At 37.1% G+C, this 143,716-nt stretch overlaps 9 protein-coding genes across 17 annotated transcripts; 4 read left to right on the forward strand and 5 right to left on the reverse strand.

The window, feature by feature from the left end:
- Positions 1-1,197: 1,197 nt before the first annotated feature.
- LOC128253155 (neuroguidin) lies at positions 1,198-56,941 on the reverse strand. The gene is made up of 4 exons (XM_052981366.1): positions 56,372-56,941; positions 4,204-4,880; positions 3,951-4,138; positions 1,198-3,882 (listed from the first exon to the last, which is right to left on the reverse strand). The coding sequence occupies exons 1-4, from the start codon at positions 56,378-56,380 to the stop codon at positions 3,749-3,751; spliced, it is 1,008 nt and encodes a 335-aa protein (XP_052837326.1). The 5' UTR covers positions 56,381-56,941; the 3' UTR covers positions 1,198-3,748.
- LOC128253147 (phospholipase B1, membrane-associated) lies at positions 18,556-20,533 on the reverse strand. The gene has a single exon (XM_052981343.1). It carries the CDS (start codon positions 20,374-20,376, stop codon positions 19,033-19,035), a length of 1,344 nt encoding a protein of 447 aa, XP_052837303.1. The 5' UTR covers positions 20,377-20,533; the 3' UTR covers positions 18,556-19,032.
- On the forward strand, positions 32,701-42,088 carry LOC128253130 (ABC transporter G family member 20). The gene is made up of 10 exons (XM_052981295.1): positions 32,701-32,997; positions 38,354-38,475; positions 38,542-38,964; positions 39,024-39,117; positions 39,703-40,049; positions 40,115-40,524; positions 40,576-40,762; positions 40,947-41,212; positions 41,271-41,357; positions 41,426-42,088. The coding sequence occupies exons 2-10, from the start codon at positions 38,372-38,374 to the stop codon at positions 41,635-41,637; spliced, it is 2,130 nt and encodes a 709-aa protein (XP_052837255.1). The 5' UTR covers positions 32,701-32,997; positions 38,354-38,371; the 3' UTR covers positions 41,638-42,088.
- On the forward strand, positions 50,103-52,280 carry LOC128253142 (uncharacterized). 2 transcript variants are annotated; one of them, XM_052981335.1, is made up of 2 exons: positions 50,103-50,260; positions 50,348-52,280. In XM_052981335.1, the coding sequence occupies exon 2, from the start codon at positions 50,435-50,437 to the stop codon at positions 51,920-51,922; it is 1,488 nt and encodes a 495-aa protein (XP_052837295.1). In that variant the 5' UTR covers positions 50,103-50,260; positions 50,348-50,434; the 3' UTR covers positions 51,923-52,280. The 2 variants fall into 2 exon arrangements, with proteins under 2 accessions (XP_052837295.1, XP_052837296.1); XM_052981336.1 differs by having other exon boundaries at positions 50,103-51,728; positions 51,790-51,934.
- A 3,230-nt stretch (positions 56,942-60,171) lies between the features above and the next one.
- On the reverse strand, positions 60,172-62,972 carry LOC128253128 (septin-interacting protein 1). Its single transcript, XM_052981292.1, has 3 exons — positions 62,790-62,972; positions 60,428-62,724; positions 60,172-60,356 (listed from the first exon to the last, which is right to left on the reverse strand). The coding sequence occupies exons 1-3, from the start codon at positions 62,896-62,898 to the stop codon at positions 60,225-60,227; spliced, it is 2,538 nt and encodes an 845-aa protein (XP_052837252.1). The 5' UTR covers positions 62,899-62,972; the 3' UTR covers positions 60,172-60,224.
- Positions 62,973-65,848: 2,876 nt separating this feature from the next.
- LOC128253145 (beta-1,4-glucuronyltransferase 1) lies at positions 65,849-70,537 on the forward strand. The gene is made up of 3 exons (XM_052981340.1): positions 65,849-66,358; positions 67,514-68,285; positions 70,110-70,537. The coding sequence occupies exons 1-3, from the start codon at positions 65,931-65,933 to the stop codon at positions 70,308-70,310; spliced, it is 1,401 nt and encodes a 466-aa protein (XP_052837300.1). The 5' UTR covers positions 65,849-65,930; the 3' UTR covers positions 70,311-70,537.
- Positions 70,538-70,740: 203 nt separating this feature from the next.
- Positions 70,741-73,967, reverse strand: LOC128253183 (uncharacterized). 2 transcript variants are annotated; one of them, XM_052981408.1, is made up of 5 exons: positions 73,828-73,967; positions 73,630-73,762; positions 71,856-71,941; positions 71,366-71,519; positions 70,741-71,313 (listed from the first exon to the last, which is right to left on the reverse strand). In XM_052981408.1, exons 1-5 carry the CDS (start codon positions 73,900-73,902, stop codon positions 70,931-70,933), a joined length of 831 nt encoding a protein of 276 aa, XP_052837368.1. In that variant the 5' UTR covers positions 73,903-73,967; the 3' UTR covers positions 70,741-70,930. The 2 variants fall into 2 exon arrangements, with proteins under 2 accessions (XP_052837368.1, XP_052837367.1); XM_052981407.1 differs by lacking the exon at positions 70,741-71,313 and having other exon boundaries at positions 71,439-71,519; positions 71,856-71,904.
- A 79-nt stretch (positions 73,968-74,046) lies between these two features.
- LOC128253161 (uncharacterized) lies at positions 74,047-78,842 on the forward strand. Its single transcript, XM_052981374.1, has 5 exons — positions 74,047-74,293; positions 74,350-74,488; positions 74,542-74,627; positions 74,688-74,841; positions 78,347-78,842. Exons 1-5 carry the CDS (start codon positions 74,219-74,221, stop codon positions 78,808-78,810), a joined length of 918 nt encoding a protein of 305 aa, XP_052837334.1. The 5' UTR covers positions 74,047-74,218; the 3' UTR covers positions 78,811-78,842.
- Positions 78,843-87,830: 8,988 nt separating this feature from the next.
- Positions 87,831-105,478, reverse strand: LOC128253149 (cyclin-dependent kinase-like 1). 7 transcript variants are annotated; one of them, XM_052981349.1, is made up of 6 exons: positions 96,337-96,649; positions 96,225-96,262; positions 92,931-93,146; positions 92,656-92,842; positions 90,251-91,123; positions 87,832-88,126 (listed from the first exon to the last, which is right to left on the reverse strand). In XM_052981349.1, exons 3-6 carry the CDS (start codon positions 93,038-93,040, stop codon positions 87,989-87,991), a joined length of 1,308 nt encoding a protein of 435 aa, XP_052837309.1. In that variant the 5' UTR covers positions 93,041-93,146; positions 96,225-96,262; positions 96,337-96,649; the 3' UTR covers positions 87,832-87,988. The 7 variants fall into 7 exon arrangements, with proteins under 7 accessions (XP_052837308.1, XP_052837309.1, XP_052837310.1 ...); XM_052981350.1 differs by lacking the exons at positions 96,225-96,262; positions 96,337-96,649 and adding an exon at positions 105,265-105,478; XM_052981354.1 differs by lacking the exon at positions 92,931-93,146 and having other exon boundaries at positions 87,833-88,126; positions 96,337-96,643.
- Positions 105,479-143,716: the final 38,238 nt, after the last annotated feature.

Raw genomic sequence — 143,716 nt, forward strand, 5'->3', positions numbered from 1 at the left:
CGACTGTATAACCGTCGAGATCTCGTAAACTATAAAAGCTAGAGATTTGGGATTTGGCATGCAAATTCTAGTAGTTTCTAGGCAGCGCAATTGCAAAGTATGTACTGTCTCTCTGATACATGTTAGAGATTAGGTGTTGGCCTCTGTGTGATATCTACCTATAGACAGCAATATTTTCAAAATCGAGCTAATATTTTAGATTCTTTGCGGTTTTGAAGACCGGCCGCTGCTCTGCCGGTAATTGCCGCAGTAGAGAGACAGAACGAAAGAACAGCGCGCACCTAGCTTTCAGTGTTGGCTATGCAGTTCGATAGATGGCGCCACTAAGTTTGAAGTTTGTTGGCTGATAAAACGACTATCTAATAGTCGGAAAACTCGACAATAGAGTTATCTCTGTTTTTTTTTTGTAATTTTGGTAGTTAGTAAAAATAAAGGATTTAATGGGTATTAAAACTTCGGTTAGCCGAAGTTAACTTCCGTTCTCATAATTAAATAAAAATGTATTTTTTAAGTCGTAAAAAACATTTAAACATCTAGAGTTATTGAACAACAACAAAATAAAGATAAATTTCATATTGTTTTCATATACATTTACAGATGTTTCCTTTGACCAGATATATTACGTAGTCGTCCGGTTATTATAAAATGAAATCCAAACATCTGAATATTTAAAAATTACATAAATTTCGGAGTAAATAATTACACGTTAAAAATTTATTTTTACGATTCATCCTATAGTAGAGTCGGTATAGTTGACCGGTTTTTGTTGTTGATGTCGAAAATATTTTCTTACCTCGCTGCAAACTTTTTTATCTTCTAGAAGCATATGAAAAATGAAAAAAAGGATCTATTTTATAATTCTTAAGCTAAGCAGAAGTGGAGATAAAAATAAAACAGACAGGAAAACTAGTGAAAAACGCTTTTTCACTTAAAAAAAATGGTGCCATACAAACAATTTTGAGTGCCACTTTCTGAATCAGGGAGTCCAACTGCTCCGAAAAATTAAGGTTTCATTTTGGGAGGACTTTGTCGATATAAATTTGTGAGCGAGTGTAATAAGACCTATTAAATATGATAAATGATTACATACTCTGACAGATATCTAACCAGAACCTAATCAGAAATCAGCATGGCAATTATCTATCCTTATCATATTGAACGAATCGCCAGTTAATAAAATAAAAGTGCATTCATTAGTTCATTTTTAGTTTGTAATTTATTATCTGTTCCGGATTTTCAGTTTTTTTAATTTTGGGTGTTAGTTATTAATAATAGGTAGCTTATTGGTAATTGGTAGATTAATTAAACTTATATTTATATTGCATAAGTATGATGGCAAACCACATCCGCACATTTAAACATTTTGTCCTCAACATATTATTATGCTCGTCTTTTTTAATCAATTTAAAATTTTACAATGTTTTCATTTGTTTAAAAAACACCTTTTTAAAAGCCAATTCCATTCTGAAGTAAAGGTTTTGTTTTTGAAAATAATTTAAGCTCGAATTTTTTATTGTTGATTTAAAACATTTGTTCTGTACTATCACTACGTAACCAATTTGTTTCGTTCAGAATGTTTTGGTGTTGCTTAAAACTAAATTCTCCATTCACCCTTTTGGATCCGATCGCTTCCGTTTTCCTCTGATTCGATTCTTCTTTGGCTATAAAAATTAAATTACTCATAGGTTTTGTTTTTTCAACGTTTGCACTATTTTGTTGTAGATGTTTTTGCTGTTGTTTGAGTATCAGTTTGTTCATTACATTTGATTACAACAAATAATTGGTAGTTTAGTTTAGTATTGTATTTGGTTTTACAAATTTTTCGATTCATATCATATCTTTTTGCTTTGTGGTGCTGGGCTAAGGCGACTTTTGTTTGGTTGTTTTCACTTTGTTTTGGTTGTCTTTACATTTTGCAATATATTCAACTTTTGTATCCGTTCTCATGCTTTCCACTTTTACATACACAAAAATAAACAACTTGCTCTGAATGTAAAAATAAAAAAAGATATTTAGACGCTAAAGAAAAATAAAAATACAAAAAATTAAAAAATTACTTTTTTAGTCTTTTTAAAATTTGTGCTAGAAATTCGGCTATTAAAATATTTAAGTTCGTACCCACACTCGAGAAAAGTACACATATTTTCATTTCATTGTTTTTGGTTTTCATTTAAACATATTCAGTCTTTCAGCTTTTAACATAAATAAATTAATTAAATTAATTTATTTAATTACACTTAAAAACATCTTGTTGCTTGCTGCCTGTAAATAATTTTGAGTTCTATTGCATTTATGTGGTAATTTTTCGGTTGTCTGCCTATCGTTGCTTGTTGTTTAAATTTATAGCCAAAAAGTTGTTTCAAGAAAATTTTGAAGAAATTTTTTCATCCTTTGAAAAAGTTGGTGTAGGAGCCAAAATGTTGCTTGTTTACTTGTTGCCTTATTTTACTTAATTCTAATTTTTCTTTTTTGTGTTAATCATTTACAATTATTTGTATTAGTTTTAAGATTTGTTATATAGTTTTCCCATCAATCCTATCATTCTTTTTAGAGCGCTTTAAAATAGGTTTTACTCGTGACTGGTTTAGTTGTTTTCCCATACGTTTAAAATCATTTTAAGTGGACGTAGCATCTTTTCGTTTTGGATTATTCAAAATGTGTTGCTTAATTTTACTTAATCAATATATAAGAAATATATAAAATTTGGTGTCTAAATTCAGTTGTTTTTAGGAGTTTTTTCTGTTGAAACTAAATTAACTATTCTTTTGCGTAATGGTTTAAAAGTTTATCAAATATCCTTTGTTAATTTTTTTTTTCTTTGCTTTTTGGGTGGGGCTTACGTTATTATAGTTGTATGTAGTCTTTCTTTCGATCTTTCCTTTTATAAACGTCAACTCAAAAGTTTTCGTCAACATATTTTTCGTGTTTCACTCGTTTCTTACTGTATAAACCGGTCTCTTGTTAAGGCATCTGCTTTTTGTCACGGAAGTTGTGGTTTTTTTTTGTTTCTAGTTTTGGTTTTGCGTTTTACAGTATGTTATAAGCTGCAATGGAATTTCAAATAATTTTTTTTAAACAAGGGTTTCCAAATTATTATGTCTCCAATAGTTTACATTTGCCCAAAGTTTAAAAATTTTTGCTGTGACTCCTAAAAACAACAAAATATGGTTGTATTCTTTATAATTAATTTAGCAATACCTTAAGTATCCATTTTAAATTAAAAATGTACGATTACTTTGTAATACAGCAATACCAAAAGATTCCTATTGTAATAGGTTTTTAATTTTGTTGTATTTGAAATTGTCTTCTACAGTTTTGAATTTTTGTAGGTCTCTGAAAAACTCAAATATAATTCAGCATGCAGGTTGCAATGCGCATTTGAATTTTTATTTGTTTTATATTAAATCTTAAATATTTGAACGCATATAAGCGCCTTGCTGGATAAGCATTTTAAATTTAATAGCTGAAATAAAAAATCTTTAAATAATTAAAAACACATTGGTATTATTATATTTAAAAACGTAAAAATGTTTAATGAAAATTCAATTTAATAATAATTGCAAAAACTTAACATTACACAAAGAAATCTAGGCGTTTTAAAATCAAAATTTCATGAAAAACCTTTAGTCTACTAAGATACAAAAATAATGCAAAACTCAACTCATTAAATCGATAAAAAATAGGAAATTTAAAACTTCTTGATTCTTTTACAGTTGTTAATAAACTAAAATTGTTGTTGCTCTTCCAGTTAATGGAACTTTCGCTTTTTACCGCCTCGTTTCTTTCCCTTTCCCTTTTTGGCCAACTTGCGCTTTTTGCTTCCATCGCCACGCAGCGCCGATTCTCGGCTAATCTCCCCAAGGATTTCATCGCCAAGTGTGCCTGCGGATTTCACAAATAAATCGGTTAGAAGTTTGGGAATTGGGGTCATCATCGATGGTCGAACGTACCCAACGTAGTCAGTTTGCGTTGACGATGCTTTTCGGCCTTAGTCACAGGCAGACGCATTAAGTAGGTCTCCTCGTACTCCTGTTTCTCCTTCTGCGCATGGGACAGCAGCTGCTGGGCCCGCGATCCAGACGATATCTCGGTAGGAGCGTCCAAGTATTCCTCTTTGAGGTCCTGCAGCATGGAAGACCTGGAGAAAGGAGGTATATCTTCTGCTTAAAAGTCGAAACAAAGAGAGATGAATGTGTCTCTTACGTAATCGCCCGCTTCTTGGCCCGGTCCATGGCCTTTTTCTCCTTGTCAGCTTCGCGTTCGTCGCCGTCGTAGTAAACCGGCTTGATGCGTGGCGGCACATACACTCCGGATTTTCCGGCTGTGGCCGCCTTGCGGGGCATTTTCGCTGCTCCGGCCTCATCCTCATCCTCATCCTCCTCATCCTCATCGTCATCGTCATCCTCCTGCTCCGCGTCGCTGTCATCCTGCGCATCCTCTCCGTTGGGTCCTGCACTGCTCATCATGTCTTCCGGATTGGGCTTGTAAAGAATGGGATCTGTACTACTCGACACGCCGGTGGTGGCTGTCTTGACCAGCTTGTCGATCTGGTAGCGTAGCTTGTGGTCTATGGGCCGAATCTTCTCCAGCACAGTGCGAATCTCGATCAGGCGCTCGATAGAGGGATCACCCTCGATGGTTTCACCGGAGCATTTGCGTAGAACCACGTAGGTCAGGTTGATCAAGTAGTCGAGCAGCATGTGGTACTTCACCTCAAGGAAGCTCAGACCGTATTCCGTGGTCAGCTCGCCGCGCTTGACCCGCTGCAGCATGCCCTCCACCAAATCTGTCACCTGCTTCACGTTGCTGTTCATCTCCCCAAGCAGCTGAATAGCCTGCGGGATGTCCTGGCCCTGCACTTCGCAATCGTGGTCGAGAGCCTTCAAGGAAGAAATAAAATGAATTTCAATGGAGAATTGTTTTGACATTGTCTGCTTTAAAAAGCTTAGTATAAGGATATTGCTATATATTTTATGTGACGGGAAAGTTCCACGGTATCCCAATTATTGAGAGCCTAAAAAGGAGGTAAACTGATTTTGTGAATATTATTAGAAAATTTCAACAGCTTACAACATTCAACTACTAATCATATATAATATATCATATATTGCCAGTTAAGTGTGGTGTAACTCATTTGCATATTTGGGTTGGTTGCCATTTAATTATTTGCATTTTACAACATTTTTGAACGCGCACTCTGCCGCCCACTTCCCACCTCAGGGGCACTTCCTTTTTGACCGTCGAGGCTTGTGTTGCATTTATTTTCAATTAATATTAATACACCAGTCGGCTGGCAATTACGTGGACAAATGGCGTGGGCTTGTTTGGTGATGCGGGATTTGTGTAGTTTATAGATTAATTGCAAAATAGCAAAGCAAATAGCAATTTTTCGTAAATTTGTTTTTGTGATTTGTGGTTTGCGTGTTTTGCCTGCAGTTTACAAAGCAATTTACCAAATAATGTTTATGACATAACAATACAGAACATATCATATTATTTTAAGCGAATTCTTTTTTGCCAGTTACTAGTAGAGTTAAAGGGTGTATTTGTTAACAAGTATGTAAGAAAACGTTTCCGACCCTTTAAAGTATATATAAAGTCCGTCGGATTCTGGAAACATAATTTTAAATCTTAATACTTCGGCCAGCCAAAGTTCATATACACTTGCAGCTTTTGTAAATTTGAAACATTTATGAAAATATTTAAACTTTGATTTAGTTGCGTATACGTTTAAAAGCAGTGAAGCTATGATGACTTTAAGCTCAATTATTCGATCTTACCTAAGACAGCAATATGAAAGCGTTTTCCGATTTAAATAAAATTTAAAGCGTAATTCTAAACTATCAAATTATTAATATGTCAAAAAAGTTTCAAGCAGATAGCTTTAAAACTGAGAGACTAGTTTGCTTAGAAACGCGGACAGATGGTAAGACGGACATGGCTAGATCGACACTCCTAATGATGCTGATCAAGAATATATATACTTTATAGGGTCGGAGAAGTGGAAAACTTCTGACTTAAAATTAAAACACCCTCTGTCATAGCGCTATGACACTTTGAAAGTAGGCGCTATGTCATGCATCTAATGCAGAGCAGCGGCAGAGCATGGCCCGAACACCATAAAGCCGCTGGCGGCACACACACATTGAGCAGAATTTTAGTTTTTGTAATAAATGTAAGCTCTGACAAAACAAAAAACCAAACTTAAAACAAAACTAGCATAAACAAAGGCTATTCGGGCTTTCTGATTCAGCCAAAACTGCCAGACAAACAACGTGATGAATAAAACGCGAGAATAATAAAGTAAGGAAAACAGCAACAGCCAATCTCAGAAACGACAACTCCAAAAAATCTCAAATACACAAAAAAAAAATTTAATTTAAAAACCGTTGTTAACTATAAACTAATGACAGAAAACATAGAATATACTTTATGATTTCTTTTTATATTGAAGAAAATAAAGATTTTATTTGTGGTAATTTTCTTTTAACCTCTTACAAAAAACAAACAGAATAAAAAAATAATAAAATAATTAGAAAATAAAACTTTGCAGCGTTTTTTAATTATACATATACAATTGCACTATATATTTATATTGTTAAAATACGTTTATTTATGCACAATATAAACATTTTTTGGGAAATATTAATCTTGTAAGCTTGTCTAAACTAAAAAAAAAAGAGATAAGTGTAAATATTTTTAAAGTTAATTAATACCATAAATATTCTGTTAGACATAAAGAATAAAACCATTCTGATTGTAAAAATAGGTATGTAATATTTGCGTAATAATAAGAAAAACATATTGGGTTTAAAAAAAAAATAAAAAAAAAATATTGTCAAATTTATACTTTAGCTTTCGGGAAACTAAATAAATAACATAGTATAAGTTAATGTGAAACAGCTCTAAGTTTTCATAGCATACTATGTATATTCGTTATGCTAGTACTAAGAAGTCATAGCGAGATTGTTTTAAAATTGAACTTGTGAGTGTTAAAATAATAGCTTGGAAAATTCCCTTTTTATTACTTTGAAGAGTTAAGAGTTAATACAATTTCAGAACAATAGTTAGGTTTCTTTGGCTATTTTTTTTAAGGTGTGAGATGAGATGGACATAACGAGGCTTCCAGCAATAACAAGTACAGCGACAACGTGTACTGGAACCTCCCTAAAACAAACAAAACAAATAGTAAACTATGGTTGGTCATGCCATACTGTCCTCCATTCCTTTTTGTTCCCCGAACACCAAGTGACTAAATGATTTAAAATTCGACGAGCTTTAGAGTCATTTTCAAATGCAACGGCCACCAAAACGTTGCAATTGTATAAATCGTTGCGTTGTAGCACTGCGGCCAATGTTCAGCATTATCCGATATTTCGCAATGGATGTTTTGTGCGTTTGTAGATGGCAACTGAAAAGGGGTTCGAGTGCAAAAGCACAACCCATTATTAGCCCATAAGTAGGCAATGCAAATGCAATTGAATCCACACACGTACATATCTAGGGGTTTTCAGAGGGCTTTCAGTTTACACACGCTCATGTTCACATGCATTTCCGCCGCACTCTGTTCGCTGCGAAGCCCACAAAATGCGAAAAAACAAACCATTTTACTGGCAGTTTTTCCGCGGCATGAATAAAATATAACCTGCAATTTCTGTTGGTTTTTCAGCAGAATTTAATGACAAAATTTGGTGGCGTCTGCCCCCTTCCAGTACCCTTATAAGTCCCTTCCATTGCGATACTTCAGTCTCGTCGGGAATTATTTTGGGTGGGATTTTCGTTTTCAATTTATTTTTATTTATTTATGCATTAATGTCATAAATAAATTTCACTCCGTGTTTGTATGTGGTTTAGCTGTTTCTGTGATAATTGCGCAAATACTTTACATATTTATAGGCTGAAATTGCAATTGGGTATACTATTTTTGACAGAGGATACATGCAATTGTAATGGTGACTACCAAAGTGAATTTCGGGGGTTAGGGGAAAAGAAAACATTATTTTCCGATTATTCCTGTTTTTGAATTAATACACCAAACCATACAACCAGTTTTTATAACCATTACTCGTACAAAGGTACAGTACAGCTAGAAGGAATGGCTTGAGGCCATATAAACTATATATATTCTTACTCCATCAGTACCACTAGAAACGAGTAACTAGCCATGTCTGTATATCTGATGTCTATTCCTATGTTTGACAAGATCTTAGGAAATATAAAACCTAGACAGTTGTGTTGATGAGTTGTCTTTATTCAAAGCGCAGCTTAATTTCTGTTACAAATTTCGAAAATCTGAAATTTCTTCTTCATTTCGAATATATCTTAACACCTTACTGTATTTGAATCAATGTTTGAAAAAATATAAAGTGATAAGGGAAAATTTGAAGTTAGGGAGGATGGAAGGGCCCTGCGACGGATTGCATGTACATTTGAGTGAAAAAAAAATAAATTCTATAAATCTTTCCTTAAAGTTTAGCTGATCAGAACAAAAAGTGCTTTACAATTTGGCTCCATTTTAATTTAATTTCCTTCAAAAGGAAAAGCTGTATTATTGCTTGTCTGTGGATATCTACTGAATTTCATTAAAGGTATATCGAGTACATGCAATACAACAGCATGCAATACAACAGAAATTACAAGATCCATAAACTCCGAGTCTTTTTCACTGTAAAAACGCCCCCAAAAAGGTATGTACAGGTGTTAACTCAACCAAAATTATAGACTGGAAGCTATAAATGTCATATTATTATTTTTTGGAAAACAAGTAGGCAAACACAATGTATAATAACATTTATTAAGACATAAGACATGCGTTACATCATCTATTAGCTTATTGCAAAAGTATAGAATAAAGCCTGGAACACTTGTTATAAGAATGGAACTACAAATTAATCCCTCACAAATATTTAAAGGAAATTCTCCCTTTTTGTTCTTAGTTTCCAGCTTCCAGATATCAAAACAAATTAAAGCTATGTATGATCTGAAAGAGAGTTCCCCTCGAGCTTTTGGGTTTCGCTTTATATTTGATAACTTTTCGTCTACATTAAAAAATGCATACTTTTTCATTTTTAGCTGAATATTTTATTTGTATTCGCCAATACCAGCAATCTTCTTATTTCGTTTCCATCCCACACTGTTCGTTGTTATTTAAAAAATTCGAATATTCGCGGCACATACACAAATAGAATGGACCGAAACAGGGAGAAGAGGACAAAAAAAGGAACGACATTGCTATGAAATATTGCCAATCAGAAACGAAACCGAAAATAAATCGATTGTTTCAACAAACGCACATAGCGCACGACCACATGACCAACGGAGCAACAACAACTGCGAATCGGACTGGCCATGGCCAAAAAGCGAAACAACAACCATATGCAGAAGGTGCGGACCGAAAGAGTCGGCAACAACACACTCCCTGTCCCATTCTCCGAAATCCTGCGTCTCGCGAAAAGTGGGTGTTGGTGCGGCGGTTGGGCAATTGGGCGATTGGGTGTTGGGATGTTTGGGTGGTGGTGCTGCCTGTACAGTGGGTCGGCTGAGTGATTGCCGCGACTGCGGGGGTGCAAATTGAAACAGAGTTGAGCCCCGATCCCTGCCACTCCTGCCCGAGGACTGTCCAGTTGTACCTCCGCATCCCCGAACCTCCCACACTGACCCAAGGACCGATATGCCATCCGTGTGTCGTTTGCTCGCTGGTCGTTTGGGCCTGGTTCGTGTTGCTTTGCCGCTTCTGGCCAAAAGCCTCGCGGGCCCAACAAGCGCGTCGAGTGATTGGGTGGCTAGGTGCAGGGCTTGGGGAAGGGGATGGGAAAGGGGAAGGGGAAGGGGAAGGGTGCTGGTTGATTCCCGCCGCTGCACGTTGCATTTGCATGTGTGGGACATAATTGGACAGCCTGGAACGTGGGCAGAGCAGCAAGGACGCATTGAATGACAGGCACAGTGGTTAAGACAGCGAAAAGTTGTTCTTATATACATTTTCATTCATGGTCTCAAAATTGTTTCTTATTGTTACCAAGTTATATAGCATTTATTTTCTAATGACAAAAGCCATTTGTGCAATATATAATAATTTAAATACGTTACCTTCAATCTGTTATATAATTTTCCCTGATCAAAAAATCTTTTCAGATTTCAAGACTTTCGGCTATAAGTAATCGTCTCTTTCGTGCACACTCTAGGTGCGTTTTTTACTACGTCAACTGCAGTCCACAGTGATACATGTATGTATATATAAAAGATTAATTAATATTTAATTAATATCATTATTATACCAGTCTGCTAATTATGTATTTTGAAAAAAGCTAGTTTCCAAATTTTTCGGTTGGCTTTATCGAGTAAAAAGCACTGACCAAAAAGTAATGAGACCAACCTTGGGGGACCGCTTGATATGTTTTTTTTTTCCATTCCTTTTTTTCTCTGCGGTTCTTTTCAAAATTGACTTTGTTTTTATTCAAATTTTGTATTTGCAAGTAATGGATAACACAAAAACATTTTTCTCAAACTAAACAAAAATGTTTGATTTCATCTGCAAAAGAAAAGGTGTAGGTCCACTGTTTAGAGGTCCGATTCTATCCATAATCTCTCTGCCTTCTGCCCACTGTTACACTGTCCTTTTTCCACTCTAACTGGACCTTTGCATATTGATGAAGCTGACGACTTACTCCATTCGCAATTCTTTGTTGGCCAGTTTTTGTGAGGGAATAGTCAAAGGTTCAGTTGGGAAATCCAAAAAGGACTTCTTTTGACTTTAAATGGAAGCCCTTGGAATTGGAACAAAAAGTGATTGAAAACCATAGTCAAAACGATAGTTGTATAAGAAAAAACAAGACCTAATTATGTTGGCTCATTTATGGCCGATTTCTCGTCAGATCACAGAAAAATATATATCATAACAGCATTTTTTTATTTAAATGGGTAAATTGTAAAGTTAGATTCGAAAGTTAATTAAGTTTGTAAATAATAGTGCTAGAAAGAGATTTGAAAGATTTTTGATAGAACTCAAAAATGAAGATGGGCAACAAATAAGGCAATCATGATTATCACGGGTGTAATAATTGTTCATATTAAGGAGTCCAGTTTCGGAATAACTGAATCAAACAAAAATGAGACGAACATTTTATTAAAAAACACTTGAATCACCAAGAATAAATAATTTTTAATTTATTGAACTAATTAATTTTCAATACGTCCGCTTCACTTATCAAAAGAAATCACTACTAACTTCAATTCACTGATATATAAACTTATGGTGAATGTTTGACTCACTGTTTTTTAAATATTTCGTGGATCTTTGTTTTCCGAACACACTCTTCATCAATTGAAGCCAATTATTGTGTTTTTTCTTTCGTTTAACTTTTTGTGAACATACATATCTTATTTGCCTTAAAGTTTTGTCTGATATTTAAAAACGAATGCATTATTTTGTATATTTTTTACATTTTTTTGAGCTACCCAGCATGCTTTCCTGACTAATTTAATCGTGTTGGGGATAATAAACCGTTTTTTTTCGATGTGACTTTCAAGAAGTACATTTTTAAAGAATGATTTGAGTGGGAGAAATTCAGTTATAATTAAATAGCTTAAGCAAAAGGATATTTAAAGATGAAAAACCTAAAGGGGCCACAATAAGTTAGCATAGAACTTTTGATGTCGTAAAGTTACGATACACTCGCAACTAAGCAAACAATAGAATTGAATAGATTATTGGTTGATATTTAATATGAAAATTAAAATTAAAAGAAAACTTTTATTTACGATTAACACTTTGTTCTGCCTGGTTGTAAATTGCATTGTTCAATTGCCATTTCTGCACAAACGGAAATTTTTGTGTATGTCATTTAGTTTTGGTACGAACTTTGGCCTCCAGAATCCCTCACTTACTCTTGTGCCATGCCAATAATGCGGCAAGAGGGCCAGGAAAACGGAAAGGAGGTCCACATAAATTTACGTGCCAATAATATAAACAAGCGCGGGGTTCTTGGTGGTTCGCCAGTGGAAATAAGAACGGGAAAGGGAAAAGTGGAAAGTGGAAAGTGGTACGAGAAGGGGGCCCACAGAAAGAGGCAACGACAGCGGCTTTTTGCCATTTGTACGAGCCCAAACAGGCACAACTCCCCTTTTTTTCGGCCCCCTCCATGCATGCATAAATCGCGCGAATTTTGAACGTTGATTGCAGAACAGGCAGAAATATCCGTGTGTAGCTCCTGCTCGTGGGCAGATGGAGTTGGTGGATGGAGCACTAACGGTTGGGCACAGACGTTGTCACAACAAATGCTCCGCGAATTTTATATAAATTTTAAATACAATTTGCTATTGAGCCTTGCCAAAACCGAATAAAAACAACAGCAAGGCCCACCAACAAACCTTCGAATGGTGCAGAAGGATTTCCAGGGGAACGGGGTAGACTGTCTATGCTCGTAGATGGCGCGAGTATATAGAGGCAGTCGGTGGAGTGGTGGACAAACTGTCGCTTAATTGGAAATTGTGTATTGTTTTGAAAGAGCTGCGAAAAAGCAGAGATAGCAAACATTGTTCTGCCTATTTTTTTTTGTTGGATGGATAAATATTTCTGGAGCTGGTCGTAAGAGATACGGGAAAGGGCAGGAATATCATTGTCGATACTTAATTTTATTATTTAGGGTGTAAATGGAAAAAATTGTTTACACCAGACGCTTAAATACAGCAAGAAATTAATAATTTAAGAATACCATACCATGAAATCCATTGTTCAGTCTTCTTTGCTAAAAATTCCACTTAGGCACCAACCTAAGCCTCGTTTATGAACTAAACAGATGAATATAAACAACCCCAAATACTTCGAATGGGACGGTCTAATTTATTAAAAACTCACACGGATGAGCAAAAAAACATTTAACAAACCAAAAAAAATGTACCGAGAACGGGACAGAAAGGATACGGATACTTATCCATAAACTTGCATTCGAGTGATGAATGCTTTTTAAATGGGTATATAGCTTGTCAACCGCAAAAAGTATAAAGCTACCTACAGATGCGCGCCGCAGATAAATTTTATAAATTAAACAGACAAAGTCCTGGTCGGCAAACACGCTCAGAGAGCATATTACCGTAAAATTGTTGCCGGCTTCTCGGACAATTATATACATGCAAGACGACCCAACACAAAAATCTCATTACAATTTCAACGCGATCAGACAAAGCAGCACCAGAAGGAAGGCGGAGAACAGCGGAAACCCAGATGATGAAATGGATTTTTATCCCAAAACAGGACACAAAACAGTGAATGAGGGAAACATATGAAGGGATGATGGGAGAAAAGAATTATGGAAATAAAAAACAAGGGCTACCCCGTAACAAAAACGTCAACAACAAACACTTTTTGCAGCTCCCAACTTCTAGATACTTAGTCCGCCTTTTCGTAGCTCACGAGATTTTTTTGATTTTAGTCAAGTTTATAAAATTGGATAAAATATTTAAAATTACAGGAATCCAAAATATTAACTGTGACAATAAGCTGCAACAATCTGCACCGTTAGATACAACATTGCTTGAATAGTGTATAAAAACTAGGGAAGATTTACAACTCTAAGCTTCACACTTCCACTGCACGTTAATTTTATTTTACGGATAACCAAATTAATTAGTTGGTTTATATAAAGTTTATGTGGCAGAGAAGGTCTTCAGATTATCATGACAGCCTATTATAGGGTATGAAAAAAAATCCCGACATCAGCAAAAGTGGAAGCCATTCCTCGCTCCACCGACCCGGTCCTTCCCGCAATTCGGTCTCTGCCGGCAAATGCATGGGGCGAGTTGGTCCCCGGCGCGTAAAAAATGCAAATCCCAAGTCAAAGCTTGGCGCCGTGGCCCCGTACGTGGCAACCTGGCAACATACGTGCCACCAGGCTCTTTCCACGCCCCGACTCATACACAAACACAAAGATTTGAGTAATGGATGAAAAAATCCTACGCAGGAATGGAATTTGAAAACGTATGTCCCGGCATAATGCAACACACTCCGTCGGGCGAGCGGGTTATTCCGCTGGATCCGGTCGTTTGTTGTGTGAGTGTGTGTGGGACAGAAAAACTGAAGGCAAAATAAAAAAAAAATAAAAATAGAGGTTGAGTTTAGGTCCAGTTTGGGGTGCGGACTGTTAAACCAGGAAAGTAAGGGCAGAAGGACCGACTGGTTGCATGGCTCTCCGGATCAATGACGAAAGTGCGTTGAAGTGTAGCGCAAACAATGGCAAAAGTCATAAGCAAATGGGCCAGGAGATGTTCCCAACATGATGGGAGGAAAAGTATAAAAAAAAATTATAAATCTGTTACGCTTCTTCCCATAGATGTGAATAAAATCCTTTCCTTTGGTTTTAGAGATTTTAGACTTCAAAAACTGTATGCTAATTTTACACTGTATTAAAATCACTTACCAGGTTCTATTTGTAAATTTGTTTTAATGAAACACAAATATTTCCAACAATATAAGATATTACGTTGGTTACTTATTCGTATTCCTTTAATTAAGTAAAATATAAGTCCAGTTTTCTCTATCTGAACCTGACCACAGGCAGTTGGAGCGCCGAAAAGCGCTCAGATGGCAAAAGCCGGTTCCCAATAGGCATTCCGCAACCTATCAGTTTTCATTGTCACGAAGGGCTGATTAAAAGACGCTTCCGCTGCTCTTGACCAAACGCACCAACGGACGCAAATCCTCGCCACTCCTGCCTGCAGATGGCCATCATCCTTTGCGCTGAAGCCAAGCTAAGGGCCAACTAAACAGACGTCAAAATTATTGCCATTACACGGGGGGCTGCGAGCCGGACAGGAACTGGAAGTTGGATTTCAAGACGAGGATGGGGTAGAGAGTCGCTGGATGAATGGACGTCCCACGTCCCACGTCCCAATCTTTCCGCCTGCTGGCCAAGCGTGATGGTCAACTGTCCCGCCTTAACCCGTCAGCCGCGTGCTTGTCCGCGGAAAAAATCCCAGAAAGGGGAATTGAGCGGGAGGAGGAGCGTGGGTGGGTGCGGGAGTAGGGTGGCACACATCGAAAACCGTCGCCGGCTCGAGCTCAAGTAGCCTGTGTGCCATTTTTTCCACTGCGCTCATGGTTTTTGTTCTCAACTTTTGCTCTATTTCCGCCATCGCCGCCGCTGTCTGGCTGACGTTTTGGCGGTGGTCAATTGGGGGAAGGTGATCCGGGATCCGGAATCCAGGATCCGGGAGCAGGGTCCAATGCGGTTGTCAGTTGCTTTATGAGACGCCTCCGACAGTCCGTACCGGGCCCTTTGTGTCGAAATTCTGCATGCAAAGTGAAAATGTTGTCGCTGTTTAATGTCGAGCGCACACTTTTTTCATTGCCACTCCAAGGGCCATCGCTGGGACAGCTGCAGACATTTTCATGCCCCTCGAAGCTCAAGTACCTGGCCATATCGCCTCCAATAAACTGCCTTGATGGATTTGGCAGGGTAAGCTCCAATTGGTGGTCACCTAAAGTGGAGGTCTAGGATAGTCCCTCAACACAAATGGAACCAGATAGACATTCTCGGGAGTTGCTTGTGGTTTCTGTCTTGAAAACAAATACTTAGTGGGTGAAATGTTTCGCCACTATTGCAAAGGTTTTAAGATCAGTCTACAAGATAGTTGTCTTTGGCTAAAGATTACCTTGTTATATTATCTGAAGCTAGGCTTCATACAGTATTCAGAATTATGGTCCCCCAATGTATAAGGGTCGGAATTTGCATGGGTGTGAATTGGAAGTTAAAAATAGAAGAGGGTTCCGTCTGAGGGCGAAATGCTCAAATGGATAAAAAATGTTTTTTGTTTGCAATCATATTATATTTATGCAATCATACGCTAGCTTGTTTTTCTGGTTTATCTATTTCATTTGCCACTCTGTTGGGGCTGGTTAACCCTTTATATGCTAAAAATTTTTCAACCAATCAACTTGTGGGGATGGAGGTAATCTTCTCGTTCGCGCTTATCAAGGCTACAGATTTTTCATTTAATTTATTTCTTTCGCTCCAGAATAAACGCATTGTACAGTGGAACGCCTTTGAAATTGTAATTAATAAATAAAGTTAAAATACCCAAAAAATATTTTAAAAACAGCAAGCCTAAATCTCTCCGATATGTTGGATCATGTATTTATGTATTTCTTTTATCCACCGTTTAAAGCATTTTTGCCAGCAAAGTGTGTCACTCAATTTACACTCCTCAAGTGTAACATTTCCCTAATTAAATAAAAAAGTTTATTGAAGTTTAGAAAAAAGTCAAAAAATAAAAATGGAAGTTACTAATAAAAAACTGGATGGAGCATAGCTTAGAATCTTTTGCTACAAGTTAGTACAACAACAAATTATTTAATTGATGGTGTGCCAATTTGTTGTTTCACATTAGTAACTAGTGACATAAAAGTCAATGTTTTATAACTAGATAAGATAGAATTAATAAGCAAATAAAATACAAAATTCATAACCGACGTTTGAAATCGATGTCTTATTTCGCTCAGATGTTTGCAACCAATTATTTTTAATCAGCCACTGTACAAAGCCGAAGAAAGTTTTTTTTTTTTTATATTTACGCTCTCACTTGGGCTATTGCATTCCATTTTTCCCAAAATAAAAACGCAAATTTTTCGAAACAGGACAGTTTGTGCTTCTGGTCCTGCTGCTTGTTGGGTCCCAAAATATTTGAATATGTAAATAGTACTCCGATGTATATACTCACATATGCACGGTGTACATATATGGAGAGGTTTATATATCAACGCTATGAGGCAGGCCCGACTCAGTAAAAACCTCAGTTTTATTATTACTTTTTTGCGGCGCGGCACGTGTGGATATAACTGTGCGCCTGTGTGAGTATTTGCATGTGTTACGCCCTTTTCGGACACTGCATTTTTAATATAATTTTTACAACCCCTTCTCCGCCCCGCAGTCCTCCCCAATCTCCAGTCCAGCCCCGGCCACAATTTTTTCAGTTTTTTACACAAACTTGTTGTTATTGCTGTTCCATTCCCCTTTCGTTGGCATTCTTGTTTGCAGTGGGCGTGCATATGTATATGTACTTATTTTCAATTTTTTATTTCATATGTACCCATGATTTGATTTCTTTTGGGGGTTGGTATCCGCCCAATGGCAACTGTCCGGTTTGCAGGTGGTTCTGCCGTTCCATAAGCGAAAAATGTTGCGATGCTTTGTTATACCCCTCTTTTCGTAGAATTAAAGAGATTATTATATTACATGTCATTTCCAAAATCGTTGATCAAAGTTACTGAAAATCTTAGCCAACTCGACTTAAGACGTATACTTAAAGGAAGTTCAAGACGGGACTTTATGCCAACACACATACCTAAAATTAGCGACGATATATATAGGAAAAGCCGTTTCTTAAGCCATGTATCTATGGTGAGCTGACCAACTCTGTGATATTTCATAGAAAGATGAAGTTAACTTCAAACCATGTCAACACACCTCCAGAACAGGCCCTTAAAAGCCAAACAAAATATATTTAAAAGTTTAAAAATTAACAGATTCTGACGCTTAGTGAATGTGAGACATTAATTGTCCTGGTTTTAAATATAAAACTTATCAGCTTTAATTTAAAATACCCAGTTAGACAGTCATGTATTAAAATGGAAACTTGATTTAAGTCTTTGTTTATGGCTTGAAGGTGGGCAGCATTTTTTGTAGCAATATGTAGCAGGTATTTCATAGTCTCATCTCGGCTACAACGTTTTTTCTTGTACCTTTTTAAATTATATATTTTAATTTGGATCGAGGGGAACGAGGGGAATGTAATAGGCAGGCGAAATTGTCACGCGTAGAGTAAACCGAGGGAGGGGAAAAGGAAGAGCGGTTGTTTACCTGTAAGCCGCACATTTTTTCACCACATAAGCAAAAAGTGTTTTAATGAATTTTTTTAAGGGTCGGGTAAAATGTTGTTTTTTATTACTTTTAATTAATTCAAATTATAAATTAAAAATTGGATAATATTTTAATTGAAATGGAGATAGGTTTGGGTAAAATGTTAAACAGAAGATGGGTACAATTTTCAAGCGAAACCAGACTGCCTGATAGACAGACAAACATAATTTAACAGATATTTTACTAAGTTAAAAACGTACTTCGTACTTTATATTATAATTTCAGTCTGAAGTTTTCTACGCAGTTGGAGTAAAGTATATAAAGTATATTTAGCCGACCTTGCCATGCCCATCTATTTAAATGATATCTAAAGATAGTATATGATTCGGAACAGGCCGGATAAGACGACTAAACCATAAAGCTCCCATAGGTACAAAATAAAAATACAATTAAAATTGTACAGAACGATGGTCTGTTATTTTAGAACTACAGATTTTAATTTAAAAAAAAGGGAAGAAATCTCTTACAGCTGCAATATGAGCAATCAAAAAACACGTCGCAATAGCTCCTTTGTTTTAAAATATAAACGCATACAAATTTATATAAGTCATGCTAGCGGGTACTAACTTAGGACTGTCGAAATAGGTTTCCTTTCTTGTTATACTATTAATTTGGCACATATATTTTTGCAGAGGCTAAGATAAAATTAGTTGTATTCCGAATACGTTTATTGCAACGGTTCTAGTAACAAGTTCCTTTGACCACCCATCGCTCATGCATAAATTTTCAAAGTTTATAAGTCCTTTCAGCTAAAACCGAAAATGTATATATAGGTTCTTGTCATCTTGACAACCACTACATTTATATAACATATATCAAATTAAATTTAATGGCTTAGGTTAGCTAAAAGTCACATAGAATAAATAATACAGTGCACCGTCCAAATAATTCCGCATGTATTGCGGAAGTGGTTGGGTATTTCGTCGTTTAATGCTTATAAGTCCAAAAGTTTCACGGAAATAAGTTGTACATGTTCGCGAGATCTTTCGATGCGTATCTTATCCGCAGAACAAAAAGTAATTTTCTTCTGTGTACCCTCGACTGGGGGGGGGGGACCCTCTTAAAAACCATCACTTGACAGCTCAACCAAGTAACTTAACCCGCTCCCGCTCCCAGGCGACCCTCAACTCGGCCTGACCACAAAGTACGGCTGCTCCGAACTGGGGCAGACGACCCGCTCGAACAGTTCGGGGACTTTCGAAGGCCGCGGCTTCTGGTCGTCGGGCAGGAGCATGCTGTTCCACAGCAGGTTCGAGATGATCGCGTGGCCGCGCTGGCTGAAGTGGAAGCAATCGTGGGAGAAGAACCGCCAGTCGGTGCTGCCGTCGGGCAGCTGGGGGGCCGAAACGTTGGCCAGCATGGGATGGGCGACGATGGCGAAGTCCTCGCGGTGGAACTCGGGCAGCCGGGCGACCTCCATGTCCAGTCGCTGCCACTGGTCCAAGGTGCGGATGCGTTCCGCCAGCTGAGTGCGGTTCAGGCGGTCGTCGATCAGGCAGTGGCAGCCCACGCGGTGCACCACGAAGCACTGCAGCGGCACCTGGGTCATGGTGCTCAGCACAAGCGGGATGTTCGGCACCACGATCAGGTTGATCAGCAGGCGCGGCACATGGTCGCGCAGCAGGCGGAAGGCCTGCCGCAGGTCGCGGGCGTGCTGGGCGAGGAAGGTCTGCGGACTGTCCCAGTGGCAGAGGTCCGAGCAGATGTCGTTGTTGCCCACGTACACGGTCAGCAGCTTCCAGTGGCGCTTCATGTCCACGTTGGGGTCGCGCCGCAGCAGATCGATGAGGACGCGGGCCTGGAAGGGCAGGTCCCGCGACATGATCATCGGCTCGGCAATGTTGAGGCGCGAGGAGCGGTGGTTGATCACCAGACTGTTGCTCACGGCGAAGCCGTACAGCTTGGGGTTGAAGACCTTCAGGATGTTGGGCAGGGTCACGAACCGGCGCCAGTTGGCCAAGCCGCCGCCCGAGAAGGTCAGTCCGCGGAACTCGTTGATCATGTCGATGGCGTTGTTGGACAGGATCCCGTTGCCCGCGGACAGTGAGTCGCCGAAGGCGGCTATAATGTCAATGTCCCCCGGCCTCAGCCGCTCCACGGAAGTGGGAGGAGTCGGGGAGCGGGTGTTGTTCGTGGGACAAATGAAGGGAACTTTCTTCGACACCGGCGACTGCAGCTTTCCCTCGCGCCTGCCGCGGCTGCTAAGCGCCTCGATGTTGTTGAGAGCCCACCTCAACGTGGTCTGCCTGGTGTTGAGGAACAGGTGTCGCAGGTCCTGGTCGATGTGCGTGTACTGCTGGATGCCGTTCTCCAGCACACGGGGATTGTAGGACTGGGCCCGCACTCCGATGTCGGCCAGCAGTTGATCGGATCGATTTTGTCGCCGGATGCGTCTATTTGCTGATATAAATGTCGCAAGCAACAATAGCAATGAGCACAGGAAAAGCCTATAGTTGATATTTCCCATTTTGCCTTCTGTCTAGTCTTCAGTGTCTAAAACTCAAGCCTCAGTACATTACTTCAGGCGAAGTTCTTATCCGTTCGGACTGACTTTCGCAAGCTCACACCCGACGAACTTCTGAACGCGTTCTCATCCGACAGGCAAATGCGGCGATCGTTTTTAATGCCCGCCACAAACTATGTATACGAACTCACAGGCCGGATCCCCTCGCAGCTCTGCTCACAAATCGCTCTCAAACTCATTTCTTTCCATTAAAGCCAACAACAAACCACACACGATCGCAGAGGACGGGAAAGGGGACGGGATAGGGACAGAGCTCAGAACTTGACTTAAAAGCGTTGACCGAGACATTAACAATCATAAAAGTGACAGACAGGCCTGATAGCAGTACCAGCCTCTGGCTTCGGCTCGAAAAAATACGAACAAAGTGCCCTGCGGTTCAAAGATGTTGGCAAAAACAACAATGAAATGCCCTAAACAAAATACAGTTTAGTGTACGAAATAATTACCTTGTGGCAAAACATGGATGCTACCAAAACATGCCGAGGAAACGCACATTCGTGTGTGTATACAGAATACAGAAAAATGAAACAATAAATATATTTTATTGAAGCTGTAGAGAGGCTGGCCCCAGCAGGGGCGTCAACTTTGAGCTTGGGATCTTTAGCCAACCCGAAATGTACCCTTTCTAGACCAGTGAGTTGAAATTTTCGGGGGTTTTCGGTCCAGCTAAGCACAAGCAGATGCGTAACCCCCGGGTTACATCCAAATTAAATTAAATTTTTATGTGGTTTTTCCCTTATATAATTAATTCTCAGTCAAAAGTCTATATTCTTTTTATATTGTTTACTTTGTGCCGGCGTTAAGTTGATATTAAATTGGGTCTTGAGAACAAAAGACTTACACTTATGGTGGATATTAAAGCACTCTAGTATATATATTAAGCGTAAAAAAAGTAAATATTTTAACTGCGGTTCACAGTATATATTTCAATCGTGGTATATATGTATATATATATTAGGCTTGGTATGTAGTATAGTATATATTTTAAGTGTGTTTATTTTACGACGTCGAAAGTTCAATTTGTTTCAGTCTCAGACCACGTCTCTGTCCCAAATGGTAGCGCCTTAGATCTCCATCTCTCCATTCATGCTTTATTTAAGACAAGGAAAACCTAAGCAAAAAAATATCTAAATATTTGCACATTAAGCTTAAGTAAGTTTGTAATGTAATTGCTGCTCGAAATGCTTAAAATGTTAATAGCTAATTGTTTGTTTAGATCTCTCAAAAAGAGTCTTGAGACTTGAGTGCTATGCGAAAACATATCCGTTTTGTCGAACTTGATAGCGGTTATTGCCCACACAGCCGAGATAATTTAAATAAAATATTATTAAGTAAAGTGATCTATAAATATATGGTGTGTCTCTAAAAAGTTGACTCATGTCGGGTCTTGTTTTTTGAGGCGTGTTTTTTGAAGGCTGTAAGCACAGCTTGCGGCCATCCAACTGCCAGGGGCCTGAACGTGTTGGAATTTTACTCTGAGGTTCCGGCTTCTGCCCGACCTCCTTCCTCCTTTTCTTTAACGGGTTCTGAGAAACAGTCCTCCTTGTTGAGGCAGGCCTAAACCAGGACTTGGAGTAGGTGCTACCACTCGTGTAGAGCAAACTGGTCCTACAAGCCGAAGTTTATATACCCTTGCAGCTATTGCAAAAATTAAATATTCTGAAAACATTAAATTTATGATTTACTTGCGTGTTGAACATTGAAGCTATGATGATTTGCAGCTCAATCTGATATCGTTTTCCGATTTTAATAAAATTAAAAGTGTAATTCTAAACTGTCAAACTTTTAATAATTCAAAAAGAATTAAAAAACCATTATAAATAAATTAAAAAATAGAAAAGTTACATTCATTGTTCTAATGGGAGCTTTAGGTTGTAATCGTTCGATATTGATGAAATTTAAACCGTAATTCTAAATTATTTTACCATTACTATATGTCGAAGAACTAAAAACATTTAAAAAAAATTGTTTTAAATATTTTTATTGTTTCCATTATAAAGTCGTCCGATTTGGTGAAACGAGCAGGGCCGGACGACTATATCATAGAGCTTTCCTGGGAAAAATCGGAAACAAAAATGAAATCATAAATCATATAAATCATCTTGAAAACATTAAAATTATGATTTACTTGCGTATATGTTTAAAAACATTGACACTTGATGATTTGCAGCTTAGTTATTCGATAGTTTTAATGGCAGCTAAATGATATCGTTTTCTGATTTAATTAAATTAAAGTTGTAATTCTTAACTGTCAAATCATTAAGAAGTCAAAAAGAATTTAAAAAAAAAATTACAAAATAAGAAAATTACATTAAAAAATTTTTTTTAATATTTTTATAGTTGTCATGGGAGCTTAAGGTTATAGTCCTCCGATATTGATGAAATTTAAACCGTAATTCTAAATTATGTAACCATTACTATATGTCAAAAAACTAAAAACATTAAACAAAAAATTTTTTTTTTTAAATATTTTTATTGTTTTCATGGGAGCTTTATGATAAAGTCGTCTCATTTGATAAAACGAACCGGATCGAACGTCTATATCATATAGCTCCCCTGGGAACAATCGGAAAAATAAATCAAAAACCAGAAAGGAAGCAAACTTCGGCAATCCGAAGTTCATATACCCTTGCAGCTATTGCAAAAATTAAATAATCTTGAAAACATTAAAATTAACATTTAAACATTTACTTTTCTATTTTGTAATTTTTTTTAAATTCTTTTTGACTTGTTAATAAAATGACAGTTCAGAATTACGCTTTTAAGTTTTTTAAAATCGGAAAACGATATCATATAGCTGCCATAGGAACTATTGAATAATTGACTGCAGATCATCAACCGGCAATGTTTTTAAACGTATACGCAAGTTAATTCATAATTTTAATGTTTTCAAGATTATTTAATTTTTGCAATAGCTGCAAGGGTATATGAACTTCGGCAAGCCGAAGTCAGCTTTCTTTCTTATTTAGTTTAAATCGCGTTGTTCACTTCAAACAGCTCAAAACAACAGAAAAAAAAAACTTTAATTATAATACCCTCTGCAAGGGTTTACAAATGTTATCACTGTCCTTTCAACATAGTGGCTGACTAAGTCCGATCTAGGCGTTAAGCTTTCTTAAAATCGGAAAGCGGTATCAAATAGCTGCCGATCGTATAATTTAGTTGCAAATCATCATAGCTCCAATGTTTCGAGATTTTCATGTTTTATATTTAATTTTAGCAATAGCTGCAGGGGTTTATTTACTTTGACATTTTAGACGCTAGGTTTGGAGCTGTATTTATTTACTCGCTTAATATCTGTCATACAACAGGTTTTGAAATCAATATTTAAAAAGTAATTTTTCGGCAGATGGCGCCACCCAAAATAGATTATTTTCAGGGGCCACACATATTTTGAAAATGGTTAGCTCACTACGGCTATTTAATAATGAGTTCACTTATTTTCCCAAATTGAGGCAAAATCAACTTGTTCTAATATAAATGTGGTGACCAATCGGACTTTTGACTTGTATATTAAATGTTGGAGAGCCAAGGGTCGGCTAAACCCCCGACCCATGAAATGCCATGAGTTTTTGAACTTACTTTTTTGTTTTTTATTTTAGGTTTAGGAAGGTTACCTAATGCTAAATTTAAAATACAGAAAAATTCACCAGTTATTAAAGTAAAAGGTTCATAAAAACAAAAAAGAGTTTGTATAGTCTTTTATACTGTTTGGGATCTGTTTGACGCAAGAAACGTCGTTCATGCTACGATCTCTAAATTCTTGACATTTTTTAGCAAGTGAATTTATTCATCATTTTCTTTTCGGCCTCAAAAGAATTCAAGATGGAACTTTTTTATACGCGAACTAAGGTGTTCTTAAAAGCAAAACCTTCAAATAAAGTCACCGATGATATAATTTGTAGGACTAACCTATACTTAAACTCAAATAAATCTTTTTAAAAATGTTGATAGCTTAAAGGTTAATTAATCTTTTAAAACAATTAAATTCGGAATTATATGCGTATATGTCTAAAGGCTTTAAAAGTATGATGATTTTCAGTTGAATTATTCGATCGTTTCTATGGAAGCTATTCGATTTCGTTTTCCGATTTGAACAAAATTGAGAGCGTAACTCCGAACTTTTAAAAAAGAATTCAAAATAAGAGAAGTTACAATTTGTTGTTTATTTATTTTTGTACCAGTTACTCGTAAAGCAGAAGGGTATATTGTATTCGTTGTAAAGTATGTAACAGGTAGAAGGAAACGTTTCCGACCCCATAAAGTACATATATTCTTGATCATGATCAACAGCCCAGTCAATCTAGCCATGACCGTCTGTCTGTCCGTATGAACGTCGAGATCTAGGAAACTTTAAAAGCTAGAAATTTGGGACTTGGCATGCAGATTCTAGTGTTTCTTAAGTCGGGAAACACTAAACATCTCTGTCACGGCACTCTGAGACATGTTAGAGCGTATGCTGCATGCTCTTAACTTTTAGTTTTGACTATGCAGTTCGACAGATTGAAATTTGTTAGCTCAGTAACGGGTATCTAAAATTCGGGGAACTCGACTATGGCGTTCTTATTTAAATATTCCGGTTGTTTCCTTGGGAGCTATATGTATATGTTTATGATAAATAGTAGTCCGATTTTAATTAAATTTAAACCGTATTTCTAAAATAACAAGCAAGTAATGGTTTGTATATAGATGAACTAACAAAAAACAAGAAAGGAAGCAAACTTCGGCAAGCCGAAGTACATATACCCTTGCAGCTATTGTAAAAATTAAATATTCTTGAAAGCATTAAAATTATGATTAACTTGCGTATATTTTTAAAAACATTAAAACTTGATGATTTGCAGCTCAATTATTCGATAATTCCTATGGCAGCTATATGATATCGATTTCCGAATTAAACAAAATTAAAAGCGTAATTCTTAGCTGTAAAATTATTAATAAGTCAAAAAGAATTTAAAAAAACAAGAAAGGAAGCAAACTTCGGCAAGGCGAAGTTCATATACCCTTGTAGCTATTGCAAAAACTAAATATTCTTGAAAACATTACAATTATGATTTTATGAAGCAATGATGATTTGCAGCTTAATTATTCAATAGTTCCTATGGCAGCTATATGATATCGTTTCCGATTTTAATAAAATTAAAAGCGTAATTCTAAACAGTCAAATCATTATGAAGTCTAAAAGAATTTAAAAAAAAAATTACAAAATAGAAGTTACATTTAAAAAAAAAAATTGTTATATATTTTTATTGTAGTCGTCCGCTTTTGATGAAATTTAAAACGTAATTCTGAAATATTGAACCATTACTATATGTCGAAGAAATACAAAAAAATATAAAAAAACAGCAATGTTATAATTTTTTTAAGTTTATTTTTTCGATTGTTCCTATGGGAGCTATATACTATAGTCATAAGATTTTGATGAAATTTAAACCGTAATTCTGAAATATTTAACCATTATGTCAAAGATTTTAAAAAAAATTAAGAAACAGCAAAGTTATAATTTTTTTTAATATATTTTTTCGATTGTTCCTATGAGAGCTATATGCTATATGCTATGCTATATGGAGCTATATGCTGCATTAGAAAGACAACTTTTGGGAAAGTTTCATGCAGATAGCTTTAAAACTGAGAGACTAGTTTGCGTAGAAACGGACGGACAGACGGACATGGCTAGATCGACTCTTCTAGTGATGCTGATCAGGAATATATATGCTTTATAGGGTCGGAAACGTCTCCTTCAATGCGTTGCAAACTTCTGACTGAAGTTATAATACTCTCTGCAAGGGTATAACAGCTAAGTTATAAAGTGTTTTCCTTTTATTTCCTAACTCTTCGTTATACCTTAGAAACTAAACATGTTAAAAACTAAGTTTACAACGGAGCTCTATTAAATTAAATTATTTTAGACTGAAAACGTATAAAACTTGGCAGAAAAAATTCCGTTTTAAGCTTACTATCAAGTAAAAACAAACCTAGCGAATAAGTTGTTAATTAACTTGTTAACTATTGGAATTTAGTAATGTGTCAATTTTTAAGTCCATTTTATGTACGGTTCAAAGATCTCGAAAGGTTGTTTTTATTTCGTATTTTATTCATAGTTCTAGTGAAAACTCTGAGTTTTATTTTAATAGCTCAATTAAATCAATGCTATTCAACTGCAGTAACTAGCTTTTTTCCTGTATACGATGTCGATCAAAATGCCGCAGCTTTATTTCGTTTTTACTAATTGAGAATTATTAAGTGTTGCTAAGTGAAGTTTTTTTCGATTTTGTTGCAGAAACATTGCAGCACGCAAGCAACATTGTTGCTTACTTTTGTTGGTCAGCTTTATTTGAAAAAATTTCATTTAATGCTAATTGAGATTAATTAGTAAACACGATGAGTCTGCCAGTTTAGCTTCTGATGGACTTATCCGTCTAGTAAAAACTTTTGTGCCTGGTTACTTTTTAGGAGTGTCATTATAAGAGCTTTTTAAGCGGCTCTGGTCAAAAGCTCATGTTCCAAAACAATATTAAGCTTAAAAGTCTTTAAGGAGTTGCCAGATTGGTACGATCTGCACAGTTGGTCAATCGTAAGTCTGTTTCAAATTTGTAATGTACCTTAAAATTCAACATTTTCAAAAACAAAAAAACGTTTAAAAACGAGTATAAGAACAGGTAGAAATAAGCGTTTCTGAGCCTACAAAGTGTATATATTCTTGGTTGAGATCACTAGTCGAGTCAATTTAGCAACGTCCGTATAAACGTCCAGGATTCGGAAAATATGCGATCTAGAGATTTGGAATTTAGTTAGTTATGCTATTATTTTAAAATTTATACTCGCCCACTTTAACGCCCAAAAATCCCAAAACTCTGTTTTGTCACTCTGAGACATGGTAGAGGGCAGGCGGTCTTAGGCCTTTTATGTTTATTCGGTCAATATCTATCTACACTTTAAATTTTCAAATCCAACCATTTTATTTCAGAAGTTACTTGCAATTTATGTTATTATGACGTTACCGCCAATTTATTATAAATGATTTCCCGAAGTGTATAACTGTGGGTTTGTAAAATAAACGACCTTAACAAATTTTACCGCTCGCTACTTTGTGGTCAATATCAAAAACACAAATAATAAATAAATAATCAAAGTAAAAACAAAGGAAGCCATTTTTTTCCGATTGTTTCTATGGGAGCTATGTGATATAGTCTTCCGATACTTGTTCCGACTTTCTTACTACCTGTAATAAGAAGGCAACTGTTGGGAAAGTTTACAACTGAGAGACAAGTTTGCGTTGAAACGTACAGACGGTCGGGCGGAGGGACGGACATGCCTTGTTAGACTCTTCTAGTGATACAATGTACTTTATAGGGTCGGAAACTGCGTTGCAAAAATGTAACTATAATACCGTCTGCAAGGGTATAAAAACGTATACATGGTAAACAGTAGACTTATTTGAAGCACATAATGTTTCCGGTACACCAATTGGCAATTCTAAAATTGCCGTGTTGACTTTTACAAATAAATTTAACAACGATTTTAATTATAGTTTAATTGTTGTTATAAGCGATTAGCATCGTAATTACAGAAAACTTGCCTGATAGTTTAAGGGAATGCGCTCGTAATTCTATTATTTTTGTTGTAAGCTTTACATGCCATTTAATTGAGGGCAAAGAGTAACTCAAATAAGAATGTTGATCAACCAACCTTTAAGCCTTTTAACATATGTATATGATTATACATAACTCGAAATATAGATATTTCCTTCAATTTATAACCACGGTTGCATGTTTATACCCTTGCAGAGGGTATTATAATTTCAGTCAGAAGTTTGCAACGCAATGAAAGAGACTTTTCCGACCTTATAAAGTATTTATATATTCTTGATCAGCATCACTAGGAGACTCGAACTAACCATGTCCGTCTGGCCCTCCTGCCAGTCCGTCAGTTTCTACGCAAACTAGTCTCTTAGTTTTATAGCTATCTTCATAAAACTTTCGCTTAAGCGTATAGCTCCCATTGCTAAAATCGAAACAATAAATGAAACAAAATTTGTGTTTCGAGATTAGTGTTGGGTTAATATTTCAGAATTCCGGTTTATATTACATTTAAATCGGCCGACTATAGCATTTAGCTCCCACGGAAATAATCGAAACATTAAAAAAATAAATAATACATGATAATAAAAACAATTATTTAACTTCTCCATTTTTAATTTTTTCTTTAATTCTCTTGATCAGAATTGCGCTTTTAGTTGTATTAAAATTAGAAATCGATTGCATATAGCTGCTATAAGAACTATAAACGATTTTTTTAGATTCTTAAATTTTAAGAGGTGGGCAAAAATGGGGAGTTTTTATTTTTTCGAAAAAACAATTTTTAATAGGTGGGCAAATGTTTTTTTTTGGACGAGGCTGTATAAAAGCCGTCGGCAAAGATTTTTGTTAAAAAAAACTAATTTTTAAGAGGTGGGCAATCGAATTTTTTTTTTTAGATTCTGAAATTTAAAGAGGTGGTCAAACATGGGCCTTTTTTTATTTTCTCGATAACTATTTATAATGGGTGGGTAAACGACTTTTGTCGAAAGAATCTTAAAGTCGTCGGCAAACGTTTTTTGTTAAAAAATCTTATTTTTAAGAGGTGGGCAAACGATTTTTTATTTAGATGACGAAAGCTTAAAAGTTCGATATTTTCTAAAGTTTTTACTTTTCCAAAATTCTAAAAGGTGGACAAACGTGATCAAACAATTCTCTTGTGATAAAAAAAAAATTTTAAAAATTCAGCTTTTAGGTTTTTGAAAATTTCATGTTTTAAAAACTAGAGGTAAGCAAAAAATGTGCAAACGATTCCGCTTTTCAAATTTCAAAAATTCGATTTTTGTCGACCCAACTTCTTTGAGCTAGATTCCCCACAATATCTGACCGAAGCTCAAATAAGTGAAGCAATTCCGTTCTCTGTCATATGATCCCAGGATCTAGGAAACGGAAACACAAAACGGTAAATTTGGTCCAAGAAAAAAAATGTTTCTTTTTCTAGTATTATCTTTCTGCTTATTTCGGAACAGGTGTCTCTTCGAGCGTGACGAATTGGCTGAACGAAATTTATGTAAATTTTGTCAATAATTTTCAAATTAGCCCTGAAATTTCCAATTAAAATTATTTTATTTAACGGTTTCTTAAATAAATGAAACCAAGTGGTCTTCATTTCAGAACAATCTTGTACCAAGATATGAACGGTTGTTCTTAAAATGTGAGCCCGTTTCGTTCTTAGAGTGAGAAACGCGGTATTAAAAATCAGTTCTTAACATAATACCACAAATTCTTACAATCCTACCAAATGGTAAAGACCTGTTTTTAAGACACAAATAGACATGTTTTCGATACATTTAAAACAGTTTTTTATTCCCTGAGTATATAAGCGGCTAATGTTTGGGGACGGGTAAACAAAAAAGTTGCAATTTGTTATTATTATTCAGATAAAGGTTTTTATTAGTTTCGACGAGATGTTTCAGGATCCGAAGTTAATGTCGCGGCTTCATTTTTTGTGTTGCATTGCCTTTTATTATTCCACTCCAAAATAAAAAACGTAGCTTCCCAATCGAGCTACCGAAAGATGAACAGGTTTAGACGGCGGTATTAATTACACAACTATTGCTCACTGATAAAAAGTTTGCCACATTTTTTTGTACAAGTAACCATTTGCCCGGGCTGATAAGTAACCCGACCGAGCCGAGAGGGCTAAGACTGACGCAGGTGAGCGCGGAGCAGACGAGCAGACGAGCAAGTGAGGAGAGCAGACGGTGAGCAGTTCAGCGATCAACATACACTAAATGGGTTACTTTGTCTTTTTACCGACTGTCTCTCTGGGCCAACAAGCGTCAACAAGACCGCGGCGTGCAAACTCCAGAGCCACCACCTCACCAGTTAGCCCACTTCCCAGACCGTCGACCAGGCCAAGAGCGAGTGCCAAGCCGCTTGCGCAGTCGCAGCGTCAAGGTCGCCTATTGTAAAAGAAAGTGCCAGCGCACGGCCTTGAACACGAAAAATATGTTAAAAACCTATGGATGAAACAAGTTGACGTCGAAGCATGTGCCAGATTAAAGATGATATGGGATGAGAAACTTGAACTTCAATTTGACCTCTTTTCTTTCGCATGGAAACGAATGTTTCAAACCAAAACCATCAAAATGTGGGCAAAGAAGCCAGTTTTTAGAGCCATAATGTTTATGCTTGAGTAAGACAATGGACCAAGCAAATTTTCGAACCAATTTATACTCTTTACTATTTTTTGGCTTTGTTTTTTTTTTTTTGCAAGCTTGTGAAAGAGGGAAAAACAAGAAATAAAAAACAGCATCTCAAAAAGTGTTCAAAATTGGGGTTAAATGGTTGCCAAATGAGCTAACTTACTACATTTTTTTCAGTTTTTAAATCAGTAATTTTATAAAAATATGTTTTACAGTGTACTAATATAAGATATTGTGTTGTTAGACATTATTTGTGCAAAGTTATGATAACAAAAAAAAAAAAAAAACACTCGTTTAATCGCTTTAAACTTTTTAAACCGTTTAAAAGAAAATTTCAGCCTTTGAAAAATTATGTTTTCAGTCTGCAGACAGCTAAGTTTCAGGTGACATTGATCCCCAAACTGATCCCTTAGACTTCTTTATGGGCTTCCGTGTGGGTATTAACCTTTGTACAAAGTATACAATGTGAACTCTGTTTTAGTGTTCAAAGAATTCAACTTATTCTAAGCCGAAATTATACTTAATACCTTGTATGTTTTTGTCATTACTTTATTTGACAAACATTTACAACTTCTCAGTAATAGTATTTAAGCTTTAAGCCAGTCCCTATTATCTGAAATACTTTAACTTGGACCCCATTATTTAAAATATCATCCATAACAATTCTATGCATTACGGAGTCTTTTTTCTATAGTTAAGTGTGCTTAAAGGTCATATATTCAAAGGCTTATATATAAAATACACTTAATAAATTTAAGCTTCTGTTAATAATTAGTATAAAAATGTGTTTTTCTCCAAGTATTATTATTTTAATTACGTATGGGTATGTCGATAATAACTTTTATTTGCATTTGTATTTAAACACAAGTTGGTAGGATTTGCACAGAAAATGGGGCGAGGCTTTAACGAACAACTATGTCTCAGCAGAAATCCAATCTGAATCTCAGTTTTGAATTCGCTAACAAGCTCTAATAAATACTTTAAAGAGCATAAAGCAGGAATAATTTCAAGGAAACTATGTCCCTAAATTGTATTAAAAGTGTCCGCATTTAACAATATTTATATATCCGTATTATGTTAATTTTATGAAAAAATAGTCCTTTAATCCCCAAAGATCGCTTTGATAAATATCGTTTTCCCAGAAAAATAAAATAGTTTATAATGCTAAATTATTTATATAAAATATATAAAAAAAGAATTAGCAGTCATACTCAATTTGTATATCAATTTAATTGCGCAATTAACTGACATATTTAAAATCAAACTCACCGCAGAATAATAATCGTTATAAAACTGTTGCTTTTTATCAATCTTCACATACCTGCAAGTAAATTCAATCAGTAATTAGTTGGTTACGAGTCAATAGGATTCTTGACGAACTGGTTATAGAAATAGCACAAATGAATAATTAATAAACCAAGTACCAGATCTCAACCCTATGCAAATGACAACAGCTTCCGATAATTACTACTAATATATTTAGTACATATGTACCTATGCCCACGATATATGTATTCAAAAAGCATTAAATGTTGTTTTAAATTTAAAGCGACGCGCATTGGTCTTAAAGCTTTTGTAAAACCTATTCATTCGCCACCCAATGTTAGTAAGAATACATTTTCAGTTTAAAGTTTACATTTAATGCGGAAACTCGACTAATATTGGTCTTTGAACTGTGCTAGGTGTGTTTTCGCACAACTCTCGGCGAACGTTTAATTTTATAATTTTTTTCTACATTCTGCGGGTGACAACAGAAACTTAAAATTGTCATACTAGCACACGTTTGCAGAAGTTGACAGGGAACCGGCATACATTGTAAAAAAAAAGTACAATATACTGCAAAAAAAACGAAAAGTCAGAAAAAAAGTGCTGCGTTGTGCCGCATTTATAATTTTATTTCTTACAATCTATCTTTATTTTTTTATACACTCGTTACTCAAGGAAGCAACAAAAACCACATATATTCAACTTTTTTATTTTCAGTATCGCTTTGAAAAGCGTCGCGACCGACGAAAGCTAAGAGCAGCGTTTTCTGGTCGGATTCGAGCTGAGCCAAGCCGGGTGGATTGAGCTTGCCAGTACGCGATCCGCAACTTGCTGAGCTCAGTCGAGAAACGGAGCTTGCAAGCGACACTTGTGGCAAGCGGAGATGTTTAGCCGATTCGATTAGATCGAGCGTGAGAGCCCGTCCAAAGAAAAGCCTTTAAAGCTACTCTTCAAAATCGGCGAAAAGCTAAGAAAAAACACCACAGCAAGTCACAAAAAAATTGCAACACAAAAAGTGCGCGTGCGCAACACGATAAGTTAGAAGATAGGCGAAAAAGCACCCGATTTACACGGTACGGTTAATAAATCAATACGCTTGTCTTGAAAAAGAAGAAAACTTATTTATAAAGTGTGTGTGAAAATAAGACACGAAAAACAATTTGGGATAATATTTCCAATTGTAAATCGGATTCAATGTGATACAACGTAAAACAAGAGTTATGAGAAAACAAACCTGGCGCAATTCAAACTCTAACAATATTTGAGTTTCCGTATAAAATGTAAACTTTAAAATAAAAATTGAGGTTTTTGCCGCTCTTGATAAACCTCTTATGGGGGAAATGCACACACACAAAAAAAGGAAAAAGAAAGACTTAAGACACAAACTTTAGTGTACTGCCTGCGAAGCATGACCACCACATGTGTATTTTATCCAAGTGTGTGTGATTTTCGTTGTGTGTACATACGAAACTCTTCGGCCACGAGCCAAGCATAAAGATCTCTTCCAAAAATGTTGTGTTAGTTTTTGACTATAAAATAAAAGAGAAAAACTACTACCAATGGAATGAAATAAATGCAAGAACAATAGAAAGAGCAAAAATTACACTTCCGTGCGTTTTGCTTACTATTTTCAAGTAAATGCTTTGAAATAAAATGGCTATCAAGTGTCTAAAAAAGCTTGCTCAGAGCTGAACTGATCTCAACCGAGTCAAGCAGCGGTTAAGCAATGCAAAATATTGCAACAGTTTCCCAACTTTTTATTTATTCCTGCTTATTTTTTGGTTTTAAGTCTGAGTTCGGGGAGTACAAAGGAATGGATGTTAGAAGGTGACACTGTGATTTTAGGTGGGAAAATGCAAGCTAAAATAAATTATATAAAATAAATAAGTCTCCCCCACTATTTAGTCTGTTTCCACACTCGCAACATAAGCATTATAATTTCCTCTTTGGTGTTGTAATGTTCAATGACAAGAAATAAAGGGGACAAGCCAGTTTAGGATAAAGTACTGTGACACACAAAACATTAATGAGAAGTTAAATCGAAGTAAGCATAGCGAACTAAAATTACAACGAGTAGGGACAAAACGTTTAATGAAAAGCGCAATGCATAAACTCGTGTGTGCATTCAATGGGAAAACTTAAATAGCAAAAACAATACCTAAGACGAGACTAATCGATCTTAGTCATTTACTTTATTTAATTTATAAAGGAATGAAAAGATCGTTAGTAAAACTAATTGGTAGACATGGATATAAAAAAAATGTAATGCTCTCTGTTCGTTGTGTTAAGACAAAACTCAAACATCTGACCCAAATTTGGACAGAAAATGTTAAAATTAATATTTGAAAGAAATTTTCAGAAAATTCAGTAATTTTTAGGAGGTTCCAATTCGTTCATTACAGTATAAAAGTGTTCGCCCGATTCCTATATCAGCCAATGTTTTTTAAGGTATTTTGATTTTACACGTTCACATTTTTGGAATGCAACCAATTATATATATATATTCCTTCTTATATTACATAACGACCCCAAATTTATTTAAAAATGTATATAGTTAGAATCGACCGGGTAGCAAAGAGAAAACTCAGCCGAAAGGTGAATGATGTAAACAGAGCGACGCAAACTGAGGCAGACAGCTGTTGTGGACATGTTGCTGCTGCCGTTGCTGTTGCAGTTTGACCGAAATGATTGTTGTGGCATTATATAAGAAGTGGCCATGCCACAAAAACGCTGAAAGAGAAAGAAGAAAACTGTGGAAAAAAGACTGCAAATGAGAAGGAAGCAGTTGGCAGGCGCTTTGGTGGGCAGCTGTTGATGTCGTAGCTGCAACGTGTTGCACGGACTAAATACCCACTAACACTGGAATAGGCGGTCGGATTGGGTTTTAGTTGCTGCTGATATGGTTGGCCTGCTAAATAAGCCGTTAAACTGCATCAAGGTAACAACAAACTTGTTGACCGTTTAGCAACTGCAACAGCAACAGCAACATCAACGTGTTCGGTAATAATTATTTACTCCGTTGGCCATGCTCGCGCCTGTGTTCTTGGGCTGAGAAAGCAATTTGGGCGACTGTCCCTCTTTTTCTAAGCGGCTCACGGCCACCGCAGCTCAATTGCAAACATTGCAAAACATTGGCAAATAAAGTACGGCTGCAGTCAAGATGGCAGCAACACTGACAACACCGACAGAAAGACATCAATAAATATAGCCACCAATTTTTGGAACCGCTCGCAATTGAGTTACAACGTCAGCAGCAGCGCAGTCCGCTAACCAGTTGGCAACCTTGAAGCTCGTTGTTTTTGTCGCTTCTTGGTTGTTTTGTTTTGTTAATTATTTGGGGTTTTTTTATTTTTACTATGGCAGGTGTTGCTTTTGGAATCGATTTTAATATCGAAAATAATTCGATTGTGCATGGACATTTCTCTTGAACAAAATACTTGGTAGGAAATCCCAATAGTTTGTAATGTTTGTTTGTAGATGGACACCAAATGTTTAAGAAGTACTGCAAAATTGGGTAAATAAATATAATAACGTAGTTATTTTAATGGGCATAGCAACCATACCATACTGGGGTCAAAGGTTTTTTAGTTTTACTTATTTTACAGTTGTTCATGCTAGTGAACTTTACTTGAAAGAGTCGGCAATAAAACAATGAAACTTAAACGACATTTAGTTGAAATTGTTGTCCTTTGCATCATAATTTGCAGTGTTAAGCAAACAGAAACAATAAAAAAGCAGCAACAACTTCGAATACAAGATATAAAGTTATGACCACGACTGTGTGTTACTAACCTTACTCAATTTGTTTTCGGGTAAACATTTATATATTTTTTTTCTTTTTAGGTTATACTTTCGAACGCTTTATGGGCGGGTTTTATTTGCTTTTTTCTACTTTGTTGTTGATTTTGTTGTTGATTATGTATATACCTATGATACGCCGAGATAAATACATGAGTAAGAGAGATAAATAGTTGAAAATGCAATGAAGTAACTAGTTTATTTTTGGGTTGAGACTAAAAATGAGTTGGCACTCTAAGTGGGTCAAAGTCTGATTAGCGAGGTCACAAATATATATTCACGAGTATTAACTTTTTATACCCTTGCAGAGGGTATTATAATTACAGTTAGAAGTTTGCAACGCTGTTAAGAAGACATTTCCTTTCCCAATAAAGTAAATATATTCTTGATCAGCATGTTCGTCTGTCCGTCTGTCTGACCGTTTCTTTGCAAACTAAGCTCTCAATTTAAAAGCTATCTGCACACAACTATATGGGTCGGAACGAGCCGGATCAGAATAAAAAAATATATAGGCAAAAAATGTAACTTCTATAATTTTTAATTCAGTTATTCAGAATTACGCTTTTAATTTTATTCAAATCGAAAACGATATCATATAGCTGTCATAGGAACGATCGAATAATTAGGGTGAAATGATTTAATAGCCGTAATGTTTTTAAGTATATAGGCATATAATTCGAAATTTTTCGAGTATTCAATTTTTTCAATAGCTGCAAGCAAGGGTACATAAGCTTCTGTTTGCTCAAGACAACTTGCTCTACTTAATTTTTTTTTAATTTTCGGTGTATGTATATACCGCAAAAAAAATCTTTTTTATACAATCAAAATAGAACATCGCTGTTTGCGGGTATTGGAGTGGATGTGGCCAATGGGTGTGTGAACTTAACGTCAAGTTCTTAGAACATTTTTTTTCTAAATGATTGAGCATCAAATGTTTCTGAAATTCATTCCTTAACTTTTAAAACAGATTGCGAGGCATATACATATATTTTAAATTTAACACATACAAAAAGAGCGACGGGACTGCAACGGGTGTTTTACTAGAAAGCCAATTAGCCAATCAGCTAATCTGGAACGGTGAGATTCGAAGATATGAGCTAGTTGTTGCAGATTTAGCAAATTAATACTTTTATTTACATAATGCAACCAGTCCGCGAGTGTTTTCTGTTTTTCTATCTGTTAAACTAAAGCAGCGATTCGTTACTGCACCTGAAGTAATATCATATTCTGAAAGCTTAATGTACACAGCAAGTTGCTATTTAGTATATTATTGCTCTCTGCGATTCCCTAGTCCAAGGTTGCAAAACAAATTACTTTAATTCGAAACATTCAGTTGTTTCTATATTTTCGCAACCGATAACTTTTTACGATTCTTCTCGCATTTTTTTTAAGTTTTTTCTCGTCATGCCACTGACGATCTTTTCGAAACAACAAGTTACAATTTACCATGTGCACCTTAAACCCCTTTCCCATTACACATTTTCTTTGCCTCTCAAAGCCACTTCGCAGAGTGTTTATTTATTCTAAATGCATTTGTACTGACGTTAATCTTTGGGTACACATTCATTTCTACACAGTATATGATTGTTATTCAAGACGTTTCTGTATCTATTCATCAGAAGTTCCGTCTGGCTCATCCAGTCTGTGAGTTACTCTAAAAACGTTAAGAGGAAAACAAATCAAATAAACTTATGTGAGCCCAACGTTTTTATACCCTTGCACAAGTATAATTCATAGTTATTAAAGTTAATAAAGTAAAGATAAATTAAAGAAGATTTAAACAGAGCTTTAAATGATTTAATTAGATTTAAATAAAACTTAAATCACACCTGTGAAATGTGTTTACTAAAGTCTCCAAGCTTTGACCGTCTAATGAAATATATATACCAATATACAGAAACAACCGGCTCAAATTTATAAAATTTAGCAGTTTTTGATGACATTTTTGGGTTTAATAAGATGTTCTTATTCCATTTCTTACCAATACTTCACGTTTAGACTGTATCCTATAGCTACCATAGGGACGATTGAATAGAATGGTTACATTTGGTTGTTTTTGAAGAACTGTCCTGTTTTATATTATTTAGGGCATAGTCCATTAGTTTAAAATTCCTAAGACTATATCCTATCAATATCATACTTGTATACTATTTACCTTATTGCTTGATCTAAGCTTTATCGCTCAAAATTTTTGCCGGAAATGATCTGCGCACACTCACTTATCAATTTTTGGTCTAATCGAAATTGAATGAATTTGATAAATCGTTCATAATGGATATAAAGAACTTGAATATTTACGATCAACGAACTTCGATATAAGTTTAGTAAGTTAGGTATTGAAGAATTAATTTTCATCTTCATTCAAGCGTAAAGTTGGCTAATTAGCAAGTACTTCGGGCACACATAGAAAACCCAAAATAAATTTTGGGCCTGACAAGTGCTTTGAGTGCCTCGGCACGTGCATGTCATAAAGCCAAGCCAATCAATAAAATACATAACCGAATCAAGAAAAGGAGAACTGTTGACGCAAGTGATTTATGATGATCTGAGTAGCCAAATCTAATGAATATTATATATTTATATATGTAAGAATGTACGAATTGTAAGAATGTTTTCATATCCACTCCGCAGAACCTCAGGCAACACAATATGGCGGCCGTTGAAGTAAGGAACGGCTACAAGTACTATGGCTCCAAATCGAACCCCAAGATTGTGCTCAACCAGCTGAATATGAACGTGATGCGTGGATCCATGTGAGTGGCCTTCCAGTGAGTGGGCAAACCCCAGTCTCAACATTTCGCCTCTTTCCTCTCGAGCAGATACGGATTACTGGGCGCCTCCGGCTGCGGCAAGACCACCCTGCTCTCGTGCATCGTCGGCCAGAGGAGACTCAACGGCGGAGAGGTGGCCGTACTGGGCGTCAAGCCAGGCGAACCGGGCAGCGGGGTACCGGGCTCCCGCGTGGGATTCATGCCCCAGGAGATCGCCCTGGTGGAGGAGATGACCGTCAAGGAGACCATCTTCTACTTCGGGCGCATCTACGGCCTGACAGACGAACGCATCCGGGAGAAGTTCAAGTTGCTCAAGGAGCTGCTGCAGCTGCCGCCGGCCAGGCAGATGATCAAGCAGTGCAGCGGGGGTCAGCAGCGACGGCTGTCCTTTGCCTGCGCCATGATCCACGATCCGGAGCTCCTCATCCTGGACGAACCCACTGTGGGATTGGATCCCATGCTGCGTGAAAAGTGGGTACATGAAAAGTCCTTGGAATGCCTTAAGTCCAACATTGCCTTAAACTTTCTAGAATCTGGGATTTTCTCGTCGAGACCACGAGAAATAGCAAATTGGCTGTGATTATTACCACCCATTATATAGAGGAAGCCAAACAGGCAAATTGCGTAAGTAAAACATGGCTAACTTGGTTTTTGATTTTGTCAAAATTGGCTGATACCCTTTAAATTATTATTCTAAAAAGTATACATAATTAAAGTAGGTTTAGTTCATATTTAATTCATTAAAACGAATTCACTTGGTGAACTCACTCACTTTGGTGAACAAGTTCAGTTGCTCACTTTTTATTGAGTGAAAAAACTCACTCACTTTGTTCACTCACTTGTTCAGTTATTCAGTTGCTCACTTATTTAGTTGTTCAGTTACTCACTTGTACAGTTGCTCATTTGTTCAGTTTTTTATTTGCTCTGTTATTTAGTTGTTCAGTTTGCTCACAAGTTTCACATGCTGGCAATTTTATTGCTTTTCATATTGCGTTAACATACCTCTCAACTGAACAAGTAAGCAACATAACAAGTTAGTAACTGAACAACTGAACACTGAACCAGTGAGCAAAAAAGCTCAACAATTGTGAGCATGTTCAGTTCCCTCACTTAAGTGAACAAGTCTTTTCTTTTTCATGAGCAACCCAACTCTAGTGTAAAGTGTTGTACGAATGTCTGTTAATAGTGAATTCCACCCTATTCTTTAAGATTGGTCTCATGCGCAATGGCGTGCTTCTGGCGGAAGATACGCCCACCAACATCATGATCAAGTTCGGAACTCAGTCGATCGAGGATGCCTTCCTCATTCTGAGCCAGCGGCAGGGCAACGAAGACGAGTTGAACCAAATCATGAACCACAACAAGAACCAGGCTTTGCCTGCAGCTGTACTTCCCCCAGAGGTCATAGACACCCACGAGGTGAGCACGCCAGAAAAACAGCCCATCCCTTTCGAGGAGCCTCCGAACGAGAACCGCAAAAAGATTTTCTTCACCACCAAGGGCAGGGTTAAGGCCCTGATGACCAAAAACTTTGTGCAGCTTTTCAGACAGCCTTCGTAAGTTGAAACCACCGCCTAAGATTTGGAAAACGCTTAACTATGGGGTATCTCATTCATTTCAGAGGAATTATTTTCATGCTACTGTTCCCCATCATACAACTGACGTGCTTTTATCTGGCCATTGGAAAGACTCCTACGAATTTGGAGATAGGAGTCTACTCTGGCGAAGTGGAGAGCTACGGTGAATGCTTTGACGACAATCTGGTCACAGTGTTCAAGGACAACGACAGCTGCCTGTTCAATAAGCTATCCTGCAGATACATCCGCGAACTGGGCGACGATGTGGCCACGCGGAAGTACTATTCCAGTGAGGCTGATGCCCTGAGCGATGCAAAGCGGGCCACAACCGTGGGCTACCTGCATTTTGCCCAGAACTTCAGCGAATCGATTCTCTCGGTGATGGAGGATGGGATCCACACCAATGACGGAGCCGTGGATCACGCCGAACTAAGTATCCACATCGATATGACAGGTAAGAGCAGACCGGGGCGATGTCTTTCCAATCTAAGAGGCTTTTCTGCAGATCAACAAGTGGCGTACTTCATGCAGCGAAAACTTCGTGACAAGTTCAGCTCCTTCATGCGGAGTGTGGTCAAGGATTGCAATGTTTCCACGGCTATTGTCGATCTGCCCGTCCAGTTCCAAGAACCGATCTTCGGCACCGCAGACATCGAGTTCCAGCAGTATTGTGCCCCGGGTGTGGTCATGACGTGAGTAGAGTGTCTCACCTGATGGACGCAAACAAATTTCCTCACATGTTAATGTTTAGTGTTTTATAAGCTGACGAACGTTACCGCATTCCATGTTTTGGTACTTGGTACAGTGACTGATTCAACATTTCCTTTCATTCTTTTAAGTATATACCATTTATTTAATACTCCAAACGTATTGTAGCATGGTATTTTTCCTGGCCACCTTGATGACGGCTGCAGTGTTCATTTCGGAGCGTATGGATGGCATCTGGGACCGAACTCTCTTGGCAGGTGTCTCGGCTACCGAAATGCTATGGGCCCATCTCCTAACGCAGCTCATCATCATGGCCCTGCAATCATTCGAGGTTATCATGTACATTGGCCTGGTCTTCGATACCTACAACAATGGGGATACCACAACACTCATTGGATTGTTAACGCTGACAGCTTTCTGTGGCATGTTGTTTGGTAGGTTAGGCAATTGGTCCAAACAGTGCACTTTAAGAACATTTCCCACTTCCACTAGGTCTCTTCATATCTGTCTTTTGCAAATCGCATACTGAGGCAAACTTTGTGGCCACTGGCGCATTTTATCCCATGATTATACTTTGCGGTAAGTGCTCTTAGGCCCAACTCCTCATCATTGGATCAAGGTTCGCTAAATACATGCTTTTAAAATAGGACTTCTGTGGCCCCTTGAGAGCATGCCGCAGTTTCTCCAGGACTTAGTAATGGTGCTACCTTTCACCATACCCTCCATATCGGCTCGCAACGTGATAGAGAAGGGCTGGAGCATCACCCACGAGAAGGTCTACAATGGATTTTTGGTGATGGCCGGCTGGACGATCATTTTCTTCGTGCTATGCCTAATCGGAATCAGGCGAAAGGCGTAAAGGCAGATCTTGGGCTATTCTTAAACATTCGGGGGCCTTTCATTTAGTTGTAACGTAATAGCATTTTTTGATAGGTGATCTTATGTGCATATTGTTTTAATTTAATAATTATTGGAAGCAAATCACTCGCATGTTGTAGACTCTCATCACATAATGAAACTCATTCATATCAACGAATCGCAACGCATTCTTAGGCAGTCTTCATCTAACGGGCTGGACTGTTTGAAATCAGCATAAGGTCTTAAGGGTTTCTCACAAAAATATTTATAAAACACAGGACAACATATCGTACTCATTAAAAACGGCAAATTTCGTATTCAAAATGATTGACAAAACTCAATAAACCTTTTAGAAGACATATATTTTTACCCACATCTAGAATGTATTTTAAAATGTTAAAGTATGTAAATCGAAATTTCAAATCAACCAAAAATAAAATCTTAAATTAAAATGTTTAATAACTACAACTAATGGGCTGGAGCAGGTTAGTATTGGTTGCAGTCAAAATATTTTCCTAAACGACTTAATAAAAATATATAAAAACAAGAAAAAAAGCATTTTAAATTTTAAAACAAATTATTTTGGGTGCAAAAAAAAAGGGTTCGGAATATTTAAAAAAGTAAAACGTATTACTTCACTACAGTATAATAATGCTCCCATAAAAACAATAAAAATATTTTAAAAAAATTAAAAATATATGAAAAAAATACATCATTTTCTCTATTTATTCAGTTTTTTTTAATCCTTTGAGAAAATAGTTTAAAAATGTAGAATTAAGGTTTCAATTTTATTAAAATTGGAAAACGAAATCAAAAAGCTACCATAGAAACTAACATAGCTTCATTGTTTTTAAACACTGGGTATGCAAACTTCGGCTTGCCGACGATTTTTTCCATTCCATTCTTGCCATCAAATAATATACGGTTTTAATCCTTGTCGACATTTAACACTACGATTACCATTTGCCAATATAATCAGACTATTTGTAATAAATGATTAAGCATGAAAAGAATCGGTAAAAGAAACCATCAAGAAATGTCTCTTGTTTGTCTTTCTGTGAAATGCAAAGCACCGCAAAATAATAATCCTTCTACACACGTATATGCAGATATATATTTATGTATATGTTTGCTTTTTTACATAATATTGCCTACGCTTGTGTGTGGGCCAAGGACAAGGACACGTTCACGACGACGATGTCGAGGACGTGCCAAAGTTTCTGACACACTTCGGGCTCGAAAGTGCTAGACAGAATGTCTGCCTGGGTGCATGACTACCCCTGACCCCTTTCTCACCGCCTTCCAGCAGACATTTTTATTACAAAACTTTATCTTTGCCAAATAGAAAGCGAGGAGATGGAAAAAATATAAAAAGCAAACGTTCGGTCAACCTGCTAGTAGACTATGTGTCCTTGTGAGCGTGTGTTTGAATTGTGTGATGGGTGGAATAAAGTTTAGTTTGGGATTTTATACAACTTGCATTAAATTTGCAATCTGGTATTCCTTGTTGCAAAATTTAAGCTAAGAAATACGCATGCCGGACGAGGATTGAAGTTGTAGAAAAACAATATAAATGGCGTTACGAAAAGCCAAAAACAAGTCGGTTATTAATGATAAAACAAATTGTTTTTTGTGCATCTGATTTTTAATTTGAAGCCAAAAATTGTATGGAATAATCCATATTAGAAAAATGTATATATAATCTAAAAAGATACAAATGAAATCTGAAGAATTGTTTTTCTGTTCTGTTGCTCTGCGATTTCTGGAAATCACTATGGACGACAGTACATGTAGGGACGATTCACACCAAGAGCGTGTGCATAGGAGACTACTATATATAGCCGTAGAATTGCTGTGATAGCCCGATCGTATGAATGAATGAATAAGGATTGTATACCAAGACTTCAGGAAAATTAATTAGTTCATGAGAAAGGGCGGTAAAAGTGACCTATTAACAAATTTTTAAAGTGGACTTTTTGAGCTTGGTTTGGTAAAATATTACACTTTTAAGGACAGTTTAAATTTTATTCAAAAAACGCGTCGAATGACACAAAATCTTGCTTCAAAAGCTATTCAAAAAAAAACTTTTTGTTTGTCAGTTTTAAAAATTGTAAGGACTTGTTTTAGAATTCTGTAATATTTTTTTTCCTAATTTCCTCCAAAAAGTATTCACCACCAATTTGGTGAGGAAAATGCTATAACAAAATGGTTTCAGGTTTAAGGAAGAAACATTTTCATTAAATAGTTGTTAAATATTATTGTTTTGAATTTAAATTTCAAACTTATCCTTATTTAAGCAAACTTATTTGAAATCAGATACTTTGCAAAAAAAAGCAAATGTATAAAAAACAACGAAGTTATTCAAACTTGACGACTATATCATACAAAAAAAATTATAATTTGGATGTTTTCCAATTGATTGGAATATACTTTGATACAAAGTAATGGTTTATTGTTTCAGAATTACGACCACGATATCAAATAAATGGTTGTATCAAATTATGTGACGAAAAATGAATCAGAATTCTACTAAATAAATACACTTTTTAAATGTTCCCATTCGTCAAGCTGAAATCAAAAATTACTGTGTAGGCAAAATAAATAAATCTTAAACGACTTAATAGTGTTAAAATGAATTGAATCCGTTTCCTACTCTTTTTTCTATAAAAAAAATATGAAAAAACTACAGATATTTTCGACTTTGGATTGGATTTACTATGTATTTTAAGAATCGTTCAAATTTTATTTTTAGATGGTTGAAATAATCAATATTTTAAAAAGATAATCAGCTTTATTACAGTCTCTTAGCTGTTTATGGAAAGAAATGCTAGGTTTTCGGCGAAAAAATTTAGCTTTCTGGTCCAGTGTGCAATTGTCAAAATGTTTCCATTCTGCATTATTTACACAAAAAGAGAAGTGAACTTTTAGATAAATCTTTCTGTCTAGCAGCACACTTACACACGGAGCTTTCTGGTGATGCCCAAACAAATTTTTATGACAACAAATAACTTAGGATGAGTAGGTCAAGGTGCCCGAAAGTAGGCAACTGAAAGTTTTGTCGAGCGCTGACTAAAAAACCAATTAAGAGCTACAAATTAACTAGGAACAATCATACAACAAAGCCAAACAATATCAACAAGCGCAAAAAAAAATCCCCCATATCAACATCACTCCCAAAATCCCTAAATTAACACTTTCTCTAGACTAGAGGAAATGTTGTTACAACTTTTGACCCATTTCATGTATATACATAAAACATTTTTTTGCTTTAAATGTGCTATGGGTGGACGGCAAGTTGAAAAGTTAGTAAAATGCTCTCGTAATTTGACCTTCTAACAAGTTGAACAAACTCAACACACAAACTCAGACACACAAATATTCGAAAAGAGTCTGCCAGGGACAACAACCAACCGAATTCTAAGGGAAAAGTGTAAATATGTAAACGAAATTTTACCGGTTGCGAAATTTGAACGCACAGACTTAGAGCAAAGAGAATCTTAAAGTTTTGTGGATGGTATTCATTATCGACTATTAAATTAATTGAATTTAAAAAGATAGTTGCATATACATGACCACTTAAAGACATATGAGTTATATGCTTTACATGGTCTTTCTTCGTTGAAAATATCCGGTAAATGTTATAACTCACTCGGTACTTGTATGAACAATTGTGATATATTATTTTCTATTCGGTTAACCTAAGCAATGTCCATAAAAGACTACTGAATTCTATTCTATTCCCATTGAATAAGTGGCAATATCTTGTGAAAATAAAACCAGCTGGCAATCCGAATGAAAGATGACACAATAAAGCTTGGAGGGCTAAACAGTTCGATGGGGTCTACATTGGGGACCCCAAAGCAATGCCGACTTTTGCATTTCATTGACCCTTTAAATAGCAAAGATACACACAGATGGCACCGCCTACACACTCTTCTGCATGTCAGTCAAAGTTCCTTCTCTCGGCAAAATGGAGAAAAATTTGATTTGAGGAGTTTATTCAATTTTCTGCATGTGGGCTGCCTATAGCGGGAGCATCTCATGGATACACATCAGCCGCACTCTGGCATTTAAGTGCACGCCGTTCAACTGATGTCTGACGGACAACCAGAGTTATGGCGAGTGGGTGGCGGAAATTGGGTGATTCAGGTGGGCAGGGGGCAGGGGCCAGGGGAGAATGCTCTGAACTCTGCCAATATAATACAATCAACGTTGGGCTTCGATTCGATGCGCATTCGATGCGTTTGCCGCTCTCGAGGCAGTTGAGGTCCAGCTACCGACGCGTAGGCCCACCCACCCATACGTGCCCCATTCCACCCACCCATACCCACACGCACATGTCCCCCCACCTCACAAACGCACACTGGTAGCCTTGGTTTCTGCCCCATGTGCAGAGGAGGCTTTTATACATAGGCTCGTTTGTTTCATTCACTCGCCCCAGTATTTTGTTTGGCTTCGACTCTCGCTCTCGCTCGCACCCCATGTCCTGCATGTCCTGTGCTCCGAGTTCCATGTCCTGCACTCCGCCGCGTGGAGCAGAGCACGAGGAGGCAGCTGGCCTTTTGCCTGGCACACATAACAACAGCAGCAACTACATCAGGTTGCTGCAACAGCAGCTACAGCAGTAGTGGCAACAGCAACAGAAATGTCGCGCTGCGTTTCAATCGTTTTATATGGCGCAACTGCTGATTGGGTTTGCACAGTGCACAGCAGTGGACAAGATTGATTAATTCCTTACCTATAAGAAAAATGAACAAACCAAACAAAATAATTTTAAAATAACACATGGCGGCAAATTAGAGATAACAAAAAGTTTAAATTTTAAAAGTTGCTCCGCTTACTCTGTGCAAATAGCCATTTAGCTTTGTTCTCGAATCATTTATTTTATCATGTTTTTAACCTGGCCGTATTCGAAAACTTTTAAAGTTGTATGAAGTTGTTTATATTTATTGTATGTGTTTAGATACGAATGATAAAAAAATAAGTTAAGCAGCCTTTGACAAGCCGAAGTCATTACCCTTGCAGCTATAAAAAATATTTAGCATTCTAGGGAACAACTTTAATCGATTTTTTAGCTCTGTGCGCCGTATTTTTGATTATTCCTTGGCAGCTATAGATTTTTAAAATTAAAAATGTTTTTCAATTAAAAATGTTAATTATACAAATATCTATATCTCTAGTCATATGCGCATTCGGTAAAAAGGAACGAGTTTATGTCGATTTACCAATTATACAGCTATAATCGTCCGATTTTTATAATTCTGAAATATTTTAAAATTACAATACTTTGGAGTAAATGCGAATATTAAAAAAAAATACTAGGTGGTTTCATTTGTGATCAATTTGTAACTTATATATTAAGCGTAGTAGAAAAGATATTTGGGAATGTTTCAACCAGATAGTTTTAGAACTGAAAGACTGCAAGGCTTGATCGACTTGCCTGATCAAGGATATACATACGTTATAGGGTAGATAATGACTAATTTACTGAGACTGTGTTGCTTTATTCCTTTGACTTATTTGTACAACATTGTTTAAATTACAATCAAAGCAAAGACACAAAAGACACTGTTTCTTCATCGATGAGCTCCGTTTATCAAATAAGCAAGGAAGTCATAATGCAACATAACAAAATTTTGAAAATTTGTTGTTCCCTGTGTCGATTGACATGGAGTGAATAAACAGATATTGCCCAAAAAGAGGTATATGTAATATCTCAGAATAATGTTTTTTGGCTATTTTTTTTAAATAAAATTTTGCTGCGTAGTCCTATCTAGAAGTCAGTTTAACCATTGAACATACTTTTGAAATAGGAATCGTCTATACTCAAATTATTTGTTTATTTTTTGCTTATTGCTTGCTTTTTCTAAAGCAAAGCAGATCGAACCAAATCTCTTTGGAGAGCAGTCTACGTATAAGTGAACCGGACTAATGAGAGTCGATCCGATCGCACCATAAACATACCAAAATTGCAAAAACTCCGAAAATGTTCGGATTTTTATATTTTTAAAACTGGTGGTAAAACAAATTGGTCTGATAAAATTGACACAGAATGGGAAAAACAATTCATACATTAATTTTAAGTCGGAAAGTCATATTCTCTAAAATCACTTGAACGCTCCTTTTATGACAAATCCTGTCCATTTATTTAGTGGGGCCAAAATACAATAACACAGCTACACTAAGATCCCCTGGAATGCTGCGTTCGGTAGGTATTTCTGTTTCGACTGGGCCCTAGTTCGCTTGGCCCACTGTACACAAAAGACAGTGCCCAAAAAACGCCAGGGGCTGCAATACATGCGTGGGGGAAAGGCGCGAGGGGAGGGGCGGTTTTGGGGGGTGGGATGGGAGAAAAGGGGGATGCGAATGGAAACGTGGACGGCAACGCTGGCGAAAATGGCGGCAGCGACAGCGACGCAGCCTATTTCGGTGGCCAGAAATATAAAAAGGGGCGTGCACGGGGAGGGGTGGCAGCTGGGGGACAAAGTGCAATACACCAGAGAACGAGGGGTGGGGTGGGGGTTGGAAGTGTATGGGTCTAGGGAGAAACACTCACACACGCACGCACTCACACACACTGAAATGCTGTCGGAAAAACGAGAGGAAAACGAGTACCTGCACACAACTACAACTGCACTGGGGACTATGTACGAGTGGGATGTCGTGTATGTATTGCCATTGACCAGGACATTCCCCTCTCGCTCTCTCTCCCTCTCTCTCTCTGTGCCCATCTCTTTCTGGCCTGATCGCTTGTTTACCAATTTATTTTGCGCACAATACGAAACACGGAAAATGCATGAGGCCACCGGCCGCCTCAAATCCACATAGCACCCATTCTACCCACACCACCCACACCACCCAAAAAAAAAACAAGATACGTTCCCAACGAACGAAATGATAGCCACACAGCAGAGCAGGCGAAAAGCAACAACAAGGAGTAGCAGGGCGAAAAAATTGCAGAAATTCCAGTTCGATTTTTGGCCATAATGCAAAAAAGCATGCTGCTCTGCTCACTCCCCTTCTTCGCATGTGCGAGCGAGTATATCTGGCATCTTAGTCGCTTTTTCATTCTGTTGTTGTTGTTGTTGTTGCTTTCCGTTTGCCACTTTGTGCGGGGATTTCTCCTTTTAACCAGTTTCCTTTCGCGGCTCTTCCTAGCTTTTTTAGGCTTTCCTCATTTTTTGCCAGGGTTTGTTTGCTTTTATATCCTTTTCAGGCCGCGACTTCCACTTTGATAGAACGAGCGCAGAGTTTTCATTTCTTCTACCTTCTTTGTTGTCCCTGACTTTTGACAAAAAAAAATAGGAGGTTTGGTGGTAGTACACACTCGTAGTGAGTTTTTATGGTCATGTCCTTCGTAGTAGTAAGTTCTCGTGGTCCGAAGTCAGTCACCAGCTCACACGCAACATGTCCAGATACAAAAAGTCGCTACGGAAATGCAAAAAAGTGGAACGAACGCACTATAAAAGGAATGACAACGAAATACTGAAGGAAAATGGGGCACAAAGGATTCGACACGATTGCTCTGAAAAAACTCAGCACATATTTCCTAGGCTAAAATATTTCTCATTTATCGCTTACCACACACCCTGGAATTTGGGTACCTAGGAGGCACTTTTCAGTTGTCAACGGCACACGAACCTCATATTTTCAATTTCTGGGTTCTGTTTTAACGCTGTATAATTTTGGTACCTAGGAGACACTTTGCAGAAAGCTGGTACATCAACGGTACATGAGTACATGAATCTCATATTTGCTATTTCGATATTGGGTTCTGTTTAACGCTGTATAATTTTGGTACCTAGGAGACACTTTGCAGAAAGTTGGTACATCAACGGCACACGAACCTCATAATTTCTATTTCACTTTTGGGTCCTTTTTTAACGCTGTATAATTTTGGTACCTAGGAGACACTTTGCAGAACGTTGGTACATCGACGGTACATGTGTACATGAATCTCATATTTTCTATTTCGCTTTTGGGTTCAGTTTAACGCTGTATAATTATGGTACCTAGGGAACACTTTCAGAAAGTTGGTACATCAACGGCACACGAACCTCATAATTTCTTTTTCGCTTTTGGGTTCTGTTTTAACGCTGTATAATTTTGGTACCTAGGGAACACTTTGCAGAAAGTTGGTACATAAAGGGTACGTGAGTAAATGAATCACATATTTTCTATTTCGCTATTGGCTTCTGTTTTACATATTGGATCGGGCGACTTAATTGTTGACATAAATCTATATTACTCTAGATTCTATCCACAAGGATAAAATAATGGCCCCAACTAGAGCGCTGAACGAGTTGAGTTTGAAGTCAGCTTCGAGCTAGACCTTGATCTGTTTATGGCTTTAGAATAAATGGAAGAAATGGTCGAGTACCTGCTCCTGTCATGAAATACAATTCCGCAAACTTGTTTGAAGCAGCTCAGCTCGAGTAGTTCATAACAAAACAACAAACTAATCAAGTTCATGTCAATTATAAATCTGTCGTACACAATTTTTAAAAGAAGAGAATAAAATTTTCTATAGAATTTGGGAAACATTGTTAAGTTATCTTGAAGACAAATGTCCATGTCTTTCATAGAAATCTAATATAACACAAAAGGATTACGAATAGCTCACGGTAAAAAGCTAAGTTATTGTAACCAAACATTTTTGTCATCTGATTGAACTTGGTTGGCATTTATTGTTTAACAAATACTTTGTTTAGACTCAAGCTATGTACGTTTGGGTAAATAGTTATCGGAATCGAAAAATTTGAAAAACCACTGAACCAGACACGTACGAAGTACCTCCAATGTGGGTGCCACTTCTCGCTTTCGTTCTCATCGTGCTGCATCAGGTGCCCTCGATCGCCAGCCTGTTTGACGCCTTTCAAGACCAGTTGGTAACGTATCTGCGTCCTGACGAGCCGCACATCCAGGATGGCCAGACGCTTCTCAAGATGCTGTACGTCCAGAACCGCGTCCATGTCTACTGTCAGCGCCCCGCAGCCCCAACTGTGTGGAACGTGTTCCGGAGCAGCCGCTTGCACCTGCAGATCGCCGCTGGTGGAGAGTACAGTCAGTATAAAGGGGCCACCGTGCAGGAAGTCTACCAGGCACATCGCGAGCGTACGGAGTGCTACGAGGGAAAACCGCTGGGGCTTTCGGCTCAGGAGCACCGAATTGTCTCGCTGGCCGCCCACAGCCACGCCTGTTATGGCATCTACACGGACCACCCGTTCGTCCTCACGCTGGTAGTCGTCAGCTGCGACCTTGAGCGGGTGGCGCAGTTTTCCTTCGGCTTCGTCTTGTGGCTGAGCAGCCCGCACCTGGCGGACTCGCTGCTCTGCCTCTACTGCTCGGCTGCGGCCTTGGGCGCCCATCTGGCGGGCGTGGTCGTGGTGGGAATTGCCCTATTGGCATCTGGCGACGGACGACCCCTGCGACTGAGGCCGCTCAAGGGGAATTTTAAACAGGTACTTGAAGAGAAGCCAACTGTGATGGCCCTGGCGTTGGTGGGTGGTGCCTGGGCGCTCCAGTCCACCTGCCAGAGATTCAGTTCCCTGTGGCGGCGCCCTCTACTGCGCTGCCTTCACCGCCGCCTGCTGAGGATCACCGCCTACTGGCTGATCCTCACCGCCTCCGATCACAGGGGCTTCGGATGGGTCTGCCTTTCGGTGCTGCTGCCCTGGCCGGAACTCTGGTGGCTGCTGCGCTGGCTGAGGACCCAATACGTTCGCCACCAGCGACGGCTTGTGCCCCCAAAGGCTCGCCCGCTGCTCAGCGAGGAGGAGTTTCAAGCACGGTCGCGATTGGAAACGCTGCGAGCTGTGAGGGATTTGCGCGACACTTTGCGCCAGAATCCGCCCTCATGGCAGCTGGTGTCACAGCTGCAGCAGCCGCAGCACTTTGCCAGGTTTCTGAGCGGTGGCAGTCACTTGGGCAACCCTCGCCCTGATTTTGACCCAATTTTATCGCAAAGAAAAAGATGTTATGGTCCTGACCATTGTTCAACCCAAGGAAATAGCAGTATCAGCAGCTCGAAGATTCGTCGTCGACATGAGAAGCGGGAGCGACAGGGCGAGGAGAATAGCAGTGCCTCTAACTGTGAGTGCTGCTCCGTTTCAAATATTCTTAGTCGACCCTCCACGTGGAACTGCCTCAACAGACGCCTTCGGTTGACGCTTAACAGAAGCCAGGAGGAGTGTCCAGAGACTTTTTCCTCCTCCAGGAGTTCGGTGAACATCTTATACCGCAACCCAAACTTTGCAAGCCCCGCGTGCAGACTCGACGATCATTAAGCTTGGCGAAACCTATTTTGAGACAATAGAATTGACGAAGCAATCGAATGGAACTCAAAGGGAGGCAGGCCACTTAGGCCTGAAAAAGTATCCTTTTTGGGGAAGTCGGTGGATACCGACTATTGGAAGAGGCATGCAAAGTTCACAAGCAAAAATGCATAGCAGGCAAAGACTAGTTCCAAGATTTTAAACGGACAGACCATATGAACCTATAAAAAAAATCTTGTAATGGCAATCGACAACAAACTGGAAGATATTGAAAACACGTTTTAATAGGTTTAAATTTTTATATGTTTAAATTTAAATCTGTAATTATTTGCTTAATGGTTATTTACTAAACTTTTGAAATTGTAAACACACTAAATCGAAAACGACCAACAGATGAATTAAAAAAAAATTGAATAATGAAATTAATAATATACAAAATGTTTAATTCAAAAGCCCTACAAATACCTTGCAACATTTTTTATACCCTTACAGTAAGCATATAGCTCCAATAGGAACAATTGGAAAAAAAATTTTTAAAAATTATAACTTTGCAGTTTTTTAATTTTTTTTTAGTTCTTCGCCATATACATAGTTGGTTAAATATTTCAGAATTCCGGTTAAAATTTCATCAAAATCGGACGACTATATTATATAGCTCCCATGGAATCAATAAAAATATAAAAAAAAACATTTTTTTTAAATGTAACTTTTCTATTTTGGATTTTTTTTTTAAATTTCTTTTTGACTTATTAATAATTTGACAGTTCAGAAATACGCTTTAAATTTTATTGAAATCGGAAAACAATACCATTTAGCTGCCATAGGAACGATAGAATAATTAAGCTGCAAATCATCATAGCTTCAATGTTTTTAAACAGATACCCAAGTAAATGAGATTTTCAATGATTTCAAGAATATTTAATTGCAATAGCTGCAAGGATATATGAACTTCGGCTTGCCGAAGTCTGCTTCCTTTCTTTTTTTATATAAAACTCAGGCAATTGCCTTTTAGGTGTGCAACATAGTTAACAACAGGGCCATATAAGAAAAAGGGCAATTTCTTTTTCTAGTAGTCGATACTCGCTAAACTTAAGTTGCAGTCGTCACAGCACACACCCAGGCAAATGCATCCCTACTGCTTTTAACTTAATTGTGCTGATTAGCATGCGCCCTGTCTGCTATCCTCGTTGAAATTTTTGTGCTTTTGACATTTGTTGGCGCATGGAGTTAGAAAATAAGAGACTAGCTTGCATGCACCAGGGCGGAAGGGATTGGACGGTGAAGATTGGGGCACAAATGTGCCTATTACCTCCTCCCCGGCAGTTTACCATTAGCCACGGGAGCGGAGGAGGCTGTAGTTGCAGCTGCAGCAACTGGAACAACAACAAAGTTTGGTCAAACGTCAGAAATATTCGTTCGCTTTGGCTATTGAACGCAGGCCAAGCACAGTGCAAAGCGCAGTGAGGCCACCCACCACCCCATTCAAGGACCAAGGACCTGTTCGTCGACCCGGGCATCGGCAAATGCAAATGCAAATGGGTAAAAAGCGCTTTGACGACCATGGGGGTGCAGGCGGACGAGGTGGTGCTGCAGGGGAGGAGTGACGAGTGGGGGAGGACCCGGGCGGACAGTTGGACGGGGCAGGCGCAAAACGCATTTCAAATCGAAAAGTGGAACTTCACTCATTTAGCGGGGGAAATGGCGGCAGGTGACTATCCATGCTTTGACTCTCCACACAAGCCCAATTACAGGGTATCACTGGGGTGAATCCAAATTGCGGAACAACGATAATGGCCTTGCTTATTTTTCTACCCGTTACTCTTTGAGTAAAAGGGTGTATTGTATTCGTTAAAAAGTATGAAAAAGGTAGAAGGAATCGTTTCCGACCCCATAAAGTATACATATAAAATAAAATATATATATTCTGGATCAGGATCAATAGCCGAGACGATCTAGCCATGTCTTTCTGTCTTTCTGTCCATCTGGCCGTCTGTATGAACGTCGAGAACTCGGAAACTATATAAGCTAGAGATTTGGAATTTGGCATGAAGATTCTAGTGTTTCCTAAGCGGCGCAAGTTTATTTCAAAACGGATCGTGAAAATATGTACTGTCATTCTTAGACATGTTAGAAGGTTGGTGTGTGATTGTTGTGTGTGCGTTTAGGTCATATTTATCAGTAGACCCAAACATTTTTTAATTCGAGCTATTATTTTAGAAGTTTTGGGGTTTATGAAGTTCTCTGCCGGCCCTCTGCCGCTGCTTAGCCACTGATCGGCCGCTGTTCTGCCGCTGCTAGCAGATGAGAGAGAGAGAATTACAGAACTGTTATCGCGGGGTGGGGGTGCTGCACGCTCTTTGCTTTTAGTGTTCGCTATGCAGTTCAACAGATGGCGCTACCTAAACTTTGATTGTTTTGTAGGGGAAATACTTAGGTTGAAGTTTATTGGCTGAGTAACGGGTATCATATAGTTTCTTATATTTTTTACACACTCATTTGGGTATTGGAAAGGCTACGAAATTCTAATAAATAAAATAGAAAGTAACAGAGCTCTAGTTTTTAACTTTAAACTCCCAAAATTCAACTTTAAATAATGTCTTTAAAAATCACATTGTTTATGAACATGTCTATAAATGAATCAATTTGAATTGCTGGAATAAAGAAATATAAATATATGTAAATACATAAATATAAGCTATGATGATTTTCAGATCAATTATTCGATCTATTATATGACAGCTATTTGACAACGTTTTCCGTTTTAAATAAAATTGAAAGAACTAAATAAAAATTAAAATTATGCTTTTATGCTCCGTCATATGAAATATCGAGTAATTGAGCTGCGAATCAACATAGCTCCAATGTTTTTAAACATATACGAAAATAAATCGAAATTTAAATGTTTTCAAGAACATTTAATTTCTGCAATAGCTTGCTTCCTTTCCTGTTCTTAATCGGATTGTTGAATGAAAATAAAAAATTATATTTATCAATTGAACAGCAGAGGAACGCAAATTTTCTTACCAAAACTCAGGAGTTATATAAAAAATCGTAGATGGTTTTTAAAATCCTCTTTAAATTTGTAACTTTTCTACTAAGGCAAACTGCGTTAAACCTTAATTTTTTGTAAATGCCAAACTAGTGGCAGGTCCTAAAAGATTTCTCTAGGCACCAACCTAATTTAGCCGATTAAATTTTACCTTCCTCTTAGTTTGCTTTAATTTTTGGAGTGAAAATGGAACTAAATCCGCAGTTTTTGTAAGCATTATATTCGTAGATGAGCTGGTTTGTCAATATCGTATAACGACTGTTGCCCATTTTTCCTATTCCTCTCGAAGCTTGGAATATTTTTTGAAACTTCCCTGTTTTGGTGGTTGATTCCCACTCGGGAAAGTGCAACCAGGTGGGGGTTGTATTGGATTTTTGGGTGGGTTATGTTTGGCTTGAGTTGGGTGGTGAGGCGCGAATCGACTCGGGATGGTCGCTAAAAAGTGCATTTCAGTTCTGGTGTCCCGTCCTAGGATTATGGGGTTGTGCACGATGTCGTTAAAAGGTCAGTGGCAGGGTGGAATATCATAATATAAGAAACCTGACTTGTTTTATTTGTATTGAAAAAATTAGGGTTTGTTGGTGGGATATTCGAGTCTGAATTGGATTTGGTTTTTATGGATTTAAATTAAGAAAACGCCAATACATATACTATTTTAATAACCCAAAGAGTTCAGCAATTAAATAATTTTAAACTTTAGCCGTTTGCTAAAAACGAGTGATTCACAAACCGGAAGATCTGGAAAAAAACATCATTTCTTTTTCCTTAAAATAAATAGATATCATTTGCAGTCTTTTAAGCAGAGTTGTTACTAGTTCTCATAGTACTTTTTTTTCTGATTACTAAATAAAATTTATAGTTAAGTTTAACCGCTAGAAAGTTTGAAAGGGGGTGAATAGGCTTTATTCATGTAAAAATATTACTTTATTATAAACAGTTTTAAACAGAATTAATTTATAAAATCCATTTTAAGAATATTTTGTTACATTTTCAGCAATGACAGCAACTACTCTTTAGCGTCTCTGAAAAAAATTGAATTGCGGTGCCCATCAACTCGATCCTGAATCATACGTGTTTAAAATTAAATCGTTTATCCCTTTGCGTTAAAATATGTAGTTTTAATTTTTATTATTATGTGAAAATAAAAACTGTTAATTTTTGTTAGTAAACCCAAAGATGTTTAACAAAACAACGTTACCTTGTAGCTAACATACATACATAAATATTTTTTACAATTTCAAAACCATCTTTGCAGTACTTTTTAAGTTATGACGGGCACCGTAAAATAAATTTTGAAAACTCTACTTCCGACTGACTGCACAGAAAACAAATCCCAGCATAGTTGAGTTTATTGCGTTTATTCATCCTTTTATTTGAGGTTTTTTTTATCCAAAGTTTGAGCTACTACTGACCTGCACCATTGTTTTTCCTTTGTGTGGGTGTTCCGTTAATAAGTCCTAATCCAGCGGTTTTTCGAGCGCCGGTAATTTCAGCAGAGAGAACCGTTAGAGGGAGACGGCAGCAAAACAAAACGAAAGGCAGCTACAACTGAACTTAAAGACGCAAGAAAGCGGCGCACGTGGTAAATTCACTTTTGTTTTAGTTGCGTTTTAATTGCACTGCTTGCCGAATTCATTGAATTCAGGGGAACACACGCACTCACAACTGCATTGGGCGAAGGGTGGGAGGAGTGCAGCGAAAAGAGCGGGGGAAGCGAACGAAAGACACGCGGTTTCAATTTATTTGCTTTGGCTTAGCGCCTAATTAATTTTGGTCCATGGAACTAATCGCCGTACTTATTGCATTGTGCAAGTTTCAGTTGGCAGCGCTGTTTACGCCTCGCCTCGCCTCGCCTTGAGTTGAGTATTTGTTTTGATTTTCCGTGCGGCGCACGAACTTAACGCGTTCTGAATCGGTTTATTTCTATTTTCCGTCGCGTTCTGGAGTCAGCTGGATGAATATCGATGCCACTTCGATGCCATCGATGCTTTAAAAACATCGACTGAATCGATGTTTGGCGGAGCATAATCGATGTTTTTCCATCTCTACTCTGTTAGGAAAACGGCGATTTAACATTGCCGTTACAAAAACGAACATTTTGAATTTCGAACTTTGAACAAAACTGATCAGGGCCATGGATTTCGGCTCCATGATCGGGGACTTCTTCCAAAGGATTTTTTTGCCTGCTTTGCGAATCTTTTGATCGATGCTGATGCTGATGTATCGATGTATTCAAAATGCTGATGATAACATAAATGTTAAGGTACAACGTTTTCCTTACAGAAATGTAAGTTTTCTCGCTAGAGGTGGGAAAATGTATCGTCTTCGAGCTTCCATCGATAGTTGCGGAGGGTGTCTCCACTACATGTGGAGAGTGTATCTGCTGCCTGGGGAGGGTGCATTCGCTACATAATTGAACAGATTTCTGTTGATTTGCGTTAACATAACTATGTAAATTCAAATTTTAAATTAATTTAATGTATAAGGAATGTACCCAAAATAATGTTCTTCTCCCAACATCCATGTTTTTCCGATTTAAATGTTTATTTTTTGTATTTTGTAAGGCTGCGGGTTGCATGGACACGTTATTTTTTTACGTTTCTTCATTGTTTTTGGATAGACTTCGTTCAAATGCTTTAGCCTAGTACTCAGATCGACAAACTGTTTCGCCAGCGGAAAATTTTTTTTTCTGCGACCGAAGCTTTGGAAATTCATTGATTTCGTAACCGTTATTCCTAGCCGGTTAAATCCGAATCAAAACTAAACTAACTATTTTTGTCGTAAAACTTCAGTCTAAAGCTTTACTTTAAGAGGATTTTTTTCAAAAAACATATAAATGCAAAAAGAAAAAGCATGAAAATATGTTAAAAAAACGCCGTACCCAAAAACCAATCCTAACCGAAATTTTTTCACGTTCTATTAATTTTAAACCAATTATATTTTGCATAAATTTTCTATTTATGTTATGTTAAGTTATTTAAACCGGTACAGTGTCGGTAACCGCAACTTGTTTTGGTTACGGTACCGTTACCGTTACCGTTTTATTGGTTGTAAACGAAACTTCATCAAAACTTCATTAAATTATTTATTATTTATGAAAAAAAAAAGCGCCTACAGTAGAGGTACTTAATTTTTTAGTTTTATAAGAAATGTAAAATATATATGTTCAAAAACAACGATGGTAAGAATGTCGGCTTTAATTTTCACTAAATGAATATTTTATGCGTATTTTGAAATGGTTAAAACGACATATATTTTAATAAACGGTTATATTATCAGTGGCGGCAAAAATAATAGAAACGACAATTTATTCTTGACTTAAAAGCCAATTCCTAAATATGTAGGCAAGTTATTGACTTCAAACTAACAACACGTAGATCACTAATATCCATAATTTATTTTCTCTTCCTTTTACAGTCGCATACTCCTTTATTTCTTGCAGTGTGTTTTTAATTAATCGCTAACCCCATCTTTGGGTTGGAAAATAAAATAGAAACTCGACCGATTTACACCGGAATTTCAGTTTAGAATTACTTTATTTCAAAAATAAAAGTTTAGTTAAAGGACTTTTGGGTAAGTTAGGCATAAAATTTCAAATTTGGTGAAAATCCTTTTTCAAATACAAGATTTATATTAAAAAGGGTCGCGAAGTGTGCTGCAGAGATATTAAAATAATATTAATCAAACAAAAAGGAAAACAGAAGATTAAACAATACACTATAGTTTTAAATGAATGCCCTGCTAAGAAAAAGATTTGTTTTGGGTACCATTTTACCAAGGCGTCGAAGAGTGAAGGCAGAATGCAACCGACATCTATAATGTTTCACTATCTTTTAATTACTAAAATCAAAACAGACCCATTTTTTAATGCAAGGGCCTCTAAAATCATTGACGATTTCAGTTTTCTGCTGCTTAAGAGGTCTAGGAATTGGAAAAAATTAATTTTTTTTGTTGCATATTACTTTTATACTTTTAAAAATATATTCCTTTCAAGATTTTTTAAAATTTGATTTATTTTGTGACGTGTCGTCCGAGTCCTCACAAATGTTTCCTAAACTTTTAAAGCGTTTTTCTCTAAACTTATTTTTTTGAGGTGGTTAACATAATGTTTCAAGTTCTACTGAACCGATTCCTTTGAAATTTGGTATATACTTGGTATCGTGTCTGCCTCGACCTTTTATATGTATTTTTAAAATATTCGAAAAGGTCGAAACTATTGGTAAAAAAAAACTTTTTCGTTTTCAAGTCGACGCCCTTTTTTTTAAATGTTTTTTTTTTTTTCAAAGTGGTCAACCAGACAACGGCATCTTTAATAATGAAGAATTTGTTTGATTTTTTTGTTTCCGATCTCAACAAGGCTGAAATGAAGTCAACCATTTTCAAATGTAAGAGGCAAAATCATGCTAGACAGTTTTTTTTAGCTCTGGAAATCGTTCTGACAATCTGAATCTAAGAACAAATTATGAGTAAGACAGGGATTTAAAGTAGGAACTTAGGCAGGATAATGACCTTACACGCGTGTAAGCCCTGATTAAAAAGTTTTCCCAGGACAAAAGAATTGAAATTTTGGAATAGCCGGCTAAGCCCATGCTCCAAGATTTGATTTAGAACTTTTGAGGGGTCCTTAAAAAAGAATTCTGTATTCTTAAGTCCGAATAAAAGAAAGAATTGTGAGAAAAGTTAAAAAAAAGAGTGGTGTGCCAGTAATCACCAAATTTGTTTCCAAATTGCTTCGTTTACAAACAATTGAAAAAATACTGTGTTTTTAAGACTAAAGTATAAAGTTTCTATTATTTTTTCTAGGGGAAATTACTTATTTCACTTTTTCTGTTAATAAAAAAATGAAATAAAATCTTTTTGTTCTTTTATAAAAAAGATATCCTTAAAAATGTTAACAAGAAATAAAAAAAATGTTTTTAATTTTTCTGGTGAGAAAGAATTGAAAAAAACAAACGATTTGTTCATATACAACGATGTCTTACGTTTCTGTAACCATTATTCCTAAGTCGTCTGATCCGTCTAATTCCGACTTTTGTAATAGACTAACGATTGAAATTAGATTTTTTTGACTTTGCTTGATTAATTTTGTATTAGCATGGCCTTTTTTGAACCAATGGTCGCCGGAATATATACACACATACTCGAAATACGAACGCTTCACACTTTCGAACGGCCAATGTTGGCTTAACACCTTAGCAAACGCATTGAAGAGTCTTCTTAACCATTTTCTATTATGCATGTCTATACATTTTCGATTGTATTCATCTAGAGGATTCCAGTCTGGGAGCGTTCTATCAGGTGATTGAGTGCCACCGGCTGCCAGTTGCTAAAGCTTCCATCGCTGACCATGCAGACGTGGCGATCGATGTAGCAGAAGAGCTTCCCCACGCGATAGATCTGAGAATGAGAATCGAAAAAGGGCGATTAGCATGTGAGGGCACGCTCCTCAGAAACCCATTGCCACTCACCTGCTTGCCCATCTCCCGTCTCCCCGGAAGAGGGGCGAAGATGATGCCCAGGTCGGCGCACTGCTGCGAGACGAGCTCCTTGAACTCCAGCTGGGCGGGCGGATGAATGAGGTCCATCATCATCACGGGGGATGGCGGAACTGGCGGCGGGGGCGTGGCCGAGACCGTGGGCTGCAGAAGGGCGTCGCTGGCGCGGTGCATCATTTCCAGAGCCCGTCGCAGGTGCTCCTTGACGCTGGGCTCGCGGAGGAGCGGCTCACTGAGCATGCCCTTCCAGCCAGTGTACCACCGCGATATCTCTGCGTAGTCGGGCGACTGGTTCAGCCAGACCACGAGCACCTGCATCCAGCGCGGGAAGAAGTGCCTGTCCAGCAGCTGGGCCATGTAGATGGGCTCGATGAGCTCGTGCCACTCCCACACCTGGTGCCAGAGCTCCAGGTCCTGGTGCAGCGGATTGATGACGAACTCGGCCAGCGTGGCCTGCAGCTTGGGCACGATGTGCCGCTGCAGGAACTCCTGCATCTCCTCCTCGGGGAAGGCCTGCTGCCAGGGCGTGAGCATGGCCCGGGCGGAGCGGTCCTGCGGCGACCAGGCCCGCAGCGCCACGCCCAGTTTGCAGCGGATCTGCGGGTAGACGGCCTCCTCCAGCTTGCTGCCCAGTATCGCGTGCCAGGGCAGCACCCAGCTGTCGATGGGCACGGTGTCGGTGAGCGGGTCCCAGTCCTGGACGCCGGCCACCAGGCGCGGCAGCACCAACTGCTCCAGCACCGAGTCCAGCACCCAGCTGGGCAGCAGGGGCGCCCAGGTGTCCAGCAGGGCGGCCATGGGCGGATGCTCCTTGGGCTGCCAGGCGGCGGCGCTGGCCCGGAACGAGGGCATCACCCCCGCCCAGATCAGCGAGGAGTACGGGTCGAAGACGTTGCGCGGCTGCTGCTCCGCCGGCTCCCCTTGCTGCAGCATCGAGCGCCACTTCTTGACCAGCTGCAGCGGCTCCGTCGGCTGCTCCAGCGGCCTCCACTGCAGCAGTTCCCTCTTCAGGAGCGGCGCTATTACGCCCGCAGCCAGGTCCGCCAGGCCGAACTCCTGGAACTCGGCAGTGTAGTCCTCGAGCAGCTCGCGAAAGAGTCGCTCCGCCTGGGGCAAGCCCAGGTCCGGGTTCTCGCTCAGGCGCTCCACTCGGTCCAGCGACTCCTCCAGCGTGCGAATGTGGTTGCGCTCCAGCAGCACGATCTCCTCCAGCTTGCGGTGCTCGCTCTCCAGCGCTGCCTGCTGGCTGGAGCACTCGCGCTCCTGGTTGTCGATGGCGATGATCTGCTGCTCGCACTGGCTCACCAACAGCTGCAGGTTGTGCGTCAGTTCGGGCATGGCGAACACGCAAACGGGGGCGACTCCCTTCTCCGTGGGTTCAGCGTCGTAGAGCGTCTCCTCCGGCGTTATTTTGGCCTGACCCAGTGCGTGATAGCCACTCAGCACTCGCCGTTCGGGGCCCGTCATGTCGATCACCGGCACGTTGCCCAGCTTCTTGCTCAGCTTCTGCGACAGCAGGTGGCTCGAGGTGTTGCCCTTGGCGATCACCTCCTCCACGGACTTGTAGTAGTAGCGCTTGCCCTGCCGCTCCTGCGAATCGGCCCCAGTCGCGGCTCCCTTGCGCCACTTGTTCAGCTGGTCCTTGAACTCCTTGGCCTCGCGCACGTCCTCGTCCACCTTGATGCTCTTGGCGGCCTTGCCGCCCACGCTGGCTGCGGTCTCGGGTCCGTAGGCACCGATGGCGCCCCTGCCCTTGCGCACATGGGCCTGCACCGGCTGCGAGATGCCCTGCAGGTCCTTGCCCAGACCCTTGCCCGGCTCGTAGCCCATCTGGAGGAGCAGCTTGGCGCCGATGCCGCGCGTGTGCTGCTCCCAGGCGCCCACGTTCCGCTCGCCGGCGATGTGCGAGCGGTGCTGGAAGGTGGAGCTGGCGCTGGCGCTGGCCGGTTTCCGACTCAGCGATGGTCTCTCCTCCTCCGCTGAGCTGTTCGAGCTGCCCGGCTCATTCTGGCCAAAGGCGGCACGGCCGCTGGTGGCGGAGTCGTCGCTCTGCTCGTCCTGATCCGCCCCAGCCCCAGCCAAAGCCCCCCCTTCCTCATCCTCCGCATTCAGGGCCCTCTTCTTCTTTTTGCCCGCCTGCTGAATGCCGCCGGCTACAAAGTTGACGGGCATGGTGTAGTCCTTGGGCTTCCGGGCGGACCGGCCCCTCCTGCCGCCCCCGCCCCCGGCCTCGCCGCCGCTCTCCTCCTCGCTGTCGTCGGCCCAAATGCCTGCGGAAAGTGGTCTGCTTACTAACCAAATCTGGCCACAACTTCCCTCCCACTGCGCTACTCACCGTAGATCTGTTGGTGCCTGCTCTGGCGTCCACGGGGCCGGTTCATGTTGAACTCATTGTCCAGATCGTAGTCCGTGATCTCGAAGCGCTCGTACTCGTTGTCCGACATCGTTTTGGCAATTGGTTTATAAAATTCTGTAAACACAACGCCGGATTGATAATAGGGATGGGCTATTTGGGCTATTTCACTTGCCTGAACACAATCGTTAAAAACTATCGATTACCATAGCTGCGCAGAATGGGCATTATAGCCTAGTTACACCTACGTGAGTTTCCTATCTATATCGGACTATCGCAATGACGCTGAACTGCCATTCACACTAGGCAGGCGCGAGTGTATGCGTCTGCCTGAAGGAAAACTACGGTTGTTGATTCCTGCCTGCCTGATTCCATTGCCGCATTAGCTATTGCTACTCCGACATGTGAGTGGCACGAACAGCTGATCTGGGTTTGTTTACTCAACTCTTTAATGGTCAGCAGAAAGATAAGCTGATGGTGTTGTTTGGCGGGTTTGCAATGGAGACCACCACAATTTTTAAAAAGGCCAAGGATCCCCGTATATTTGGGAGTTATTTTATACCAGAGATCCAGCAGTAATGCATAGTGGTGCGTGCGCTCTTGTTTTCAGTAATTTTTATGCAAAATAGATTTTATATGCGAAGCAATCGAAAATTGCGCCAACCTTGCATATAGAAAACAGCTGTGGTAGTGGTGGCACCAACAAAATATCGTTAAACATCGGTATTTTCCGCTATTTTTACTAAAAACGTCAATTATTTGATAGTTCCTATGGCAGCAAGCAATATCATATTGTTTTCCGATTTTAATAAAATTAAAAGCGTAATTCTGAACTGAACTAAAAAAAAAAACAAGAAAGGAAGCACAACCCATCGGTTGTCAAATCACCGAAAAAAACATGACAACACGTGTATAACTCGGGAGTTTGAATTTCGTAGCTGTCCTTCTCCCTCTAACTTATTTGATTTTTGTCGCCATCTTGCAGGATTCTTTCTTTTTCGACTTGAGAGAACTTTCAACAAGAAAGGAAGCAAACTTCGGCGTGCCGAAGTTCATATACCCTTGCAGCTATTTCAAAAACTAAATACTCTTGAAAACGTTAAAATTATGATTTACTTGCGTGTATGTTTAAAAACATTGAAGCTATGATGATTTTCAGCTTTATTATTCGATAGGTCCTATGCCAGCTATACGATTGTTCCTATGGGAGCTAAATGTTATAGTCGTCCGATTTTGATGAAATTTAAACCGTAATTCTGAAATATTAAACCAATACTGTATCTCGAAGCACTAAAAAAAAAATTTAAAAAAACCAAAGTTATAATTTTTTTTATTTATTTTTATGATTGTTCCTATGGGAGCTATATGCTATAGTCGTCCGATTTTGATGAAATTTAAATCGTAATTCTGAAATAATTAACCATTACTATGTGTCGAAGAACTAAAAAAAAAATTAAATTTAAAATTAAAGTTATACTTTTTTTTAAATTTATTTTTCCGATTGTTCCTATGGGAGCTATATGCTATAGTCGTCCGATCCGGCTCGTTCCGACTTATATACTACCTGCAATAGCAAGACAACTTTTGGGAAAGTTTCATGCAGATAGCTTTTAAACTGAGAGACTAGTTTGTGTAGAAACGGACGGAAAGACGGACAGACTGTCAGACGAACAGATGGACATGACTAGATCAACTCTCCTAGTGATGCTGATCAAGAATATATATACTTTATAGGGTTGGAGATGTCTCCTTCACTGCGTTGCAAACTTCTGACTGAAATTATAATACCCTCTGCAAGGGTATAAAAAACAGTTGGCCCATTTATAGTAGCGTTATCAGTTGATTGTGGCTAATGAATTGATATGATAACAGCGATTCAAGCCGGATTGGAAAATACAACTGCAATCTCGTGTTCTCGGCCAGATATCTGGATGGATAAGATTAGCACACATATTTTTCTTCGCTTCGTGCAGGTTCGATTCTTTGGTCAACTTTAGTCTCTTCTAATCATTGACCGTGGGAGCTGTTGTCGAATCCTTCTGTTATTTAATTTAAATCGAATTGCGAGTGTATGTTGTAACAAGTGAAAAAATTGTAGGATATCTGTGTCTTAACGAACTTATTTACAGTACATTTTGGAAGATTATTCTTAATCACATCAAAATGCCATATCATTGCACAATTTAAAAATACATTTTGTTTTCGAGTAAAAGTGAAAATTCCCCTTAATTTTGTTTTTCAAATCCTTATGGTACTGGAAATGCTGCAACTACAAAATCTATCCATGCACCTTACGACCAATTTCGTGAAAATGTTCTAACCTATACTTTTAATTAATCAAGTTACACAAATTAATTTTTTAAATCAATAGCCTAGTGAACAACGATGTAAGTATCAAGTAGGTGAACCGTTCCATAATACCTTGTTGTTCAATATATCTAAGCCGACGAGTTTTAAACATACCGTTCCGTTATTGTTATTTTAATTTGATACTTTTAAAGGTGTTCAGGTATTACGCATCTATAAACAGACAGATTTCTTAGTTTCTAGTTTTTTTTGGTGTTTAATAATTTAATTTTTATACATCAAACTTATATGTTTCCATAATCATTTACAAACCATTTTTTGTTATAATTACTAATTGCGTACCAGCACACTTGGAAATAGCCCATTATAAGTAAGTTGAAGTCTTGAGCAACAAGGCTAGGATTTGCCCAATCACAGAATTACATTTGTATCCCTAAATGTGTTTACTTTTATCGGCGAATATAAATCAAGTTCATTTGTACCCCGTGAAAAAAGGTATTCCTCTTCATTTCTGGTCAACCCCATGGCCAGCACATTATAGACCATCGACAGCACTTTTGTGGGATTTTATCAGATGAGTAAAGCAATAATTAGGGATTATACAATGAACAAGGTAAAATAGTAAACCTAACTAACCAACAGCTCTTTTGCCTTTGACTTCTGAATTCAGTTCACTACAAATCCCCATCAACGGAAGTGTATTAATGTTGTTCGGAATATTCTTTTGCTTATAGCCTCATAGCTGTTTGCCAGCGACTGGATTGTCCATGGTGGATTGTGATCAAAAAACCCATTATTCGCGGTCCAAAACTTAGCATGGGCTCGAAAAGTTCTTGCAGCAGAAGACATGTCCGCCTTCTGTGCGTTCTTATACTACTCGGTTTAGCCCTTCTGCTCGTTTGGGGCAACTTGCAGCGGGCTCAGAAGCTTGTCCAGACACCCAAATCCGATGGCCCGAAACCGCTGGGGTCGCCAGCTTTGCACGCAGAATTCCAGCTGGTGAATGTGGAGCCACCCAAGATCCCCAGGCGAGAGGACTCTCCCCGCACCAAGGACCTGCAGCTGTTGCTGAGGTGCCGGAACCGATCCCTCAAGCTCCGGAGACTGCAGCACGGGGAGTTCTGGCTGCTCCAGAACCTGGTGATTGGCCGAAGGAGTCGTCATGTGGGGTGCGCCGAGTCTGTAACGTACACCACAAACGGGGACTACACGTTCTTTGACAATCTTGAAACGGTGGCCTTACGGTAAGTGTACTGCAATTAAAGTTGGTTATCGCCGGGGACTGGTGTTGACAGGTTGTTGACATTAATTGGTGGCACTCACATTATCGATTATTGCTTGACTTTTATTACATTAGTTGGGATCTTGGTAAAACATAATTTTAAGGTATTATATAATGACTTCAATTTACTATACCATTTTATATTACTGGTCACCCCTCGGCCAGTAGGAAGGCCTAGTCGTTTGTACTGATCAAAGTGCTTCCACGTCCAAAGGGGAAAAAAAGGTTAAAGTTATTAATAAGCAAGGCAAGCCGAAGTTTATACACCATTGCAGCTATTTTCAATATTTAATATTCTTTAAAACATCTAAATTTCAATTTAAAAGCGTTTATGCTTCGATTATTACATTAAGGTCATGACGAATTTTACGTCAATTACTGTTGAAACTATATGAAATCGTTTTCCGATTTTAATAAAATTAAAACCGTAATTCTGAAATTGTAAACCATTACTATGTTCAAAAGAATTTAGAAAAAAAAATAGAAAAAATAGAGAATTTACATTTTCCCGATTTCGATTGATTCCACTGAAATTTTAATGAAATTTAAATTGTAATTCTGAAATATTAAACCAATAATATTAAAAATAATATAGTCGTCCAATCTTTCCGACTAGATTGGGTAGAAACGGACGGACAGACATAGGGCCAGACGGACATGAGTAGATCGACTGTCCTAGTGATGCTGATCAAGAATATATATACTTTATGGGGTCGTAAATGTCTACTTCACTGCGTAGTAAACTTCTGGCTGAAGGGTTGAAAATAGAGTCGAATATTTTTTTTCTGGTATCTTTCTGCCAGTATGCATTTTTTAAAGTGTTTTGTTATGCGTTGTGATAAGTGCTTTGTTAAGTGTTTTGTTAAGAGATTTGCTCAGAAACCAAGTGACACCGGGAGGTACAAGGCCACCCAACAACAGAACAACTTATTTTAGCAGTATGGTATAAAGTAAAGATCTAGCAGTTCTGTCAACCATGTGTGAGCCCTTCGGTAGGCAACAGATTTTGCCTCAATGTGGTACAAAGGACACCTATTTTACTACAGCTCCGTTTCTTGTTTTATACTGAATTAGAAAACAAAACTTTATTTGTGATAATTTCGCGTTTAATTTCCAGTTGGCGTGCTCCCGTGAGCTTCGCCATCCATGCGCCTGGATACGATCTGAATGCCACTCTGGATGCGATTCGGTACGTCCGAAACTGTCTGCCGGGCAGCGAGATCATCAAGGACTGGGTCACCTTCCACGTGTACTTCTCCCACCTGCACATGCCACCCTACGTGCCACTTGACGAGTCAGAGGTCCTGGGAGTGGCGTCCAGCTGCATCCAGGCCAATGGATCCCCTGTTCCGCCGCCCTACACCCTGGTCGCTCGCAGCGAGAGCTACAAGGCCAGGGCCAACCTCACCTACCCCATCAACGTGGGCAGGAACATAGCCAGGCAGGCGGCCAACACCCACTTCATCTTCGCCTGCGACATCGAGCTGTATCCCAGTCTGGGCTTTGTGGATCAGTTCCTGGACATGGTGGCCCGTAACCACAGTGTCCTGGCCCTGGACCCCCAGCAGCCGAGAAGGGTGTTTCCCCTGCCCGTCTTCGAGGTAGAGGCGGGAGTCCAAGTGCCCGCCGACAAGGCTGAGCTGCTGACCCTCTATCGCAACCAGCAGGCACAGGTGTTCCACTGGAACCTGTGTCGCACTTGCCACATGATTCCCAGGCAACAGGAGTGGCTCAATCAAACTTATAGCGGAGATCGGCTGCAGTTGTTCAGCAAAACCCTGCGGAAAAACAAGTTCCGGGCCTGGGAGCCATTCTACGTGAGCGACAACACGGAGCCACTGTTCGACGAGCGGGTTTCCTGGGAGGGAAGGTCGAACAAGCGCATACAGGTGGGTAGAAGTTTGGAGACTTGGAGGCTTCCACAGAGAATGCCAATATCTGTTTGCACTATTACCCCCTTGCCAGATGGTACTAAAACTTCAGTCTATAAATGCATCGTAGACAACGGAGACATTTCCGACCTTTCAATGTTTTTACGTTCCTGATTACTAAGAGAGTCGACCTTGCAGCTATAACATAAATACAATATTTTACAAGTCCACTTATTTCAAATTATATACGTATATCTTACAAAACAATGAAGCTGTGTTTCGATAGTTCCTTTTGCACAATCGCTGCTCGTTTTAATAAAATTAAAACCGTAATTTTTAAATAAGAAAACCATCCCTATATCTCGGAGTACATCTATTGTTCCGGTCTGTTCCAAGTAATATACACTGATCAAGAATATATAAGTAAGTTTCCAAGTTACTTAAAACGTAATTAGCAACTCTCCTCCCACAAAATCTTACTTGTCCTCAAAAGAAATCAGTAATAGGGAATACTACTTCGGTATTATTGGTTTACGTATGGGTGTAATGTCGGTTTTGATATTCAAATGTTATTTACATATAAAGGATTATTTTTATTTATTTATTTGTTCGTAGAAAAAAGGTTTAAAATATTAGGGGAGTTATAATAATGGCGCAGATTAATGTAAAAATGGCAATACGGCTTCAATTTTTAAGCTTAATAGTGTTCTCAATGCTTCTAGGGATACACTTTGAAAGCGCTCCAACCATGAATGAGTCCCTCAGATGGTGAAAAGTATTATTTGAAATAAAATTGTCACTAAACTTGTTAAGAAGTATTATGCCGTTGTCTATTTTTCTAATGTTTAGATGTGCTCCGAGCTACTCTAACCACACAGCAATTAATTTTCCTGAGTTAACTTAGAAAAATATTCTCTCAGGACTATAGTTTTCTCTTTGTAACCGATTAGTTGGTTTCTAATGAATGTTTTCATATTCAGATTTTCATAATTGATTTTTATTTATTCAGGAATTTTAACAATGTATATTATAGGTGTTTTATTGTGAAAGGCAGACACATCAACAAATTCAAGCATTTCTTCGATTGATATTGAGTTGATATACATTTTTACTGACTTCAGTTATTTCAGATTCGATTAAAAAAAAAGAGTATAACTTTAATCGTTTCCGATTGTACTGTATTTCCAGGCTGAACCTTATTTGTTGACCTTGTTTTTAGGGCTTTTGGAGCTAGTGTAAGTGTATAATGCAGAAGGTAATTGTTCTGTTTTATAAATAAGAGTGTAATTGAGGTAACTATTTTTCAGGAAGCTTATGATGTGTTCTCTTATTTGTATACCCTTGCAGAGGGTATTATAATTTCAGTCAGAAGTTTGCAAGGTAGTATATAAGTCGGAACGAGCCGGATCGGACGACTATAGCATATAGCTCCCATAGGAACAATCGGAAAAATAAAAACAAAAAAATTATAACTTTTCTGTTTTTTAATTTTTTTAAAGTTCTTCGACACATAGTAATGGTTAAATTACGGTTTAAATTTCATCAAAATCGGACAACTATATCATACAGCTCCCATAGAAATAGTAAAAATGTATAAAATAACCATCTAACAATTGAGCTGCAAATCACCATAGCTTCAATGTTTTTAAACATATACGCAAGTAAATCATAATTTTAATGTTTTCAAAAATGTTTAATTCTTGCAATAGCTGCAAGGGTATATGAACTTCGGCTTGCAAAATGTTGCTTTTATTCTTGTTGTTATTCTTATTTAGTACACAATTTAATAACTTAAGTTATATTTAGAACACTACACTTACATATACTATCGCTTAATTTCAGAACTATGCCATGTGCCTATTGGGCTACGAATACCACGTTTTAAGTCCGGCATTCCTAGTTCACAGTCCAGGGATCAAAAAATTCACCGAAAGTGATTCTTCTCGTCTCAAATTTGCGAAGGAGATGACAAAATTTATCAAGGACAAAATCGAACCCGAGTACCGTGTGCTGTTCGGACAAAACTCTGCCTGCAGGACGTGACATCCAGCTCATTCAGCCCAGAAAGGAGTATTATTTTACTTTTAGCTATTGTTAGTTCTCATAACATCTTAGTACAACATTGATGTCAAGTATAGCACATGAGTCAAACAATCATTCTACGTTTGCTCGCGATTGTGTGCCCCAAGAGGGCTTAAGGGGAACATTCAGGATTATGAAGCAGAAAAGTACAATTCCCTGAAGGATCACTTCAAGGACTCAAAAATAAATAGTTCAAGAGGCATAATAAGACTAAACATATAAATTAATGCTATTAGACATTGCTTTTTATTTTGTATGAATCTTTTTTTTATTTATTTGCATATAGAAACTCTGCGTCAGCCTTATTTGCATATGCCTTTGCAGAGGGTATTACGAGGTTTGTTCAAAAAGCTACGTGTATTCGATTTTTAATTGCTTTGTTGCGTTAAGTTTGTACCCATATCTCTTACTTTTGATGACAAGGTCGGCATATTTATCGATTTTTGATTGTTTAAAAAAATGGGTTACATATGTAACATAACATAACAACATTATAATTTTTGATCAAACCTCCTATAATTTAGATCAGAAGATTGCGACACAGTAATGGAGAAATCAATGAGAGAATACTACCATTTCTTTTAAAGTGTGACTCTTTCTTTTCGCGAATAATCTTCATTAATAGCGTTGCGTAACAAAACGTTCGATATAAGCTCTTGTCTCTGGAAAAAATCAGACGAGACTGCTTGAGGCGGTTTTTGTATGATGTCCTTATCGGTTATTTTGTCCTGCCACCATTTCGACTGTGGATTGTCCCACAATTTTTGTCCTGCTATGGGCATAACATAAATAATTATTGGTTGTTGTGGGATCGGATAGCTTGGTGCCATTTCTTTTTGAGGCATTCCATTTGTGTTGGGACTCAGGGGGTTGGTACCGTATATTCGCTGGTACCGTTCACTCCACACCAGAAACATAATTTGCACGAAAGCAATCAAGAGCAACGTATCATAGGCCACAAGCACTGAAAACAAAACTTTTTATCAACGATGTTGTTGAGCTATTCTGAATCTTACTTGCATAAAATGTCAGGCCGAGTGTTAGCAGGATTAAGGTGGCTAGGGGTAAGATATGTCTGGCTATCCGAAGGGATATAACAGCTAATACAACTACTTGGACTGTGTAAAAGAACTCCAACACCGCCAGGGGAATAACGTGGTACTTTTTGAGCTGCGGACAAGGAAAAAATATCAGTCAGTTAAAACAAGATCTCGTTACTCAGCTGTTAGTTTCAAAAAACAAATTCATGACAGCACCGCAAGCAGCGAAAGAGCTTAAGATAATCTCATTTAAAAAAAATATATATAGGTAGAGTTAAAGGTTTGATTTGGATCCAGCAGTATCAACACTTCAGACTGTATGCTCCTATTTGAACTTTTTATTAAAAGCTTTAGATTTTATCATTTATTTTACGTTGTACGTTTTAACATTTACTCTACATCGAAATGGCAGAGTTACAGCCCCTCAGTACCGCACTCACAACCCAACCTCCATAGCATGCCTTACCTTGTATGCTCCATGGGCTGCCAATATGCAAGTACCAATATGACAAATGCTGTAAAGTTGGAAAAACATCATCAGCTCTTTTGGATCTGTTAGTAAATTCAAAAAATTAAGAGGAAATCTGTTTCAATGAAGCATTTATTTTTAAATTTTTCGCGAAAAAAATTAGCTTAAGGAAGTTAAGTTCGGTATGCCGAAGTTTAAGTAGATTGAAGAGCTGCTGTTTTGGATATATAATTATAATTTTTAAAGGAGTTAAAATATACCGGAAATTGTAACACCATTTACGTAATCGGATAAATAAATAAAAAAAGGATAACTTTGCTGTTTTTTAATTTTTTACGTAACGGTTAAATGTATCAGAATTACGGCTTAAGTTTCATCAAAAATCGGACGACAATAAAATAAAGCTTCCATGGGGACAACAAAAATATAAAAAAAATATGTTCTTTTAAATGTAATTTTCTTTTTGTAATTTTTTTTTAAATTCATTTTGACTTATCAATAATTTGACAGTTCAGAATTACGCTTTTAATTTTATTAAAAGCGGAAAACGATATCATATAGCTGCCATAGGAACTGAAAATCATCTTAGCTGCAATGTTTTTAAAGATATACGCAATTAAATGATAACTTTAATTCTTTCAAGAATGTTTAATTTTTGCAATAGCTGCAGGGGCATATGAACTTCGGCTTGCCGAAGTTTGCTTTCTTTCTTGTTGATTTAAATTTCACCTTCATGGAAAAATTGTTTTTAAAAGTGCTTTTAAGTTTAAAAAAGAAAATTTATCGCTAAATATTTTTAAGGAATAACTAAAAAAAAGCTTTTTTATAAATTAGGAAAAATTATATGACTATACATTATAAAGTCAACACTAATGCAAAAACATGTCAAAGAAATAAGCAAATATTTTAAAAACAATGAAGTTATAATCATATTTATCGGTTTAATGGCACTGAGAACTTACTCGATAACTTTGAAGCTTTAAAGTTTTCCTAACAAACTAGGTTTTGTCAAAAAAAATAAATATTTTAAGCTAAAATAATATTGGCATACTTCGACTATATTTTAAAGAAAATCTTTTGATATCAAACAAAAACACATCTTAACGATGTAAAAATGTCGTGACGAATGCACTATCAACATACAACATTTGAGATATCAAATTTTGAATAAACATTCGAATAAATACACTATCTTATAAATAATACCCATTCCCAAGCGGTCCGAATGGAACCATTTTAAGAGTGTATATATTTAGTTTTCGTTCTCTAAAATTAGGGAAATCCCTAAACTACTGCGTCGGTGAATTTAGATCAGTTGTTTGCCAGCTTTTCAAACAATTTAAACTTTAAAAAATTTGTTGTCTATCCTTTTTCCTAAAACTCATTGTTACTGATTAATATGCCAGTCCCGCTGCACGCGGGATTGATTTTTGTTTTATTTTTCTTTGTGGCCATTTCGACAGTTTGAAGGTCATTCTCATCTATTAGTTTTAAAAAGTAAATAGCACTTATTGGCGGTTGAACACCCACATAGCATCTTATAATTTTTTATTTACTTTAAAGTAGCTAAATTCAGAAAATTGTTGGTAACTAGTTTGCTGTTTTTATTATAAACTTCCTGTTAAAAATGTTATTTCAATACCTTTAACTTGAAGATTGTTATGTTAGTTTGCATGTTAAATTTCAAAGTACAACGCAAAATGCGGACGGAGGAAATGAAGTAAAGGGTCGACCACAAAGTTAAAACTTGTCATGGCTGCATTCAACTCACATTGTTCCACCCAGGTAGCCGATTCCTTGATAATAGTGCTAGTCTTATAATGAGTTTCCAGTATGCGGAACAGCCCAAAGAGGAATGATGTTCCATCGCTGAATATTAGCCACATGATTAGGGTGCTTTTCAGCTGAACACGTATAAAAGTAGTTTGGCTTAGCTGCAATTGACTCAAATAATACGTTCAAAACTCACGGCAGCAGCGGTGCAAATGACCAGGACACCCAGTCGAACCGATGCACAAAATAAGTAGCTCTCCATGAGCACCATGTTGTCGCAGGACTATGTGGACTAACAGCCTTGGTTGCCGTCGACATTGTGTGGCTTGCTCTTTGAGACCTGGCCAACGAATGATAGATGATGGCCATTCGAGCCTGAATACGACGCTTTTGACCACGGACTCCATTACCGTATGGTACGCAGATTGGAATCTTGAACATGTTTTTTTCATTATCTGTGCGGTAATTAGAACGTTTTTGTTGTGCGTTGGTGGCTGACTCACCTCACTTTCTGCGGTTCAGTCGGTGCGCTCAGATAGTTCAGTTTTGATTTACGAGCAGACATTACGAGTAATACCAAGTTCAGTATGTTATTTATGGAATCCTACATGTGTTATTGCTCGGTGCGGCTCGGCTCGATTTTGGTCTCTGTTCTGACGATTGTAAGTGACTATAAATTGCCTTCTTACCAAGCTAAACTAACTCTTTCCCCTTCCAGATTCGATGCTTAGCTCACAGTTTGGTTCTTTTCACGATGGGCTTAAAAGTCTTCGAGCCATTAATCGATTTGTTTGAGCATGATTCGGAATACAAGGACAGGAAGTGGGTTAGAAAATACATCAGTTGGAGTGAAGACTGTAGGTGTCATGGGTTAATCAATTTGACTTTATGTAATGTACGTAATTTGTAGCTCCTGAGAGCTTCAATGCGGTTTTCCAGATTATATCTTTTTCTCACATAGCAGCTGCCATGTTGTGTATTTGGGGTTCCATCAAGGTAAGTCTAGCTTGCCCTTGCGATTTCTCACAGTAAGCGTATTTGATTCGCTTCAATTAGTTACAGAAATGGTTTGTTCTCCCTTTGGCCTTCTTCGAGTTCTTATACTTTATAAATATTACGGCTCTGCACATTGTTCTGATGATCATGCTGAAAAAACAAATAAACCTGGGCTTTCTTATAATTCTTACACTTATGGGGTGCTTTTATATACGTAAGTATTACTTTCATCTCAACTCTTTTACAATTATCTTTCGATTCAAAAACAGTTTTTGGTATCAAAAAATAATTAAAATTACTCCTTCAGTGCCAATTTAAATTTTAAGCAAGAAGCAACGTTATAGTCGAGTTCTTACACGTAAGATTATAGCGTTCCCTTGTGTTTTTCTTTTCCTTCTTTTTTATTTCCGTACATTCAATAATTAAATTTTAAATTACTAAAATTAATTAATTAAAAATAGTAAGGAATTGATTTACTTTATCGAGAAAAACTATTTGGTCGCTGCGAGAAATTGATGTTAGGATTTATAAGCTGTTACATTTGCGCTAATCCGGTTGATAATCTAGTCAAGTGAATTTGAAAATCAATGTTCGTCTCTTCCGGTCTAAGTTTGCTTAATCCACAACAAGCTTGATTGAGTTAGGTTTATGTTTTTTTTAACTGTTTATTATCGTACTTGATAGGACAGAATAGGCACTCATAAAACATTTAATTTAATTTATTTATTTACTATCCTAGTGCGTCAAGGTTAAGCTTATATTTATTGCACTAGTCAAAATGGGTTGAAAATGTTAAAATTTTTTTGATGGCTTAAGATCTGTCTTATTCTAACAAAATTGATAATATATTATATACATTTATTATTTAATATTTTGTATTAATCTTTCTGATATAACTACTTTTAATTCTGTTTATTTGTTCAATTTAATAATTTTGTTTTAGATACTTTTGATTTTAAGTATATTTTGTTTAATTTTAAATATTCCTTAATGTTACATTTTAACTGAGTTGCGCACCTAATAGTTTTTAAGTGGTAGGCTGTTCCAGAGGCGTACAGCATTTATAAAAAATTGTCTATTTGAACAAAGCGATTTAAGCCATGGCCATATAAAATTACGAGTCCTTGTGGTTGTTGCGGGGATGACCTTATTGAAGAGAGACGATGGTTGCTGAAAAGTTACAATATTATGGAAATAAATAAGAGTCCTATAATCTATCCATGTGGTCAAACATTGTCAAGTCGTTTCAGGTTATACATATGTACACATATCTGACTTTAGAATTTGAAGCTACTTTTAACTTGTGTAAGTCTCTAGTATCACAGTGTCCAAAAATCACAACCCTATAATAAAGTGTGGGGACTAGGATTACTTATTACATATAGCATCCTAATATGCTGTGGCAGATGGTCTTTTGAACCGAAAGCTGACGCAACAAGTCATAGGTACGTCCAAATGCTTTGGAAATGTGTTTACTCCAGCTCAAGGTATTGCTAAAAATGATACCTAGATTTGTATCATACTCCTCATATTTTATAGGCATGTTTTTAATTACCAGACTCTCTAAGCATCTGGTATCCAATGATTTCTTACTAATTACTATCCATTTTGATTTGATTTTTATACTTGAGCCGTTGTCTTTTAATTGCTAACGAGACACAGAACATTTTTACTCCTACTAACACAGACATTTACGTGATTAATCGTCTGCATATAAATGGACTTCAAAACCGGACAAGACACTATGCAATTCATTAATATAGAGGACCTATGACTCTCTAAAGCTTGACTTAGAACTCCCAGATACCACTTCTTGTCTGCTTGTCTGCCAGCAAGATATGAAGAAATAAAATGCACAGCAGTATCTGTAAAGTTGTACTGAATTTTAGCTTACTAATAAGAATGTAGAGGTTCACCGAGTCAAATGCTTTGCCATGGTTAAGGAGAGTTAAGAATGTTGCATGTTGAATGGGCCTGTAATCTTTATTAGGTTTAATAATTAGGATAACTTTAGCTTTCTTCAAAATTGAAGGAAAAACTGACGTTGTAAAGGATGTGCTAAAAATAGTTGTTATGTATGGAAGAATAAGCGGCAACAGAATTTTAAGTAATTTATGGCTAATATTGTCTAAACCTTCAGCATTCGATTTTATTTTAACGAAACACATTCATTGACTCACACAACGTAGTGGTCAATCATTTGTTCACATTTCCCTATTCCAAGGTTTTTCATATCCCTCCAAGTTTGTTTAGCATCGAGTTGGTTTTGTTTAGGTCTTAATACTATTCTTTTAAGCTGAACACATTTATTAAACATATTTTTCAAGTTATTGTTAAAGACATAGACATTCAACCGAAGGGCTTTGATAAATAGGAAACCAGTCAAAAGCATTGTATTCATCCTGAAGATCATTGTAGTCAATCTTTATAGTCCCTATAAGTAAACGATTTTTCGATAAAGTCCTGTAAAAAAAATTAGGTCATGTTTAGAAAATAACGTGGTCATACAATAAAACTTTTCTAATGTCACTACTAAAAATATGTCAAGAAGAGTATCACAGGAATTACTAAAATGCGTCGGAGTCGTCGTTAACAGAATTCAGTCCAATTGCTTCAAAAAACTATCCTAAAGCCGACTTTCGCTAAGAAGATTAATATTGAAGTCGCCAGCAATAACAATTTCCACGTAGGCAACTGATAACTCAGTTATAACGTCAAATAAAGGCTCATAGTCTATTAACCGATTTGGTCGGTATATACAGCCAATGAGTGCTTTGTTGTTTTGAAATTTGCTGACCACCTAACCGATTTGGTCGGTCTCAGCCAATGAGTGCTTTGTTGTTTTGAAATTTGCTGACCACCTCTAAGAATACATACTCTATTGCACTGTCTTCAGGTTGCTTACATTTGACTTAACATTTAATTTTACTATTAGGGGGAGTGAGATCCAATGAAAAGCAGAGCTGGTTGAACAGAGCTCTAAGGTTTTCTCCTTCCATCTACGGCACGCCATGCATACGGAGGTCACCCAAATTATTTGTCATGCTTTGTGCGACAAGTTTTGCCTCTACGCTACTCACTCTACCCACTCTCTCCTTCGTTGCACTCATGTCCGCAATCTCCCGCTCAAACAGCTGTTTTCGTTGTGCGCGGAGATCAGCTACTTCGCTCTCTAACTCAGCCTACCCTCTCTCCCGTCCGTTTTACCTCACCCTCGACCCCCTATTCCTTCCAAGTGCTCCGTAAGTCTGCTGAGGATGCGCGTCTCCGCCTCCCGCACAAGGGTGACCATTTTACTGGTGTGATGCGGACATCAAATCGGAGTGTTCCTGAAGGCGTACGGTGAGTAAGGCTATAAGCTGGGGCGAAGGTGACTCAGAGCTGCGCTCACTGGCAGTGCCAGTGTTGTGCGGTGTCCCTTGTTGGCCGACGAAGAAGAAGACATTATGAGGTTTTGTTTGTTGTTTTTTGACGTTCCCAATTCACTCCTTCCTCTGCTTATTTATCGTTTTCGAAGTGTTGTTGTTGTTACAAGCTGGCGGTTTTCCTTTGCCAATAAGAATTTAAGTTTTTTTTTAAAGAAAGCGGCCACAAGGGAAGTTTTTAATACTTCTCAACTAGGCGAAGTGTTGATATATCGAATGGCTTTAGTTAGTTGTTTTTAATATAATCTTTTACAATATTCTTTTAAACTTCCTTTCCGTTTTGTCTTTTCATAGTTTTTGTTGGCTACAATGCCATCACCTGTGTGGCCATGTTCCAAATCATAAGCCTGGTGAGGAGTCCCCGCTACCGCGATCTCTATGGTGAGGACCCATTCCATCCGCTGGTGATGAGGACCAGTCAACAGAAGGACTCTCAAAAGCCGCTCCAGGTGCTTCGTATGCACGACGTGGACGACACAGACATCGACGAGCAAAAACGCCTGAGCAGGATCGGATTGTGGCCACGCCGTCAGCCGCCAGTGGCTTCCGTCCTTTCCGAGCAGGCGCGGTATCCACAGCCCCAGCTGAAGTGGTGGCAGCAGCAGGCCCTGAGCACAGGCGATGCCAACCTGCAGGACACCTCTGTGTACCGCAACTGGCAGTCAAAGGAGCTCCTGAACGGAGTGGGCGGCGAGGTGCAACGCAAGAGTGACCTGAATCGACGCTATGCCGAAAACCAGATGCATCGATGGTACTGATTACATTCAAGAGGAGTGGTTGGTAGTTAGATTTTGAATGAATAAACACATTCTTTTATGCTTTCAAAGCTAACGCCTTTATAAATATGGAGAATGCTTGATAACTATAATAATAATTTTTTAATTTGTAAAATTTTAAATTGGGTTTTAGTTTTTAGGTTATAATCAATTTATTGTCATATATGAACAACTAATAAAAATAACGTATATCCTTTTTGAAAATAAACAAGATCTTTTATGATGTAGTGGTCGCAAATCTTCAATATATTACCCTTCGTTAACTGAAATCTAAAATGGTTTTTTAGCCTAGCACTCAGGACGACCAACTATTTCGCAAGCGAAAAAACTTTATTCTTCCCAGTGTGGACCAAGTCCTTAGAGTTCTCTGATTTGGTGTGCTTCGGTCTTATTGTCAATCAACTGGGATTGTTGACAAACAGACAAAAGTTCACATTAATGCCGCCAGCTTGCATATACTATTTAAACATTGTTAATATGTAAGTATTTTTTTTTAGCTATGTCTAAGGGCTTTTGAAACAAAAGTAGTATCAAAATGTATCGGGAACATATTGTCGTCAACATTTTACTATGGCAGTTTTCGTCCTCTTCAAGACCCGAAATATACTCAGCTCCGACCATACAATTTTAAAACCCAACATTTCACAACAAATATAGCAAAAAAAAATTGTAGATACATTTTTTGAAGGATTTTAAGATGCAGTCCCTTGCATTTTATTTTGGCATTGTTATATTATTTGTATGATTTGTATTCACAAATATGTAAGTTTATAATTAAATAATTTTTATTTATGTAATGACATTTTGGAAAATAATAAAAAGTTTTTAGCTTATGGTATCGTTTCTCTTCGCATTTGAACTCGACTGCTGCTGCGAGCAATGGGATTTAAAGTGAACTTTTAGAGCTAATTGTACAAATCAGGGATCAGCGGTTATTTGTCTTGAAAAATAAATTTATTTACAGTGGCCAAAAACTTTTACGGAATTATATTCAGTTTTAATAAGTGTGAATATATGTGCAAAATATTGCAGATATTCTAGTATAAAAATTTGAAAAATCGAAAACATTTTTTTCATGATTCGATATTCAAAAATATCTCCCTAAAAGGATTTTTCAAAATTAAAATTATTTTCAAAGTTATAACCGTTTTAGTGCCGTGGCATCTAGACCGGTTGAGCGAATGACTCTAACAATAAATACCTGAGTTTTATATAACTTTCTCTCCTTCTTTCTGTTATTACTCGTTATATTAAGAGAACTGCTGAAATCAACCGATATGAAGTAGAAGATGGCTGATTAAGATAATGAAAGTTATACGTAAGTTATGCTCGAAACTTAAAGTTAATCTTTAAACGCGCTTTTCTCGAAACTTATTTTTTGATGCGGTAGCCACAATATCTCAATTTCTGATCAGCCGATTTACTTGAAATTTGTCATGAATATGCTTTAAAAATGTTTAATTTTTTCATTTTTTGCACTTTATAAACCTTACTATGCCGCTGCCAAAATGGAAAAAAAAACCGATGCCCGCGCCGGAAAGGTGTCGGTAACCTAACCAGAGGGCTATGGTGAAATTTGGGGAAAGTTGACATATGCCAAACTTGAGGATCCGTTTAATGACAGATATTTTTGATCTTATGCCATAAAAAATTTATCTATAAACTTCAGTTTCCGTTCAATTATAAACTATTGATTATGATTATTTATAATAAGGTGATTACGAATAAGAATTCATTTATTTCTTAAGATAATGTCACTCCCCCTTCTTTCCTGTCGGGGCATGATTGTTGTTCCTAACAGCGATAACATAGCGGACGAACCAGCCTTCCGGCGGCGGGCACAAATTGTCGGGGGCATCGTATGCTGCTGGTGCTGGTGTGGATATCCCGTGAATGGTCCATCTTAGCCGCTGCTTTGCATATCGAGAACCCTATCCTCCCAAGTCCTATGTCGACGAACGACGGAAAAGTGGACGGTCTTTCGCATTGTTTTCGCTGTCGGTCGCCAGCGGTATCGGAAATCCGCTGGACGTCTGGACGTCCTGGACGGATGTCCGTTGTGCATCGGATGTCAGCCGTAGGAGCCGGGTTCACCTTTTTCGATTTGGTGCGTAGCTCCTGAGCATCCAAGTTGGCCTCTCCTGCCGTTCGAGGAGTGGTCGGACCTGGTGATGGAGGCTCTTGTATGTAAGGTCCATCCGAACGGACACCGGGTATATTGAATACGATCGACTTGAACTGGATTCGCAAAATGGACACATGTCCCTAGCATTTGCAGATCTGATGATCGACCGTATGGTTGTAAAGGTGCTCCGCGGAAAGATTTGCCCCAGATCCAGTATACATTGGGTGGCCTGCTCGAGGATTTCGCCTGGTCCAAGGCTGTTCATCGCCCGACTGGGACCTGTATTAGTGAGACACTTTCGGATGACGACCTCCTAAATAGTCCTGTGATTGGTCGAAATCGCTAGCGGTTTGCGAATCATCTTCTGCGTAGTAGGCTGACTGATGAGTTGAAATCGACCTTAAGCTTATAATAACAAAAGTACGGAAAATTGGGAAAAAATGGAAGTGGCCTTAACACAAATATTTTAGTTGCTTTTTATACCCTTGCAGAGGGTATTATAATTTCAGTCAGAAGTTTGCAACGCAGTGAAGGAGACGTTTCCGACCATATAAAGTATATATATTCTTGATCAGCATCACTAGTAGAGTCGATCTAGCCATGTCCGTCTGTCCGTCCGTCTGTCCGTCCGTTTATATGCAAACTAGTCTCTCAGTTTTTAAGCTATCTGCATGAAACTTTCCCAAAAGTTGTCTTTCTATTGCAGGTAGTATATAAGTCGGAGCGAGCCGGATCAGACGACTATAGCATATAGCTCCCATAGGAACAATCGGAAAAATAAATGAAAAAAAATTATAACTTTTCTGTTTTTTAAATTTCATCAAAATCGGACGACTATAGCATATAGCTCCCATAGGAACAATCATAAAAATAATTGAAAAAAAATTATAGCTTTTCTGTTTTTTAATTTTTTTTTTAGTTCTTCGAGATATAGTAATGGATAAATATTTCAGAATTACGGTTTAAATTTCATCAAAATCGGACGACTATAGCATATAGCTCCCATAGGAACAATCATAAAAGTAAATAAAAAAAAATTATAACTTTGGTGTTTTTAAATTTTTCTATAAGTTCTTCGACATATAGTAATGGATAAATATTTCAGAATTACGGTTAAAATTTCATCAAAATAGGACGACTATATCATATAGCTCCAAGAGAAATAATAAAATTATATAAAATAACTACCTAATAATGAGCTTCAAATCATCATTGCTTCAATGTTTTTAGACATATACGCAAGTAAATCATAATTTTAATGTTTTCAAAAATATTTAATTCTTGCAATAGCTGTAAGGGTATAAAAACTTCGGCTTGCCGAAGTTTGCTTCCTTTCTTGTTTAATTTTTTTTTAGTTCTTCGACTTATAGTAATGGTTAAATATTTCAGAATTATGGTTTAAATTTCATCAAAATCGGACGACTATATCATATAACTCCCATAGAAATAATCAATACTATATAAAATAACTATCTAATAATTGAGCTGCAAATCATCATATCTTGAATGTTTTTAAGCATGTACGCAAGTAAATCATAATTTTAATGTTTTCAAAAATATTTAGTTCTTGCAATAGCTGCAAGGGTATATGAACTTCGGCTTGCCGAAGTTTGCTTTCTTTCTTGTTTCTTCTAAAAATTAAAATAAGATTACGAAGGCGAATCAACTTACTTTTATCAAAAAGAAGCGTAGTCCTATGCTTTCTTTTAACGGAAAATCTCATTTTAGTTCTTATGTTCGACAATATGTAAAACAAGTTACTTGGATCCTTCTAAACGCAGTTATTCTTTCGAGAAGTGGACGTGACATGATATTTATATAATTATGTTGTTTTTACAAGGATTAATGCATACACAAGACAAAAATAGTTAGAATTTTACAACATGAAGATGTGCCTAAAAATTTAATATTCGATTTATTTAATTACATTCATTTAAACAAGAATTGAATAATCTACAACATAAAACAAATTTTAAGTTGAAACTAGTTGAACCTTTTTTTGATTTCTTTACTCAACTACAAGAACACCACGAGTATTTTAAGCAGTTGACAATAAAGAACACAGCACAAACCCCTTTTTTGTGATTCTATCAAAAATATTCCTCTAAATCTTCTTAAAATCGATTTTTTATGTATTAATAAAAGATATCTTGTTTTGTGATAAAGCTGCCACTTGCGCAAGCCACTTACAACAGCTGTTTTAATGGCCGATATCTTAAGAGTTTTAAAATTTCTGGTTCGTAACATTAAAGTCTGATTATATGTTAAGACAATGACTTCACAAAAGCTTAATATTACATTTATGCTTGACTTTTGCTCCTCCTTATATAAAGTTTTGTAAAATCTCTTCAAATCGAGTGTGGTCTATCACTGTCCTATATAGTTTTCGGCTCGAATTCATTTGTTCATGCTGAGCGAGAATAATACGCAGAATTTTGGACAAAAATGCAATTACAGCTATATTTTATCTATATGGTATAGATTAATTATATAATATTAAGGACTTTAAAAAAATGGGTTTGGGGGTGCTGCTCGCTCTTTGCTTGTTGTGTTGTCAATGCAGTTCGGCAGATGGCACCAGCTAAATCCCGATTGCTTTCTGGGGGAATTATTTATTTTGTAAATTATGATCTTTTTAATTATGATTAATGAGAGACAAAGTGTATAGTGATAACATTTCTTCTGCCAAGGTAGCTTCATAATAATCTGTCATAATAACTCTTTTGGAACCCTTACTCTACTTTACAATACGTAGTCACTAGTTTACAATTTTTAAATTTGTTAGCTGAGTAATGAATATCTAGTAGATGAAGAACTCGACTGTAGCGTTAAAAAGCTACAAAAAAGGAACATTTTCTGGACAATAGACAACAGACAAAAAAAAATAAGCCATTGTAGTTAGTGCAAAATGATTTCCATAATTAAACATGTCTGATCTAATCCAACGCTGCGCTGCATACATTAAAAATTCTCTGAGGAATATTGATTTTTGACCACTTTAAAATTGTTCTAACCCTAATGGGCTGGTAAACAGCGTAAATATTAAAAGCCCTATCTACTTATTCAATAAGTCATAAATTCTTTTTGATGCACTTTGCCGAACCAAAAAATTCAGAGACCCCTCAACAATAGCCTCAGCTCCCCACAAGGACCAAACTTTCTCAAGCTCAAGCTCTCATTGGCTTAGCTGTTTGGGCTTTTGGTGAGCGCTTTGCATAAATGGCACTACAGATTATGTAGCTGGCTGAGGGATACTTTGCATATCCTCGACCAGGAAGCGGGATGCTTCAATGCCCGGTTCGACTTACAAATGCTTTTCCCACTTTACATTCCCAGAAAAATGCACTGCGACCGGAAACGCGACAGAGTGGGTGGGCGAAAATGGCAGCGAATGAGCTAGAGAAAAGATTGGGGATGCTTGGCGGACCATTGTGTTGGGAAGATGACAAAAATCGAATACTTAACAATTGGTGACGCTTGCAATGGACCATGAGCTGTAGTGGAAAGGGCAAGGAATTCGGAGCTGGCATTCAACGATACTCCCAATTTCTCCCTCCTCCTTTTCTCTTTACTCCTCTGTTTCTCTGAATATCTGCCATCAGAAATCCCAACCACATGGACATATTTTGTCCTCGGGAGATTTCTGCGCTATGTGTTGACAGTTTTGTTGACTGCTGACTGTTTGCTGCTGCCTCTGATGCTTTTGGGATTGCATTTGCTGCCCCTAGTCGCCCAACTTTTTTTTATAATTTAATTAAAAGTTTACAAAAAAAATGTGATTTCGAAGTCAATCAGAGCTGGTTCTGTTAGTTTGCGGATAATGGAGGCTGGACCAAAAATTTAGCATGAAGAAATATTGCTTGCTTATGTTTCTGTTTTACTAAATTAAAATAAATTAAAATAAACCCAAAAAGGAAACTTCCACATGCCGCAGTTTATATAGCTATTAAAAAAACAAAATATTCTTGTAAACCACTATATAAAGATTTTTATGCGTATCTGTTTAAAAACAATGAAACTAATTAATGCCGATTTTCCGATCGCTAATATGGCAGCTTGTGATATTTTTAAAAATAAGGGGTAACACCACTTTTGTGGCTGGAAAAATTTACTAAATTGGATAGTGTTTTACTGAAGATTGAAAAAAGAATTGATTTTCTCTTTCTGGGGTTCATTAAGCATGTTATTAAGTATAAAAACAAATTTTTTTAAAATTAAATTCTGGATGGCGGCTATACTGCTACTGAATCGGTGTTTTTTTAGGACCTCAACGGGCGGGCACTTATATCTCGAAAAGTATAGCCCCTGAAACAATAAACCAAAAAGATTATTAATTCACATTGGCTGTATTAGTAAGAAGGGATTTTTTGTTAATTTAGTTGCAAAACTTGGAAAAAGAGAGAATTTTTGACAAAAAAAATCTGCGTTAAACGCTTATAGAAATTCAAGTTTTAGCTCAATCAACAAACGTGTTTTGTTTGTGAAAACGCAATTCAATCCAAAGTTTAGAATATTCATTCAAAAATCCATTGCTTGAATCTTTTCTAATATTTTTTTAGTTCAATCAACAAACGTGGTTTCGAGAAAGTGTTCCTCAAAATCTGATTTCTCAGATGGTAAGCCATCATCTCGGCCTACGTTCGTATAAATTTATGATATAGTATAGTTGGTAAGACAATATAAAACAAATAAAACAAGCAAAAATTAATTACTTAATGCGTAAATCAAACGTGATTACTGATGGATCAGTAATCAGTGATCATGTTGTTCTGCTGAATACGTCCATGGATGTTTTGGGCCCACCAGCGAAAAATTAAAAAATGTTTTTTATCGCTCTAAAAAAAGTATAAAATGTTCTGTGTATTAATAGTTTGAAGTCGCGAAAGTCTGTCGTGTCAACATGACAATTGTATCTAGTTATTCAGTTATAAAGCTGCATAGGCTTATTATTAAATTTTCAGGGGCCAATATTTATTTGGAAATTACTTAGTTAAGTAACGGGTATTTAATATTTCGTCACCACCTTGAAATAAACCTTTCCCTGAAAGCTCCTAAGGGGCATACAATCAGACTTTAGAACACGTTTGGGACACACTTAGGGAGATACGTGTCGCTGATTATCTGCCGTTTGCTTAGTACTGGCTTAAGTTCCAAAAAAACGTGAGAGGATAACAAAAGACAAAATTCTCCAGGAGCGGAGCTTTTTAAAAAGCATTAAAGGGAATTCCATACAGTTAGCAAAAATTTCCATGCCGTTGCTTTTTAGCAAGAATGTTAGTCAGAACTGATTGATTTTACAAAAAATATACATATATGTATAAAGATGTTTTGAGACCGAAACGATTTGTAACGTCGAATTTTTTCTTTTAAACCAAAGGATTTTCTAGATTAATTGCTTTTGTATAACTAAACTTTGAGCAAAAAATGTTTAAGTCGAACTTAAGCAATACTAAAGTTTTAGTTTAAACACTAAGAAAACTAGATTCCTTGAATAAAGGAAAACATGGTCTTATTTTAGGAATAATTGCTTTAAATTTGTGCTTTTCATACAAAATTTAGGAAAATTTGACACAAGTCCATTATGGCCTTAAACTTAGTTTTAGGTCATATGTTGTATGAAAAGCACAAATTTAAGGCATTTATTCCAAAAATTAGGCCATGTTAGGAATCCAGATTTCTGAGTGTAGCAGGCCAAACCATTTTGTAACAAGTGTTTTTTGTTTGTGAAAACGCAATTCAATCCAAAGTTTAGAATATTCATTCAAAAATCCATTGCTAGAACCTTTTCTAAAATGTTGTGGTTCTACAGTCGAAAAATACCGTTTAAACCGTTTAAGACCGTTTCAACGGCGAATTGTTGTTTTCGGTTTTTTGGTAAGTATTTTTTGAGAATTAATTGATGGTGTAACAACTTCAGTTTTAGCATCTTTTTAAACTCTGTCGAGCTATGGCATCTATGTATATTAGGAAATTTATCGTTATAACATGTATTGAAAAGTTGAAGAACCTTCTTATTTTAGTAAAACATGCTATAGAAATCGGTTAGGCAGAACTGAAGATAAAAATAAAATAGGCATGAGTTCGGGAAAAAACGTTAAATACATTCCTAAAAAAAGGGAAATAAAAAAAATGTTCAGTGTCATTTTCTGAATCAAAGACTCTACCCATTAGCTCAAATGTAATGGATTACCTTATGTGTTTTAAATCAGAAAAGGAGTAATCCATGTTCACCCGACTTCGTTGTTTCGTTTCCCCTCCGTCACATTTGATCTTCGGAGCTCCAAAAATAACATCACTGTATAATGTTTATTTTAAAAATTTAAAATATAACCAGTTAGTGGCCCAGTGGCTAGAGAGTCCAGCCAGTAAATATGAGAGCTAGGTTTAAGGCTTTGTCATTTAAATTGGTAAACCAGTGTAAATGATACACAAAAATTTTATAAGTGTTATAAGACATGTAACACTTTCTTACAAGATATTGACTGAGTAGCAAAAGTATTTTGAAAAAATTAAAGTAAAATAAGACGCGTTACTTAAAAACATCGGTGTTTTGCAAATGTGAATCCGCTCCTGTAAGGGTAAATGTAATGTGCTAGCCTGGGCAGGCTCAACAAGTAGGTGGTACAGTTCAGAGCTCGAGGTGGAATGTGACACTTTGACTAGTAGAGTACCAGTACCTATTCAATGTGCGTGTATGTGCAACGCTGAAAGGGATTTGCTCCAGGACGCAACTGGAAAGTGAATTAGAGATTAGCCTAGAGTGATTTGCGAATAACCGAATTGAAAATTTATGGAAAGTAAACATATTATGCATATTTAATTAAATGACAGCTGAACATTCAATGTTGAACTCAGTTACTAATTCAGCTCGATTTGGTAGGATGAATCCCAAGCATTGAATGACGTTGCACCCAGTGATTTATTAATGGATTATTTTTATACATTTATTCCCAGCAGTAAATAATATAAATTCTGTGCCAACTTTTGCGAAAAATGTTTAGCAACGCAAGGACATTTGTTAACTGCAAGTTCTGCTCAAATTGTTGGCAGATGATGTTCGGTGCGATGAAGGAGGTTTGCGTTCTTGTTCAAGGGCTGCAGCTTCACGTAGTCTTGATGCGGGTGGTGATGATGCTGCGTGCTAGGCAGCAGCGGTAATGATGTGTTTGAAGTCTGTAAAAAAAGAGTTGATATTAATTATTTATTATATAACAATATAAAAATTTGATAAGCCTAATAAAAATAGGTTATGTTATTTAACTAATATTATTATTTTATTATAATTTATTTTTATAGGCCTAAAAATGTATAAATATATTATTAATCAGCATATGGCCGTCTGTCCGTCTGTCCGATTCTACGCAAACTAGTTTTTCAGCACCAAAGCTATCTGCAACTTATCTAAAAGTTGTCTTTCTAATGCAGATAGTTTATTAATTTGTAGGACGACTTATCTGACAGGAAAAATCGGAAAAAAATATGTTAATATGTTTTAATTTTATTAATATGCTTTCCTACGCTAATACAAATTAAGCTACGCCCACTCTAACGCCAAACAATCGCGAAAGTCTGTTATGTCAATAATATTTTATTGCATTTTTATATAATATTTTTAATCGGTCAATATCTATCGCCTCATACAAAACATTCCAAATCGTTACCTTATTTTTTAATAGTTGTAAAACACATTCATTTTCAGGGGAATGTTTTGTTTAATTGAGTTTGCTGAGTAAGAGGTATCTTATAGTCGGGGCACTATAATAAGGCGTTTCTTCTTGTTATTTAAATCAAACACATTTTAAAATTTTTTTATTCGTTGCGCTCCAACAAAGCTTTTTATCTACACAGGCACAATTTTGTTGTAGCGTGCCGAATAAAACAATTATAAGTTTGGAATTACGGTTTAAATGTCATTAATAATTCAGAATTACGCTTTTAATTTTATTAAAATCGGAAAACGATATCAGAATAGTTGAAGTGAAATCATCATAGCTTCAATGGTTTTTAGATGTTTAATTTTTGCAATAGCTGCAACAATTTAAAATACAATAATTTGAACAAGGATTGAGTACACGACAACGTAGAACAAATTTGTATGTAATACTAGTTGTAGCTCTCTTTGTTTCTCTATTCAACGATGCAATTTCGCTATCCATTTTTTAACGGGCTATTTAAAACACTAAATTACAAGAACAATCTATTCAAGTAGTTGACACTGAAAAGCACTTTTTTTATTAAAAACAGATCGCGAGAGGAAACAGAGAAGGGACAATAAAGGAACTGATAGACCAATTAAAAATAAAAACGAAACAAAATACTAAATACTAAATATTAATTTGGTGCTAAATTCGATAAGGTAAATGTTTTCGAAATTGGTAAAGAGTCGTTAGTAGAAATTATGTGATAAAGGCTTTAATAGTCATTGCAAAGTACTCTTAAAGGTTCCTGCATATTGATGGGAGTGAAGATGGAGGTTAGGTTGGTGTAGAATTATGAAACCGATTCCCACGTAGTAATTCGAAAACAAAAGAACTTCAGTTTAGGTGGGTGTTTATTTACAATTGGAACTAACAAGAGCTGAACTTATACAGACCGCTCCAGAGCGGAGCGGAGACTTAAGAGGAAAGTTGTCGCTCTACACTGGCATAAAATACAAACGCCTACTTGGCGTGAGCAGATGTCATAGTCATCGACAAAAAATGTAAAATAAGAGTTCAGAGTAATTTTATAAGGCACAGAGAAATGTAGGCGACCCTGCACTTCCCCGTGAATAAATTTACGAATAAAAGTAACACCAAGATTCGTTCTACGGTTGGAAAAAAAGGTGCAAATTAATAAGTGGTAAGACTATGTTTGCATCCTAATTAAGGCCCCGTAGAACAAAAAGTAAGTGACATGCTATGTTACTCGATAAAATGTTATTGCTTCGCAATAAGCGCTATTTAAGTACAATAGATGTACACAGTAGCATGTTTGAAAAGCATAAAGACCCGTTTGTAAGTCGGATCTTCGGGAAATATCGCTTTGTTGCAGGCATAACTTAACGTAATGGGGACGCCCTACTTTCTGATCGGGGAGATCGCTTAGAGACAGATCCTTTAAAGATGGTTTCGTTTTTTCAGCTTTCCCTTGCGTAAGTCAAGTAAAACAGCTATTTAAGCGGCCCATATTTGAACAGTGCGTGTTAAACATTAAAGTCTGATGCCTTTGGGAAACGGTTTTTGTCCAAAAATAGTGTCGTTCAGTCCGTAGTGAGATGGTCATGGCTGTTACATCTACGGAAATACGGTCACAAACCTTGGATTTATCCCGGGCCGCCGCGATGGCCGCCGCCTGGGCCGGACCCGTCTGCAGCTGCTGGGCCGCCGTGGCCAGCATGAACTGCTGGGAGGCGAGCTGCTGCTGGCGCAGATTGGCCGCCTCCAGGCTGCTGACGTGCTCCTGCTCGCGCTGCTTGGCGATGTAGTCGTCGAAGTAGGAGTGCTTGATGAGCTTCTCGCAGGACCAGCGCTTGGCCGGGTCCTTGTCCAGGCACTTTCTGAGGAAGTCGATGGTCAGCGGGTTCTGCAGCGACTTGGCCGGCATCTTGTCCTCCAGCGGCTCGAGCGTCGGCGGCACCGGCAGCGTGATGCCCTTGAAGTACTCGTTCTGGCCAAAGATCTGGATGTGGCGCGGCAGCAGGTCGCCCAGGGTCTTGCGGATCAGGTACAGCTGGTCGACGTCGCTCCGGCCCGGCCACAGGGCCTCGCCGCGCACCAGCTCGGCGAACAGGCACCCGATGGCCCACACGTCCACGGGGGTGCCGTACTGGGTGTCGCCCACCAGGAGCTCCGGCGCCCGGTACCAGCGGGTGGCCACGTAGTCCGTGTAGTTCTCGCCCGGACTGAGCATCCGGGCGAAGCCGAAGTCGCACAGCTTCACCTGGCCCTGCGCCGTCAGCAGGATGTTCTCCGGCTTGATGTCCCGGTGCAGGCAGCCCTGCTTGTGGCAGTAGGCCACGCCCAGCAGCGTCTGGTAGCAGATCTGTTTGGTCAGGTGCTCCGGGCAGCCCTGCGGATGGCGCTCCAGCTCGTGGAGCACGGTCAGCTCGCAGAACTCGAAGACCAGGTGGAGGCGCCGCTTGCGTCGAAACACTTCCAGCAGGGAGACGAGGTTCGGGTGCTTGAGATTCTGCAAATGCGAGAAGGAAATTTCGTTAGGCACCGTAATATTCAAAATTTTTCCTTTCAAGTGTAGTCTTCGACTAAATTAAGCTTGCTCTGCTTAGGAACTATAGTTTTTTTTTTAAGTTTCCGAGTTCTCTACGTTCATACAGACGGACAGACAGACGGACATGGCTAGATCGACTCGGCTATTGATCCTAATCAAGAATATATACTTTATTTGGTCGGAAAAGCTACTTCTACCTGTTATATACTTTTCAACGATGACAATACACCCTTTTACTCCAAGAAAAACGGGTATAATTACAGCATTATTTATATGATCGTTCTTATGTTATCGAAATGAGAAATGTATTGGAATATATCTTGAATGGTAATTTCAGGTACACCCCATAAACCGATTTGAATTGAACTCTGCTGCAATTCGAATCGCATTCGGAATCTCGGACAAAATACAGCATATATAGCATATAGCTCCCTGTTGGACATCATTCCGACAATTTATTATGACTTTTATAAGTCATGGATTAACAATGAATTTTTAATAGTTCGGAAATGCTTTTTACTATTATTCCATAGCATTTAATAAAACAAACTCTGGGAAAGTAGTTTTTAAACAGTTTGATAGGAGAGTCGATCTAGCCATGTCCGTCTGTCCGTTCGTTTGTCCGTCCTTTTGTACGCAAAATAGTCTATCAGTTTTAAAGCTATCTGCATGAAAAAAGTTGTCTTTCTGTTGCATGTAGTATATAAGTCGAAAGGAGCCGGATCGGACGACTATAGCATATAGCTCCCATAGGAACAATCGGAAAAATAAATGAAACAAAATTATAACTTTGATGTTTTTTAATTTTTGTTTAGTTCTTCGACATTTGGTAATGTTTAAATATTTCATAATTACGGTTTAAATTTCCTTAAAATCTGACGACTATATTAACATTTTTTTTTTATTAAATAAGGTTTTTCTGTTTTGTAATTTTTCAAAATTTTTATGACTAATTAATAATTTGGCAGTTCAGAAATACGCTTTAATTTTATTAAAATCGAAAAACGATATCCTGCCATAGGAACTATCGAATAAATGAGCTGCAAATCATCATAGCTTCAGTGTTTTTCTTTTTATACGCAAGTAAATCGTATTTTTATTGTTTTTAAAAACATTTATTTTTGAAGTAGCTGCAAGGGTATATGAACTTCGGCTTGCTTAAGTTTGCTTCCTTTCTTGTTTAATTTTGGTTTAAATTCTTCGAGATATACATAGTAATGATTAAGTATTTTAGAGTTACGGTTTTAATTGCATTGCGTTTTAATTTATTCAAATACACTCCGAGTTATATTGATGGCTTACTACTTTGGAATTACGGCTTAAGATTAATAAAAATCGGACAGGGATATCATGTACCTGCAATAGCGAATATCGAAAATTTTCTCTTTGTTTCAAAGTTTTCCTTCTTTTCTTGTAAAAATACTATATAAACTAAGAAGTAAGCTATGTTTTATTTTGGCGCCCAATTTCTGTGAGTTGATAGTTACACTTACCTTAAGTAACCTAATTTCTCTAAGTGCAATTTTTCGTATGGCCGGATCGTCTTCTGACTCCACAAACCTCTTCACCGCCACCAAAGCACCAGTTTCCCGATCCCGGCATTTGTATACCACGCCATAGGAACCTTCGCCCAACCGACTGAGCTTCTCATAGCGATCCATTTTGCTGCTACCTTGAGGTCTGTAAGGAAGTTAACAAGAAAGAGAGTTATTCGGGAACGCCCATCTTGATTGTGCTGAAAAATTGGTTTGAGTTAGGAAGGTTTTACCTTAAGCTCAAACATTGGCCACGTTTGATGTTTGCACGTCGCATTGCTTTGCATTTAGCACATAAAATGTTTATAAATTTTTCTGTTTGAAAGTTCAGACACGAACACATATGGGACCACAGGGGCAGACTTGCATTCGAGTGTTTACCAATGTGGAGGGATTTTCGTTGTGGTATTTATTTTGTGGGCTGTTTTAGGATTTGTTTATTTACAAGTCTTTATATTGGATTAGTTTTGTTTTTAAGATGTCCAGAATTGGTATGATTTGCGTTTTTGGTTAGTGGATTTCGATGGAATGAAACAAAAAGCAAATGAGAAAACGTTATGAATGAGTAAATTTATTAGGAAGGCTAAATTTGGTAAAAATAATTGGTAAAAAAAATGGTTTTAAACTGTAAGCGTTTTAGGAATACAAGCAACAATTTTACCGGTTACAAAAGCTCTACACAATTACAAAAGTTTAGTCTGAATATGATAAGTAATATTGGTGGGGGCATAACATAAATCGATATTATGAACATTAAATCGCCAATAGATACGGAACCCTAACTAATTAACTCTAACAGTCGATGAGCACTAAATCGATTTGTTGTTTTGCTTTAACAAACTTGATTTGCTTATGTTTTTGGATTGTTTCTTTTCGTTGAATTAAACATGGACAAGAAATCGCTAGTTTAATAAAAGAGGTACACTGCCAAAAAAGTCTTCAAAGTCACTGCACATTTTCATGACAATTGGGAACTTCTAAGAAAAAGGTACGCAGTGTAGCTAAGAATTCGAAAAATCTTATCTTTAACGACATTTTTTATTATATAGCCTTTATTACTGTAATAACCCTATTTGTTTTTGCTCTAAAACACACTTATTAATTCACGGAATTATTAAAAATAGTCAACCGTTGACAAAACTCTAATTTTACACCATTTCTCCGATTTTAGTTGCTCTTTGAATCTACAGTTGTCTTTCTATTGCAGGTAATATATAAATCGGCAAGAGCCGGATCAGACGACTATATCATATATATCCCAGAGGAACAAAGATTTTTAACCAAATGACCCCATCAATCAAGTAACTTTATAGGATCAAGATTATACAAATTGGTGTTAGACCCGTAAGAGCGAAGATTCAAGAAATTTAATATAGTAATGTAGGGGAAGAAAATGTTAAAAAAAAACAAATATCAATCGGTGGCAACAGAGCACTGTGGGTTCAACTACCACTTTTGTTGGCCAAAATTAATAACCCGCTTAATTTCAAAGATATCGAGTTAAAACCAATGGTTTATTTTTCCTTTGGCAACATTTATATCAACAAAATTGAGGTTGACCGAATGTATAGTATAACTGCCATGCGATTAATCTATCCAACTTTGTTGTTTTGAGAGAAAAAACTGTTTTGATTTTTTTATTTTATTTGTATAGTTATTTTAAATTTAATAGTTGTAACTTTTACTTCCTTTGTGCCAGATTGACGTTTTTCTTTAGCTGCTTATGAATATGATAAGCTGTAAGTTTTGGTTTCTTTATATCATATCCCACCTTTATTAAAGTTCTAATTTGAGAGTTTAATTTAAAAAAAAATGGTTTTTGAAAGAATTCCAAATACAATAAATGAAATTTCCAAGCAAATCGAATGGTTGTTTATCACACAAGTGTGCAATTTTAATGCCTTTTTTTGCGTCTTACCTTCTACGGAACTAAGTTCTCTAGCTAGAATGGTAAATGGTGGACTGCCACCGATGTCAAGGTTTTCAAAAGTACTATAACTGTTTCGGTTTTAAACCAATTTGCATGATCTTTTTGGAACAATATATGTATGCGTCCAGCTAAATTTTCTGCTTGCTGTTACCATAGTCTTATTGGTCAAGGTTATATTATCTGCTGCGGTTGTTAAATAAGTTAAAATAGCATCTTCTTCATCCTTTTGGGTTGCCTTTTCGTTCAATATAAAAAACAATAAGCAATAAGTGGCGATTATAACAACATACATTATGAACAAGAACTAGAAAGACAACTTCTGTAATTACCGCTTAGCTACATGGACAACAGGATAGATTTCAACCTTTTAAACACACAAATACTTAGTACGCACTAATTCAAATTCATCTAACAAAATTTTCTTCTGCAATGTGAAATTAGAATTTCAAAAGCAGCGCTTGAAACGTAACATATGAGATTGGTCTTTGGTAAATGCATCTTAAAACAACATTTTTTGTCAAAAATGGGTTTTGGCCAACGAATGTGGTCGTTGGCCCCATAGTGCAGAGGCTGTAAGGATCTGTATTAAGAAAAATTAACACTACATCAAGAAAGCGATGAAATATGTAGAGCTTGAACCTTAACGTGATATCAAAAAAAAATTTTCGAAAGAACAAGGGAACTAGAAAAAAAAGTGAAAATTAAGTTAGAACATATATTTTCGGAGTAGAGTGATCTAAAGACTTTAAGTTTCTTAAGTTTCACCGAAACTTGTATACATCTTAAATTAAATTCCCTGTTTTTCGTGTTTTTCGTTGGATTAAGATTTATATAATTAAGAAAATTTTGGTTGATTTTAAGTTGAAATCTAGTCGAAAGTGATTTCTGTGACAACCACTGATATTTTTTTGGAATCATTGAATAAAGAGCTTTTTTAAGCAAAGCGAATTCAGTTGCAGAATGTACAGTGTTTACTCAGAATATGTTGGTATACCATTAAAGATTTCCCTTCCGCATCAACTTCGACATCTATTCTGAAGTAGGAACAGTTCCGGGCTTGTATGCAACTTTAATTATAAGTGTGTCTAAGCTAAACTTTCAAAAAGTTTCTTTAAATCGTTCATACAAAGAGTAAAAAAACGCAATAATGAAACCAGACTCGAAGCGTACATTCAAATTGGAGTGGATCGACCTGGGAACTCTTGAGTTGTAGACAATCGTGGCCAATATTGGCGAAAAAACTGCTGGTCTGGTATTGATTAACAATATTATTAAAATTCGAAATATCCATGAGTGTATAAACTACAATAAATCGATTTTTTTTTTGTGACGCGTTCCCAAGAAAATGTTTCTTTGAAATTTGTATAACGCTCAAGAACTATAATAGTAGACAGCTCTCTGCCAAATTCAAAGCCGGGGTAACTGAACTTTCTCTGGAGCCTTGCTGCATTTTTTCTAACGTGAGTGTAGGTCATAAACATAACATGCAATTAAATATTTATATGCTTGTGGAGGGTGGTAAAATAGGGAGGTGGGTGGCACAAACAAATATAACGAAAACACAGGACACTGAAAACGTAGGAAGCAGATGACTTACCTAGGCACCCATCTGGCTAAAATCTGACGTATTTGCCACTAAAGTGTTTAATTGAATTGTGGATGAATTGGATTTATATTTCAAGAGATCGGGGTAAGTCTACGATACACACCATGCGCCAAATATTCTTCCAAGCCCGTCGATCAATAAGGTATTTGAATGGTAGACCGCTTGAACGGACGTATGTTTTGACTGACAACCAACCACTGAATAGGGGAATTGCTGGTCTGCTCCCTGGTCCCAGGTCCCAGGTCCCAGGTCGACTCCACCCCACTAGCCAATGTCATAGCAATGCGACCAAAGTTAACAAAGCAAAAAACCACAACAAAACCCAATCCATGCGCAGTTGCTCCAAAGTTGTTCAAGAAGTTTCTCCCCTTTGTTGTTTTGTTAGCGACGACCGGAAGACATTCAAGGTGTGCTTCCTTGGATTTCTTTGCTTTTTTCATACACTTTTTGAGGTTACCCGGTGGAGTCCTCTGTCCAGGGACTGGAGTGGCTTAAGAACTGGGTTCTTTGGCATAGATTGTTGGGGAACTCTATATGGGGCAACTGGTGCAGCAGTGCAATGAGTGAGTCGTGACGGGGTGGATTTAATTTGGGGTCCTTATTACATATTAATGTTTGAACGGCTGTGCAATTATAACATTGTAAGGGGTAGCTCAACTTGGTTGGGTTACGTTAATGTTTCTGGGAAGGCAGCTTGATAGCTCCAGTGACACTTGTAATTAACCTTGTTGTGTTTGCTCTAAGCTGTTCAAACTTTTTAACTTTCGCCTTTTGCCACAATTACACCGGTTTTTGTTTATTTCTCGTCTGTATATTGTACATTCACAAATACTATAATTTTTTTATCAAATCTTAGTTCAAAATATTTGTGAAAAAACATTGGACAGTTTAATATTAATATTTTGTGGTCAGTTCAGTTGGTAATTTTTTTTTATTTCGCAATAAGGATCGGTTTCCTTCAACTCTTAAGTATATTGCTTAAAAATCTTTTTATTTTCCTACCTTCGCAATGAAAACAACTTGGAAATCTCAAACATTTTCATTATATCACCGAATTTTCCACAGAGCACTTATGTCTATATTCATTTACTCTAGCCAAAAAAAGGGAAAACGAGCTTTTTGGCAGAACGACACGATGTGAAGACGAAAAGAGCCGGCAAACGACTGAGTTGCTTTTGGTTAGAATTGAGTTTGGAGCGACACGGAGTTGGTAGGCGCTCTATTGCATCAACGGACCTTGCCCATACGCCAAGTTGGTCGATAGCGACTTTGATTCCCATGTTTTTGTTTGCTAAGGTCTCGCGTGTTTCATTAAAAATGCATTGAAATGCATTGGGCTTACACGAAGGAGAGCATCGACATTAAATAAGGGACGATTATCTCGCATTCTATATGAACAACAATTAAGGCTTATACCAAAGGAAATAGTTGGTCAGAAAAACTTTTCCAGACCACACTGTTTCCCTGCTTTGTTTTTCGCTTTCCCAGATGTTTGACCTTTTGAACGAACGAAATACCTAGCTACGGATTCCCTTCCGTTCCTTCAAATGAATTTGCATTTTTATAAAGAAGTTCCGTCGACCCCAAACTGCTTCTACCACCAGGCTTCTTCTCTATTTATACATTTGACAGCTTTTGTTTTCCGCGTAACTTTAACTTTCACACTTTGCTTTTTGCTTTTGTTTCGAGCATCCAGGAAAGGTTTCAATTATATTTATTCTTCTAAATGTTCCGTGTAGTTGTTTACACACTATATTAATTAATTCTTGATATCGTTGCCATGATGTTTGCATTTGATATTGGGTTCAATGCTTTCCATTCATTCAAAGCCAGTACAAGCGGTACAATTTCAATGGCCGAGTCTATTGTGTACGTCCCCTTCTGATATTGACCTCGGTAATAGTGTGGGAAGCGTCACTCAAATACAGAATTTAACGAGAAGGGAAGCAAACTTCGGCAAGCCGAAGTTTATATACCCTTGCTGCTATTGCAAAAACGAAATATTCTTGAAAACATTAAAATTATGATTTACTTGCGTATATGTTTAATAACATTGAAGATATGCGGACTTGCAGCTAAACTATTTGATAGTTCCTATGGCAGCTATATGATATAGGTTTCCGATTTTAATAAAATTAAAAGCGTAGTTCTGAATTGTCAAATTATTAATAAGACAAAAAGAATTAAAAAAAAAAAATAACAAAATAGAAAAGTATCATTTAATAAAACGAATTTTTTATATATTTTTATTGTTTTCATGGGAGCTATATGATATAATCGTCCGATTTTAATGAAATATTTAACCATTACTATGTGTCGAAAAAAATTAAAAAACAGCAAAGTTATAATTTTTTTTTATTTATTTTTCCGATTGTTCCTATGGGAGCTATATGATATAGTCGTCTGATTTTGATGAAATTTAAACCGCAATTCTTAAATATTTAACCATATAGTAAATATGACAAAGAACTAAAAATAAAATTGAAAAACAGCAAAGTTATAAGTTTTTTTTGTTTCCGATTGTTCCTATGGGAGCTATATGCTATAGTCGTCCGATCCGGCTCGTTTCTTATATACTACCTGCAATAGAAAGACAACTTTTGGGAAAATTTCATGCAGATAGCTTTAAAACTGAGAGACTAGTTTGCGTATAAACGGACGGACAGACGGACGGACAGACGGATATGGCTAGATCGACTGTCCCAGTGATGCTGATCAAGAATATATATACTTTATTGGGTCGGAAATGTCTCCTTCACTTCGTTGCAAACTTCTGACTGAAATTATAATACTCTCTGCAGGGGTATTAAAAGGGTTAGGTGTTGATTATTTGAGGACAATGGAATTAATGTCTACTAAATTTAGAAAGTTAAAATTTATTGATTTAAAGCTAAAATTAATTAAATACTTGAAATCTCTTTGTTTTTAGATTGGTTGCTTGCTTAGAAACACTGGCCCGTGACGTATAAAATAAGTTAGAAAATATATTTTACTTTCAAGAAATGCAATTTTATGTAAAAATACAAATAATATAATAATAATGTAATATATCATTATGAAACTTCAAAAATATACTGTGATAAATGTTCACCATATTGTCTCAAACTGTTAGTTGACAAATATTTTCCAACCGGTCAAACACATATTCAGAGCTATGAGCAACATAAAAAAACTTTTTAATGAGGAAGTTTTTTCAGAAGTGTGAATGTTTGCGAAAATAGAAGCAGGCCCGAAAAGTTTTTTAGCAACTCACCAACACCGTTGCCTTGCAAAGTCCGTGAACCTTTTGGCATAAATATATAGTGGGCTGAAGGGATGGGTTGTGTTGACGTGGCCTTTTGGAAAAACAAGCGTGAAATGCAATAAATAACAAGCTATTAATGCCAAGTGCTCATACACGCACCGAAACTTTGTGCGGGGTCTGCGCAAAAAACATTGCATACTTACGGGGAGCCAGGATAAAAGTGGCAGGTGGGCGGAAAAGGCATATGCGTGTGCGATCAAAGGCCAAGGCCGTTGCAACACCAGCCAGCCGACTTAAATGTCATTGGGAAAAAGTTTATCCTCTCTCCTTGGTTTTGCACAATATTTCACTTTCATTCCGCAAAAAGTTGGCCAAGCTAATTAGGCCCACGAACAAAGCTAATCGACCCACCTGCACTCCCTGGTCTCAACTAAATCCGGCTCATTGCACACCTGGATCTTCTGTATGAGGCGGTAGAGGAAAGAGTTCTGGAAGGACTGCGGCAGGTAGTACGAGTAGCTCTGAAACATTGCACGTCGCAAAGCGTTCGCACGGCTGCAGGGTCCCAGGATGACTAAGGTTCGCTTCAGAGGCTTCCCGTCTATTTATTTTATCGATACATGATTTCAAATGCAACGGACATCATGAATACTTTATACATGAAGCGACATTCTTCTCAGACAGGTGCAAAAAGCCGCCTGGTTTCTGACGTGCCTCATGTCGACAGTACTTTTTCATTTTGTTTAAGGTTTTTTTGGGTCAGAATTCGAGCGGCAGGGGAAAGCCAAAGGAACATGCAAATGAGTCAGGCGCATAGTGCGAGAGGTGAGAGTTGCGACGGGGGCAAAAAGATTCTAGGCCCGGTTGAAGCAGAATTCGCCACATTCCAAAATGAGGCACACGAAATCAGTGGTTCAAGGAGGGACAGAGGGGATTCAATTATGGCAGGTAAGCAGGGCTCTTGCGGGGTTGAGATGCACTGTGGGAATGAGACCGACTGTCAAATGCCATGAAAGCGACCAGCAAAAGCGAGAACCTAGCTGGGGAACATGAAATGTGGATCAAAAGCCTTCTCTTAAATTTTGATGCGTGTGGTCAATTGTAAAAGTGGGTTTCCCTGCGCTGTAATACCGATGCTTTGATCCTTTTATTTTCCAAGTCATTAGACACACACTGAATCAGATGTGAGTAAAACGAAACTTTTGAAGGCTTACACAAATAATTAATTAAAAACAGGGACCGACAATAAAATTAAAGGTGCATACTCAATTGAATTATATAAATTTAGTCTCATATATATTCTTTTTGGTTTTTCCGATTTTGCTCAAATATAATAATTATTTTTGAGTTATATTATATTTATCAAAAAGTGATATTTATTTTTATGGGAAAAAAATATTTATCCGAAATATTGATTATTTTGTTAGATATTGCTAAAGAATATCACTCAAAATACGATTTCAGCAGTTCGATACGGAATTGATAATAAAATGTATTTGCTGCCCTTAGGAAAACCATGTAAACACGGTTTAAATTAGCTTACCATTTGGTGAACGAGCTTGATCCCTTCAAAAATTTGGTAATATTTTTTTATATATGTGCTTATATTATTTCTTGTGAAGGCTTAAGGACTTTCTACACAAACGGCCATTGCAGAAATTTCTTTTTGTAAAAATAGTTGAACAAAGTTATAATAAACAAAAGATACTTTTTTAATTAATTATACCATATATAAATGAAAACGTTCTTTAAACATAAAAATTTGTCGAAAAATTGGTTGTATAAATTTAAATTAAGACAACATATAAACAAATGTTTAGAAAGAAATATAATAATACGTTTCCGACCCAATAAAGTATATATTTTCTTGATCAGCATTACTAGGAGAGTCGATCTAGCCATGTCCGTCCATCCGTCTGTCCGTCCGTCTGTCCGTCCGTTTCTACGCAAACTAGTCTCTCAGTTTTTAAGCTATCTGCATGAAACTTTCCCAAAAGATGACTTTCTATTGCAGGTAGTACATAAGTCGGAACGAGCCGGATCGGACGACTATAGCATATAGCTCCCATAGGAACAATCGGAAAAATAAATGAAAACAAGAAAGAAAGCAAACTTCGGCAAGCCGAGGTTCATATACCCTTGCAGCTATTGCAAGAATTAAATACTTTTGAAAACATTAAAATTATGATTTACTTGCATATATGTTGAAAAACATTGAAGCTATGATGATTTGCAGCTCAATTATAAAATAGTTATTTTATATATTTTTATTATTTCTATGGGAGCTATATGATGAAATTTAAAACGTAATTGTAAAATATTTAACCATCACTATATGTCAAAGAACTAAAAAAATCCGAATTATATACTACCTGCAACAGAAAGACAACTTTTGGGAAAGTTTGCTTAAAAACTGAGAGACTAGTTTGCGTAGAAACGGACGGACAGACGGACGGACAGACGGACGGACAGACGGACGGGCAGACGGACATGGCTAGATCGACTCGCCTAGTGATGCTGATCAAGAATATATATACTTTATAGGGTCGAAAATGTCTCCTTCACTGCGTTGAAAACTTCTGACTGAAATTAAAATACCCTCTGCAAGGGTATAAAAATTGTAACTTTACTGTTTTTTAATTTTCTTAGTTCTTCAACATATAGTAATGGTTAAATATTTCAGAATTACGGTTTAAGTCTTATCAAATTCGAACGACTATCACTTAAAGCTTCCATGAGAACAATACAAATATAATAACAAAAAAAAAATGTTTTTAAATGTAACTTTTCTATTTTGTAATTTTTTAAAAAATTCTTATTGACTTATTATTAATAAGACAGTTTAGAATTATGCTTTTAATTTTATTAAAATCGGAAAACGATCTAATAATTGAGCGGCAAATCATCATAGCTTCAATGTTTTTAAACATATACGCAAGTAATTAATAATTTTAATGTTTTAAAGAATATTTTATTTTTGCAATAGCTGCAAGGGTATATAAACTTGCTTCATTTCTTGTTTATATTTTTATACCCTTGCAGAGGGTATTATAATTTCAGTCAGAAGTTTGCAACGCAGTGAAGGAGACGTTTCCGACCCTATAAAGTATATATATTCTTGATCAGCATCACTAGGAGAGTCGATCTAGCCATGTCCGTCTGTCCGTCTGTCCGTCTGTCCGTCTGTCCGTCTGTCCGTCCGTTTATATGCAAACTAGTCTCTCAGTTTTAAAGCTATCTGCATGAAACTTTCCCAAAAGTTGTCTTTCTATTGCAGGTAGTATATAAGTCGGAACGAGCCGGATCGGACGACTATAGCATATAGCTCCCATAGGAACAATCGGAAAAATAAATGAAAAAAAATTATAACTTTGCTGTTTTTTAATTTTTTGTTTAGTTCTTCGACATATAGTAATGGTAAAATATTTCCGATTTACGGTTTAAATTTCATCAAAATCGGACGACTATAGCATATAGCTCCCATAGGAACAATCGGAAAAAATAAATGAAAAAAAATTATAACTTTGCTGTTTTTTAATTTTTTGTTTAGTTCTTCGAGATATAGTAATGGTTTAATATTTCAGAATTACGGTTTCAATTTCATCAAAATCGGACGACTATAGCATATAGCTCCCATAGGAACAATCGGAAAAATAAATGAAAAAAATTATAACTTTTCTGTTTTTTAATTTTTTGTTTAGTTCTTCGACATATAGCAATGTTTAATTATTTCAGAATTATGGTATAAATTTTATCAAAATCGGACGTCTATAGCATATAGCTCCCATAGAAATAATAAAAATATATAAAATAACTATCTAATAATTGAGCTGCAAATAATCATAGTTTCAATGTTTTTTTTTAGCACATACTCAAGTAAATCATAATTTAAATGTTTTCAAAAGTATTTAATTAATGCAATAGCTGCAAGGGTATATGAACTTCGGCTTGCCGAAGTTTGCTTTCCTTCTTGTTTTTTGGTATGTTTACAATTATTCGGTCAATATCGACAAAAAATTTTCCAACTTAAATAATTATTTCAGAAGTTATTAAGAAACAAAGACGAAAATTATTTACATAGCATTGCTTGTATGAAAAGCATTGCTGCACTGGCAGCTCGAATTGTCTAAAGGGGTTTTATTTTTTTTCTTATTAAATTTATAACATCTCTGGAATATTGTCATAGATTTTGAAGTTGAATTTCGGTGTAAGTCGGGCGCGTTTCTTTTTTATTTTCCAACTGAAAATAAAGTAGGGATGTCAGTGCTCTACGTGTTGTTAGTTTGAGTCAAGAACTTTCCCTCACATTTATGAATTGGCTATTAAGTGCAGAAAAAATCGTCATTTCTATTACTTTTTTATGTCAACCAGAAAACTAAAAATGTACAACGCTGTAATATCGCTGATCCAAAATTACGAGGAAGTACTCGCTTTTCTAAACGCCGTAGAAGCTCTCCCTTTTTTATTTTAAATAAATAAAGCGCTCATAAGTGGGGTCCAAAACACTCCCGTCTCAAAACACAATTGAAGTGATTAGAATTCAATCTCTAAATTATATTTTCCAAAAATTTGTTGACGTGTTCAAGATCTTGGCTAAATACCATAAATTTTCTGCTATTTTAATAAAATTTAATTAAAATTCGACAAGTGAAATTAAATTTTCCCGCTAACCAGATCGCTTAAAACCCTTAAATTGATAAAAAAAATGGTTCTGTTTTGTTTAATATAGTGTTCCCCCCATTTTATATGCTTCCGTCGAGCATAAGCGCCAAATGGCGTTGACATAAGCCGAACTGACATGGAGCAAAAGCATTAAAAACCGCTAAATCATCCGCTGCCACTGACGCTGCCCATAAGTATGCAATACTCTTTTCGAGATGCTTGTCTGGCCTGTTAGACATTCGATGGTGGGGTGGAGCAGTCTAAAGAAGGGGCAAAACCCAAGCAACGAACGCATTTCAATGCAATTTGATGTCTTTTTACTTGATTTCTTTTCTTCTTTTTTGGTTTTTTTAAACTTTTCTTCTGAGCACACATATTCCGTTTGATTGAATTTCAATTTGATTTAAGTTTTTGTTTTCGTTTGGTCCTGTGGCTTGTTGATATTTTTGTTTGTTAAGTACACTCAAAACAATTTTATACGAAATCACAAGCAAGATTCGCTAAGATTAGCAAACAAAGGAAAGCATTTATGAAATAATAATTTATAAGCCAATTTAACTTAATTTATTTTGGGTATTTCTGTTACCGCTACCTACAGGAGCAGTGTTTAATTAAGAACTCTAGCTATTAAAGTATTTACTCGACAATAATGTAACAAAGTAATTTTTTAAATAATAGCTTTATAGGGACTTGCTAGTATCGTCTGAACGCTACCTCAGACTCCTCAGCTATATAGGACCTAATCGTTAGATTTGACATCCTGATCCACAAATTGGAAATGTGAAATTTCATACTTGAAAGTCATATTATTGTGGAGTTCCCTATTTAGTTAATGCAAGTGCGATGCAAGCTTATTAAAAACTTCGTTTTATAGAAATACTATACACAACCGTGACTAAAAATTTTAATAAGCAAATATACTTCGATTACGGGTCACTAAAACTAATAAAATTCAGAATTTATACACTCTAAGGTCAGTCACAAGGCTTGAGGTTAAGTCAAAACAATATCAGGGCCACAACATTATCTTCGCGCCAATCTTCAAGTTCAAGTAAGGCCAAAACAGGCAAAAATGTTTGGATACAACTTTTCGTCAACGGCGTAAAGTGAGCTAAATTTACTTACCTTCTGGGCAGAAGTGGAAGATGGTTACCAAACAGCCAGAGACGTTTCTCTCCGAACCATTTGTCCATAGACAAGAAATTGTTTTCCAAACGCGTTAATATTGGAAGACCTCTAAAAGAGTTTTCCACATCTTACAAGATTTCAAGATACTTTATTTGCACACGCGAGCTGCGAAACGACATAACGCGTCCGATTGCTGAGAAATATTAACAAACTTTGTTTATTAGCGTAGTCCACACCGTAAACGTAGCCGGAACATTTTGTGAGCGCCGGCATTGAAAATGCCGAAGACAATGGGATGAAGTATCCAGGGGGTAAGGCTTGTTGGGGTGTTCGTGACGGTTGACATTGGCAACGCTTTCAGGGAAGCAAAGCCGGTGTGGAAGGGGATGGGGCCGGAATCAGGGTTGATTTTCTTGTATTTTTATTGTTAATAGTGTTGTTAGAGCTCATGCCATTGTTTATGTTTTGCGTTGTCAATCTGTTGTCATTAAAAACAAACAACAAATTCGTACAAAGTTTACGCTTTGATTTCTAATACTTCTAATAAAGTTTTTTTTTTCGAGCGGAATAAGAAGGTATTTTGAAATCACAATATAATTCAAACTCTGCTTTAAACTAGTCATTTATGTAAACTAATTTAAGGTTACTTTGCTAACATAAGTGAGCTTAAAAGATGTTAATATAAGCTTATCAGATGGTGTAAGACTGCAATTATTTTAATTATAATCTTAAATTAAAGACGATCAATTAAAATGTTATTTAGGAAAGAAGGTTTTAAAGTAATACCCAATTATATTTAAAAAATATCTATATGTACGTTCAAAAAAAACTTTTAATTTATTATATTTATGCAGTGGAAATACTATAATTATTTGCCTTCAATGGAAAACGTTGTTAATGTTTTTTTAGCTATGACTTCTTTAAAGTTTGAAATGTATATCTTAATATATGAAAAATGGGAAATATAACGATGGCATATAGCAGCCAAAGGAACGATCGAATAGTTCATCGGAAAATCATCATAGCTTCACTACTTTAAAGGCATAAAAATCAGAATATATTAAGTGTAGTTTGCTTCCATTCTTGTTTTTATACCCGTTACTCATAGAGTATGAACGTCGAGATCTCGGAAACTATGAAAACTTGAGATTTGGGATTTAAAAAGCAGATTCTAGTGTTTTTGAAGCAGCGCAATTTTATTTCAAAACGAAGCCACGCCCACTGTAACGCCCACAAATCGCGAATCAGTAAACACGTCACTCTATGAAATGGTATTCGTATGGGATTGGGTTGGATTGTGTGGGTTTCGGTCATACAAGTATATATCAATAGACAAAAATTTTCAAAATCGAGCTATTATTATAATAGTTATTAAACATCTGCTGCACGGTCTTCGCTTTTAGTGTTGGCTATGCAGCTCGACAGATGGCGCCACCTAGACTCCGATTGTTTTGTGATGAAATATTTAGTTTGTAATTTTGTAGCTGAGTAACGGTATCTAATAGTCGGGGAACTCGACAATAGCGTTATTTCTAGTTTTTTTTTAGGTTTAAATATAAACTGCTTTTATTGAACCTAGAACCTATCCCTTGAGACTTGATCAAAATACGATGGTAATTGTTCTTTAGCTTCCATATATCTGTAGTTTTGCCCATATGGTTTTTTTTGACGATATATCGGGTCGTGTAATATTCTTGAAACTTTAAAAACCGTTTTTTTATACGCCTGCAGAGGTTATTAGAATTTCAGTCTTCAACGCAGGGAAGAAGACATATTCGATCTAGAACGTATGTTCTTGATCAGCATAACTTGCAGCTATTGCAAAAATTAAGTATTCTTTAAAGCATCTTATTTTCGATTTAAATGCGTATATGTATGTTTAAAAGCATATGATTTTCAACTCAATTATTCGATCGTTCCCAATGCAACTATATGATATCGTTTCCGATTTAAATAAAATTAAAAGCGTAATTCTGAATTATTAAACCCTTTATATATCCAACAAAATTAAAAAAAGTGAAAAAGTGAAAAATTGAGAAGTTTAAATTTTGTTCTTTGTCCTTCTTCATTTCGTCTATAGTTTTGTTTTATCTTCGAAACACCATTCAATGTATCAGAACTACGGTTTTAGTTTTATTCAAATCGGAAAATTACCATAGCCTGACTGCTTTTAAACATATAGGTATACAAATAAAAAAAATTTTGAAGGTTTGAAGAAATATTAAATTTTTGGAAACATCTGCAAGGGTATATATGTACACTTTGGGTTTGCCGAAGTTTGCTTCTTTTTTAGTTTGTATGTAGTATAAAGTGCATTGAGAACAACTCTGTCAGAGCCGCGAAAGCTTTCACCGAGCCAATTTGAGGCTGGCAACGCCTTCAGCATTTTCAAGTTGTCAGGGCAACGGCAACAATAAAATTGTGAGCCAATACACAAGCATCACTGGGGAGCGGACACACACAGAAACCAAAAGCCGGTCCGCAAATGCTAAAAGTCTAACACATAGATATACCGGTGCATTTACACACGTGTGCCTACACATACATTTGTTTTTCTGCGTTGAATGCGCTTTGCATTCTAAGCTTTACTCTTTCTTTACGGTGGCAGTTTTATTTTTATTTTTTGTGGGATTTGTTTTTTTTTTGTGATTTTATTGTTTTTTCAGCAGCAATGCAAGCAAAAACACAAAAGAATACCAGAAATGAGATAACCTTTAAAAGCTGCTCGTATGCTAAAACTAAATAACGGCATTAGAGCCAAATGGCAACGGGGACATGGAGGTGTACCAACTGTCTACATGTGTGTGTGGGTAGTAATGCTGGTTGTTGGAGAACAGAAACTGAAGCCATTGCTCTCAAGTACTTCTCCTCGTTTTCATACCCACTACATGTAAATAACATTGGCATATAAGGCATATAATAAATGGGCGTAATGCATTCTCCACTACAGCAAGTAGGAGAATTTAAATTAATTTTTAAACAAGATAAATTAGAAATTTTAAAACCAAATAGATAAAACCAAAAGTATAAAAGCCGATATAAAACTTAGTCGTATTATCTGTACATTCATAAAAAATAAGAACATTACATTTAAGTATTTAGAGAGTAAATCTAACATCAAATTTTCGAAAGTGCAACAAATTTGGTCCGATAATAGAGCAAAAACGAGTATCTCGTGAGTAACATTGCTAAAGGGCAAGATCGATGAAAAAAATTTGATTGGACTGAAAATTTTAAACCGACGGCCTGTAAATAAGTGAATGCATGTGGTCTGATTTAAATTGTTTTTAGGAGATTAAAGTAAACAAAGGAGAACGCTATAGTCGGGTTTACCGACTATAAGATACCCGTTACTCGACCAACAAACTTCAAAATAAGTATTCCTCCTACAAAACGATCGAAGCTTATGTGGCGCCATCTATCGAACTGCAAATACAACACTAGAAGCTAAGTGCGTTCTTGGGTTTTGTCCCTCTACTGCAGCGATTACCGGCAAGCCGCAGCCGAGCAGCGGCCGAGCTGCGACAGATGGGCGGCAGAGGACTTCAAAACCCCAAAACTTCTACAATATTAGCTCTATTTTGAAAATATTTGTGTCTACCGATAGATATGACCGAAACACACACACAGAGTCCAACACATAGGAGCTATCATGTCACATGCGCTGTTTAGGGAAAACTGGAATCTGCACGCCAAATCCCAAATCTCTAGCTTTTGTAGAAAACTATAAAAGCCTCGCGACGTCCGTTTTATTTCAAAATGTGGTCACACCCTTTTTGGAGCCACAATTCAAAAAAGTCCTTCATGTCAGTCTGATATAGGGTAGAGGCCAGGCTAGCATCACGAAAGTATAGAAATAAATCTTTTGCGGTTTTAAAAAATGGCCTTGGCTACAGCTTTAGATTCTTCGGTATAGAAATGTAACTAAAAAGTATAGGGGTTATATTATTTAGAGTTAATTTAATACTTAAACGAGTGTTCGAGTTTATTAATAAGACACTTTTATTAAAATTAAACTTTCAGTTTTTTGGGTATATTAATTCAATACTAAATCCTTACACTTTTTTGTTTCTTAAACTGTAGTCTAAGGCCTTATTTTTAAGCCACATAAGATTCATTTTGATACATTTGTGTTGTTAATTTAACAATCATCTTATTGTGACATTTTTCATCTACAATAACTTAAAATTCATGTTACATTAGTTTAGTTTATATGACAATTATTTGTTCCGTTTAGGCATATTTAGTTTAAAATTCGTTAGCTGAGTAACGGGTATCCAATAGTCGTGGCTGGTTTCTTCTGGTTTTTCTCTGAGAACGAAGTTGCCTAGGACAACCAAAAACGGCAAGCAACAACAAATGCAAATTGCAGGTTCGCTCACTCTCTTTTCTCTCGTCCCCTCATGTGTTACAAATGAGTGCAATTGTTTTCCGTGTGCAACAAATTTTTTATGATTATCCCTCTTTTTTGTTGTTGGGGCCTGGAAATCCTTCCAGTGTTCTGCCGCCAGCTTTAAGTTGTTGCGAAATTTGGATAACTAGATGGCGAGCAGGAAGAACTGGAGTAAGGAGAAAAAATGGAGAATGAAACGGAAAGCTTTAGTAGAGCAGGATTAACACCTGTTTTGTGTGCAACGCCAAGCCTCAAATTTATTGTGTTTGTTTACAAGCTTTTTGCGTGCGCAAATTTTGTGAATTGTTCCAAGTTATGAGCGGGTTTTTGGCCCTCATTTCCCGGGCACACGAAACGGAATTTCGCCAGCGGCGACTTAACGGAGAATTACGAGTACGGTGCTCCGAGATAATGTGAAAAGGAAAGTGCAGCAGGACAACTTCCCAAGCCGCATTTCGTTTGCATTAGGAGGGACACTCTAATACGCACGAAATGTATGGAAAAATAGAAAGCTAACGATATCTGGGGAATTTTCGTGGCAAAGCAGAGCTTAACAGATCTGAACTTTTGCACTTACCTAAGTTGAACACATAGTGCAAGAGGAATCGTTCTTTTCTATCAGTGCTTGGGTCGATTATAATCCTTACGTTTCCTTATAAGTCTACTGACTTAACAAAGTTTTATGGAAACAAAAATATAATTTAATGATTCTTATGGGGGTTAACCCAAATCATTAATTATGCACAATAAATACTATTAAAATAAATACAATACTATTTAGCTTATAAAAAAAGTTACTCATCTTACATTTTAAAAGGGGGTACTTCTTATTTTGATCATTTAGCCTTGTATTAAGAAATAATTTTTCTAACTTTAAGGTTAGCTGGTGCAAATGTAAATTTCATACTATAGATAGATAGGAATTTGTCATTACAGTAAAAATCAGTCGCCATTGGCTGGAAATCAGTTAACTAAATCCAAGCCAAAATCCTAAACAAGCTTATTAGGTGTTATCCCACTGCATTACTTACGTTTATATGTACATGTTTACTAAAAAACTTTAACGGATTACCCATAATCGTGGTAAAATAGCACACATCTTTATTGTTAAAGGAATACTTTAAATAAAGTAAAACGGATCCATGAGCGAGAAAACTTTCACTGGCATTCTCCGCATTTCTCCCTTTCACACATTACGGCCACAACAACATTGCGAAAAGTTCCATAACAAAATTTATGCGCGTAACTGGGCGTAGTGAAAAGGAAACTGCTGAAAAAGTAGCAGAGCAGGAAAAGAGAAAGGGGAAAGGGAAATGGGAAATGGGGGGAGAAAGCTCCCCTTGGTACAACTTTTAAATAAATTTCTAAATACTCAAGTTGCGCTTTCTCCCATACGCCTCGAGACGATCGCGGGCAAACGTGGCAAAGTTTAAATGGCTGGAAAGAAACGCTCCTCTTTTCGATGATGAAGACGAGGGTTAAGGTACTTGGAGCAGGGAATCGGTTGGTCTCCTTGCCCAGCACTTTTGACTTCTGCGGTGGAAAAGTTTTTTCCTTGTACCTGGGAAAGAGTTGGGGGCCGAGTTCGAGTTTGGTCCCGCCTCCTTGGTGTTTGTATAAGAATTTATGTTAATAACTTTTCGTTTAAGTGTCTTGGCTTGTGTAAAGTTATTTTTCCTGATAATGGCATTGAAAGCGATGTAAATATTCTATATATAGGAGTTTTGACTTTAGCCAAAAACTTTATGCTTCCTTCATATATAAGGTTCGGATTTTTCGGATTTCATTTTGCAACACATAAATAATATTTTTTTTCTTAATGGGTACACACTTGTCTGAAGCTTTTAGTAAAATTAAGCTTGCAAAGTGGTAAGAAATTCGGGTACTAATCCTTTAACTGAGCTTTATTGGTGGCAATTTAAGCTTTACGATTGGTATCTACTTAAAGCTCAGAAGCTGATTTTGATAAAATATTACTAGGGGTTCGCAAGTTTCAAATAAAACGAACTAATAGCTTAATCTGTGTTTTATTTCTCTTTGACAACCCAACAAATCTCAATGCAAATTCATCTTGCCTAATGTAGGCTTATTTACATCATTATGAAATATTTCAAATGGATTTTTCAACTTTTGTTTTCCTTTTTCCAAACAAAGCTTCGGTTAGCTCGATTTAATTTGTGTTCAACTACGAGGTTGTTGAGGAATTTATAAATTGAGACCTACAAATTTGTTGCATGATTATTTTAGTGTTATTAAAAAGCATACAAAAAGTTTATTCTAAGATAATCAGCTGCAAAGATGTTAGCATCACTAGGAGAGTCGGTCTAGCCATGTCCGTCTGTCCGTCCGTTTCTACGCAAACTAGTCTCTGCATGAAACTTTCCCCAACGTTGTCGTACATAAGTGGGAACGAGCCGGATCGGACAATCGGACATACAATTTATCCTTCTGCGTTTGCGAACATAGCAGAAGTCCTTTACAATGTCAGTCGCTTATTAAAAATACAGGCCTTGTTCTTGTCTTCTCACTTAGTTTAGTCGAATATGAAAATAACCATTTTAAATTTAACAAATACGTCTCAAAGTGAGCTTAGATTTGAAAATAAAAAATACGGCTTAACAAGTGCACTATTTCACCATGGCCAAGGATTTAATGAGAGACATTATACATCCATTTTGAGGAAAAGAGGAAAAATTTTCAAAGCCGATGATGCGTCAAAATGAAGGTGTTCCTGGCCCGGTAATATCAAAGATCTGTACATAATTTTAATTTTACTGCACATTACGCATACAATTTTTTTGGTTATCAAAAATCATTTTACTGAACTTTCCCCGAGGGTGGCGTTCAGCTAAGATCAGGGGTCAGAACTGTGTACTTTGGTTTTTTCAATACCAAAGTCATATGGGGAAGACTCCGGGCCATTTTTTTTGGCCAAAATTAATAGCTCGGGAACGGAACAAGATTAAAAAAAAGAACCTATCCAGCTCAAATATTTCATAGTTTCTATGGCAGCTATAAAATAAATTAAAATTAAAAGCGTAATTCTGAACTGTCAAATTATTAATATTTTGTCGTATTAAATTAAAATTTTTTTAAATTTGGAGTGCGAAATCCGTATCTAGTTACGAAAATGTTTTTTAATTTTGAAAAACTTGAATGGGTTTTCAGTTTAAAAATAATGATACCATCGGATTTACTTTTAACTGAGTTTCAGAATCAACTTATGACCTTAAGATCTTGACCGACATTACGTAAAGTACCTTAACCGATGCTGGTAGCTAATTCAAGGCTTATGGCGTTCCCTTTTGCCCGCCACGTCTTCCCCATTTCAACCCACATGTTTATGGGCGGAAATTACATGGCAATCAAAACATAAACGCCAGTTGACTGCTGTTTTGGGCCCTGGACCTATGCAAATGTCTGCGGTCAATGTGCATACCAATTTCGTGCACAACACCACGCAAATTAACTGAGTAGGATGCCTTTAATCTATAACCCCGAATTGAGCCTCAATTTTTGTTAAATAATAGTGCTTAAAACACAAACCAAAATATGTCTTAACAAGCTAGCGTGTTGATTTGAAAGTAAAATTTTCTTGTTTAAAAAAAAAAAAGCTTTTGATCAAATTTATCTCAAATTTTTGCAATATTAAAATTATATACCATAAGACGTTTCAACTTTAAACTTGTTATCTTAACAGTTAACAAAGTATCGGATTGATCTGATTGACAAAATTTAATTACAATTTGTAATGAAAATTGTTTTGTTATTATTTTAGTTTAATATTTAAAAACTAATTCTTCAGTATAAATAACTCTTAATTTATTTGTTTTTATTTTTTTGTTATATTGGATTTAAACGACCTGTAAGTGTATACATAAATATAAGTTTTTGCTTGATCTCGTTAGTTACAATAATATTTATTTATTCTAGCACAACGGTTCAAAATTACTTCACACTTGCACTTTTTAATAATATTCAAATGTGTTCCTATTGTTGTCAGAAAAACTGGTGTTTTTTCGGCGCATTCGAATTAACACAAAAACAAAATAATTGCTTATGAAATGTTGAGCGCAAGAGGTTTAGTGAGCCAATGCCTTAAAGTAGGCGGAATAATACACATTAAAGTCTTTTTATTTTATAATATGTCATCCTTTCGTTTGTTCGTCATGAAAAAGCCATGTAAAGCCTAAAGGCAATAGCCTAAACTAATTTTAAGCTCTGAAAATTCCTGAAATAAAATCATATGGCTTTACATTATAACAAAGTGAGTTTATAGATTTGGAATCTTTAGTTAATGTCTCTTAACATTTTAAATGTTAATTTAATGTAATGCCACTGAAATTAATTTGTGTTTAATTTCTTCAATATTTTAAAGAATTTTTTTTGTATTGCCATGTCGATCTGAATGTCGTTCTGAAGATCACGACTTGCAAAACAATCATTCGGATATGTAGCATTCATATTTAGCACACAAAAAGTACACCCTTTTAAATCAAAAAGTAATGTTGATAAGTGTGTACTTTACTTCTTGCAATTGTCATGAAAAATTTCAATTGGGAACTCCACCAAAGGTTTAAAAAATGTTGTCTAGTGGGTTTTATATTATTTGTTTGTCCTACACGTGTACCAGTTGCCAGAACCACATGTGAGTGTTAATTGAAGTATTTTAAAACCTGGCACGGAATTCAAAACTATAAAAAGTAGCAAGTACGTTATTTCCCAGATTGTATTTTGATTAAGATTTTTTATGGCGATGAACCTTACTTACCTACTAACCAAACAAAAAATTCCTCTCTTTTAGATTTCCGAACAGTTGCAGCTCAACCAACAAATTACATTGTATGGAAAAACGAATCAAAAAATTTGCCAAAACACATATTTGCCTGAAAGTTTCAACAGCCTGCAAAGGCAAGCCAAAACTACGCCCTGGGTTTTAGATTTCGCCCTCGTACTGCGGGCCAAACTACTTTTGATTACTACTGCAAGTACAATGAAGCCTCACTCATTGGGTGCAGCAGGCAGTCGAGCATAACTTTTGACTCTATTGACTCCCAGCCCGTCATCCGGCCAACCGCCTCCACTGAAATTCGATAGTTTCGGAAACATGGCGAAAGTTTTGGGGGAATCGAGTCAAGGGTTCCCTGGCGGAGCGCTTATGCTGCGCATTGATTAAATTTGACTTAAATTGCATTACGCAGGCGTTTGTACGGGACGGAGTGTAGCATCGTTTTAGGCGCTTGTGCAGTTCTTACGGCCTGAAATTGGATTCTATTAGACACTGCCCCAATTGCGAGCTGGCTTCTCTGCCACTTGTTGACATTCTGGAAATGCCGAAGCGGCTTTTCGAAGAACGAATTTTTATTGGCTTAATTGAGTGCCTTGAGAAGGATGAAGTTTATGCCATTCTCGTTTGGTGGCATTGTCTCAGTACACTCACTTTGCTGCACACAAAAATTTACGACCTTTCCTCTAGAATTTTCGCTTCAGCTCGTGCATGTCTAAAAGTTTTTTTACTTCCGCTCGCAACTCAATTCAATTTTTCCTCCTTCGTTGGCGGTGCTTAGTCATCCTCAAACAGCTCAATAATTTCCCATCCACTCCCGAGGCATAAAAACAGCGAGAACTTAGTTAAGATCTCGTGTGTGTGTGATGCGAGTGCCTAGTAATGTTAGCCACAATGCTGTCATAACTGCTGCTCTTGTTTTTGCGCTTGCCAGTCAGTCCTCTCGAGCTTCTGTCTTCCAGTAGTTTCGGCTGACTACTCCTCCTTATTGTTATTTTTGTGGCCGCGTAATATGCCACGTACATTAGGAAACGTTAAAGTGACATAAAAACCAGAACAAGGAAACAGCGCAACAGTCAGCGACAACAATGTGACACCTGTTTTTGTCCGCCGTTTTGTCGTGTTTTCTACGGCTCTGCCGGAGTGTGTGTGAATGAGTATACATTTAGTGACATTTATGTGCAGCTTGGCATTTTATTTGCAGTTCAATGCACAGCGAAAATTGCTCACGAAGTGCACCATGAGTTGCACTTTCTACTGCAGTGAGAAAATTGAATGAACTCTATTATGTTTTCGAGGAAATCAAAATTTTATTTTTTATTTAAGGGCTTGCAATACAATTTTGAACTCTAAAGTTCCGTTGACCGCAAGCAAAGGTCTGATATTTTCGATTTGAAATCTTCTAAATTAGCTACAATATATATTTGATAACCTATTTATTTAAACAAATATTGCAAACAGAACTTTAACAAGCCACAGAGGGAAGTTCATGTTAGTTTCTTACTAAACAAACACCTCACAACCTCAAATCCTTAACAAACTAATAAATTTTTTAAATTATTTCCGTCCGGTTCAATGCGACAAACTATTATATTCTTGCCGCATGCCGATATTATGAGTTTTTGTTTTGGTCTTGAATTTAAAAATTCACAAAACGCAACGATCCGAACAAAAAAAGAATTATCCCTTCTTCCCTATCAAAATTGTATTGTATTTTTGCGCATTTAAACCAGCAGGAAATTTTAGTTGTAACAAGAAAGGAAGCAAACTTCGGCAGGCCGAAGTTCATATACCCTTGCAGCTATTGCAAGAATTAAATACTTGTGAAAAAATTGAATTATGATTTACTTGCGTATATGCTGAAAAACATTGAAGCTATGATGATTTGCAGCTCAATTACTTGAGTTCCTATGGCAGCTGTATGATATATATTTTCGATTTTAATAAAATTAAAAGCATAATTCTGAACTGTCAAAGAATTAAATAATCAAAAAGAATTTTTAAAAAATATTACAACATAGAAAAGTCGTCCGATCCGTCTCGTTCCGACTTATATACAACCTGCAATGGAAAGACTATTTTTGGGAAAGTTTCATGCAGATAGCTTTAAAACTGAGAGACTGGTTTGCGTAGAAACGGAAGGACAGACGGACGGATAGAGTGAAATGGCTAGATCGACTCTCCTAGTGATGCTGGTCAAGAATATATATACTTTATTGGGTCGGAAATGACTCCTTCACTACTTTGCAATCTTCTGACTGAAATTATAAAACCCTCTGCAAGGGTATAATAGGAAAACAACAATTTTTTTATGGAAACTTTTAAAGTTATTAATTAATTTGTAGTTTCATGTGTTGGCATAAGTATTTTGAGAAAAATGTTAAACTAAGAAAACACTGTTCTTGATTTCCAAAAGTAAAGAAATAAAGACAAAGTAAGTAAAACTGTGCACTGTCATGCTAGAGGCTATTGTTGTTATTTTTATTATAATAAACGATTATTAAGAATATTTCTGTTATTGAGCTGCAAGTCATCATAGCTTTAATGTTTTTAAACACTTACGCAAGTAAATCATTATTTTAATGCTTTCAAGAATATTTCATTTTTGCAATAACTGCAAGGGTATATGAACTTCGGCTTGCCGAAGTTTGCTTCTTTTTCCTGTTTTATAAACATTTTATTATAGTGTGTTGTATTCGTTGAAAAGTATGTAACTGGTAGAAGGATATGCTTCCGATCTATATATTCTTGATCAGGATCGAGATCTGTCTAACTGTCTGTCTGTCCGTCTGTTAAAACGTCGAGATCTCTGAAACTATAAAAAGTATAGATCTGATATTTGACATGCAGATACATACGCAGCGCAAGTTTGTTTTAAAGCCACGCCCACCCAAATGGTTAGCAAGGAAACGGATTTTCTCTATTGATACATTTTAATTTGTAAAGAAAATATATTAAATTTGTAATAATATATATAAAGGAATTATTAAAAAAAAAAAAAAAAAAAAAACTTTATAGTCTTTATAGTTTCCCGACTATTAGATACCCGTTACTCAGCCAACAAGTTTTAAACTAAGTATTCAGTCCAAGCTTAGGTGAAGCCATCTTTCGTTCTGTCTCTCTACAGCAGCGATTACCGGCAGAGCAGCGGCAGAGCCGGGGCTGAGCAACGGCAAAGGACTTCATAGCCCTATACTTCTAAGATAAAAGCTCGATTTTGAAAATTTTTGTGTCTACCGATAGTGACAAACAAATATTTTGTTGATTTTTGACGATGATACGATCATACGGTTCTACGATGACGAGTAGTAATCGGTTAATAAGACAACCTAATTAAAAAACTCTGGTTTACATATTCAAATTGACGAAATTCTCCAGAGATCAAGCATTGATTTTCCGGTGCAGATGGACTCCCTGATTCCCGGATTGTTTTCGCTAACAAATTCGTATGGCTTGTCTTTTAATGACTAACTTTATTAACTAATATAGCGTTGTAAATTTGGCTTAACATGCTTATCAAGAAATAATACCTGTCAAGCACAACATTGCTTGGCTCTTCTTGTAACGTATTGCACTTTTCTTTGAGTGTCAAAACGCTACAGACTATCAATGACTGAATATCGAATAAATCTCGGTTAAATCCTTTTTTTTTCGGTGCAGAGGCCATCAAGTGTGGAACTTATCTTTATCTTCATCGCATATTGTCTTAAAACCCGCATTTGGTTTTCTCCTGTCTCTGATTTTTTATGCGTTTGCGAGGCTGTTATTAAAATTCGTCGGAAGCACGGGCCAAGTGTGAAGTGGAAATGGTTCTGTGGTTATTGCGCTTCACCAACTATTACTTTCACTATCATCTCGCGACCACATAAAATTTTTGCTTAAAGTTTTCTTCTCTGTTTTTGGGTAAGAAGCCAGAAAAAAAAAGCGCTGAAACATACTAGGCGAAAGTTTTCCCATTTCAGCGCCAGAAACAGCTAGTGAAACATAATCATTATGTAATAATTAGTGGCACCCACCAAGTCACAGGAGATGGAGGATTATCTCCTCCGTTATGTAAGACGCCAGTGCTTAGATGCCTTTCCGCGTCGGCAGGAGCACAGTCTCGCCAAGCTAATAATGCAAACAACTTTTTTGGAAGGGGCGCCCTGTTTCGTGGGTGTTAAGGCCTTCAGCCTGTTGTTATGGCTGCTCATTCGTAGCCGGAATTGGTCAAGCGGGTAATTATCGCAATTGTCGTTCCCGTTACGCCTTGTTGACTCCTGAGGTGTTAACGGGGCGGAAATTCATTGGCCTTAATGATATTAGGGGGATTTAGAGAACTTGTGTTTTTACTTTACGGGCCTGCAGCAGCGAGTACCCAATATATGGTCGATGCATTGCGCATACGCCCTGAGGACAGACAAACAATTTGTATGACTGTCGTTTAGCCGTAAGTGCAATTTAGTTAATTTAGCACTTAATTAACTTAAAGTTTTATACGGAGTGGTGCAAGCGGGAAGTTCGAAAGCAATTGAAATGCGCATTGGGGCCAGCGGCTGTCGGAAAAACTCAGCTGCGAACTAAAGTTCCCTTCATTTATGTATTTTTTTCTGGTTGGCTATTTAACTGGCTGGATAAAGTTTTTAAACAGCGCTGGTGTTTGTTAGCTGTTGTTCGTTGTTAGTTTTGTTGTGGGTGTTGTTTATTTGCGGTCAACAACCAGGAATCAGCGTCATCGTGGGTTGGAAAATGTTTGGTTTTGAGTTAAGGAACCACTCTTGCTTTGCAAAAGGGAAGCTATAAACAAACAAAAAAATGATCCAGAAAGTGTTCAAGATAGAGTGGAAAAGTTCTGAGCGGGAAAAATATGATTGAGACTGTGAAATCGATTGGGAAATTATTTATTTAATGCAGGCTTAAGTGTATAAATTATAACAAACATATATAAGTTGAAGAAATTGTTTTTCAAACAATTGCTCTTTCACACCCAAGCTAATAGAAATAATTTTAATTAATATTAAAGATACAATATTACTGAACAATTTGAATACAAAAATTCTAAGACAATTCCGTTGGCTAAGTTTTAAAGTTATCTAAAAACACGTAAGATAAAAAAACACGCTTTTGAACTTAAAATTGTAATTATTCTAGTGTGACTGTCAACTAGCTTTTTTAAAAAACAGTAAATAAAATAATCAATTTAAAGCCACCTTGCAACTGTTATTTAAACATTATAAATGTGGCGTATATATGTTATATGTGGGATATATTTGGGGGTTTTGTTATGAAGGTGGGGTAGGACGAATCGATAAACCGATCGAATGGCCTCGAATGGCTGTAACCGCCCTTGATGCTAATGAAACGAAGATTGACACTCCCTCTAGTGGCTTTTCTACCAGCCTTTACAGGTCCTCAAAGAATGGTTGCCCGAGATATCTGGATTCATTGGAGTGCGGGGCAGTCTTAAAAAAGATTCCGCAGCTGAGACAGAAGTCATGGTATAGAGCACAGTACCCTTGTGCACTTGGCCTATGGCACAATGCCCCCTCTGTTGATTGTTCTGGTGAATCAGCTCGGGCGTTCTCTTTGGGTTATAGCGTGGCCATAAGGACCGTGACCCTCGTGACTTGCCCACTCAGCGAAAATGCACTGAAATGGTCTTTTTAAGTCGGTCCAGTTGAGTCGTCCCCCAAACTGCGTATATCTCTTCCTAAAAGCAGTACGGAAGACGATATGCGAGCCTGATTTTCATGTGCTCGGAGAAGTCCCCGGCATCTATCCGTTCGCTTCTCTTTGTCCCGTCAGTTAAAATGTGCAGTTAAAATGTGATTTCTTGTCTTGAACCTATTTTCCCAATTAAAGTTAGGTTTTAAGTACAGCTTCCTGGTTGTAAATTTGGGCTACGTGCCACTCCCAAGCACGCTAGTCTCTGTACCTTCTGAAGGTTGTTGAGGTGGGTATCGCTTTCCACCGCCTCCTCCCATGCCACTGCTACATAGGTTATTATCGGTCTGACAATTGCTTGATTTTGCTGATGTACAAGTAGTATTGTAATCTTAGGGCGGGCATGGTGCGATCCCATAAGGTTATGTGGTGCCATTTTGGCTCGAGGATAGAGGAGGATGGACTGTTGAATCTTTAGTCTTTTGATTTTAAAGTAGGTTACCTTCCCTGTCTGGGGACGTGGCCAAGCTTATGTTTGAGATCTCGTCGGCAGCGGTGCTGTCACGGAAAGCAACATGATAACATTAAGCCCAGCTCTCAACATAATACATGTTCTTCGGGGCTTGACCCTGATTCCCGGGCCACAGATCGGAATTTCCATGCGGAGTGCAATCTGTCGACTATGGCCCACTATAGCTCGATTTTGGAACCTAGGTTCCCCGAGGCTCTCCTGGCGAGTGCTCTTGGTGTCCGGTGCCCTTGTCAAGCCGTCTGACCTCAGTCTTTTCGCTCCGGTGTCCCTGCCGCCCTTTCCAGCCCCGACGGGCAGAGTGTTCGGCTTCGGATGGCTTGACATTGGCCTTGGGCAACCAAGTGGACTTCATCGATTCGGTTGGGAATACCTGTTCAGTGGTAATGGGCGTTACTTTCTTGGTTCCATTCCGGTGTTTGCGCCGCAGATCCTCCTTTTTTTTCGCACTGACCTTGCCAGGAGCGCCTTCGACGGAGCCTACCTCCGAAGTTGCGCAAAGACTAGGAGCTAGCGTACAAGCCAACTCGTTGTCAATCGCAGACGAGCCTGCACCGTAACTTTTAACCCTTTTTCCACCTCCCTTTGGGACTACCTAGAAATTTACTTACCAATGCTCCTTAAACCATGATTTGGAGGACCTTAGCAAGAGCCCGATACTCCTCTCCACCCTAAATTATTGCAGGCAATTTTTCCTCTTTTTTTTCGATTTTTTCATACAATTTATTTTTTGTTCCTTGAATTATAAATAGATTGTATGAAAAAATCGAAACAACGCTGAAACTCAAATTTCAAATCGTTAATGTTTCCCTAAATCAACCGAACTTTAGAACCTCAAATTTTCAAATATCCAAAAAGTTCTAAAACAAGCAAAATATAAATAAAAAGAGGCAGCTTAGAAAAAAATTCCTTAAATTTTGGAAAATGGGAGAAAAATTCCAAGAGTTTAGAAATATTTACTAAAAATTCTTTTTTTTTTTTTTAATTTCTAAGGCACAGAAAATATATTCCTTAACTTAAAAATTTGTTTTAAATGTAGGAAAATCTTTTTTTCCATGTATATTTTCTACATAATAACCAATTGTTGGAATGGGTTAGACACGCTAATTATTGCTATCTCGTGTCGCTGATATAAAAAATATTTTAAAATAAATGGAACACTTTTGTCAGGCTTATTCTGCTATGGCCTTTACTAACTGTTTTTTTATTCCCATATTTGTCTGGCATTTGTGCATAATTTGGTATTGATTGAATATTTCACTTCTACGAAATTTTTTGTTAAACTATGCACGGAATCTGAGCTCACTTTTTTTGTCTTCAGCTGAATTCGGTATTTTGCATGATTTTGGGGTTGAACGTAAAACGAAAAAAGTCCATTAAAATTGATTTATGATGAGAATTATTCTTCACAGCATAGTGCATAGCAATTAAAGTAAAAACTGAATAAATTATTTATTATTGGAAAGTATTTTGATATGTGTGCTTCCGTTGCCAATTTAGAGCACTCAATTGTTTTTTTCCTGTTCGCAGAAAGCAAAGAAGAGAAAAGCATGCCAAAGAACAGATTTCCGCCCAACAGTGCCAAGTTTTTACATACTCTTTTCTCACACAAAAGCCTCTTGAGCTCTTTTCAATAATTTGAAGTTGTGTATATATAAACAAATAAATAATATGACAACACGCCCAGCTCTTGGCTCGATAAGAAAGAATGCGAAACAAAATATGCTGAATAAATGGCAAAAGCCTTTTGGCTCTGCCTTTTTGACACAGATATGAAGGGTTGGAATTAGAAGGAGCGAATGCGGACGAGCGGTACGAAGGCGACTTGGATTTGCATTTAGTAATTGAATTTTGTTGTGCAATTTATTTCTGCTTATACTCATGCCAATACAGTCGGGAATAAATATATAGTAATAACTTCCTTTTCTTGAACAAAAAATTTCGAACGTACATTTTAAACTTTGATTTAAAAACATGGTGTTTGTTTTCTCTTTAAGAATTTTTGATTACGGGTAACTAGGCTATAGCTATACCCAAACAAAATGGGACATATTATAAAATTTCTTTTTTTTAATTTTTGGCGAATGGGTCACGAAATTAAGCACTTTCTTAGGTCCAAATGGTCTTTCAAAAAGGATTTCACAGATCCTTTTGATATTCCGATCATATCAGTAAGATCTCTAACTGACGAGTAAGATCAACCGATGATTTTTGTGCACTAAGTCCTTTACTTTATTGACGTGTTGGTCATCTGTTGACATCGATGGTCGTCCGGAGCGCTTCAAGTCTGAAGTTTGAAGTCTTGGTACCACATATAAATATTTTTCTGCGACATGGTAGAATCACCAAAGGCCGCAATTTCAATCTGCAAACAAAATTTGATGGCATTTTTTTGCTCAATTAAATCAGAAATTGTAAAAATCGAAAAAACGTAAACACAAGCGTAAATATATTAATGATAATGACATTGACATGAAATTTGGCCCAGATGTCATAAACAATCCTGCTCAACTCAAGAACTGGCCCAAAATGTTAGGCCCGCGGAAGTAAAATTTAAAATACACCTTACTTTTGGCCACAGTAGTGTATTTACAGATGAAAATAAGTTATAACCTATAATTTATTTTTTATTTGCATTGTTTTTATATTGCATAAACGCGAACATACATTTTTTAGTGTCACTCATATATTAGATGTAATAATATTAAAAAGAATGTACTCTCCTAGTTTAAATTGTTCTTTAACACTTTCGCCTTGAGTTTTCACATTACACAACACAACTTTAATCTATCGAACGCACACTGACAGATCAATAGCTGCGCTGGCTTTCAAGACAATAATCGATTTTCGGTTTTAAGTGTCAAGTTCAAGTTTTAACTTGAATTGGCATACTTTTGGCAGTTTTTTAGCATCAAGTTCACCCCGCACTTATTAAATTGACACTCTGAAATTTTTTGTGTGTGTGTTGAATGAGGTCAAACAGCTATATTAAATTATTTTAGTTAAGCCGGCTCAGAATGCCGAACTAAGCTTTCATTGTTGTTTGAATTCATAAATTATTCTAATCAAATTAGAATAGTTACCGAACATACCCATATGTATATAGCCATATATTAATATATATTCATTGCACCAACTATGTGTTTCAATCTTAGTTAAATTCTGGAAATAAACTGTGTCGGACGCACACCGAGCCACTTTAATATTAAAATGAATTTTAAATCATTTAATTTATATATTAAAGAGACTTGAGCATCTCAATTAATGTATTTATTCATTTAATGTATTGATTAATTAAAATTGTCATTCCTTTTCCTGTGAACTGATAGGAATTGCTAGCTCCACTTGCACCAACATATTACCGATTTTTGCCAAGAGCAGTTGCTCCCAAAGGCAGAAAAGCAAACACTTCGAAAGCTGATTTTTACGATAATGTGGATGAATAACCTGCCGTGGGTCAGATCGTAAAGCCAAAAAAGTCGGGCGGCCCAAGCGTCCACTTTAAAGTCCATTAGGTCATATTTACGGCACAAGTTCAGTAAGAAGGGATATCCACGTTCAAGTCGTGGGCAGAAAGTGTTTAAGTTCTCATGCAAGCAGCAAAAGGATAATAAAAAGTTGCCGGGGCTTGCAGCTCATGATAATAAAACTGGTGGCACGTGCTGACTCCAATGGACACGCAGCCTGGTCACGATTCCCTGGTCTCGAGACACTTTTTGCTGGCTGTTGACATTCCACACCTCCTCCACTCTCGTTTTCCTTTCGCTTTTTGTGTTTTTTGTCTTTCAAATAGATTTCAAGCAGCTTCAGCAATGTGAGCATTCCTGCCTGCAGCAATTTGTTGCTGAATGACGTGTGAAGGACATAAAAATGCAGCAACGAGTGGAGCGTGTTGGGGTGCAGTATTTTGGCGTAAAGTAGACAACAGGGAGAAAGAAATTCTCTGCTTGATAAACGTGCAAATGGCTGATAATACAAATGCGATGTCGATTGGTGTTGACAGTTTTAACCTGATGGCTATTATTAAATGGTTATTAAAATCTTCAGCGGAATCCTGATATTAAATTCGGAAAAATAGTTTGCTTTAGTAAGAAGTTAAAAAAAGTAAGTATAAGAGTGGAAAATAGAGCAATATAAATATTTGAATTTGTTAATTTTCTATTCAACATTTAAGCACAACATAAATAACTTTTTAACTAGGCAGTTATACAGTTGTTTAAAGGAAATGCCCTTTTCTAATAAACACTCCAGAAGTTGAATCTCTTTGAAATGTAATTTCTCCAACCTTGGGAGAAATTGCGTTGCAATTCCGGGGTCAGTTTGTGATGCACACAACTAATTCCATACATTCCCTACATCTTGATTAAATAAGTATTTAATTATACTTTAATTTTAACCTGAATTTCGAACTGAACTTTAAAATTGATGATACTGCGAACCGAACCATATGTTGTTGCTTAAGCTTCAAAAAACGTTTTACCCTAGTAAGAGCAATCTTAACATAAGCCTAAACAAAATAATTTCAATATTTTCATTATTTGATCTGATTCCAAACTCATAACTTAACGCATTTAACATTTTGATACATGTTATTTTTTTTTAATTAAATTTCAGTCACAATGAAGAAAATTTCGGATTTTCAATTATCTGTTGACACTTCGTGCTTGCAAACGCCAAAACAAAAGTTAAGTTGATTACAACTTGAAATTTCATATTCGTTGTGCTTGCACTTTCCAATTTTACTTTATCCAACTTTTATGCATTTCACTGCAGCCTACCTCGGTCACGCCCCCATGTTTTGTTTACAACAACTTTGAGCCATACCAGGTCTGTGGAAAACTTTTCCCTGGGGCGTTCGTCTTCGTCGCCGCGGCAGCCTTGCGTCTGTCTTGACTGCACTTTGCGGGCAGACAGGGCGGATGAATAATTAAATCTTCACACAGACAGAGCGGAGAAGTTTCGAGAGAATTCACATATCCTTGAGCTGCACTTTGTTTACGAGTAAAAACCCTCAACTTTGAACTTTTTATCTTAATGCTTGCTTTCACCCCTGGGCTTTCTTTGCATCCGAATATCCTTTTCCCATTATTTTATCATTTACATTTTTCATTATTCCTCATCGTCCGTCTCACCAGGTTAAGTAGGTCGGCTGTCATGTTTAAAAAAAAAAATATAGTTCTTTGGGAACCAGATGACAACTGAAAAAAAATCAATTCAAAGAATTAGGACCTTCCACTACACAAGGTCAAACTGCAGAGCATAAAAAAAAATCTGTTAAGTTTGTTAGCTTTCTATACTTGTGTTTGTTTAACTAATTACAAAGTTTTAATAACTACCTCAATAATTCCAATGCAAATATAAAGAACGCTGATTGAATTTAATAACACAATATTTTGTTATTTACCTCTAACGATGTCAACAACATAAATCCAAGCAAACATGATTTTTCGTATTCAGTCTTTAGCAAGGACATTTAAATTGCAGATGACAACTAATTGTTTGATATACTTTTGTCCTGTTATGGAAGTGTCTTCTTTGTATGCGAAGCAAGTAGCTTTCAAAATTTACACAACAAAATATACTTAAGAGATAAACGATTTGGGAAAGTGGGGGCATCATGCAAATAAACCAGAAAGTACCCCTAACAAGATTTTCCGGACAAAGCGAAAGAGGAAACGTGAAAAGTAAAAAAGTAAAAAAGCTGTCTACGTGTTTGGCGTCAAAAGGGCCGAGTGTGGAAAGGCAAAAGGAGGAAAAAATATTAAGTCTAAATGCGTCGCCTTTCGTTAATATTAACTTTTCTGCTCAGTTCTTGCCTTTTCTGCTGCGAACTTTTCTACCAAACTTGTGCGCCCCAAAACAACAAAGGTTGAGATAACAAAATGGGCAGGCGATGTAAAAATTTCTGTTTGTTTTGCCAGTCATGCATAAAATAATAAATTATTAGTTATGAACTGTAACAAACCAACCCAAATTATTATGTAGCGACGAGTTTAAACATAATTTTGGCTTCCATGTGCATACTTAGTAATAGAGTACTGTGAAAAACTGAAAATGTTCAACACGAAAAATGGGAAAATAATTTGAACTGATTACGTTTGGCATTTTAATGTCAAAATCATGATAACAATGCTGAGTTGCTAATTGAAATTGGATTCTGTTGTTATTCGATGTGATTTACGAAAAAGTCCACCCATTTATTCCAAATATGTAAACGTTCACATTTTCATCATAATCGCTTTCTGTCCTACTACAACTCTTAATTATTCCCTGTCCATTTGCCAATCAACTCATTTTTCGAATCTCAGGCAACACTGTTGGCATCCCTTACTGCTGGTGCCTTATTGAGTAGTCAAGAGTTCCGAGAAATAGTTCTCAGAATGCCTACTTGAGTATTCTTCGTTTGGCCACAAACGTGGCCACAAGGATAGCAACCCGCTTATCTCTGGAGAGTCTTCGGCTTGCCGCAAAAGGAAACCGAGAGGGAAAATGAAAAATTACGCCAAGTGAAACTAAGACTACGTTCAACTAATGGTGTTATAAAACGTAAAATAAAGGAACGGGAAATAAAGGGCATGGCGCACAATTTGATTAAGTGCCAAAAAGTAGACAGCGACTGTTCTATTTCCACTTGTCTTTTCTTAGAACCAAAACTAATTTCAAATATCACTTCACTTTAGGCCACAGCGTTCAACTTGATTAGATCGAGAATGTGATTTGGGTTTTATAGTTCAAAAGAATTTCCAGAGTTGGTTCTCTTTTGCTTGGTCTATTACAAAACTGAATGTGTTACACAGTATATATTTGCGTTTACCTATTTTACATTTATTACTGTTTTGGATTTGAATTAACCACAAAAATTGTTGTTAATCAATTTTTTGTTTAGTTATTGTTACTTAAAGAAAAGTGAAACATTTTAAATTCAACCAGGCACTGACAAGTTTTGACTTAACAGGATGATTTCTGTTAGTCCTTACATACTTCCACACTAGATGGAAGACAGTGCACTCACACTTTCAAATGGTAAGTATATCGCGGAAAGGATTTTTACTGTATGCTGTATTTAAAAAAATCAATATTTTCCTAAATTTAAACGGTTTAAAAAATACGGAAAACAATAAAACTGACATAAAAATTAACAAGTTAATTTTTTTTTAAAACCGTTTTTATTTGGAAGCTTATAACTTTATAATTTTTTTTTCTTAATGCATACTTATAGTTTTATTTAAGCAATATTGTCACCGCCAGACCACTTTTCAACGTAAAAATTATTCTTGTCCAACTGTCGCGCCTGATTGACCGATCCGATTTTCTCTATCTAAAAACGGTTGGAAAGTATATAATTTTTTTCTACAGCGTAATTTAACAACATGTTTGAAAAATATTTTATATACATCACCTCAGTAATGTCAACGATTTGTAATTGCAGCCCACTACAAGATGCGGCCAAATAATAGCGAGTTGACCCGCCATTTTCAACTTCGAAATTTTTATTTCTTTAATTATTTTTAATAATTATATTTTCTTTTTTTTAAAGACCTTTTCAAGTTAGCCATTGTTTCCAACTCATTACATCTATTTGTGTAGCTATTGCATATTTAACACCTGGGGCACTATACTTCAATATCAGTTAAACTAAGTGTAACCCATTTTTGAACCATGGCTAGTGCTTGCACAACCTGGAGAAATTTAATGAAATTCTTTTTTCCCACCCACTCTTTGGTTGCATGCCGCTTTGTCATCATCCTGGTCATAAATCAAGCGCTCACAAGCTTGCCATTAGCCTAGCTGCCGCTTGAACGCCTAAATAGCTGCCACAATTTATTTCTACTGCGTTGTGCGAGAGTGGAAACATCAGTATCTCGGTGATTTTAAATTGGCCACGCCCTGGAATTCCTGTGCTGCTGCATCCAAGTTATGTCAAGTTTTTTTAAATTAGCTCCAAGTAAGGATCTCGGCAAAAATTCATGGAGGAGGTGGCGAAAGAAGTATTAGCTGCCTCACGGCTGAAAGAATTTCAGCATAACCTATTAGGCAATTTCGGCGTTCCTTCTTCCAACTCCTTTTCCTCCATTTATGATTAACAATAAGCAAACATGCAAAGCCTCTTGTAACGCTGGTTTTTCATTAGGACACCCCCCCACAGCAGAAACCTATCACGCTGGCAGAGGAAGTCCTGTCGGAGGCTCTTTTACAGGCTTTCCCGGTCTGCCTGTCTAACGAACATTTGTCATTTCTGCAACTGACAAGCCGGCCCATGAACATTGGCAAATAGTTGGCCTATTTCCTTTTTTCGCGCTAAAGCCTTCGTTCTACTGGAGCCTCGTTATGGCCGCTGCCGTAGGTGTGAAATTATAAATTGAAGACAATTTATGAGCCTATACGCCACTGTTACCACTAGCCCAGGTGGCATTTCATAACCTTCGTATTTCCCTGAAAACCAGCTTCCTTATTCAACAATAACTAAATATTATAAAAAACTGGAATATTCATAAATATACAGCAACATATATATATATCACTATTTAGTGACGATGAGCATCGGTAAGCGTGCGCAAGGAACTACTATTTATAGCCGTAAATTTCGAAGTCAGCTAAGAATAGTCCGACCTTAATAAATTATATAGCAACTAAAAGGTATCACTTTTATAAGAGTTTGTGCATACTTAGGTTTTAGAAAGTCATTTGGTGGAGTGAAAGTGCGAAAAACAATTTTGTCTTACACTGGAGCTGTTGGCGCCGGTGGAGCATAAAGGTCTTAATTTAATGGCTTGGTTGCATTCTGGCATTAAATGTGCGTCCAACGACAGTCAATCCGATACTTTCAATAAAAAATACAGCATTTTTGAAATGAGAACGTTTTTCCGTGTTTGGTTTGTATGTGCGTATCAAAGCAATAGCTGCTTTGACTTTATTGTGAAGCTTTGTGCCGATTACGAGTAATTTTGTTTGGTAAAATAACAATTTTCGTCACAATATGTGAAATTAGAAGTTTTTGGAGTTTTGGACTTAAATTTGTGATCAATTATACCTCGTTATGAGGCGATTTTGTTTGATATTAAAATATATAAAAGATTATAAACTATAGATAGAGCTTGAATATTCTTCAAATTATAATAAACTTTTTCTAGTAAAGAACAAAAATTGTTATATGCACTGATAAATTTAATAAATTAAAAAAAAACTTTGGAAAAAATGGAATGTAAAGAAAATCAGTTTCATCAAAATTTAAAACAAATTTTTTATTTATTTGTTAATTGTGCACTTAGTACCTGTTGTCCACACCCTGAGCAAATCCCACCTCAAAGCTCCGAACAGGAATTTTTGATACAATTAAGGATCAATTTATCTAAAGTTAAATAAAACCTTTTGTGTTTCAACGTAAAGAGATGTTTCATATTTGCTATTAAAAATCTCAATCAAGCATTATTTTAACAGATTTTGGTAATCAATGCATTTCATCCTTAAGCTTGCAAACCTAAAATCATATGCTTCACTTTTTAAAATAATCTTACAAATTGTCATTGCACTCTCCTTTTCATACCCTTCCAGAGGGTAGTACAAAAGTCGGAACCAGCCGTATCGGACTACTATATCATTTAGCTCTCATAGGAACAACCAGATAAATCGGAACATTAAAAATAAGAAGAAGTATATGTAACTTTTCCATTTTTTTAATTTGTAAAAAAAATGGTAATGGCTTAATCTTTTTGTCATTCTGTGAAAACTGTAGACATAATTTAGATTTTTGGTGCTTTAACAAAGAATTGGTTTGCTCTGTGAAAGCTTTTGAGTGCATTTTAATTCTTCAAATAAATTTAAAAAAAAGTTTATCATTTCTACACTTTGTCGAGATCTAGTTTCTCACAATTGGCTTTAAATTATTTTTTTTGGCTGTTCCTGCTGTTCGCGGAAAATGTAATTCAAAGCCAGTTTGTCGTCTACTAATTGTACACATGATGAGGCAGCTGGCTAAAAAACGTAGTTAAAGAGGAAGGGAAAGGAATTGGAAAAATGTGCACCCCCGTGATGTTGCCCATGACTTGGTGTTTGCTTTGATGTGCGCCATGGGGAATCCTCTAAGGTGCTGAAAACAGAAGCTGTGAAAAATGCGGCTAAAATGTGAGCAAATTAATAAATTGCGTTTCTGCCTTTAACATATACAATTCATTTCAAAAGAAAGAAGAAAGACTAACATTTGGGCATACATAAGTGAACGAAAAGTTTTAATTATTCGTTTCAAATACACTTACAAGACTTATATATAAATAATGACACGTTGCCCAAATTTACAACCAGGCAGAACTGGAGGTTATGCTTTACTTAAGACATATAATCACATTTCTACAGTGAGGGGTCACGGATCTAGAAAAAAAAGAAAGAACTCTATAGCCGAGTTCACCGACTATTAGTTACCCATTACTAAGCCAACAAATTTCAAACTAAATTCTCCCGCACAGAACAATCGGAGCTTAGATGGCGCCATCTGTCGCACTGCATAAGCAACACTGGAAGCTACAAGCGTGCAGCTCCCCCACTCCCCTCTTACAGTGCTTTCGTTCTATCTCCCCATCAGCGATCACCGGCAGAGCACCGACAGAGCAGTGGCAGAAGGGTGGCAGAGGGGATGCAGGGGACTTAATAACCTTATCATTTCTAAAATAATAGCTCGATTACGAAAATTGTTGTCTATAGACAACACACACTCAAAGTTCAACTGCTGACATGTCTCAGAGTGACGTGAACTACGTGTTTTGTGTTTTGCAAATTGTGGACGGCTATGTATCCTGATCAAGAATTTATATACTTTATGGGGTCGGAAAAGTTTCCTGTCTCGAACTATTTACGAAAAATGCTTCTACAACGTGTTTGCTGTAATAATTCCATGTTCGATGAAATGGTTTTTAACGGAAGCCATCTATTTCTTAGCCAATCCTCAGCAATTAGGAATAAGCCTTTTCAATGTGGACCTCGGGGACAGAAGAGTGAGCTGGGGATATTAGTTGAGCTGGCATAATTGACCAAGAGCAGGAAGCCTTCACTTTCACTTTCTCGTTCACCTGCCGAGGGACACGTTCCTTTGGGCACCCAAGACCTCTTAATTAATTAATGTTCATTAGCAACTGTTATTTCTCATTCTGAAATACGGCTCGGACTCTCACACAAATCAAAATGCGTGCGGCTTGTCTGATTGCCCGAGAACAGCGGGGAAAACTTTTCCCAAAGAGTACTTTCGAAACTCATTTCAGGTCGGAGAAGGGATTCAGGAGTTTCTAACTAAAATCAGACGCTGATAATAATGGTTAATTACGTGTTTAATTATGCATGAGTCTTCTCACTCCCTCTTGTCAGGCTCAGTTTGCTGAACGGAAGCAGACGCTCAAACTCTCGTTAATAAATTATGTAAATTGTAGGCGCAGAAGTCCCTCTTTGACTCTGGAAAGTGAATATTTATCCATGGCCTTCACTGAGAAAATATAGTAATTTCATGGCCATTGGGATGGGCAGAGGAAAGTGTCTTAAGCCAAATCGGAAGTAAACAAATTAATGAGGGAAGGTGTCATATTTTTATAGACCTAAATGCAAATTACCACTGCTCATGAGTGAAAATCTAAAGTACTGGAACATAATTTGGATATAAATTTAGTTATCATAAAAAATTGTCATTCAATTTTTTTTTTAAATGTAGAGACTGTTTTTAAAAATAAAATATTAAACGTTATTAAAAAGAATTATTGAATTCATACCGCTAAGAGAAACTGCCAAAAAACTTATATTCTGTAATATAAACATTTCTTTAAAAACTTTTAATTTATATATGGGGCTTACTAAACAGTGTAGATACTTGAAAAAATTTCCTAAACGGCCTTTCAACTTTCGACAATTTTGCACTTCACCCACTTTGCTATGCAGTTTTAAACTCTTCGAGAAATTCCTAACCACCTCTCGACCTTCACAGCTCGACGTCAACTAACTTGCTAAAGTTTTGAGGGAACTTTCGATGCTTAAAACTTTATATTCATCTGCCCCATACCCCTTCGATGCATGACCTCAATGACAGCATTAACTGTTGGACAGAGAAAATATAAGCGAAGTGAATAAGTAGGTATATGAAAAACAAGTCCAAATAATAATCAAAACTTCACTGGAGGCCAAGTTTCTATTTAATTTTAATTAGAAAAGTTTTCAGCTTATATTCAACTTGTAAAAGACATTTACTTGCGATTTTTGCTTCCAGGCTACACAAAAAATAAAATAAAACAAAAGCTTAGCTCTGCGAAACAGAATAAAGAATTTGTGGGCAAAGCGGAAAAAAAAAATGAAAAAGAATAAAAATCTTAATCTGGGCGGTTTTTAAAGAAAAATACTTTTTGCAAAACAAAAAATATACAATACCTGCAATAGAAAGAAAGTTTCATGCTGATAGCTTTAAAACTGAGAGACTAGTTTGCGAAGAAATGGAAGGACAGACGTACAGAAGGACAGACGGACATGACTAGTGATGCTGATCAAGAATATATATACTTTATAGGGTCGGAATCGTCTTCTTCACTGCGTTGCAAACTTCTGACAAAAATTATAACAACCTCTGGGTATAAAAGGCATATAAAGAAAAAGAAAGATGATTAAATCCATAAAGTGTTTTAACTTACTTACCACTTAAATTTAATTTGACTTAGAGGAAAAATGATGATAGCAATGTATTACTGAACTGGAAAAATATGTAAGAGAGTGCCGTGTAGGCTGAGACGGGCTTGGCTTTTGCTCAGATATTTTGTTATAAGCTTTTATAACTTAATGTGTTGTTCATGTGTTATTTAAGAGGACCCTTCCCTGAATTTTGGCAAAAATAAGAAAAAGCTTGTACATATTTGTTTTGTGGGAAAATTTCCGGTTTCCAAGATTAAATGTTTTTTTATAATTCAAGAATTGGAAAACAGTAAAAAAAATCTGAAAATCAAAATGGCGGCTACAAATGGCGTTTTTTGTGAGCCTCTGCGAGCGAAACATGGTCCACGAACTGCAATTCTGTCGCCTCTTATAGAGGACTGAAGTCAAAAATCGTTGGCATTACTTTAAGGTGATTAAATTTAAAAGAATAGTGAAGCGATCTTAAAATAAAGAAAATCAAATCGATAGAACCAGGCGTTGTAGCTAGATCGAAAAACATGGTTTTGCGACAAAAGAGTTGAAAGTTGATTATCATTATAAATATGTTATTATTAACCATACTTATTAAGCGATAATGGGTTTAAAATATCAAAGAATAAGGTAAAATTACTTTATCGCAAAATACTTAAAAACAATTAGCCAAATGCTTGGCGGAAAGTTTCCGTGAGTTTTTTCGGAAGTTAACAGAGAATAAACCGAGGCTGCTTAGATTCCGTGTGAATCTTTCGGAAGTTTAAACTGGATCAGGCCCGATTAATGTTGTAAAATATTCCATTAAGTGAGCTTAAAAATATTTATATATTAAAATGTTTTTGATTTTGTGTAGCCTAGACCATTTGGTGTCGTTGATCAGAAAACCATTCTGCAACATATACCTAAGATTAAGGATGTTCCCGCCGTCTTAGCTTATGGAATGAGCAGAGTTATTACAACAGAAACCTTTTCAACTCGCACCAGGCGCCGTTGGAATTTTATTGCAATTTTATCTCTGGAAGCGGTTGGGCTTTTGTTGTATATTTTGTGGATTACCTTTTTGTTTGATGAAGGTCTTATGAGCTAGCCAGAGCTGTCTGTCCCAAATATCCATTCGAATGATTCCAGGGCTTTAAGAGAATAATTACAAAAGAAAATCTAGCTTATCTTATCACACCTGGCAGCGGACTGTTAAAACTAACTTGCATCAAGCTTTCTTTCCATTTCTGTTCCACAAAAACCATATGTCAGCTAACTTGATTCAATTTAACTTGACAAAAGGCAACATACAGTATGTTGTGATTGCACATAGAAAAATATGGTTGTGTGGGAAGAGAGGGAAAAATGTAGAATATTCATTTGGCAGACGGACAAGTCCATGAAGTCCAGAGCAGGGGCTCAACTCGCCTGGCCTTAATCACAGTCACGAGTCGCCCAGTTTGGCAGAGACAATCATTTGTTATTTGATTTGCACATCAGCCGGATGTGGACGCGGATACCCAAGCAGCCAGACAGCCGGGGTGGCAGGCAGTCAGCCAGTCAGTCAGTCATTCAGGATGTCAGGACACCAGGACATCAGTACATCGGGACATCAGGAAGCCAGGAACCCGGGAAGCCAGAGGGTTTGCAGGGGCAGAGTAGTCGGAGATCCTCGGGACAAACATTGCAATTTCCCGGCGCCAGTCGATGCCGGACATCGTTGATTGTTGGTGTTGTCCGTTTTCGGCGTCTGAAATTTAAAGGCCGTGTCGTCTAGCCCGCAGATACAGATACAGATACAGATACAGATACAGACACAGATTCAGATTCAGATACGCGGGGCGTCGACGGAATGGATCGCACCAAGCTGGAGAGACACAGCATGGCATTGATGCGCCGATGAGGTGTTGATGTGACGCAAGTGGAGTCAACTAAAAACAAATTTGTCTGCACTTCGTGTTCGTCGTAAAAATATGTGTGTGGGACCTTTGAGTCGCAGTTTTTGTCTAAGAACAAAAGGTTAAAGGCCCTGAATCAGTGAAGTCAAAGAACTTTAAGTTTCTTGGATTAAGAAGATCATAGGTTATAAACCGAGATATGTGTATGCCCTTAAGGCGTAGAGTAAATGGGTATACTGTAGGTTAGGTATGGCTACCTAGGCCGCATGGGCCCTTTGTGATGACATACAACCTCTGGGGTCAGTCCCTAAGCTCGTTACAAGTTTGTCTTCTCAAACCATCTGGTGTGATGCCAGAATCGTCTAAGATTGGCCAGTTTGATTGTTGGCATAGCCGCAAGGTTGGGCAAGCTATGTCTACCAGAAGTCGTTTTGTTGGGCTCTAAACCTTCGCGCAGGATAGGCAATTAGGCAGTGTCCTGTTAGTGCACCGATTGGAATGTATATGTCCCTCCAGGTGAACTGTATGAGTGCCTTTGTTCTCTTGGCGTTACGTGAGGGCAAAGTTAGCTTTTATTGTATGCAGGTGGTGATTGAGTGCCAACTGCCATCAAAAAGACTGGTAACGGTTTGTTTCAAGATCAGCTTACAAGTCGTAAAGGGCATGCCCCCGTGGCCTTCTCGGGAAGGTTCCTTGTCTAGCCAGCTCGTCAGTTAAGAGATTTGCGGCAGGAGGAGATGTTTGCTGAGTTGGTTCTGGAGGAGTCAAGGGAATAGGTATATGTCTCTGTAATGAAGAAGTGTTGGGTCCAGCTAGCCATGTCGTCTTGTATTGCCATGACCTCCGCCTGGAATAAACTGCAGTGGTCAGGTAGACCACAGGAGTTCTTGATGTCAAATTCAGGAGAGTAGACACCACCTCCCGTCCGTAAAATGTTGATGGCAATCTCCACTTGGTGTGGGAGATTGTCCCAATCTGAACGTGACGGGATGAAAACCTTGTATAGTCTGGAGATATGTAATAATGGGGTGACGTAATCAGTTGTGTTGGGTAAGTAGGTAAAAGTCCTAAGGATAGTAGAGTGTCCCATTGGTCCTGATAACCAGGTCCACCCTTGGCGCAGTCTTACCACTGTTACCGCCGTGTGCCCTTTGACAAGCAGGTCCAGGTGATAAAGGTTTAGAATGGTATCTGAAGCATCAGTGGGGGTCGTGCGAAGCGGGCCACTTATGTAGAGTTCAACGCTTCTTTGGATTTTTCGTAGTTTGGTTAAACTGTTCATCTTTTCTAGAGAGTTCCACCAAACAATGATCCCATACAGGACTATTGCTGTGCAAAGCCAGTGTAGAAGAAGAGAATCCCAACCTACGTCTAATAGATTTTTTGCAAGTGAACAAAGCTATGTTTTCTGCCCAGAACAGTTTCCTGTCCAGTATTAAGCCAACGTATTTGGCTTTTTCGCTAAAGGCTTAGGCGAGTATGGTTTTTAATGGGTGGGGTAAGTTCTAGAACCTTGTATTTTCTGGCGAATGGTACCAGCTCCGTTTTATCTGGGTTAACCCCCCAGTGCTGTTCCCATGAGGTTACTAAGTGTTTCTGGGTATTTACCTTGAATTAGGTTACTACGTCGTCCGCATATGCTATCACCTTGAAGCCCCTATTCCTACTTCTGGATAGTAGTAGAGGGGAAAGGACCCCTCCTAGAGTGGTACCTCTGCCAACTGGTCTAGTAGCCTGGGCCAGCTTCAAAGTTGAAGTCTCTACTCTGCTGGTATGCATTGAGTGAATGATTCTCACCAGGGATGGTTCAACATCTAGGCTCGATAGTGCTAGTGTGATGGCTTCTGGAGTGACGTTGTTGAAGGCTCCTTCCCTCTCTTCAGGTGAAAATCGCTTTTGGTTTTAAAAAATAAAATTCACTAGTTCTTTTCCTAAATTTACAAGAATGCCCATAAAACTAGGAAGAATTTTCTAAAAGGACATCCCATTTGTTAAATATCTTGGAACATCAAACATTGCTTAACTATCAAGGTCCTGTGCTCAAATCCCTGGCTGTGTGATCTTTTTTATTTTATTTTTTATTTTGCTTACGTTTGTTTTTCGTATTGATCAGTTTTTATTTTAAGTTTTTCGAAACTGATTATAAAGAACTAGCTTAAAAGTCAATTTGATTGCAAACTTTTCCCTTCCAATTCCTGTACGAGTTAAGTGCAAAGTCGAATGTGATGGCAGTGTGGCGAAACCGGCTAATGTGATTATTAAAAAAGTTTGTTTTTTTGTCTTCTTATCCCTTACGTTGTAGTTTATCTTATTTTCTTTCCTTTCATTATAATAATTGTTAAATTGTGAATAATAAAATTATAATAATAATTAAATTCTAAACAAAAATTAAAAATAATTTACAACATAGCTGTTTTTTAATTTTTTTTTTAATTCTTTGAGTTTAAATGACATAAATAAAATCGGATAAATTTATTAAAAATTAAAAAAAAAAACCAAATTATAACTTCTCTATTCAACATTTTTTTTAATGTTTTTGAGAGACAAGGGTTAAATATTATAGAAATACGGTTCGAAATTTTTTGAAGACTGACAACGATCGAATAGTTGAGAGGAAAGTCACCAACGCTTTACTGTTTTGTTAAACATCTAGTTTTGTCTGAAAAAATCATTGTTTTTTCAGTCTTTGAATCAATAAAATATAGACTGTAGCTTTAAAGCTTGCATTATTTCGCACGCTACCTATTAGAACCCTTCACCGACTTCAACGAGCTAGAATCCCTGGAGCTTTGTAACTCCCTTCCCCTTTTTGCCGCTGCAGTTGTCCACACCGTCGACATGTGTTGCGTTCGCTCTAATTTAATTAAATTCAACTTGAGGCAGCGCCAGCAGTCGACGTCGACTGCAACATGCGGCACTCTCATTCCCGCCTGCCCAAACCCTTGCCAATTTGTTACGCTTTTAATTTGTTAATTTATTTGCTGGCTGCATGGAGGGCTCGAGAGATAGGCGGCAGAGGATATCCTCCTCCCCGCGCGTTCTGGCTGAGAGTTTTATTTGCTGGAAACATTTTTTCGCCCAACGTTTTGTGGCACCGCCTGCAACAAGTGCATCAGGCCGACGTCGACCTGCCACACATGGATGCACTCCCACTCAGAGCCGGCTAGTGCAAACACACATTCGCACATCCTATTTGCAGGCGCTTAGCCCGTGTTTGATTTTGTTTGTTTTAACTGCTTTCACTTTTCTATTTACCCAAGTGTGTGGCGCCTGAAATGAAAAATGGCAAATCGCTGTTTATTTGCTCTGCCAACAGAAGCCAGCACTCCAACACACCAACACCCCACATCTTATATCTATATGGGCGAGCGGGAGCCTTACGTTTTCCATTGCCTGCTCGTAGGCCTCGTCGTAATAAAGTTGCATCACATTTTTATGCCGACACACCGTGTGCTTAATAAATTTTATATATTTCTTGATATATTAAATTTAAGATTCAGGAATGGGGCATGTCAGGGCACTTTAATCGGGTTCTGAGGCAGCCAGATACAAGTCAGGTGTGAAGCGCTGACTTTTGGCTCAAATCGTAAATTGAGTTCTCACCCTACCAGAATCTGTCAGCCTTATTAGCTATACCATGGACTTGAAAAGAATGTGAGGCGTAGTTATAAAAAACAGTATACTGGACACATTTGCACTGGCAACGAAGTAAAGGCTACTAGAAGATGTAACTCTTTAGTAACACTGCCGATTTAATCTGCCTATACAATATTGTAAGCCATAATTTTAAATAATTGGGGTTCAATAGGAAATATCTTTCATGTTTTTGTTTATGTAGTTGACTTTAATTATAAATGTTATTACAGATATATAATTAATTATTAATTCAATTTATTTTCGTCCACTTAAACACTTGTAACCCGTCCATATATTAAATAACATAATCAAAAAAAGCTAAATCGTTGACTTGAGTATGAAAGTACCTACAATGTTCGATGTTAATTCGCAGTTGTTACCCGTTGTTTTCCAAATTAACTTGTTTCCTGCATATGCCAAGACATTAGACGCCATGTGGCATGCAACATAAATTTTTATTTTCTCCGCCAGTTCCCCAGTGGGTGGTAAGCAATCTTTGCTCTTCGTTTAACTAAAAGTTTAGGTTCCCGCAATTTGATGCGTCTTTAAAAAAGAGTTTGGGAGGAAAAGGTGGAAGCTTGTAGATGGATTTTCAAGTGAAAAACCCACTTCCGTTCTGCCTAAGAGTAATATAGAACATGTAAAATGCAGATTTAGACGCATCGGACAGGTTTTTAATTATAGTTTTTTTTTATCTACAAAGGAATGGTTTATTGCAGCGTGCCGAAAAAGAACATTTTAAAAAGTACGAGGGCTCGAGACTAGAAATAGTTTGAGTATTCCTTAAACGTCTGAATCTCTAAATAGATGAAAATTGAACAGAAATATACTGAACATTTTCAGACTCCACTAAGATTCTGAACTGCTGAAGTTTCAGCAAGTTTAATTTCTATCGAACAGCTGACCAATTTTCAGAAAATTTCTGCTAAGTTTTCAGCAATTTGGAGATTTAGAAGTTTCGGGAATACCCAAAGCGCTATCAAAAATAACTCGAAAACGTGAACATAGAAACTAAATTTTGTCTATAGTTAGTTATTTTATAGACATATGTGTTAAAATATGAAAAGATTGACTGTTTTACCTAATTTTATGTGCCATACGGTACCTTAAGAAGACATCGGGATAACGTCGGTTAACCCAATCCAGTTAAAGGCTCCTCATCTTCTGGCTCCACCTCAATAAAATTTGAGGAATTGACTTGTTTGCCTTACCGAAAAAAATAAGCAAATTCAACCAATACAAATGATTAATGTTTGCTGTGTCAGCCGAAAAATATGTGCTGTCTGTCTGCGCTCTCGCAGATAGATGGCTTTTCCGATGCCTGCGGCAATGGTCCTATAAAGGTTTTTCCCGCCGACTCCACATACATCAATTGCTGTACACATCTGTTAACTGCTAGTTCAAACAACAACAAACTAAAAGTTGTCTAACTTATGCTGATTATAGTCCACATTGGCCGCAAGTTATTATCAAATGTCTCCCCAGAGTAATATATATCAAGAAACACGCACTCGCAAATCCCCTTTTTCTGCTCGTTTTTCTATGTTTTTGGGGAGGCCAACTAGTGGGCGGGTCCAACGCTTAACCCACTAATCGAATTTTCTGTATGGAAAAGCGTTTTGTGCCCTGCGGGTAAGCCTTTTGGCTTGCCCATTTTTCCACGGGCCACAGATATCGGGGGGCGTGTGTGTGTAAAAACAAGTGCCGTTAAATGACCTTGTTAATCATGCTCCTGCTTGCTTGTGTGCGTGATTTATGCTTATTTATATTTTATGAACTAAACTGCCTTTGGAGTGCTGATGTCGAACGGAAATAGCTAAAAGAACATTTGTTTGAATTAGGCCTGTCGAGGGAATAAATCGGACAAGAAGTGGCCATGTAAAAGAGCAAGGCTTTAAACGCGGAAAGGTTATTCACATGATCGCATTAGAGAATGAAACTGGCTCAAAGGGTTACTTTTATTGCAAATAATATAAAGTCGGATTGGGATTGCTTCCTTAGCAAAGTTGTAAAAGGTATAGCCGTGCTGTTTTTTAAATTATACGATTATACTCCGAGACATAGCAATGGATTACTGTTATTGAGTTTATGAAACGACACAGAAACGATTGAATAAACGGGTATAGCCTCACTGTTTTCAAATATAATTTATATATATGCATAAAAATCGAATTATTATTAATTAATTATTAATTATTGCTATAGCTTGCAGCTATATTTGGGAGTTATTAATTTCGACTTGCCGAAGTTTTCTATTTAACTATTTTTACTTTTGTCCACAAAATGTTTATATGTACATCCTGAAAAAAATCGCGCTTGATTTAAGAAATTCGCCATTAATTAATGAAAATCGTCTTTTCAGCCAATGCACTGCGATGGCGACTCGCTACTAATTTTAGAAAATGGTTTTCTAAAATATAAGGAAGGCCTTTCTATAAAGCATTACATAATTTTCTTAAATGGATGGCAAATAACCATAAAATAAGGCAAAATATTTCTTGAAATTAGAAAAGTTTTCCGAAAAAACAACGGTGTTTTTAATTAATTTAAATAAAATAAATAAATAAATATAAATTTCCCGAAACATTTTTATTCTATTTATTTATTATAAAATTTATTTTATTAAATATTTACATTTTATAAATCATTTTAAAGACAGAAAAAACTTTTAGTCAACTAATAAATTATATTCAGAACAACTCTTACCTTGACCTCGTTTCGAGCCATAGAAACACTTTAAACCACTCGACTACGCCTGCTCTTAAAACTCGAGTCCTAATAAATGTACAAGTATTCTCAACCAAATGGGAGGGCATACCAAAATATATATATTTTATAATAATTTGAATCAGAAGTTTGCAACGCAGTGAAGGGGACATTTCCGACCCTATAAAGTATAATATATATATATTCTTGACCCGCAACACTCGATCTAGCCATGCCCGTCTGTCCTTCCGTCTGTCCGTTCATTTCTACGCGAACTAGTCTCTCAGTTTTAAAGCTATCTGCTTCACATTTTAACAGAAGTTGTCTTTCGGAAAAATAAATAAAACAAAAAATTATAAGTTTGCTGTTATTTTATTATTTTTTTTAGATCTTCGACATATAGTATTGGTTAAATATTTTAGAATTACGCTTTAAATTTTATCAAAATCGAACGACGATAACAAAAAGCATCCATGGTAAAAACAAAAATATTACTTTTTTTTTTAAATGTAACTTTTTTATTTTGTAATTTTTTTTTAAGTTCTTTTTGACTTATTAAACATTTGACAGTTCAGAAATACGCTTTTAATTTTATTAAAATCGGAAAACGGTATCATCATAGCTTCAATGTTTTTAAACATATACGCTAGTAAATAATAATTTAAATGTTTAATTTTTGCAATAGCTGCAAGGTTATATGAACTTCGGCTTGCGGAAGATTGCTACCTTTCTTGTTTACTCATACTTTCTGTTGTTACACAGTGTAATATAGAGTTTTTGCTTTAATCATATATTTCATCTTCGTAGGAAGAGTAGACTTGATTTTATTACTTGACCTTTTACAGGCATTTTATATAAATCGATAAAAATCTTACAAAATTTTGTATGTTAGCACATCATACATAAAATGAAAATATATATAAGAATAAGAAATAAATTGCTCAAGATTGGCCACATTCAAGAACCAAATCCTCGAAAGGTGTCTTATTTTTGGCCTTTTAAAGAATCTGATCAAGAATGTTTTTACCGTTTATGGTACCCAAAATAAAATAGTTATATGAAGGTACTTTTTTTGTATAGAAACAACAAATTCGGCACAAGTATAAGAATAAAATACTGAATAAATGGTCACTACCTTGGGTAAAACTTCAAATTTCTTTCAAGCATTGAAAAAGTTGTTTTTTTTTATCACAAAAAGCCGTAAAATTCTATAAAATTCGAATATTAATTCGGCCACATGTGGGTTTTGGCTCTTGAAATTAAGATTCTGCTTAAGGGATTTGCAATATTCAGTTAAGTAACATTACCGCTGTCCAGGTTGGAAAACTAATGTTTAATTTAGACAATAAGCTTGTTCTTCACCCGGTCTTTGGGTGTTAACGATGGCAGCTGACCGATTGAGCGGAGAAACTCAATCAGCTTTTCACTTTCGCCCCAGTTGAGAGGAGCTGCTGCACTTAATAATCGCAATTAATCCAATTAAAATGTCATGTCCCATTAATGCGAATTAAACTCAGCGCAAATGTTCTGCAATTAAATAAATGCACTTAAGCCAATACAAACGCGCGCATGCAAGGGAGAAGGGAATTTACATTCATATCAATGTCGTAAAGCCGCTTGACAGTTGAGAGATGAAAGGGGATTGCGGATACAAAGGGGCTGTCGGCGGCGGGTGCGGGGGCGGGAGGGGCAGCCAGCCAATGAGCTTGCAAATTTATATGCCACGATAAACATCAATGAACAATTAAATGCAAGTGGAGTTGTGGCTTTGTCAAGGCGCATTTACCGACCAACCCAATCCGCTGAAAAACCCTCGCCCTTCGTGCTCCTGCGGCGCCCTTCCAATCTTGACTTTATTAACATAATCGACTGTGTCAACGCTTTCGGTCATTTTCTCTTCTGCTGGCAACTAATTAAATATGGTAAAATAAAATAAATGTGTTTCCGAACCGAGCTGCGAACCCGAGGCCCTACACTTGTATTGGTGCTACACAAACAATTTCTCATGTTTATTTATCATCATGGAATTACAAACAGAGCCGCAAGCATGCAACGTCAATTAATATGCGTAATTTACACATTGTTTGGGCTTGATACATTTATTGTTTGCGGCACGTGGCAACAGTTGGTGGAATGAAACGCCGATGGTACTTGCAATGTCAGTTAATTGCGTGAGCATGCAATAAAAATTCCATTGCACTGATCCAAAAAATCAATCTTTTTATAAGAGTTGC

This window comes from Drosophila gunungcola (assembly GCF_025200985.1).
Source record: "Drosophila gunungcola strain Sukarami chromosome 2L unlocalized genomic scaffold, Dgunungcola_SK_2 000007F, whole genome shotgun sequence".
In the NCBI taxonomy this organism is placed as follows: domain Eukaryota; kingdom Metazoa; phylum Arthropoda; class Insecta; order Diptera; family Drosophilidae; genus Drosophila; species Drosophila gunungcola.

What these genes read in the sequence shown, in the direction of transcription:
- LOC128253147 (XM_052981343.1), bottom strand. Translation starts at nt 20,376, where the DNA reads ATGGGAAATATCAACTATAGGCTTTTCCTGTGCTCATTGCTATTGTTG.
- LOC128253183 (XM_052981408.1), bottom strand. Translation starts at nt 73,902, where the DNA reads ATGGTGCTCATGGAGAGCTACTTATTTTGTGCATCGGTTCGACTGGGT. An exon ending in GGCTACCTGGGTGGAACAAT is followed by an intron (nt 71,942 to 73,629) that starts GTGAGTTGAATG and finishes ATTTACTAACAG; the next exon opens with ATCCAAAAGAGCTGATGATG. An exon ending in CGGCCTGACATTTTATGCAA is followed by an intron (nt 71,314 to 71,365) that starts GTAAGATTCAGA and finishes TTTTGTTTTCAG; the next exon opens with TGCTTGTGGCCTATGATACG.
- LOC128253130 (XM_052981295.1), top strand. Translation starts at nt 38,372, where the DNA reads ATGGCGGCCGTTGAAGTAAGGAACGGCTACAAGTACTATGGCTCCAAA. An exon ending in AAGCCAAACAGGCAAATTGC is followed by an intron (nt 39,118 to 39,702) that starts GTAAGTAAAACA and finishes CTATTCTTTAAG; the next exon opens with ATTGGTCTCATGCGCAATGG. An exon ending in TCCCATGATTATACTTTGCG is followed by an intron (nt 41,358 to 41,425) that starts GTAAGTGCTCTT and finishes CTTTTAAAATAG; the next exon opens with GACTTCTGTGGCCCCTTGAG.
- LOC128253155 (XM_052981366.1), bottom strand. An exon ending in GCCAAGAAGCGGGCGATTAC is followed by an intron (nt 4,139 to 4,203) that starts GTAAGAGACACA and finishes TCCTTTCTCCAG; the next exon opens with GTCTTCCATGCTGCAGGACC. An exon ending in ACGCAAACTGACTACGTTGG is followed by an intron (nt 3,883 to 3,950) that starts GTACGTTCGACC and finishes TGAAATCCGCAG; the next exon opens with GCACACTTGGCGATGAAATC.
- LOC128253161 (XM_052981374.1), top strand. Translation starts at nt 74,219, where the DNA reads ATGTTATTTATGGAATCCTACATGTGTTATTGCTCGGTGCGGCTCGGC. An exon ending in TGGTCTCTGTTCTGACGATT is followed by an intron (nt 74,294 to 74,349) that starts GTAAGTGACTAT and finishes TTCCCCTTCCAG; the next exon opens with ATTCGATGCTTAGCTCACAG. An exon ending in GTATTTGGGGTTCCATCAAG is followed by an intron (nt 74,628 to 74,687) that starts GTAAGTCTAGCT and finishes CGCTTCAATTAG; the next exon opens with TTACAGAAATGGTTTGTTCT.
- LOC128253145 (XM_052981340.1), top strand. Translation starts at nt 65,931, where the DNA reads ATGGGCTCGAAAAGTTCTTGCAGCAGAAGACATGTCCGCCTTCTGTGC. An exon ending in CTTGAAACGGTGGCCTTACG is followed by an intron (nt 66,359 to 67,513) that starts GTAAGTGTACTG and finishes TTTAATTTCCAG; the next exon opens with TTGGCGTGCTCCCGTGAGCT. An exon ending in GGTCGAACAAGCGCATACAG is followed by an intron (nt 68,286 to 70,109) that starts GTGGGTAGAAGT and finishes GCTTAATTTCAG; the next exon opens with AACTATGCCATGTGCCTATT.
- LOC128253149 (XM_052981348.1), bottom strand. Translation starts at nt 100,007, where the DNA reads ATGTTTCAGAGCTACTCGTACTACCTGCCGCAGTCCTTCCAGAACTCT. An exon ending in GAGAAATTAGGTTACTTAAG is followed by an intron (nt 91,124 to 92,655) that starts GTAAGTGTAACT and finishes TCGCATTTGCAG; the next exon opens with AATCTCAAGCACCCGAACCT. An exon ending in CGGCCCGGGATAAATCCAAG is followed by an intron (nt 88,127 to 90,250) that starts GTTTGTGACCGT and finishes CTTTTTTTACAG; the next exon opens with ACTTCAAACACATCATTACC.
- LOC128253142 (XM_052981335.1), top strand. Translation starts at nt 50,435, where the DNA reads ATGTGGGTGCCACTTCTCGCTTTCGTTCTCATCGTGCTGCATCAGGTG.
- LOC128253128 (XM_052981292.1), bottom strand. Translation starts at nt 62,898, where the DNA reads ATGTCGGACAACGAGTACGAGCGCTTCGAGATCACGGACTACGATCTG. An exon ending in CAGGCACCAACAGATCTACG is followed by an intron (nt 62,725 to 62,789) that starts GTGAGTAGCGCA and finishes CACTTTCCGCAG; the next exon opens with GCATTTGGGCCGACGACAGC. An exon ending in GACGGGAGATGGGCAAGCAG is followed by an intron (nt 60,357 to 60,427) that starts GTGAGTGGCAAT and finishes TCTCATTCTCAG; the next exon opens with ATCTATCGCGTGGGGAAGCT.